We start from the raw sequence: 114325 nt of genomic DNA, 5'->3' as shown, positions 1-114325 counted from the left end.
TTTTCATTTATGATGAAAATTTTTCCCAACCAACCAGCACTCTAAAAATTCGACCAAAAAAACCAGCACTCGAAATTGGAATGTAAAATCTTTTACATTAATTTTTGGGATGTTCAAGTGTTCAAAAATTAAAAATATATAAAAAATAAAATATTAAAAAAGAAGACGAAGGAGGAGGAGGAGGAGGAGGAGGAAGAAACAAAGCACTACTCTGCAATCCAGGCAAGGAATCAGGAAAGTTCCTGTACCAAACAGCGGCCACTGCGCCGAAGTCTTCCCCTTCAGCACCGAAAACCTTTCGGTGCACCTCTCTGCAGTTTCGGAACTCTCTCCTCTCTCTCTCTCTCTCTCTCTCCCCTGCGCGCGCGCATAGACACTTGAATTGGACAACTGGGTACTATCTCAGTTCTCGGCTTCAACCGTGGCATGTCCTGTTTCGTTTTCAAGCTCGACTTATCATCCTATTACTTGGTTTGTGTGCTTTCACTTCTTTTTCCGAATCTGTGAGGCATGATTCAATGGTGGGAAAGCACCGTCTTTGTCAAGGAATTCGGAAGAAAGCGGCTTCATTTTGATCACTTGGCGACTTCGAGCTATTCATGGGTGTATATTTACATAGGAATGCTCGTTTAACCGGTTTCTATTTGCTTCGTTATTCCGCAGTTCTACGAAAAAAACCACCTTTTAGATGGCATTACGTGGTTTCTTCGGCCGCGCTGGTTGAGGACCATGTGTTTGATGAAATTCCAGAGGTTGAGACTTGGAAACCTGCTGTGAGGCATACGCACGAAGAGAGAAGTAAGCACAGGTTGTTCTTTTTGCTCGGTAGGGTGCTAAAGTCTCTAAATTGGGAGGTGGCCTGGAGAATTAGATTCCAGAGAATTGTAAACGAACACAAGTTCGAAGTTTCCATTGTCGTCCTTAGGACTATGGTTCATGTTTTTGCGGTCACAGGCATGCGGCTTGAAGTTTACGCCTTGCTGAGAGGTATGGTTTGCTATTTGAAGGAGTTGAATGCGGACATGTTAGAATTGACCGACTTTCTGCTTGAGAGGCCGGCTGATGTGGTTGGATTTGCTGTTATTTATAATGTGCTGATAAAGGTCTTTGCAGCCAATTCGATGCTTAAAAATGCCGAAGATCTGTTTTGGAAGGGTACAGAAATTGAGCTCTAGCCTGATGTCTACTCGAGCAACTTCTTACTCAAATGCTCAGTCGAAGCAGATAGAGAGGTCTTTGCTACAGAATTGTTTAACATCATGAAAGATCCTGGGCCAGCACCTAATGCGAGGACCTATACAATCATGCTGAACTATCTTTCTAAACTAAATCTTACTGCTGACGAATTTCTCAGCCAAGCTTTAGCAATCCTGGAAGATATGGAGAAAAAAGGGATAAGCTGCGCCGTTGTAACATATGGTACACTCATACGTGGACTTTGTAAAGTTGGTGCCATTGGGGTTCCTTTGGATTTGATACAGAAATTTCAGAAGGGGGCCTTCCTTCGAATAATTATTGTTTTAATGCTGTTATTTATGGTTGTTGCTAGAAAGGCCAGTTTTCAGAGGCACTGGAAGTACTGGAGGAGATGCGGAACTATGGAGTATTTTAAGATGTCTACAGCTATAGTATTTTGATTGATGGGTTCTGCAAAAAGGGGGATGTTGAGAAAAGTCTAAGTCTGTTTCAGGAGATGGAAGTGTTCAACATTAAACCTACATTGGTTAGCTTTAGCTCACTTTGTCATGGTCTATGTCAGGCGGGTTTGATGGAATTGTCACATGGTTTTTTCCGAGATAGTGGGTATCGTGGCAATGAGTACGACAATGTTGCTTATGACATCTTAATTGATGGTTTCCTAAATCAGAGTCATGTCAGTTCCGCCAGCAGACTTTTTCGAGAGATGATTAATCGTAATGTTCATCCCCGTGCTTCCACCTTTACAAATATGATTCATGGATTTTGCCAATATTGCAGGGAAGGAAATTCCGAGGAAGCTTTGAAACTAGACCAGGACATATTTCACACCTCTTGTATGTATACTACAGTTATTGACAGACCCTGCAAGGAGGGAACCAGAAAAAGCATGGGAGCTCCTCGCTCCAATGCTTAAGAAAAATATTTTCCCAGATGTTGTTATGTGCAGTATTCTTATGCACGGTTTAGCAAAAAGCTGAAAGTTGAAAGCAGCATGAAAGTTGTATGGGAAAATGCTAAAAGCTGGGATCATGCCTGACGTGGTCATGAATACTATTCTTATTAACATTTTGTTTCACAAGGGACATGTGGACAAAGGGTTATACTTTGTTCGTGGAGATGATAGACAAGGGTTCGCCTCCTGACGTTAAATGCTACACATCTATCATAGCTGGCTTCTGTAGACTTGGAGACATGACTACGGCTTGGACGTTATTCAGTGAAATGTCAAGTAAAGGAGATCTTCCTAATGTTTTTACTTTTACCTGTCTGATTGATGGATTCTCCAAGCAAGGAGAAATGGACTTGGCTGAGAGGTTGTTTCTTCTAATGAAAACACGAGGAGTTGATCCTACTGCGGCAACATACAATGTTCTTGTAGCTGCCTATCACGGAACTGGCAATATGAATAAAAAGAAAGGGATGCTTCTTGAAATGCAGAAGAATGGGTTAGAAACTGTGGAGAGGATGCAAGAGTGATTTAATAAGCACCAGAAGGTGAGTCATTCATACTCATATTCAGTTATTATTTTTCTAGCATCTTCAATTCCTGTATAGTTCATGACTTTTTCGAAATTCGTGGCATCCGGAAAGGGCGTCTTGACAAGAATCAATCAACTTGGAGTTGGATGTATTCGTGATATGCATCGAAAGTCTTGGTCTCGATGCTCTAAATCTTTGTTAATTTCATGTTGTAGATGTTAATGTCATAAGACAACCGATGTTGATATTACTGAATTCTTGTTAGTTTGTTGAGGCTGCTCCACCACGTCTGTAAGTACATGTTTGTGTATGGATGTTGTCTAGTGGCCATCAAGTTCACTTATATGGGGTTCTACAGGAGTGCGCATGTGTGTATACATGGGCTTTATGGGTTCGCTGGGACGCACCATTTGGCATGTAAGTGGATATTTTACGTGTACACATCTTAAGTGTAATTGCTGGAGTGGAGTGGATCAGCTCACTTTTCTTCACATGAGCATTATTGTTCAGCATCTGCATATAAATGCTTGTTCATGTATGCTTCATGTGCTACATTTGTTTGTAAGCTCTAGTCCATTATGCGGTGCTCGGAAATGATGTAATCAAACACTAGTTGCTTGTTCGACTGGGGCAGGGGAATTTTAGATGGGAGAGTTTAGCTGGGTTGTAGTATGATGGAAAGAGAACAATAATTGGACTTATAATGGAAAAAAAATTCAAAATATCTTAGAAACACTTATTTGTATAATCTGATATGGTAGGAAAGAAATTCATGTCGAGAAAATAAATCTACACGAGTATTCTAACGCTATTTACATATTTAGCAAAGCAAGGTGAGACTGCTATGTAATGAACATGTCAAACGCATATTTTCCAGTTACTGAAAAAGTCCATGTTTAACAGTTATTGGGGAACTGAGAGAATCAGAATAGTCTGTTGACCAGAAACCTAGCAGGCGAGGTTCAGAGCTGGTGGTTCTCTTTTACTCTCCAGTTTTGACAGGGTGAGTGTTCTTCTTCCGTATGTACAGACATATTCTTCCCTGCTAGCTTTGCAAAGTGCTATGCTATTTGGAAAGGAACAAGTTATCTCAGTTGATTGATTGCACAAATTCTCCTCTCTCTCCCTCTCTTTTGTTCCCACCCCAACACGCGCGTGTACGCGTATGCATGCGCACGCACAGAAGAAAAAAAGACTCGGTTGAGTATTCAGGAAGCTCTGGTAGACTGGATTTCTCTGGTTAGATAGTGTATCGCTTTTGGTTCTTTTTCTCTTTTGGCAAACCACTATAATGATGGAAAAAGCTAGAAAGTCCTTGTTGAAGCAACTGAACATGTCCAGCTGTCCCAATCATTTCCCGGGGTATACTGGACTTTCCTCTTTCTTTTGAAATTTTATGGCATCTAATCTTGTTCTCTCAGGTCAGTGCTAATGCCGATTATCTGCTTTTTAATGCATGCAGACCTTAGTTTCCATGGAGACAGTTGTCATTGCCAAAAAGAATTGATCCATCGGACAGCTTGGTTTAGAAGATCATTGTGTTCGATGCTGATACCTCTAATACTGCAGGTATAGCCCAGGAAGAGGAACCGTCTAGCATCCTTTTAGAGGTATAATTATCTTTTTCTGCTAAAGAAGCCTCGAATTTGTTGCTTTAAGATATTGTGAAAAGGTTCTCTCATATTTTGAAGTTTTGGTGCATAAATATGTGCAATTTCCCAAAAGTGAAAGCAATTGAATACTTCGGATATTCTGTTTTCTAGGTATTCTAAACAAGCTTGCTTGTCACTGAAAATTGCCTTATTCAATTTAGCTACTCTGCAGTTTTACTGAGGCACAGTAGCACTTGCAACAACTTCATTGAGTAGGGTTGAAAGTCGAAAACATAGAACTGTTTCCTTATTAATATCCAATATTTTCAACTTGGAAGACGAGGAGTATAAAGAGCAAGTTCGAAGAATAGAGAGAGATCAAGAGTTCATTATTCTTATTTAAGAAAGCTTTATTTGTTCAAATTGTCTATTTGAGCGTTTACCTGAAATCTTGTAAGAAGTGTATACAGTAGCACTTGCAACAACTTTAGTCATTAAATAGGGTTGAAAGTCGAAAACATAGAGCTGTTTCATTATTAATATCCAATATTTTCAACTTGGAAGACGAGGAGGAGTATAAAGAGCAAGTTCGAAGAATAGAGAGAGATCAAGAGTTCATTATCCTTATTTAAGAGAGCTTTATTTGTTCAAATTGTCTACTTGAGCGTTTACCCGAAATCTTGTAAGAAGTGTACACAGAGACAAGTGTGTAGAGTGAGGCGATCTTAGTAAAGGCAGCACTCGCTTTTGCGGAAGTGCTTGTAATGATGATATCTTTCCGTAATCTTTTACTTGATTACTTAGTAAAATCCAGTCAATATGTTGTTAATGTGGGAGAGTGGACGTAGGCTTGTCACTATAATCTCTTGTATGGTCTTCTAATCTCTACTAGCTTATATTCATTATTTTAGTAGATGCACCGCACGGTTACGTTAACTGCCTCTGCCCCTATTAAACTTCGTTATCTTATTTCCGTATTAATCTTTAAAGTTTAATTTCAAACACCTATTCACCTCCTCTAGGTGTTAGGTCTAGCCAAAATAACACTTTCTTTTGGTTTTCGTGTTCCATATATGTTCTATCTAAAACCCGAAACCCGCCCATCGAAACAAGTTTCTCATTTTTTGGAACCTAGAACCCACCATGCATACCCTGGACATGAAACCTATCCTATCACAAGTTCCAAGATTGGTTTTAGGGTCTACCCGGGTTTTACCTGTATTTTTAATTAGACGACTATACTTTTAATAACCACAACTCATATGTAAACACACAAATAAATATGAAACATTAGTAAAGTAAAAGTATCGGTCATAAATATCGCCGGAAATGAAAGCTCGGAATGGTTGTTTCAAATTACACACTCATCATCGGATCTCATAGAATATCGCAAAATCGTGTGAAGACATTTACTAAAAAATATATAAAAACTTGTTCGAGATCTCAGGTTTCAGGAACCTACCTGTAGGAATGGATCTATTCCCCCACCAATTTGTTTCAGATTTCAAATCTTCAAATCATGCTTACCCTTATTTTGGACTCATTCCCATCGCACCACACGTAACCCCGATTCTCACGATGGCGCCGTCATTGTCCAACCACAAGCAAAGGCTTTCCGACTCTCTTCGGCCACGGCGAAGAATTTTCTGAGGTGTTGAACAGCGAAAACCAAGAGCAAGTCCAGTCAAGAACGGAGGGCCTTATCCACGACCAGAACTGAATTCCATCTTGCGCTATCTTTTAGTCGTGATTTGACTTCTTCCTCATCCTTCTAGCTCCATGCTTATGCACCGTACGATCGAGCCAAACTACCCGCGTGACTTTACTTGACGACTACCAAGTACTAAACCATCATTGTCTTTGTCTTCCCCCTCGGGACACCCACGTTACACATCTTCAAAGACTTGGTGAGGCATGCTTGTTTTGATTTCTCCCAAGTATTGACCAACTTTTGGTCTGATCAATACAGAATTACTTTAGAGTTCAAGAAATATACCAGAAGAGTTTTACATGACTAAAAATTTCAATGTCTACATAATTTGAAGTGTTCAATATTAAAAGTCGAGCCTTGATTTCCAACATTAAACGAGCAAGACAAGGTTTTTGAAAGTTCAAATCTGTGAGAGGAGCATTAGGGAAGCAATATGTTTGCAGCATGTGCGTTACGAAACAGAAGTCGCCGGGGGGCTACGACGATTTCGTGTGCCCAACACCAACCACCAATAATTGGGTTTGGGTCGGATGCCCACAGCACTAAAGATAGGATCCTCGACATCAACGTGTCAAGAAAAGAGTACAAATCATTCACGAGCACGAAAAACGATTGTTGAAAAACGATGGCCATCAAAAAGACAAAATCTAAGACGATTGAGGCCAATAGACGAGAATTACACATGCAATGTGGAGACTCAAAATCCTCGTATTTAAAGTCCAAAGTAATGTCATCACTGGTTTGAGCCATTACCCTTATCGACATCATATTTATAGACCTACAACTTGCATTTCTAGACAAAATCCGCAAGTTGAAAAAGGTTTTAACTACCAATCTACCTATCAAATACCAGACAAATTACAAAAAAATAAAGAAGTTATAATCTTATTGAGATTGTGTCAATTCAATCATAAACTTTTTTTTTTTGGCCAATTCAACCTTAAACATTTTGTATTTGTGTCAATTCAGTCTATCTAACCAATTTTGGCCCAAAATTGTTGACGTGGCATGGCCGGCGCTAATATAAATAATGATTAATAATATTTTAATATTTTTTGAATTTTTTCATCTATTTTTTTTTAAATAATATATTGACCTATGTCAATGAAGAATTAATGTGTTCGGACATACATATTTCTCTGTTTGTTGCGTGAAAAGTGAATGATTTGAAAAATAGTTTCCTAAAAATGATATAGTTCATGTCGCTTGAAATAATTAACCAATGCAAAAAATTTGTTGTCTACAACAATCTATGTTAAAAAATTTTCATTCATTCATTTTTCTAAGCTATATAAGAGAGAGAGATTTGGGCACGCATGGAAATACTTTTACTCTATAAATCAACTTCTACTCGGAGAGCAGAAGTTGATTTCTCTGTTTCTGGAAAGAAGTAATTTTTTTTTACCTTTTGAAGTGACACTAACACTATTTCTAGAGCAAAAAAAAAAATACTTTAGAAGTAGAAAAATAAAATAGTATAACCAAACGGATTCTACTCCGTAAGTACTTTCGGGCCAAAAATTCTATTTCAGAAGTGTTGTCATGGCAATCATTTTTTGAAATTTTTTTGTTAAATTATTGATTTTCGCGAAACAAACGAAGCCTTAGTGTGGTTATAATCTAATTGCTGGGGTATGCATCAAAAGAACCCCTAAAAGAGTTGCATAGAGAGGTGTCAGTAAGGGTTTGTGACTCACTGGATCTCTTTGATTAATATCTGCGAGCATTATTACATGTAATTGCGTTTTGAAAACCCTCGGAGGGATTAGTGCTTCCGGCGTGCTCTCACTATGTTATGTTTATAGGGGAGCATGTCATCATCAATCTACGATCTTTTTTCTAGGAATAACCATTCGAACCACACGCAAATCTCATCAGTGTACATCTAGTTCCAGCTACTAATGATCTTTTTGTTCTACGCTTTAACTACGACAATGTCTTTTATGCTTATTTGATAACTAAAAGTGACGAAGAAACGCGCTAAAACTTTTCCTGGCTGCATTTCTTTTGTGCATAAATCTCTCCATTCACATTATTGAGATGGAAAACTATTTTGCTCCATTCCTAGTTACAGGAAATTTCCTCCGATCATATGCCCGGTTGGTGAGCGACAAGTCATACATACATCGTTCACATGCAAACTTAAGTATAAAGTCCTACCCCTCCCACTTGTGGTAGTAGGCCCACCGTTGGTAGGGGTCGGCGACCCCGCCGACCAAAGGCGATGGCCTTTGGCCCTCGCCAAAATGGGAAGAGGGTCGGGCCCTCTCCTTGATATGGGTGAGGGCCGGCGACCCCCGCCCGGGTTTGGGCAGGGATTGACGGCCCTCACCTTGACTAGGGCAAGGGTTGCCGGCCACCTTGCCCTCGCCCCGCTTCCGCCCAGATTCGGGAGAGAGCCCGATATTGACACTTAAATTTTGATTTTTCTTTATTTTGCATAAAAATTAGGGACTACCTTTAGTCCCTATAAAAAAAATATAAAAATAATAATAATTAAGTCATTTTTAGCTTCGTATGAAATATTCACATTGCACTTGCATTTAAATTGGACGGATGGTAGGCGAACTTAGGCAACGTGGTTTCTCAGCCTCACAAATTGAAAATACGGCAAGGTTCTTTAATCATTCAACATGGTCAAAACTTTTCCACGTGGGGTGTCGAACTTGGACGGATTATGAGGAGCAATTTGATATAATCACGAGGAATGTGGAGGGGCAGTTTTCACACGTTCAAAATCCCAACAAAAAGAATAACAACTTGGCCAAATCATGGGGTTAAGGATTGTTAGGCGTGATATTCTGCAGGGATTCTTGGGCTGAAACAACTCAGCTCAAGCCTATAAGAAGACCCTTCAAGGGTCTAACACAGGGTGGGAGCTTCGTTCAGTAAAGGTCAAAAAAAAGTGAGGAGCTTTGTCCATTGAAGTGGAGAGAGGGGAGGATGGTGCAGAAAAGTCAGAAGGGGGGGCTTCGTAAAAAAAAAAAGCTGAGCAGAGAGAGAGAGAGAGAGAGAGGGAGGCTGCCATTCTTTTGAGAGAAAAGTGAGCATTATGATAGTGCAGAAAAGTCAGGGGAGGCTTCGTTGAAAAAGAAAGAGAGCGCTTCGTCCAGTGAGGTCTAGAAGTGAGAAGCTACGTCCACAGAAGAGTAAAAAAAATTTCGAGGGGGAGTTGACGATTTTCTATTTTAAAAAAGTTGATGTGATACAAGAGAGAGAGAGAGAGAGAGTGAGAGTTCTGAGCTTCGTCCAGTTGAGGTCCAGTGAGGCGGAAAAGAAGAAGTGAAGAGTCTGAGCTTGGTTAAAAAAAAAAAGAAAAAAAGAAAGAAAGAGCAGAGAAGGGTGAAAAGTAAAAGACAAAAGTGAGGTCTTTTTCCAAGATCTACTTTTTCTGGTTAAGCACCTCTTAACTTTGACCGCGTTGCTCCTGTGACAAACATTTCTCTCTTCTGTCCCGGGCTTGCGACGGATTCCAATTCCACGAGAGTCACCCTCGCGAATCGAAGCAGGTTTCAGTCGAGGAGTCCACTTGTCGTGCGCAAGAAAGTCCTAAGGAGTCCCAACCCGAGCTCGTGCGGTCCCGATTCCGTCGTCGTTGCCTTGCCTAAAGGAGTCCCTTATTCAAGCCGAGTTCAGCCGTACGAGAATCGTTCCCCAAGCCAGCGGCAAATTCGAAGTGTCATCTGCGAATCGGGTGCAAAAATCAAACTTGAAAAGTGAATTTTTGAGTTTAGGTACATTTCTCAATTTGATATTCCGAATATTTCGATGCTCATTTCATTTGCTTGCTTTTGTGCTTCGATTGCATATTCCGAGTGATTGTTTCAAAAAATTGCATGTCAACTTTGAAAATAACTGTGCAATATGTTTCGTGCTCAAATTGGAAAAATTTGTAACATTTGACTACTTGATCCGAAATATTTTGCATATCTTTGCATATATTGTATATTGAGCATATTGCATAAAAGTGGATATCCCTTTTCTTAAAAACACAGGTCAATTAGAAAAATTTTATTTTCCTAATCCGCAACTTGCCACACGAGCAAGGATTTGAGTTCAATCGTTAACCGTAAGATTACGGATTAAAGATTGGGTTCAAATATTCGCGAAATATTTTCAAAAATCGATTGAGATATCCACTTAATTTGATTGGCATAATATCTTTAGAATGAATATTCTCTTGCATGATATTTAAAATTCTAAAAGATATTGCATTGCATTTTAGATAAAAATTGCATTAAAATCATGTAGATATTCTCTCGTTTTATTAATTTTAGAATGAGTGAATTTTGATCCGCATTCTAAGATAGAATTAGCATATTTGAGTAGATTTTCATGTCTAAAATAATTTATCTTTAATATGTTGGGGATTGGGCAAACTTGAACCCTAAAATATGTAAGATAATTATCTTTAGGCATATTTTATTTAGGGTCATTCATTAATCCGAAAATACAAAATTAAAACAAACTTGCTATGTCATTTGCATGCTAGGTTTAGATCATACAGAATTTGCATGTCTAGGTCTTCAATTAATTCGTAAGTCATATAGTCAATTTAATTAGACCGTAACATCATTTGTACATTAGTTTCATTTAATTGCATGTCATCTAGGTTAGTCATGTAGTTAAATTAATTTCATATGCATGCTTAGGATTTCCTTGCATTTAATTTAATTCATTTGCATCTTAGATTAAATTCACGCATTGCATATTTGTTAGTCTTTATCCCATTAAAAAGCAAAAATTCAAAAGTGAGAACAATTTGTCTTGGCGTATGCTTCCCGCAATTACCTTGATTTCCGGATGTTCAATTAATTGATTGTGCAATCGCATGATAACCTTTGTTAGTGACTTAGGTTAAAATCAATTAATGTTGCCCGACAAAAAAAATTTCATGAAATAAAATGGTACCGAAATGGCGTTAGAATAATCTAGCGTAATCAATCCCTGGACTTAGAATCTCCGGTTCGTAGAAGTAATTTAGTTATCCAGTTAATTTACTTAGGTTTCTAATCAACCTACCAAAAATGATTAGTGGCGACTCCAATTCAAATATCTTGGCATGTTAAGTTGCGATTTGGTATGGACTTGGGAGAGTCCGAGTTAGGTTAGCTGAATAATTGACATGATAATCCATTAGCCTAGAAACCTGATTTTCGTGTCGCGACACCCGACCCTTTCCCTATTTTGGAGAGGGTCCATCGGCCTTCGCGCCACCCTCGCGCACGCATGCCCGCCGAACGATGGAAATGCCCTTGAAATCAAACTCTTTTTTGAAATTTCACGACTATTTCAGGCTTTTATTTGAAACAACGTTCACTTCGGATCTTTGTTTAAAAAAATAAGGGCACTTCAGATTCTTATTTGAAATAATATTTACTTTGAGCCCTTATTTGATAAAATGATAGGATTTCGGACTATTTTTTGGAATTTTTCCAATTCTTTTCATGTCATTGTCATTTATCCGGTAAAATTAGTATAAAACCTACCCCGGCTCTGGTTTTTTTTTTTTTTTTTGACAAATATGTCTGACCACTCTCTCTCGGGGTTAGCTAGCACGTGAGTGCACCTAAGAGTCTAAAGACCTACTCCCACTTTTTTTGATACGTGTGCCTTTAGGCAAAGACCAAAAAAAAAAAAAAAACCAAAAATAGTCATAGTTGTCGGCAAACTCCCCAATTAATTAAAGGATCGTGCTCTCGGTCCGGAGACATTTTTTTTTTTTTCTCCATTTATTTTTACAAGTAGAAAAATATTAATTTATATTCTAAAAAGAAAAGAAATTACATACATAACTTGGTCGTTGGACCTTAACTGGCCGCAAAAAAATACAAATAACACAGAAAAATAAAAATAAAAAAGGGTACTCTTTCTCTCTCTGGCTCCTCAAGTGTCATTTTCTCACTTATACCTCTCACGAAGAAAAATTTACTTCCCTTCCCAAAGCACAGGAAATGGAAAGTAAAAAGGAGAGCAGTAAAAAAAAAATGGAAAAAGAAAGAAAGAATCACTGAGTCCCAAATATTGATAGCTTTTCCCCTCATCTTTTCCTCTCTTTTTTCACCCTCACTACCCTACACCCACGTCCACACAAAAGGCCAAAAAAAAAAAAAAAAAAAAGGAACTCTTTCTCTCCCTTTCTCTCTTTCTTTGATTTTGAAGTGTCATTTTCTCACTTATACCTCTTCACAAAGGAAAACGAGGCCACTCTCTTCATTTCATCTCTCTCTCTCTTTCTCTCTCTCTTTCATCTCCAAGTTCTCTGCAACTACTTCTTCCCCAGTCTCATATTGATCTAACCCCATCCATGAATCCAGCCCTCTCATCCCTCTTCCCAGCTTTAAATTCCTAGACCCAATAGCGGCGGCGGCAACATTTCGAACCTTTGCCATTCGCACGGGCTGATGAGATCGAGGTTCTTATCCCGGTTCCCGGCAAAGCGGAGCATGCGGGCACCGCGAATGCGGTGGACGACCACGCTGCACGCCCGGTTCGTCCATGCGGTGGAGCTGCTCGGCGGCCACGAGAGTAATGCTTCTCATCTTTGTATTCTCTGTGATTCCTCTCTTTCCTATGATGTTTTGGCCTCATCTTCCATCTTTTACAGATTTTTATTCCCTCCTGGAAAAAAAAAATTGGGCTTCATTCTTTAGAAGTTGAAAAAACAGGAAACCAAATGAGTAGAGAATATTTACTTTTTTTTCTGCTTATTCTCTCTCTTTTTCTCTCGTGGGTTTTTTTTTTTTTAGGAGCCACACCAAAGTCCGTCCTTGAGCTAATGGACGTGAAAGATCTAACCTTGGCACATGTTAAGTCTCATTTACAGGTAACAAAAGAACCTCATTTCTATCAAGATCTCTCTCTCTCTCTCTCTAATTAAACGAAAAGCAAGAATATGCAGCCATAAATTTCTGTCTCTCTTGCATCTTGTGCTTTGTCTGAGAAATTGCATGACATTAAGCAGTGATCCAGTTTTGTCTTTCTTATGGTGGTGTTGGCATCAGCACTTGCATTATTTAAGAGAGCTGACATTGTTACGGGAGGTCTGTTTAGTGCATTTGTTTCGGATTCCAAGATTTTCTCAGCTTAAGGCTCTCTCTCTCTCTCTCTCTCTCTCTCTCTCAAGCCCTTTGCACACCCTTTTCTCTACTAGATCTGATGGTCCTGCAAAGAAACTAATCATCAACAGCTTTTCACTCTCAAGAATCAATAACCCAAGTCAAAAAAGAAGCAAAATAACAGTAGAGAGAGAGAGAGAGAGTTGCTGTTTTCGATTTCATGAGAACCAAGTAAAGACAAAAACACGAGGAGTTCAAAGTGGAGTCGGCCAAGCCGAGAGAAGAGCACACTTATGCTGAGTTTTTTTCATTTTTTTTTAAGAAAGTTATGTGGGAAGGAAAAATAGGGAAAACGAAAAAGGAGTAACTACAGAACATCATCATTTCTCAATGATGTAGGTTTCAGACAGGGTTTTCTTCTCAAGTTGGACACACTTGCACAACCCGTGCGCGGGTCTTCATTTGTGTTTTTGCATGAATCTTTGGATATGGAAAGTAATGTTTTTCTGAAGCATCATGCACGCCTATGTTAATCAGTACCTGGTTTAAGCATTGCATAGAACCCCAACTACGACACTTTCTTTTTACGCTTAATGCCGAGTGAAAACTCACTAACAAGTTTACCCCGTGGGATTCGCAGATGTATCAAACCGTGAAGACTACCGATAGAGCAGCAGCTAATTCTTCAGGTAAGAACTAACCAGTTTCCCTTTTCTGGGAAAAAAAAAATGATATGAACCATGTGAGCGATAGAATGTTTCGACATGCGCCGTCATGTACGAGCTTCTTATGCATCTATCTCGACCTTTGTACGCAGGACAAACGGCTGCATTTGATAATGGATCTTCAGGAGAAACTTCTGATGCTTTGGTCATTGAAGTTGCGAACCCGAAAAGGCCGGAACTTGGAAGGCATGATCATCAAGATTCGAGTCACCGTGGTCTCCGGAGCAATTCTTCAAGGTTAGCTCTTATATGTTGGAAAATAATGGAATGTAGTAACAATGTGGTCGGACTTTGAGGCGTGTAATCACTCTCTTTTAGGATCAATTTGCCCCACGAAGTTGCTATAGGTTTCTGGCAAATTCCCTTCAGGATACAACAAAGTCGCGATGAGATTACTAGATAGCAATTCCAAGAAATCTCCAAAAACTCTCTACGAAACAATGAAGATTGGTCGTCTCTCTTTTGAAGGAAAACGAAAGAATGAAAGTTGTTGTCAGAAATTGAACAAAATTGTCATTTATATAATACTAATGGAACACACCTCTTGGTGTCCAAACCGCCCATATACGAACGCACCTATTCATGTCCGAAACATCGCACTTATTCATGTCCGAAACATTACCATTCGGACATGACTGTTCGTGAGTGATAACTATCATTCGAACACAACCGTTCGTAAGTGACAACCGCCATTCGGACGCAACTGTTCATGTCTGAACAGTCATAATTAATAATATAGAATATAAAAAAAAAAAAAATAAATTGATTTCGAAAAATAAAAATTAATGATTAAGATTTATTTCCGTCCGCGGCGCGCAAAGTGCTAAGTGCGTCTAATAATCGCGTCAAAATCGCGCAATCACACGCGCACCCGCACGCGGGTATAGTGGGGTCTAGCCCACTTGCCCATTTCTTTATTCCGAAAGACTATTGTGGCCTTCTAACTAATAAAGAGACTTGCACCCTTCTTTCTATCCCATGTGGGATTGAAAAGGCAGCTTTTTGTTTTAACAAACAAACTTCAACAATCCCCCACTTTGTTTGTAAAACAAATAATTTTTTTTTTTTTAATAATATATATTTTTAAATGTGATACGACCAAAATTTCATGAGATCGGTATACATACATGAAGGTCTCTTTCGAGTTAAACCTTCATTTAGTGCAAGTATCTCAAAGTTCTATCAAAGTCACAAGTAGCTGCTGGCTTTAAACTTGTTACTTTTAGTAATAGTCTGGGACATACTGCACATATATTAACCTCTTGTTTCAACGAGAAGTTTATAATATACTTAGCACTGTTATGGCCTTGTGCTTGTACCTTTTCATGAGCTCTCTAGAAAGCAACCATAACTTTCGTAAGAAGCGGCACCACTTCTAAGCTCATATAGGTGAAGTATCAATCACGTGTTTCTGTTACTAATGAACACGATACATTAATGTATTATACTTCATTAAGAATATAATTCAGCCTCTAAAACGTAATGGACAATACTCGATTTCTCATGTCGGGGCTTATATCAAGTATTATACAATCACTTTCAAGAACTTGTTTTTACCCATTAAACCATATTACTAGTGATGTGCTAGTATTTGGTCGGGTTACCATTATCGATGATTTAATTAAATGGTTTCAACCCCATTTCTTTTGAGCTCATTATTACTACCTCTCTTGGTAGTGCCTTTGTGAAAGGGTCACCGGATTCTTGCTTGACCTTACATAGACAATTGTTATGGTACCATCTTTAATCAATTGTCTTACATACTCATGTCTTAGACTAATATGCCTAGACTTACCATTATAGGTGCTACTATATGCTCTTGCCAAAGTAGCTTGACTATCACAATGGATAGAAATAGGAGGCATTGGACTAAGCCACAATTTGATATCTAACAACAAATTTCTAATCCATTCAGCCTCTTTCCCACCTTTGCTAAAGCTATAAATTCCGATTCCATCGTTGAATGAGATATACAAGTCCTGTTTCTTGCTTGCCCAAGATACAAAGACATTCTCCTAATGTGAAAATCCATCCGGAGGTAGAATGTTTATCTCCTACGCTTGTAATCCAACTAGCATCGGTGTATCCTTCTAGTACAATAGGATAATTATTATAGAACAATCCCAAATTTTTGGTTCTCTTAAGATAGCCAAAAATTCTTGTAACAAAGATTCCAATGTTCTATACTTGGATTACTAGTGTATCTACTCAATTTACACACAAAAAATGCGATGTCGGGTCTAGTACAATGCATCGCATACATTAAAGATCCTATAGCACTCGCATATTCAAGTTGTGCTACTGCCCTACCGGAATTATAATTTAACTTCACATTGGGATCAATTGGAGTACTCGCCACTTTGTAACCAAGATGTTGAAATTTATTTAACATTTTTTCAATGTAATCTCCTTGGCTCAACGAGTAACCCCCACTATGCTTTTTTACTTTGATACCCAATATAGTATCTACTTCACCCAAATCTTTCATTTTAAAATTCGAAGTTAGATACTTTTTAGTCTCATTTACTCCGGTCATATTGGTTCCAAAAATAAGCATATCATCAACGTATAAGCAAACCAAGACTCCATAGTCTTTAGTGAACTTAGAGTAAATACACTTATCAGCACTATTATGTTTGAAACCATTAGACAATATGATCGAATCAAATTTCTCATGCCACCGCTTTGGAGCTTGCTTAAGTCCATAAAGAGATTTAATCAACTTACACACTTTCTTTTCGTTCCTAGGAAGTATAAAACCTTCCGGTTGTTCCATGTAAATTTCTTCATTTAAATCTCCATTTAAGAAAGCAGTTTTGACATCCATTTGATGAACACAAAGATCATAAATGGATGCAAGAGCAAAAAGAATCCGAATAGATGTTATACGTGCTACAGGGGCATAAGTATCAAAATAATCTATTCCTTCTTTTTGTCTATATCCTTTGGCCACCAACCTAGCCTTAAAAGTTTGGACTGTACCATCGTAGTTATATTTTCTCCCGAAAACCCATTTACACCCAATAGGTTTAGATCCTTTTGGCAAATCTGCTAATACCCAAGTATTATTAGACATAATTGAGTCCATTTCATCATCTATAGCTTCTTTCCAAAAGAAGCATCTCTAGAAGACATAGCATCACTAAAACATTTAGGATCGTCTTCTAAATTAAATACTAAAGGGTATTTATTTACCACATTATTATCTCTGTCTCCTTCAACAAGAAAAATATGAGTAATAAAGTCGGGACCTAAATCTTTCAATTTTCTTGGTCTTGTACTTCTCCTTGGTTCAGTCATAATTTTCGAATCCTTTATTTCCTTTTCATGAGAATCTACTTGTATTTCTATAGGCTTTGAATTATTATTCCCACTAATTTCAAAGTCCGTAGAATACTTATTCTCAAAAAACTCAACATCTCTTGATTCCACTATGACATTTGATTCTAAATCAAGAAGCCTATAAGCTTTACTATTTTCAGCATATCCAAGGAAAACACTTTTAATTGCTCTAGGACCAAGCTTTGTTCTCTTAGGGTCTGTACTCTATAATAAGCCAAGCACCCCCACACTTTAAAATATGACAAGTTTGGCTTTCTACCTTTCCACAATTCATATGGACTTACGTTAGTCTTCTTAGATGGTATTCCATTATGAATATGACATGCGGTAAGTAATGCTTCACCCCATAAATTAATTGGTAGCTTTGAGTTAGAAAGCATACAATTAATCATTTCTCCAAGAGATCTATTTTTCCTTTCGAACCAAACCATTCTGCATGTGGAGTGTATGGTGCTGAAGTTTGATGAATAATACCATGTTCTTCACAAAATGATGAAAATTCATTCAAGAAATATTCATCACCTCTATCCGAACGTAGAACTTTAATTTTCTTTTCCAATTGATTTTCTACTTCAACCTTATATTTCTTAAACATGGTAAATGCTTCATCTTTAGATCTTAAGAGATAAACGTACAAATACCTATCATGGTCATCCACAAAGGTAATAAAATACCTTTTACCACCACGAGTTAACATTCCATTGAATTCGCATATATCGCTATGCACCAAATCTAACAAATTCGAATTCCTACTTGTACTCGGAAAAGGTCTCTTCGTTAATTTAGACTCGGCACAAATTTCACATTTATCTAATTCTCCATTAAAATTGATCAAGTCTAATTTTTTCATATTCTTTAAATATCGAAAATTTAAATGCGCTAATCTACTATGCCATAAAATTGAAGAGTCAACAAGATAAACAGAAGATTCAATCTTATTATTGATACTTAGTTGATACATGCCATCATTGGCATAACCCTTTCCCACAAATATTCCATTCTTCGACAAGATAACCTTGTCGGATTCAAACAAGACCAAATCCCCTTTTACATAACAAATCAACGGAAATTAAATTCTTCCTAATCTCGGGTACATACAATACATTCGAAGGGTAACTTTCTTTCCCGAAGTGAAGTCTAACTCCACGGAGCCTTGGCCTTCGATTTTTGCAACACTGGTGTTTGCCATTTGGACCTCTCGATAGTTAATGTCAACAACCTCTTGAAAGTTCTTGATCATGGACTTATCCTTGCACACGTGGATTGTTGCTCTGGAATCCAACCACCAACCCGATTGAACAGAAGTACCGTTGATTTCGTGTCATCGTGGCCACAATACCATCAAGTTTCTCGAAAATTTCCAAGTTTGAAAACTTATGTGTAACCATGGCCACATAGTTTTCTTCAACAAGCATTGGTATCCGCCTTCACAATTGGCATTGGTGTATTCTTCTCCTTGGAAGTATTGTTCTTGCGATGCCTACAAGTCCCTTGCAAAATGGCCCACTTTGCCGCAAACGAAACAGCCCCCTTTCTTTTTCTTTTGTGCCTTCTTAAAATTCTGCTCTCTCTTGCGTTTCAAATTTGGGTTAATTTTGGACTGAAATCCATCACCCGTCAGGACATTCACTTTAGTTTCGTATAGTCCAGAATTTTCACGCAAGCGTGACTCTTCTTCAATGCGAAGATGTTTCTGGAGTTGAACCAAAGTTATGTCCTCTGTCCCGTGCATAAGCCTTTTCCCATAGTCCTTCCAACTTGAAGGCAATTTGGCAATGATTGCTCCAACTTGAAATGCTTCTGGTATGTCGATTTTGAGAGCACGAATTTTGTTCACTAGAACTTGTAGTTCGTGGACTTGCTCCAGAAGGGGTTTAGCATCAATGAATTTGAAATCGAAATATTTAGCAATCGGATATTTGTTAGTACCTTGTTCCTCTCGCTCTCGTACTTGAATTCGAGTGCATTCCAGATTTCCCTAGCCGACTTCATTTACGTGAACAAGTCATACGGTCGGTCGGACAGCGTATTGAGAATGTGCCCGCGACAAAGTAGTTCGTCTTCATCACGTTTCTTCTTTGCCTTATTCACCCTCTCAATTTCTTCAAAGATTTGGTTCTTGCCCTTCAGTGGTAGGAATAGGATCTTCAATGGGCGCCAAATTCGGGTCCAGAATATATGATATCTTCAAAGCCGTAAGCGAAAACATCACTTTGTCCTTCCAACGTGAGAAGTTGTTGCCGTCGAACCGATCTAACTTGACCATATCCCGATTCATCACTTTGATGGTTTCCGACTCCATTGTTGCGCAAAATTGATCCTAAAAATTGTTGGAAAATAATGGAATGTAGTAACAATGTGGTCGGACTTTGAGGCGTGTAATCACTCTCTTTTAGGATCAATTTGCCCCACGAAGTTGCTATAGGTTTCTGGCAAATTCCCTTCAGGATACAACAAAGTCGCGATGAGATTACTAGATAGCAATTCCAAGAAATCTCCAAAAACTCTCTACGAAACAATGAAGATTGGCAGTCTCTCTTTTGAAGGAAAACGAAAGAATGAAAGTTGTTGTCAGAAATTGAATTGAATTGTCATTTATATAATACTAATGGAACACACCTCTTGGTGTCCAAACCGCCCATATACGAACGCACCTATTCATGTCCGAAACATCGCACTTATTCATGTCCGAAACATTACCATTCGGACATGACTGTTCGTGAGTGATAACTATCATTCGAACACAACCGTTCGTAAGTGACAACCGCCATTCGGACGCAACTGTTCATGTCCGAACAGTCATAATTAATAATATAGAATATAAAAAAAAAAAAAATAAATTGATTTCGAAAAATAAAAATTAATGATTAAGATTTATTTCCGTCCGCGGCGCGCAAAGTGCTAAGTGCGTCTAATAATCGCGTCAAAATCGCGCAATCACACGCGCACCCGCACGCGGGTATAGTGGGGTCTAGCCCACTTGCCCATTTCTTTATTCCGAAAGACTATTGTGGCCTTCTAACTAATAAAGAGACTTGCACCCTTCTTTCTATCCCATGTGGGATTGAAAAGGCAGCTTTTTGTTTTAACAAACAAACTTCAACATTATATGCGATCCGCCCCCTTTTTTTTCTCTCCCCATTTCATTTGTGTTCTCCCGTGAAATATTAATGCCATGCACACGAACCGAAAGTATTTATGCTTGATCTCCGTTCATTCATGAAGTGAAAAGCTCTCATGAGTATCTAGCAAAACGATTCCTCGAGCCGTCCCTTGCTTCCAAACTACTAAAACAACTATTGTTAAAATTTCGACATTCATTCATGTCCGGAAATGTGAATTACACTAGCAACATTTTTGCTGTACTTTCATTCCTATGATTTTTGAGCTCGCATATTGTCGTAGATATTCTTATAATTTGTGATATTAATTTCCTCAAAGCTACCCCGTACCAAGTCATTGTTACGTCCGATCCTGCTATACCTAATTAATCTCATATCCGTCTAACCCCGCTATTCAAAGCAACTCCTTGCCAAGTCATTCAAATCTTTGAGCTCTATATCCATAGAATGTATCACATACCACCGACCGTCATTATACTCTAGAGAAATCATACATGTTCAAATGAGAAATTCCCGAGTTTTGTAGCAAGATTTAGAGCAATGTCTTAGATTTAAAAAAAAAATGCAAGGCATTAACATTCTCCGTCTCTTTGTCGGTGATGTTTGGGGCCGCGTCCGGACCTCACAAAACACTCGATTCATCCCACAATCACCTGGCCATGGACGATTTAGGATATTTTGGTCGACGGCTTTTAAAAAATGACGATTTTGCCTTTCCGGAAAATTATCTTCCAAAAAAATTGTAAAAAATTTCAAAAATTAGTAAATGGCCACAATCAACCGTCCATGAACGATTCAGAGTATTTTGGCCGATGACTTTTAAAAAATGACGATTTTCCCCTTCTAGCAAATTGTCTTTCAAAAAAATTGTACAAAATTTCAAAAATTAGGAAATGGCCACAATCAACAGGCCATGGACGATTCATGGTATTTTAGCCGAGGACTTTTAAAAAATGACGATTTTGCCCAACTGCCGAGTGGGCCCCCGCTCGACACCCCGTCGGGCCGCAAGCCAACCCCAACCACACCCCACCCCGGCTTTTTGTTTTGCTCGGAGTTTTTAAAAAAAATCATAAATTTTTTACGTTTTTAATAATAATTATTTTATTTATAATTTTTTTCTTTTGAAGTTTATTTTATTAATGCAATTAATTAAGAATATTCATAAAATGAAAGCGCCGAGATATATGAAAAACATGTAATTTTCATAATAGATAACAATCGTTAATCGTAATTACATCTACTAACGATGTCGTCTTCCTACATGACCTCCTGTTCCGCAATGAGATTCTATTTGGTGCTCGGCGGATCTAGTATTGTACCGATGAAGAGGAGGCCGAGGAGGAGCATCCGACCGAGGAGGATGTGTAGATGATGAAGACATATCTTGTAAAAATATGCCATGCCCGGACGATACATATCCTTATGTAAAGAAGCCCGAATAAAAAGGAGGGAAATCGGATCCATACGAAGTAGGAGAAGGAGCTGGAGTCTCAGGGTCAAGAAATGCAAAAATAGATCCATCGATAAATGGGGCAACAAAATGGGCGAATCCCGCATCGAAACCTATCTGGCCTAATCTTGGAGTGAAACCCGGAGCGAAATCAGTCATATGATACTCGAAGGTGTAAGGGACGGCATTGCCAATTACATGAGCTCGAGGAGTCCTCCCGGTAGGCCGAGCAGGCTCGGGTGGATCGCCATCGTGAGGGCCAACGGATCCTGCTGTAGTTGCTGGTTGAGGTGGTTGCATCATTGTTAGCCGCCTCTCCTCATGTTTGGCATATAACATTGCCCTAGCTATCCTCCTCATATCTGCCCAAGCTTAACGAGATGGACGTGAATTTGTTATACGTAAGATTTGTTCCACGCCATCACCCCCGTAATGATATCACAAGTAACAAATATTATTAAATTACAATAATTTATGTTACTAAAATATAATTAATGAATTAAATTGAAAGTATTTGCACGAACCGTTGAACCCATTGCGGCTCCCGTAATAGAAATTCACTTTCGTGTATGTCTACTGAACCACTCCATATATTGTGAATGAAAGTGAAGTTCCTCCGTTGCGGGATTAGCATAGACTATATATTCGGTACGTCTGTCCCACATAGCGATCCATCGTCCGTGCTTAACAGCTCAATCTTTCCCGGGTGGCCTATTGTCAATATCATGCAAGGCTTTGTGATCGCCAGGAGGAGTAGGTATTGGGCGATGCATACCAAACTAGCGAAGTACTCGGCCTGGATAATGCTACTCAACTATCCGAAAACGGATGAGTGGGACACGAGCTCTCTAAATATCTTATCCCCGCAACCCGATGTACGGTACATTCTCCAGAATATCGTTGTCGTAGGGCTCCCAAGTAATCGTTATTGTAATAAAACATATCAAATTAAATGAAGAATTAATTTAAAAGCTAACATTATATTAAACTTATTAGTTGCTATCATTACTTACATTTTCGGATGTCAATCTATCAAGTTGATAGCACAAATATACCAACGTATGCGTGGGGATCTCCATTGTGCTTCGACCTTGACTCCAGCCGCATAAACAAAAAACATTCAATTTTCATATATTATACGCACTGGAAAGAATTAATGACGCACGAACCGAAAATGTAATAGATCACATACCGACTACCGAAAGGTGCATATACTAAAGGAACATCAACCATCGGAGATGGGGAGACACATCCGAAGCGCTCCCACGCCCAAATCTGCAGTATATGTAAGGCATCGCCCATTTGCTTCGCTTCCGGATCGGTAGCACGACATAACTTTTGGTACAACCATGCAAGTGCTTCTGAACCCCAACTATACTGCGTAGAGACGTTGAGGTTCGCCAGTAATGAAAGAAACAACAAACTAACTCGGGCACTCGATTTGTCCGCGAAAATAGATCCTCCTAACAAACGGAGAATGAAAGCCCGTGCATTGTGCACTATGGTGACGTCATCGGCTTCGCCAGGAAGATCTTCAAAGCGTTGCCTCAACCAGCTCAAACTTATTTGTGTGCCACGCAACCGGGTTGGATTGGCACCGAGTAGATCATCACGGATAGTGGCCCAATTCACAATACTAGGGCCGATATCTGCACGTCCATCTATAGAAAGCCCCGTAAGCACTACAATATCCTGCAGCGTGATAGTGCATTCACCTTCCTGCATATGGAAGGTGTGGGTCTCGGACCTCCACCGCTCGACCAATGCAGTAATTAAATGATAATCAAGCTGCACAAATCCCATCAAATAAACGCCATAAAATCCCGAAGCTTGCAGATACGGGACTATGCGCGGATCAAGTTCACCTATGTGTAGCATCGCTCGCCGACATCTAAGGGCTTCTGTCGGATGTATCTGTGAAATATAACATGAACAGTTAGTGGCAATTTTTATAATGTTGTTACAAAGGACAGATCAACCGAAAATTCTTGAGTTACTTTAGCATCCCATATAGCCTGAGATTTATGTCGGGCTTGCCCGATAAGTAGTGAACCATCCTCTAGGCCCTACTGAATGTAAGTACTATGTGCCATATCTACACAATTGTGATATTATAATATTACAACGAATTCTCATATGTATGGATAACATAAAACGGATAAACTGACTAAATATCGTACAATTATGATATTATAATATTACAAAAAATTCAAATATGCAATGTAAAAATTCAGAAAAAATGAACTTCATAAATATCAATCCAATAATTATATTATAACATTGCAAAAAATTCATGTAACTAATTTACATAATTAATGCAAGTATGATCTACTCTCGGGCCGATCTGTGTACACAAGTTTTCTTGTTGTGCCCCGATTTTCCACAGTGTGTGCAATGATTTCGCGAAGTGCTACTGTTCGGGCTTCTCCGGTCCATCTCATTCCCGATCCGTGATGCACGGAGCTTTCTTTTCTTCCGAATACGACTCGGGTCCGGCACTAATGGCGGCTCGTCGGGTTCAAGCCGGTAATCAAGATGCCCCAACGAATTAAACATATATTAATAGCACTGAAAGGTTTTATCTAACGTATATCATTCATCTACGTATGATTCGTAATCAATGTCATACGTTTCACATGCTACAATTACGTGTGAACATAGGACTTTGAGCTCTTGAAATTTCTCACAAATGCACGTTCACAAGTCTAAGCGCACTATGTGTTTGTGGCCCCCTGAACCCCCGGATCTGTCACGTCCGGTTGTCACTTCGAAAACCTCGCTATCGTAGTCGAAACATGTAACCGCATGCCTATTTGCTTTTTGACCGTTGTGCTCGAGCATGACACCCGCAAATTGTATATATTTCTACCGATTGGTCGCCGCCCAACCATATATCAAAATCAAGTCACCGATGGCGGAGATTCAAGACAAGCTACACTGCGAACCTACTTACCGTAAAACCCGAAAGGCCAAACAAATGGCGATTGCCGGACAATTTGAAGATTGAGAATTGTCATACGATAGGTTGAGGACGTGGATGATCGAAATGGAGAGTCGAAATCCAAGTTCGCATTTTGTGATCGATGATCATATCAACCTAGATCGAGGCTACACGATTTTCAATCGGATGTTTTGGACTTTCAAACAGACGATTGAAGGTTTCACAAGTTGTCGATCTGTGATATTTGTTGATGGTAGATTTTTGTACGGAAAATACCAAGGAACCCTCCTTTGTACGGCCTCACTTGATGGATATAATCATAATTTCCCGCTGGCATTTGCTGTAGTCCATCGGGAAAATGTTGACAATTGGACTTAGTTTATGAATCAGTTGCGGAGATATGTCACTAGGAGAGATGATATTTGTGTAATATCATACAGACATATCGGGATTCAACGAGCAATGAAGACAATACGGTGGCGTCCTCCACATGGCCACCATAGATATTGCATTCGGCACGTTGCCAAGAACTACAATAAACAATTCAAAAATGCTCAAGGCAAAAGACTTGTTCGGATGGCGGGTAAATTATCAAATTTGTAAATTTCAGGAAAATACGTGTGCAAAAATTTGAGTACGAAGTATTAATTAATGTTGTAATGTATAGCTTACGCGAACTAACGGCGGAAGTTCGACTAAATCATGAGCCAAATTAGGAGGTTTGATCCAACCACGGCTACATGGTGCGATCAGATTCAAGAGAAAAATGGACAAAGGCTTATGATGAAGGGAGGAGATATGGATCGATGACGACAAATTTAGTTGAATTAGTCAACGGGATGCAGAAGGGTTTCCGTGGTCCGTCAATAGCGACCATGGTTGACAAGATATTCTATCGGTTGGTGCACTATTTTGATACGAGAAGAACAATGTACGGGGTGTAGAAAGACAATCAATGAAAATATATGCAATTTGCGGGTGCCACGCTCGAGCACAACAATCAAAAAGCAAATAGGCATGCGATCACATGTTTCGACTACGATAGCGGGATTTTCGAAGTGACAACCGGACGTGACGGATCCGGGGGTTCAGAGGGCCATAAACACTTAGTGCGCCTAGACTTACAAACATGCACATGTGAAAAATTTCAAGGGCTGAAAATCTCATGTTCACACGTAATTGCAGCATGTCAAGCGTATGGCATTGATTACGAACCGTACGCAGATGAATGATATACGTTAGATAAAACCTTTCGGTGCTATCGGTATATGTTTAATCCGTTGGGGCATCTTGATTACCAACTTGAATCTTACGAGCCGTCATTAGTGCCGGACCCGAGTCGTATTCGGAAGAAAGAAAGGCATCGTGCATCACGGATCCGAAATGAGATGGACTGGAGAATCCCAAGCAGTAGCACTTCACGAAATCATTGCACACACTGTGGAAAATCAAGGCACAACAGGAAAACTTGTGCACACAGATCTGCCGGAGAGTAAATCATACTTGCGTTAATTATGTAAATTAGTTTCATGAATTTTTTTTAATGTTATAATATTATTATTGGATTGATATTTATGAAGTTCATTTTTCCCTGGTTTTTACATTACATATTTGAATTTTTTATAATATTATAATATCACAATTGCACGATATTTATTCGGTTTATCTATTCCATGTTATCCATACATAGGAGAATTTGTTATAATGTTATAATATCGCAATTGTATAGATATGGCACAGAGTACTTACATTCAGCCAGGCTTAGAGGATGGTTCACTACTTATCGGGCAAGCCCAACATAAATCTCATGCTATATGGGATGCTAAAGTAATCGAAGAATTTTCGGTTGATCCGTCCTTTGTAACAACATTATAAAAATTGACACTAACTGTTCATGTTACATTTCATAAATATATCCGACGTAAGCCCTTAGATGTCGGCGAGCGATGTTACACATAGGTGAACTTGATTCGCGCATAGTCCCGTATCCGCAATCTTCGAGATTTTATGGCGTTTATTTGATAAGATTCGTGCGGCTTGATTGGCATTTAATTGCTGGATTGATCGAGCGGTGGAGGTCCGAGACTCACATCTTCCATATGCTGGAAGGTGAATGCACTATCACGCTGCAGGATATTACAGTGCTTACGGGGTTTTCTATATATGGACGTACGCCATCGGGCCCAAGTATTGTGAATTTGGCCATTGTATGTGATGATCTACTCGGTGTTCACCCGGCCTAGTTGCGTGGCACACAGATAAGTTTGAGTTGGTTGAGACAACGCTTTGAAGATCTTCCGGCGTAAGCCGATGACGTCACCATAATGCAGCATGCATGTGCTTTCATTCTCCGTCTACTAGAAGGATCTATTTTTGCAGACAAATCGGGTGCTCGAGTTAGTTTGTTATTTTTTCCATTACTGGCGAACTTCAACGTCCCTACGCAAGATAATTGGGGTTTAGCAGCACTTGCATGGTTGTATCGGGAGTTATGTCGTACTACCGACCCGGAAGCGAAGCAAATGGGCGGTACCTTACATATACTGCAGATTTGTGCATGGGAGCACTTTAGATGTGTCTTCTCATCCCCGACGGTTAATATTCCTTTAGTACGTGCACCTTTCGGTAGTCGGTATGTGATCTATTGCATTTTCGGTTCGTGCGCCATTAATTTTTTCCAGTGCGTATAATATATGAAAATTGAATGTTTTTTGTTTATGCGCTTAGAGTCAAGGTCGAAGCACAACGAAGATCCTCACGCATACGTTGGTACATCCGCACTACCAACTTGATAGATTGACATCCGAAGATGTAAGTAATAATAGCAACGAATGTGTTTAACATAATGTTAGCATTTAAATTAATTCTTCATTTAATTTGATATGTTTTATTACGATAATAGATTACTTAGGAGCCCTACGGTGGTGACATTCTAGAGATTGTACCGTAGTAACGCTTGCGGGGACAAGATATTTAGAGGGCTCCTGTCTCATTCATCCGTTTCTGGATAGTTGAGTGACATTATCCGGATCGAGTACTTCGTCGCTTTGGTATACAAAGGCTAATACCTACTCTTCCCGGCGATCACAAAACCTTACACGATATTGACAATAGGCCACCAAGGAAGGATTGGGTAACTAAGCACGGACGATGAATCGCTATATGGGACAAGCGTACCGAATATATAGTCCATGTTGATCCTGTAACGGAGGAACTTCACTTTCATTCAGAATATATGGAGTGGTTCCGTAGACATACACGGAAGTGGATTTGTATTACGGGAACTGCAATGGGTTCAACGGTTCGTGCAAATACTTTCAATTTAATTCATTAATTATATTTTAGTAACATAAGTTATTGTAATTTGATAACATTTGTTACTTGTAATATCATTACCAAGGTGATGGATGAAACAAATCTTACGTATAACAAATTTACGTCCATCTCGTCGGGCTTGGATATATGTGGGAAGGATAGTTAGGGCAATGCTATACGCCCAGCATGAGGAGAGGCGGCTAACAATGATGCCACCACCCCAACCAAGAACTACAGCAAGACTTGTTGGCCCTCATGATAACGATCCACCTAAGCCTGTTTAACCGACTCGGAGGACTCATCGAGCTCATGTAGTTGGCAATGTCGTCCCTTATATGACAGATTTCGCTCCGAATTTTACTCCAGGATTAGGCCGGACAAGTTTCTATGCGGGATTCGCCCATTTTGCCCCCCATTTATCGAGGGATCTACTTTTGCATTTCCCGACCCGCAGACTCTAGCTCCTTCTCCCGCTTTGTATGGATCCGATTTCCCTCCTTTTTATTCGAGCTTCTCTACATAAGGATATGTATCGTCTAGGCATGACATATTTTCACAAGATATGCCTTCATCATCTACACATCCTCCTCGGCCTCCTCCTCATCGATACAATACTAGACCCGTTGAGCACCGAAGAGAACCTCGTTACGAAACAAGAAGTCATGTAGGAAGACGACATCGTTAGTTGATGTAATTGTGATTAACGATTGTTATCTATTATGAAAATTACATGTTTTTCATATATCTCAGAACTTCCATTTTATGAATATCCTTAATTAATTACATTAATAAAATAAACTTCAAAAGAAAAAAATTATAAATAAAATAATTATTATTAAAAATATAAAAAAAATTATGATTTTTTTTTTAAAAACGCCGAGCGAAACAAAAGGTCGGGGTGGGGTGGGGTTGGGGTTGGCTTGTGGCTCGACAGGGTGTCGAGCGGGGGCCCGCTTGGCAGTTGAACAAAATCGTCATTTTTTAAAAGTCGTCGACCAAAATACCCCAAATCGTTTATGGCCGATTGATTGTGGTCATTTACTAATTTTTGAGATTCTTTACAATTTTTTTTCGAGACAATTTGCCGGAAGGGCAAAATCGTCATTTTTTAAAAGTCGTCGGCCAAAATACCCTGAATAGTCCATGATCAGTTGATTGTGGTCATTTCCTAATTTTTGAGATTCTTTACAATTTTTTTGCGAGACAATTTGCCGGAAGGGCAAAATCGTCATTTTTTAAAAGTCGTCGGCCAAAATACCCCGAATAGTCCATGATCGCTTGATTGTGGTCATTTCCTAATTTTTGAGATTCTTTACAATTTTTTTAGGAGACAATTTGCCGGAAGGATAAAATCGTCATTTTTTAAAAGTCATCGATCAAAATACTCTGAATCATCCATGGCTAGTTGATTGTGGCTATTTCGTAATTTTTGAAATCTTTTACAATTTTTTTGGGAGACAATTTGCCGAAAGGGCAAAATCGTCATTTTTTTAAAGTCGTCCGCAAAAATACCACGAATCGTCCATGGCCAATTGATTGTGGCCATTTCCTAATTTTTGACATTTTTTACAATTTTATTGGTAGACAATTTGCCATAAGGGAAAAATCGTCATTTTTTAAAAGTCGTCGGCCAAAATACCATGAATTGTCCATGGCCAGTTGATTGTGGTGATTTACTAATTTTTTAGATTTTTTACAATTTTTTTGGGAGACAATTTGCCGGAAGGGCAAAATCATCTTTTTTTAAAAATCGTAGGCCAAAATACCCAGAATCGTCCATGGCCGGTTGATTGTGGCCATTTACCAATTTTTGAAAATTTTTACAATTTGTCAGAAGGGAAAAATCGTCATTTTTTAAAAGTCGTCGACCAAAATACCCTGAATCATCTATGACCAAATGATTGTGGTCATTTCCTAATTTTTGGGATTTTTTACAATTTTTTTGAGAGACAATTTGTCAGAAGGACAAAATTGTCCTTTTTTCAAAGTCACCGGCTAAAATACCCTGGAACGTCCATGGCCAGTAGATTGTGGCCATTTATTAATTTTTGGGATTTTTAACAATTTTTTTGGGAGACAATTTGCCAGAGGGCAAAATCGTCATTTTTTAAAAGTCATCGGGCAAAATACCCCGAATCGTCCATGCCTAGTTAATTGTGGCTATTTACTAATTTTTGAAATTTTTTACAATTTTTTTGGGAGATAGTTTGTCAGAAGGGCAAGATCGTCATTTTTTAAAAGTCGTCGACCAAAATACCCCGAATCGTCCATGGCCAGTGATTGTGACCATTTACTAATTTTTGTGATTTTTTACAATTTTTTTGGGAGACAATTTGCCAGAAGGGCAAAATCGTCATTTTTAAAAGTCGTCGGCCAAAATACCCCGAATCGTCCATGACCAGTTGATTGTGGCCATATACTAATTTTTGGGATTTTTTATAATTTTTTTGGGAGGCAATTTGCCAAAAGGGCAAAACCGTCATTTTTTCAAAGTCGTCGGCCAAAGTACCCTGAATCATCCATGGCAAGTTAATTGTGGTCATTTCCTAATTTTTGAGATTTTTTTAAATTTTTTTGGGAGACAATTTGCCAAAAGGACAAAATCGTCATTTTTAAAAGTCGTCGGCTAAAATACCCTGAATCATTCATGGCCAGTTAGTTGTGATTATTTCTTAATTTTTAAGATTTTTTACAATTTTTTTGGGAGACGATTTGTCGAAAGGACAAAATCGACGGGGCGGGGTTGGGGGTGGTAGGGATGAGCGGCCCACCCGCTCGGCAGCCTAATCGCCGAGTGGGTCCCGCTCGGCACCAAGACTGCCGAGCCGACCCCAAATGGATAAATATTTTTTTTATATCTAATTTGGAAAATAATTTTTTATTTTTTTTGCGTAATTTGAAAAAAAGGCGTGCAGCGTCAGAGGCCTCTAATGGAAGGCTCCAAGATTGTCGTCTTTAAAACTCTAACCTATGACCATGCTTCCTGTCTTGTTGGTTCTTAACCATTTTTCAACATCCCATTACGGTTAAGGCCCTCTGTATACTTCATCCCTAGAACCTTCATCTCTAACAGCACTGTCGGAATGGCCAACCAGCAAATTAAAACCGTCAGGGTCTAGCATAATCCATAGATTAGCCTCTATAAATACTTGTATTATGGCGGTGCGAGCATGCCCCAACGGAAAACTTGATCAACAATGTTTTGGCAAGTTCCAAGCATCGCAATTGACTATAGAAACTACATGTAACCCGATTGATACTTCAATACTCACATTCGGCGTGTATTGCCAGGTGGATTCTTCGTGTATTCTGCCTTTGTTCTTAGCTGAGTGTACATTAAGGGTCTCTAATTTCCTGTAACATATGTACACGTACGCCATCTGAATAATGCACATGTAAAGTATGTGGCTTTTACAAGAGGTAACAAAAAGAGGAACGAATAATTTGTCCCTGCTTTTCTCTCCACCCGTCTGTCCGAGACAAAAGAGTGAAACCTTCATAATGGTTTCACGACCAAACGTATTACAAAATTCTTTTCGTCCCAAGACATGGAAAATCCACCTTAAAATCAGAGATATCTTCATCTTTGGATTTCGTGGGCTCTCCTCCTAAAGTCTCTTTCTTTCTTTCTTTCTTCACTTTCTTTAAGTGGGACCTAAAAGTTTAGAAAACTTAATCCCAAAGTTAAATCAAATCCTCCATTAATGGACCCCCTTCGAAGAAAAAACTCTTCTGCCACTCGCTAAAGCTGATATTCTTTACCTTGCTTCTTGTTGTGTTTTGATGGGTAATGGGATATCACGTGGTGAGGGTCTCGACTTTCGGCTTTATTACAACGTATGCAGTTCGCAAAAGCGAGGACTGTGTAAAGAAGAGACAACAAAAAAGACAGCTTTCTTTATCCCCATCTTTTGTTTTTTCCCCCTTCCCTCTGCATGGCTTCCACTGACAACTAGGGATATATTCTCTTTGAAAAAACCTACATTTCCTTTTGGTTGGTTTCAGGGAAGCTTGGTTGCATGGCAAGCCAAAGGATTCTGGAGGAAGCACTCCATCTGTTGAGGTATTTATATGAAGGAAGCCCTAAACACAAGCAGTTTTTAAGTTTCTTTTCCCTGGAAGTTTCCGCGATTATCGGAGCTATGTCGAACCTCTGTAGGTGTCTACATCCCAGATTTCATTGAGTGAAATTATGTACTATAGAAGTTGGAACATCTCTAGATTGCTTGATACGGTGAATTATAGCATGCTACATGCCGAATTTTTCACTTTTTTTTTCTTGAAATTTCTGAATCCTACATACTTTAGTTAGAAGTGTTTAAGCTCCTGGACTAATGCCATCCATTGATTACCCGAAAAACTTTGAAAAAAGAAGAAGAAGAAGACAACTTTAATTTCTTTCACCATGGTCAAGAAATGAAAGTACCCCCATTGGATAATTTATTTATGGGGGAAGGAAAAAGCTGACCTCGTCGTAATGTTTCAGTTTCTTAATCTTTCCAGAGTCAATGCTAGTGCCTGTCTCTTATTCTATTGCCTCTCTCTTTTTTTGCTGTAGCAGAAGGACATGGATCCAAAGCTCTCAACCTACGAGAGGACATCAGAAATCAGTTCACCGCCGGTCATTCTCGCAGGCACAAGTCCCATGACGCTAAACCTGGAATTCACTTTGGGAAGGCCGCATTAATTATTTGTATAATCTTTTTTTCCTACTGATTTTGAGAGACCATTAATTGTAGCTTATTAGAATCAGCTGATGAACAAAAAAGAATCAGGTTCTTCCTGCTGAGAAAATCAGAGGCGAGAAAGTGAGAGAAAAACAAAAGGAAAGGGAAGAGAGAGAGAGAGAGAGAGAGAGAGCTGAAGAAAGACAAGGAGACAAGAAAGACAGAAAGCAACAAAAGTAGAGACTGAGTTGGAGAAGGGAAGGAAAGGAAAAGCGTCCTTGTCAAGCTGCATCTGAGAGAGACTCGAAATCCGACGTTGTAGAAACAATATTGTAATTCCTCCGTAAATGTGATCCATGATGATGTTGATGTTGTTTGTTCTTCCAATCAGAGAAAGTGAGTGAGAGAGAGAGAATGAAAACTTTTCCTTTTCTTGCAACTTTACTGGGGCATCATTACATTTGGTAACACGGAGTTCTTCATCGTTTATTCATATTATTAACAAAAGGTCCATGGCTAGGCCACTGTCGCATGCTTTACACTCCCTCTTAATAAAGTGGAAAAAAGGAAGGAGGTGAATGGAAATTTGAACACGAAGTGGCAAAAGTCATGACCACATATTTTGAGACTTCTAGTGCAGTTCTCCCGCTCGAGAACCAACGCTTTAAGAGTGCATTCGAATCTTGGAGTCAACTTCTCAACAACATTATATAATCACGGCCAGCAAGCACGATGACCTCCACCCTGAGTAGTTTTGCTTTTCTTTGTCCCTTCTTGAAACCGTTTTTAGATTCTCTCAATTTGATCATCAGAACCATCACAAGACAGTCTTCCGCACTAGTAGTCAAATGTCATTGACCACATGGAGAAGATATCAGGTAATAATATGCCGATTCCTTCTTTTCCAAAATGAAAAATTACAAATAACATTGTAGTTCTTCACTGGGCTGAGCAGAAACCAGCTAGAACTCCATAGAGCCAAGAATGTATACATAACGATCCAAGAAGAGTTACTTTCAAATACCCAGGAAAAAGAAGCCAAGATCAAAATGCAGTGGCAATCCCCGTGGCACTAAGGACAACAGCATTGCAAATTGAATAAGAAGATTCAAACCTCTTGCTCTGGCTTGGGCACCTTTGCATTGTGACTAGATCCAAGAGCCAGCTGCAAAATGCAGTAACAAATATTAAGCGCTTTCACAAGAATATCGGAGAAAATACGGATGGTAGGATAAAATGTCCCTCCATCTCAAATCTGGAGATATCATCGCAAAAATCCCACGTCCGTTCTTTTGAGAGGAACAGCCAGCATCGATGGTGCAAAAAGAAAAATTACAGTTTCCATATCATACTGCCCATCTTGATTTTCACAATTCTTCACCAGTCCTTTTTCCGAAAACCCTCTCACCTACTCCAGAAGATAGAAATCGACCTCTTCCAGGAGAAAATAATGATAAAACAATCCTGTATGCTCTGATGAGCACTAGTCAGGCCATTTACCATCTGATTTCTTACTAATCACTGGAGCAAAACCATTGGAATCCAGAGTAGATAACCAAGTTATAGTCAACAAGCAACAACCTAACAGCCTAGCAATAATGAATTGCAATTTTGACAACAATATTAATACCTTGCCCTGAAGACTCATTATGCTGGACCTCAACAATTCATCACCAACTATTGATCTCAACCTCTTGATGAAGTCAATTCGAGAGATCCTCTTGGTCTGATAAATATTGAGGAGGAAGATTAGACGTTGAGGAAAAATTTATAGTGAACAGATGATTATCAGAGTGATTAATCAAAGATGACACACCCTGAAAAGTTCATAATTAGCATTGATTGCGTTCATATCCTTGGCAGCAACTTCTTTTGAGATGGCATCAAACAATAATGGAAACGGCATCCATGGGGATTTGGGATTCTTTGCAGAGCTTGAAACCAAGGTATCATCTTTTCCCTGAAGTCTCTTCTCAAAGTTCATACAAAGCCAGAGGTAGACATGTCCAGTAATAAAAGATTACACAGAGCATTGGCAGCCATTCAGGGGAAAATAACAAAACTTCCGCAAGTAGCACCGTTTCAGATACGATCAAACTAACATCAAAATTCTGGAAGTACAGACACAATAAAGGCCATTTCCATTGAAAATTACAGTAGGAAGACCACACATAAGAAACTATGGCTCTTGAATCCTCCAAGCTATTAAAAAAAAAAACCACTTGGCCAACAATTCACTCTCAAACCAACCTAGGCTGCCTAAAGATCCTGACTAATGAAAGAATCCAGACAAGAAAAAGCATTCACTCTGGTTTTTCAGAAAAAAGATGAAACCATCAAACATGCATCGGAAAAGGCACTAAAGTTCCGTGTACAGAGAATTTCCTACATAGCCCAAGGTGACTAAAGACTTACTCATACGTGATACTGGATGGTTTTTTGCAAGGTTACAACGAAAAGATCTCACTCTCACTCTCACTCTCTCAGAGCAGATGATAAGCTAACATATGAGAATAATCTCTGGGTCCTCAAGAATTAGAACCCATCAAGATTTGAGATTTGGCAAGTCAACATGGAAGCAAGTCAACACCTACCAAGATTTGAGATTTGGCAATCCTGACTTCAGGTTATCTTGCTACTGACAGACTAATTAACCCATCCCACCACCTCTAAGAAACAACCAGATGTGAAGGCAACAAAATAAATTTAAGTTGCACTCACTGACCGGAAGGTTCAGAGTAGTGACCTTAAAAATACAACTTTAACAATACAAGAGTACAGTCTAGTAAGCCTTACCGGCTCCACAGGTGAATGGTGTAATGTAGCCTGATCAACAGGCCCTTTACTAACTGCTGTTTCCGATAGCTCATTGCGGCAATTCTTTCCAGCTAGATGCCCTGCAGCAGAAGTAAGATTCCCTTGCTAAAATGTTCCCCATAACTTTCATAAAACAAGTTCCACATCAGTTCATTCGTAGCCCACCCTAGAAACCAGCTTGTTCACTCATATATTACTCTCCATCTACATATCTCCATAAATCTAATAAAAGTCTCGCGATCCACTAATAAACAATCTCAATCCACAAACAAATTTATTAAGCATGAAAATATCAATAAGGACAAGGAAAAACATTACCCAAGATGCAAAGAAAGCAACAAAAATGTTAGATATCAATACTTCAAATGAGAAATTTCCACAAAGTAATAAATCACCTCCAGCACTAGCTTGAATCTTGAAACTGACCACAAATTCTGGAAAAATGTGTGTGTTCATATTCATATTCCAAACTATATAGTACTGTGGATTTTGGAGATCGTCAACTCCACTGTCAAAGTTGTTGCTGCTAGGACAGAATTGTCTGGATCCAGGATGGACGAGTTCAACACTGCCCAATATGACACGACAGAGCACGACATATTTTACCCCATTTTCATCATCATCACAAAACTTTGCACTGCAAAAGATGAGATAAGCTGAAACACCCTCTGAGGCTCAGAAAATATAGCAGCAATTACAGAGTACCACGTGAAAGAGAATTATCTATCGTGCATATGAACTTCACAAGCTGCTACTCAAAAAGTGAAAAGATCTTATTGAGCTAGCACCAAGAAAATAAAATAACAAAAAAATTTCCACAGAGGATCCCAAATGATGGAAATTCAATGTTCATCTAGATTCCAGCATTTCCTACAAGTTATGTGGCTGATTAGTCCACCAAGGGATACGCCAGCACAGTTCCAAGCATCACATTTGCACAAAGTGGAAATGCTATTTGAATTAAGTCTACTAATTGACCACAGGGAAGGAGTTGACTAAAACTACAGCCAGCATTATGCTAACAAGCTGCACACTTCACCTACATGAAAAGGCTAACAATCTTGCAAAAGGATCCAATTGAAAATTGCAACGAACAATATACTTATACATAGGAAAAGCATCCTTACTATAAACAAAAAATAGCATCCATATTGGAAAGGAAAACAGCAAACCTAACATGTGTATTATCGACAGATGTGAGATGAACTCCAGAGCCATATGTACATGCTCTCTTAAATCCACCTGCACCAGGACCGTACATCATAATACTAGATACGGCATTCTTATTAGCTGCAAGCCATGCATAATTAACATTCGGATCCCCTCGAAGATTTCTGGTGATCTCAACTTGCTTTTCAAAGAGTTCCAATCGAGATTGCATTGAATGACTAGAGCAACGGTTAACTTCAATAATGTCTGAGTGCATGGGGAACCCCATTCCCATAACAAACATGTCTCTAACAGTATCGGAGTTCATGTGCTGATGCACAGTTGCAATTTTAGTTTCTGCTACTTTGTTCATTAGTTGACCAATGCCAACTATATCCTCCAATTTCATATCCAAAGGTTTATTAAGTTTAACATTGTCCTGTGCATCGTCATTGCAATCAGCAGGAATTTGGTTGGTTTTAATCTTCTTGGCATGGGAACTTGACTCTCCAACTCCTTCTTCCATACAACATATATGGGCTCCATTTATTTCGATATCCAGCTGCAGCTTGATCTCTTGCATCCCCTCTGGTATCTCAAAAGAGTAACCAGCATCAGCCTCTAACTCAGATTGGCTGGACTTTTGCATCCCAGTAGCACCCGAATAAGGTTCAGGGAAGAAGCGGCGACCGGCTTCGTCAATCCAAGCAATATGTCTTTGTGAACCTGTCACGAAATCCCACTGGCTCATGTACAAGATATCCAACAGAAAATGGCATCCATTGGACTTCACTTCAATTGCTGCATTTTTCAGCTCAAAACTTTCCCTGATCAACTCAACAATGTAAGTTGGAAAATCATTCCATTCATTGTCTTGAAAGAACAGAACCCTTTGTGGCAGGCTGCTCTTCATAAAACGCGTGTAATTCTTCGAAACAGACTCTGTTGGCCAAAAACTACACTCGTTCTTGCATCCATCTAGTCTGTTACGTTTACGGATCTTGCCAACCAATGAGTTCGAACTAACTTGTTGTGGATACAGGGTACCTCTCTGCCCCTCTTCATGTATTGCACCTTGAGGTTTGCACTTAACAGCTACTCTATGCCCATGATCTTTATTCCACCTTGCTTCCATTACTACATGAAAACAGTGCAATTCAAATTTAAATACTAGAGCAGGGTGACATGATCAACACGAAGCTTTTGCAGCGAGCGTGCCAGAGGAAGCATGCCATAAACTGAAGAAACATTTCCTGCAAAAGAAAAGAAGAAGCAAACCTTTCAATTTCAGTTAGTTAACCGTCGTTGGCTAGAAAGAAAAGCACAAATTGTCTCTGGACCCAATCACAAGAACACTTAACCATATACTGGTGTCAACGAACACGTTGCACTAATCTCTCCTTCGCCGAACATCCTCTCAGCGTCGGACCTCCACAACAAACAAAACAGCGAGCTCTACAACTGCGCTAGCACGCTGAGCGAGAAGCTCCGCAACTCTCTGATCTCCCAAACGATTAGCAGCTACCAAAATCAATAAAACGTACAGTAAGACAGTGGGAACTGATAAGCCCGCAAACGAATCAAGCAAAGAGATTTGCCACGACCCTCCATTATATACACACAAACCAACCTAATCACGTAAACCCCATGATGATAACTAACCCAGTTGCAACGATCTACAATGCACACACCATACGAATCACGAATTTTCTCGAGAAGCTAAAAAAGAACGGTCTTTTAAACCAATCGCAAGCTTCAATCAAGTCGCGGAACCTTCAGTCCATCGGAAATCAAACCTACGACCATCAGAAACCTAAATTGACTCTATTTATCGAGTCAACCCTCGTCGAAAAAACGAAACACGATTATTTGGGGATTCCAAAAAGAACACCGGCGAGAGAGGAGAGATTCGACTTACCTTGCGGTGCATGAGCATGCCGTGAACGATTTTATACACAGTCGATTCAGCGGGAGAGGAAAATGGACAGAGTAGATTGTGTTGTTCATCGAAAGGATGATAGAAAAAAGAGAGAGAAGATAATTTTCTTTTTCTTTTTCTTTTTTCTTTTTATTTCCTTTATTTTATTGTGGGACCCTCAAGGCCACGAAAAATGCCGACATGGGACCGTCCACGTGAAGGAAAATGAAACTTCCTTTCGTTTTTCAATCACTTTGGTCATAAACAACCCTTCTTCTTCTTTTTTATTTTTCTCTCTTTGTCTGAGAGTACACATTTTGAAAGTCAATAGGCGTGCGACTTTACTGGTAAAGAATTGATGGATTTGAATCGCCTAACATTGGAGCCTTCATGATATGCTTACAATTACACAAATCAGACCGTCCAAATGAAAATGGACGGCTAAGCATGGGCTACGTCATTTGTTGAGGGGGAGGGAAAAAATTTGGGCGAGAATTTTATTGGTATTTGATAAATTTTGAATTCCAACCCTCTCTCAAATCAGGCCATCCAAATTTGGACAACCTGATTTGATTAATGATAAGCATGTCACGGAAATCTCAACATTAGGCGATCCGGATCTAGGATTGAGGGGGTGAAAACGCTAGTATCATAAGTATGGAGTTTTACTCCTCCTCTTTATAAAGAGGGAAATCAAAAGTTAGAGATATAAGAGTCAAAATTAGGACAGACCAAAAACAATTATTTTTTATAATATTTACTATTATTTGCTTCCATTTTAAGTTGATTATCCGAGTAAAGTTATAAGTATTTCCCGTGCTTTTTTTTTATTTCGGCTTATGAAAAGCCAAAGAGATGAAATTATAGTCAATATTATAAACTCGCCGTATTTATTTACTATTAAAAGCTTGAGACGATTGTAACGAATAATATTTAGCTCCTAAATAGAATTAGTTAGAAAAGGGATTTTTTGGATTCCCTTCTTATCATAGTTAATCGTTTATACAATCACAAAGTGATCTTCCGATGTAGGTGATGGATAAATTAGAATTATAAAATGCAAGATCTCTATGAAATAAACTCGTTAGCAAACTACACGAACGCCCTACTTAGGCCGTAGACTAATGCTTTGATTCCCATTACCGCACTTTTCACGCAGAAAAATAGAAATTTCTTTTGTCTCTATTACAAGTTTTTAAGGCTAAAGTAGTTTTATTGTTATTTTTAAATAAATTTAGATTGTTTTCGAAGAAGTGATTTCCGGATAAAAAACTAGAACATGAGGTATTATTAAATTAAGAAAAAAATTCATATAAGGGCCTGAAGTGCTCTTATTTTCTCAAATAATGATATAAAGTAAACTTTATTTCAAAAAGAAGTGCTTCGTTTGTTTTAAAGAAGGACCTGGCCAAATGAAATTTTTCGTCTTTTGTCATTTTAAATTTTTTTCCCTTTTATTTCCTTTTCTTTTCTTTTCTTTTTTTTCTTTTTCTTTTTTCTTTCCCCCCTTAGCCATCGTTGGCCTTTGGCGAGGGTCACCTGCACGGCTGTCGAGAGGGGAGGTTGGTGATGGACGAGGGCTTTCCTCGTCAAATTCGACGAGGCAACCCTCGCTTGAAGTCGGCCTAAGCAAGGTTGCCCACCGGCAATGGTGGCGGCCCTCACTTGAGGCCGACAATGACGAGAAGGGATAAGAAAGAGAAAAAAGGAAAAAAAAAAGAAAGAAAATGAAAACAAAAAGAAGAAAAGGGAAACAATTTAAAACAAGAAAAGACGAAAATGATCTTCTATCAAGCTCTTTTTTGAAACAAAAAAAAAAAGAACACTTCAAGCTCTTATTTGTGAAAATAATAGCGTTTTTTACTCTTATTTGAAATTTTCTCAATTATTAATGAATATGTAATAATACTCCAGCCATTCATATTTAATGGTTCAATTTTTTCATTGAAAAAGTTACTGCTAAATAGCTATGGACTAAAAGGCAAATAGACACTCAATTATTTGATTAAAATATGTATTCTTAACTTAGAGTAATCGATGATAAAAGAAATTGTCGACTTATCATCACATTAAATTATTCAAGGACGTTGTAATATTAATTTTGACATTATTTTCAAAGTTCCGCCCTTATTGCAGTAAAGTTTAGCTTTGTAAACTAAACTTTCCACTATTGACCCAAAAAAAAAAAAAAATTCACTTCACTACGAGCTTTTACAAAATCATTTAAATGTAATGTCATTACCGCTTCAATAATCAAACCTTTTACTTTGCTATACAAAATCATTTAAATGTAATGTCGTTACTACTTCAATAATCAAACCTTTTACTACAGTCTTACTTTTGGTTTATATTTGATCTTATATCTCATTAGACCATAACTTAAATCTTGAAATTTTTTATTTGAAAAATGAGCTCTTAAAGATCATGCCATTATTTGAAACAATCATGGATATTTCAGGTCTTTATGTGTTTGAGATGATTTAGTTATTTCAAATTTTTATTTGAAATAATATCTTCAGATTCTTATTTAAAAAAAAAGATGTTTTGGGTTTTTATTTGAAATTTTCTTAAAGTTAAGAGCGGTTTTCGTATCACTTTCTTTTTGAAAAAAAGAACCAATAAGGTACACGCGCGTGTCTGGTCGATTCGGGTTCAAAGTGCTCATCTTCGCTTTAGTTTGCCTCTTTTTTCTCAAGGAGAACTCGAAGGAAGCAAGCAGCGATGGCGAACGAAGGCGATCTTTGGGACGATTCCGCCCTCATCAACGCCTTCGACGACGCCATGTCCAAGTACAAGGTGCTCTTCTGGGTTCATCCTCTCCATTTCTGTTTTTCCCATACTCAAGAATGTCTGAAACATTCAAGTTTGTTGTGTACTGTGTTTTTTTTTTATACTTTTTTGTCTGTTGCTTTTGCTTATTGATAGCTCGAAAGCACAAGATCTTAAGTACGGTATATTCACCTCGTACAGCAGAAGAATTTTGATGGGGATATTGGGATTGATGCATAGTGTCTATCGAGATGGTAAAGCCATAAATTGATGCAAACTTGGGATTTTTTTTTTTTCTCTTTCTAGGTTAGCTCCTTTTGTTTTGTACTGTTATTTTTGGCATGGATGGAACTTGCAAATGCCAGTGATGGAGGATTGGATTGGTTTCTGTGGAATCAGTTGTTGTATGGTGAAAATTCAAGTCATAAGTTCCGTTGAATTTAGCAAAGTTGGCAGGAGCAATGGTTTTTACTAAGCTCGATGTGATTTTAACTAAGATCTCCTTGTTTTATCTCCAATTTCATTTGGCAATAGTGCTAATCCCATGGTGAGGCGGTCCTCGGATTGATACCAACCATGTTGACTTCTGGTTTTGCCCTATTTGTTGTTCATATTGAGGGGGATGCTTCTCTCTCGAAAGCCATCTCTCCACTAATGTTTGGCAAATCTTGTGCTTCTTGACACGAGTTTCTCTGTGGTTTTGATAGCTTGAGGGATCCGTCTGTAGGATAGATTCAAACCATGGCAAAAACAGGAAAGCAAAAGAAAAGAAGAAGAAGCGCTAGCCTTAGACGTTGCCCAAATCTAAATGAAAGTTCAGCAAGCACTAATTGAAGTGAAGAATTCACGATTTACTTTTCTGTTTGCTCAATAATCAAGAAGGCATGGGGAGAATGAGGGTGATAAATATTTTGTTGTATCAGTTGAGGAAACCAGTGTCTTGGGTGGCCTTTGGATTTATGTCAGAGACTGGCAGTAGTCTGGTTTCAATAAAACATTTGAAGGAATTACACCACCATCTCTTCGTTTCCGTATATGGAGCTGACTTATGGCATAGATTATGGTGAACTAACAGGGACATTTATCTCTCTTGTTCGCTCAGCTAATGCATGGCCAAAAGAATAGCAATGCATCCAAAGGAGTAGAAGTCGTTGATGAGCAGGAAAAAAGTATTTCTTCTCCTGGCCAGGGAAATCATATCACGATGTAAGCACTTAATCTTGGGGAGTTGCCGATTTGTGCTTGGTACCTCCTTGAAATTTTGGTTGACTATGTTGTTGAACTTATCATGCTCTAATTGAATTAAAATGTTCTTAGCTAGCAGATGCATATATCCCGTACTATAGAAAGTGCTTCTGCACTAAATGGAAAAGCATAATATGCGTTTTCATCTATGATGGATCATTCTTATCTCATATGCTTTCTTTTGAAGCTTATGGTGACTAAAGCCAGAGATAGGTTCAGAAGTTATGTTGGAGGGAAATATGATTTCTTCTGATATCTCTTTATCAATTTATGCTGAATGTCTTTTTCCATGGATGGGCTTAACTTGGAATGTCAGAGTTTTATTTGAGTCATTGGGGGAACTTCAATCAGCTTAATACCCGCATGCTCACACAAATGTGTGTGGTTGAGAAGAGAAAAGAACGCTTGTTCACTGGTTACTCTTGCTATTCTTTTTTGTGAATGCGTAGGAGGGAAGAACCTGAACACGCTGTAGCATCAAATTGTGCAGAAGTTCCTGGAGAGGCTAAGAATGACCCATCAGTTAATGAAAACCCTTGTGTAGATGTGTTGGCTGAGGGATCTCATCCAGATTCATCAAATGGCATGCCTGTACAAGATACCATAGAAGCCCTTTCATATTCTCAAGGTGTTGAAGGTTATGACCAGTTGCTTGCGGAATATTATGAGCTTGAACAAAAGAGGGAAAAGGTTCTTCAGCTGCTGCATCAATATGGCGACTGGAATTACCAGTTTCCTCAGGATGCTACTGGAGCTGCTCCTAGTGCACCGTGGACTACTGCTACTGCTGCTATAGAGCCTTGTGTCCCTTCAGGCCACACATATCCAGTTGGTAGCTCATGCTGCCCTTGTGTTTGTCAGTCATTTGTAGCACCATGCCCTGTTTATACTTGTTCTTTCGGTAAAACGTGTGTCGGCCAAATTTGCAATGGTGCTCCTTCCACAAGTCATCAAAAAGCACCCGTCGAGGATTCTGACATTACGAGGACAGCTATTGAAGCTGCGGAGAAAGCAATATCTTCTTTGAAGATTGGAAGATCTACTGGGGAAGAAAGTGGATCTGGATATTTATCAGGTCAGCATTTGGGTCAATTGTACGATCTTGATTAGTAAACTTAACTCTTTATCTTGGAAAGTTGCGATTTTACAAAGATAAGGAGTGATTACCGTTGAAAGAGAACAAAGCACTCTTAAAAAGACAAAGACACGGAGAATTACGGCGGAGAGCTCATATTAAAATCGGTTTTGAATAGCTAAAGCTCTTGGCGCATATAAATTTGCATGCCTAGAAAGGAAGGCAGGGAGCTTGATTGAACTCTTTAACATTTAGCTACGAGAAAGGGAATAAGGAATGTGGGAGGGCTTCGATAAGTGGCAATGATATTTTCACTTAGTATATATGTGACGTTATTGCAAGCATGTTGCTCTCAGGCACACTTTAGCTTTAGTCTTATTCCTTTTTTGTATCTTATTGTCGCGTCATCTTTTGACAGAATATATTTAGCATGACAGGTAAAGAGAAAAAGCCAGAAGTGGAAACTTTACAGAGTGAAAGTTCCGAAACTGATCTTAGTGTTGTTCTGAATGCATGGTATTCTGCAGGCTTTTACACGGGCAAGTAAGTATATGTTCTGTGCTTATACTCCTCAAACAAATTAAGATCCCACCATCGCCTTTCACAAATTTTCACTCATTGCTTGCAGTTTTCTATGCGAGAATGATTTAGTGATAGGACACTAATTCAGCGAAAACAAAAAAGTTCAGGAAACTATTCTCTCTGAAAACGGCATCATGACCTCTTTTTCAACATTGAAGAGATTCTAAGAGTGATACTCTATCGATTCCAGTCTAAAACTAACAAAAACATGTTCCAGAAACACTGATTAGTTTAGCTAATGGAGTAGGCAGAGCTCAGTTGGTACTCATTGGTAATCTCGGACTTGCTATTTGCAGAATCTGTATTTTGTTAAAGACTTCTTGACATGTATGCATGGTTACAGGTATCTCGTGGAGCGGTCTGTTCGAGAGAAACGGCATATTCCTAAACAATAAGAACTGATCCATGGTTTTGAGCTCCTCCAAAGCAGTTCTGTGCTAAATTTTTTGACATTCGTATGCATGATTATTCATGATTCGATATGTATGTTCTTGGACTGTGACTCCATCGTGCAAGTTGGAAATCAGACTGATAACTGATTTCCGAAGCAGTTCTGTGCTAAATTTTTTGACATTCGTATGCATGATTATTCGTGATTCGATATGTATGTTCTTGGACCGTGACTCCATCATGCAAGTTGGAAACCAGACTGATAACTGATTTCCCGAAGAGTCCTCGTCACATGCATCTGGCATTGCCGACATTTTCGTGGTGTACAAAGTTTACAGGGCTTAGAAGTTAGGAGCTCATACGGATTGACTCTCTTGTTAATGATTCTGCAATTCCTTTTTCTTAAATTGCTGTGGTGTCACTGTAACTTGGCCAGGAAGCAAACTCAAACTTGATTCGTGCCCCCGAAATCATGTCGAAATGAGCTGGTTTCCCTTCACAAACCATAAGCTCAGATCGTAGAAGAAACCCTTAGATGAAATCGGATGAGACTCCGAATGACAATCCCTTTAAGTCTGTTTGAAGTATCGCCCGTAATCGATTGTAAAACTGAGGAAGTACCTGCACGTCAATGGAGCGAACCTTAAAAGTTCAATGTCCATAAGCCACTCACGCGGGACTCACATGACTTAGTCGATGCTGATTCGACCTCTGGATGGATGGGGGCTGAGGCAGAATTCGCCGAATTGGAATGTGTTCTTCTATGATTCCGGGTCAACTTGCCATTATTCTATTTCGGGTGGTGAGGGGGAGGTTGAAATTGATCCGACGAAGCAGCAAAGGAGTTCTGTTCATTTTCGGACCCGTTGGGTTTCAAACTGGGCCAAGAAACCACCCCGATATGGCCTGATCCGAATTGTCCAGAAGATTTTCCTCCGTGAAAAAGTGGATGATTTTGTCAAAGATTTATCTAAAAATGATCGCTTGTATCGTGTACAAAAATAAATGAACGAATAATGATGAAAATATTCATATAAAATTATCATCGATAATTAAAATATTTTTCATTATTTAATTATTTTGTGATATTTTTAAAATATATATATTTTTCACGAAATAAATAGAGCTTTAATTTAATTAATCTCTCGCTATCATGGTGCTGTCTATTCACTATTGTCTGTACATGCAGCGGTGGAGTTGCATGGGTAAGTTGAAGCACCCGCGAATCCCGACAGCCCGAAATGGCGCAAGAAAATCCAAAACGCTTTTGGCGATACAAGACATCCGCGGGGCCCTCGTCTTTTAAAGTGGGACGAGCCTTTCGTGTGGTCGCGAGCCACGTGTCCCGATAGCCCCTCCCGAACCTCCAGCTCGTTCGCTCGCAGCCACCGCTCGCTCGCCTTCACCCTTCCCCCATAAAAGCCAAAAAGAAAAAGTTGGCCCGCCTCTATAGAAGGGATGTGCACGTCTTCCATGAAAAGAATTTGACACCTAAAATCTTGGAATTGCATTGTTTCTAAATAATTGATAAAATGGATCCAAAAGGCCTTTTTTTTTTCTTTTTCTTGTACCTCATATTACATGAAAATCAAGCAATTGCAACGCTCGTATCTAAAATAGTTTTGCATCTCTAATGTTTTTTTTATTTTGTTGTGAATTTTCATGAATAATCATATCATGTGCACCGTATTACATGAAAATCAAGTAATTATAGCTCTCGTATCCAAATAGTTTTGAGTCTCTAAGATGTTTTACAGGGCAAAACATCGAAAGAGAGTCTTTCTTGAAAAATGAAATCTTTTCGGCCATTTTTTCTTTGTTTTATCATGAATTTTCATGAATAATCATGTCGTGTACATCATATTACACGAAAATCAAGCAATTATAACACTCATATCTAAATAGTTTTGCTTCTCTTAAAACTTTATGAACTAATTTTCGCTCACACGTTTAATTCGATGTGCACCCAATTTAAGCGGTCTCATGTCTAGTTAAAATTTTGAATTTGCAATAAACCAAATCACTTAATTAGATCAATGATGTCGCATCCGTATATTGTGATTTTTGCCTTTAGCAAATTTGCTGCTCACGTTGAACAAGACAAGGCAAAGCATTTGAGCCTTCTCCATGAGAGTATGTTGCCAGCTACAGATTGTATTTTGTTATATGCTTTTAAGTTTTTGTCTTGTTCTGCGATTATTGGGGATTTGCTAGACTCGAAAGCATTTTATGTAACTCTCGAATATTCCGATATATGAATGGTATTTTTCTTTCAACAAAAAAGAAAAACCTCTTATTTCTCTAGTGTTTAGTGAAATACACAAGCCTTCTCTAGTCTAAAGTGTAAAGCATGAAGTACTTTTATCTCGAATGCAATCAATAAGATGATAACAATATAGGTTGAATTTAATAACAATAAGGGGAAAATAAATCTGATTATTGGAAACTCGAATTATATTTTAACGGAAAACACGCAAACTAAAATTAATTACTATACCATAAGGTTTCGTTTGTCTCACAAAAAGTAAATGACTTGAAAAGCATTTTATTAAAAAAATAATTACTTATATCGCTTGAAATAATTGATAAATAAAAATCACAATAATTTATATTTCAATATTTTCATGGGTGATGGAATCATTTTGCGTTCATTCATCTTTACGTACAATATAAGCGATTATATTTTTTAAATAATTAATTTTTCACGAACCAAACAAGTTAATCGTGTTTTGATTTTCTGCGGTAAACACTTCATCTTTGCTTTCTCTGGCCAATCCGGAATGAACACGTGTCCTACAACGAGATTTTTCCCACCAGTCGTCAAAACGGGGCGGGCGATAAAAAAAGCAAGCACGTGCGGTCCCCGCCAACCAGTGACCTCTCTCTCTCTCTCTCTCTCTCTATCCAGCTATCTCGCGATAATAAAGCACCACCTCACACTGTTCCCTTCACTCTCCATTTTTAATCACCATCTCAGACTATGTTGAGCTCCCACCTGAACCTCTCATCCTCCTCCTCCTCCTCCTCCGCAATTGCCTTGCTACCTCGCGCATTCTCCCTCTCCACCTCCCCCAACGCCCCCGCCGCCAAGCTCTCCCTCCCCTTCCCAATCTCCCGCGCAGTCGCCTCGCCTTGGATCTCCGTCCGATACTCCCCCCCGCGGTCCACCTTCCTCCGCGTACGTGTCATGGCCGAGCTCGTTCAGGACAAGGAATCGACCGAAAGCGTCGCCGCCGCCGCCGCCGCGGCCTCCGGCTCCGGCAACGAGAATGAGAAGCTGAACGCGGAGGCGAAGCAGCACTCCCGGATTTTCGTCGACGTCCGCTCTGAAGAAGGTCGGTTTTGTGCCTTTTACCTTTTGCTCGGGAGGGCCTTTTCGTTTTGCTTTCTGGCTTGCTACGTCGGATGAAATGAAATCGAGGACAGATAGTAGATTGCGATGTCGAGACGAATTTGCGAGCGTTTAAGATCTAGTCGTCTTATTTTTGCGAGGCAAAGACACTGCCAAATGATTTTTAGTGATTGCAAGGAATTGGAAGAGTGTCAAGCCAGAGGCGTAGGATTGAATGCTCAACGATACTGACTCGAGTGGAACTTTTAGCCTATCCAGTGCTGTCTGGCCGGATTTCATGAAATGAAAACTCATATTTGACCTGTTGTTAGGTGACTGACTGTTGTCTGCAAACCATGGTGATGTTTTTGCTTTCAGAAATGTATTTAGTTGCCTATAATCTGCACACGAGGACGCAAAATGTATCCAGGATCACTTGTTATTCACTTTTGTTCCGGCTTACCTAATTTGATGGACATGAGATATAAGATCAGAACGTTTCTGTCTTTCTGTAGTAGATAAATTACTGCACGTGCTCTAACGAGAAAGCACTCGCTCATTGGGGTTTAAGCTGTTCAAGTGAAGCAATCACTCATTGTTTGCTTTATTGACAGTGTATTGAATAGTGTCCTTTCCAGCTGGCACTTAGTAGAGTTCTTCACTGTCCCTGTAATCACGTTGTGGAGTGAAATTTGCTTCCTGCATGTGCGGTTTTCTAGCGGAAATTCTCATCCAGAATTTTAAGTTTTGTCTAGTTACTAGTGCCATGTATGCCCGCAACGAGGTCTGCCTACGCAAAGTTCTATATCATTTTTTGTTCATCTGTAATTGGTGTTTTGGTTATCGGGTTAGAATGCAACCTTGTGGCCTCTTCCAAAATCATCATGCCAAGCTTGTTGTGTTTTTTCATTTTGCTTTGTTGAGTCTGCCAAAGACCAGTTACCTTCTGGATCAGAGAGAGATTAGTAGGAAGCAGTAATCTGGTTTGTTTTTCTTTATCTCTATTAGTGGTGCCCCTTGATTTATGGATTCAAATGCCGATTCTTATATGTGAGGAAGGGAATGAGATGATTGATGCCTCTGTGAAAAATTCTTGTGAAGTCATCGTGCTATATTTTGTTTCTAGTTTAAAAAAAGGTTAAATCTCTAATTAGCAAGATAATTCTGTCGATGAATGTTTTTGGCCCTCTCACCCTGATTTATCTACAAGGATGGGAAACAAATGAAATGCACATTTGGAATGTGAGCCCAAGAGCAAAAAAGTTCATATTATCAGGTCTCAGTTATTAGCCTTGCCTTGTATGGCTTTTCCATTTTTGATTTCCCTATGTGAAAATTCGAGGCATCACTACTCTCAAGACCTCATCGCATGATTTGGTTGATCAACCATGCGCTGTTCTTTTGTGCTTAGTTTCATTTAATAGAGAGATTGACTTTGGGACTAACTTTACTTGCTGTCTTGCAACATGTATGAGCAGAGCTGCTTTCTGTAATTGCAAAAGAAAAGGACGAGGGAAGGCTGCCTCCAAATGTTGCTGCGGGGATGGAGGAATTGTTCCACAATTACAAGAATGCAGTAAATAATATAACTTGACTCATTATTTAGTATGATCCTTTATGCATGTTCCCCAAAGATGCATTTATGTTACTCCTTATCATTGTTCGACTAGTGTCAAGTTTGACCTTATCCTGGAGTATTGACCATGTTTTTTCTGTATATTCTGCAATATTAAAATAAGAAAAAAAACTTTTGGATAGACATCGGAGAAGTATGAAGATAGTCAAATCAACCCAAGAGTTTGAAAGATGAGGCGGGTCTAAAAGCTGCCATTCCATTATATATATTAATTGATCGTAATAAATTCAGAGTTCCAATTCAGAGTGCGCAAATTGCATGGATAAATGCTTAATAATGTGAACCTTAATCTAATGCGAAATCTTTGCATCCTCAAATGATCTGATGGAAGGTTTCAGGGTTGTAGTGTTTGCACCTCTGTTTCAAGAGTGATCACTTGGTGCAAAATATTATACAGTTGGCTTGTTGGTAAACCAACCCATGTGGCTCCACATTCAGGACAGTTTTGGCCAATAGTCATTTCATTTGATGCTGTGTTAGCATGTTTCCAAAATTAATGCTTATGAAGCTATATGAGCAGTTTTGGCCTTAGTCATATTCAAAGCTTGATTTTCAGGTAGAGAAAGGTAGTCCAATTTTATTGCTAGTCATTCCTTGGTGCAAAATAGATTTCTTCAGGTGTTATGTAAGTTGATCGATGGTCCTGAACCTAATAGTTTATAAGTATATTTCCTTCTGGTGTGAAGAAATTCTGGACTTTGATTTATTCCCTGAGATAGCAGAATTTGAATTTGGAGAAAGGACGATAGTAGAAACTAGAAATGACCCCTTGGTCGACTGAAATTGCAATTGAGTCAATTTTGGAGCTACATCCCAGGCCAGCAACTTGCGATCTGATCTTACAGTGGATTCTCACTCAGCTGTCTACCATGGGGATGCGATGCCTTTTATTTCTATTTATAGTTCTGTTCGTTTCATCATCTTCATTAGCCAATTTATACCAAAAGAAAATGTTATTTTGTTTGGCTCTTTATTAGAGGTCGCAAGAAAAGAATATGAAAACAAAAAGAAGAAGATCGACTTGAAGTGCTTTGACTTAAGAAATTGAAAATAAAGGACACTTCAGTCTTTGTTTTGTGAAGCCTAAATAGTGATCTTCACGAGCGTGATGAGGTAATTTAGTTGTTAGTTCCCTATTCGTGAAATGCTTGTCAAAATTTATCCATCAAGAATTAATATCGTGCTGTAAACATAAAGGAAATGTAACATTACAGCTATTTCTGTGTAATGCTGATTCAGTTGTGAAACTATCTCATGCATTCACCGAAAATGGAATGTTCATAAGTACGTCAATGGTCAGTTACGCATTTGATGATGCAATGTTTGTTGATATCTGAATAGGCATCATTACCCGTTACCTTTTACATGTATTGCTGATGGAAACTATGCAACTTGTCATAACCGTGGAATGCATTGACTAAACTAAAGAAGATACCACCATATACTTGCCTCTTACCGCAGGCTTGGTCCACAAAAATGATACAATGATGGTCTTTTCAAAATATATCTGCGATTTAAGCATAAATTAAAGAATGACTTGCTACTACTGCCTAATTCAAATTTTCCTAAATATTTTCAGTCCGACATTCACAATATAACGTGATCAATAAATGGATGAAAGGAATGGCTTTTACTACTAGTACCATCAAATTACACATGCACCCTGGTAGGACAATGTGTTGGTGCATCTTTTAGAGCTAGTATATTTGGTGGTTACAATTTAGTATGGAACTTTAGAATTTCTCAGTAAGCCATTTATCCTTTTGCTTTAGTATATTTCCTAACGGTTACGGTATAACGACAAATCTGCAAGATCCTTTGCAAACAGTTTTTCCTCGAGGAGTTTCTGTCCGTTGGTTATTTTTCTGCTTTCCATTTTGCGTAAAATTCTGTTTCTTCCTGTGTTGTCCACAATCTTATCTGCTTTTCTTCCATGTTGTCAATGCTGCAGGTCTTCCAAAGCGGAATTCCCCATCCTGATGAGATTGTTTTGTCAAATATGAGTGTCGCTCTTGATCGGATTTTCTTGGATGTTGAGGTAATTTTTTAGCATGTAAATCTGGGTCGAATTGCAGCGTATCTTATTTTGTTTATGCATTTCTCTACAAGAAAGAGTAGAGATCGTTTGTGTGCACTTAAACCTTGCTAAAAACGAAGCTTGGATGTGTAAATCTTTGATCCGACGAAAGCAGTAATCTTGCAGGATCCTTTTATCTTCCCTCCATACCACAAAGCAGCAAGGGAGCCTTTTGACTACTACATGTTTGGTCAAAATTACATCCGTCCTCTGATTGATTTCAGGTTCATTGATAAATTTGTGCTCACTTCCTTCCCAAAGCTTCGCTGAAGAATAAGACGCTTAAATTAATGTTTTATAGATTGGCTTGGCTTATCTTCACATGTCAAAGATCCGTGATGTTCTAGCAATGAACTTACACCAATACTTTTAATTAACCTGCATTTCTAGGAAACTCGCCACTTTGTCATGTCTTTACCCCCCTTTCAGCTTTAATCGCTTAAGGCAAAATTGACATCCAATTCCAGGACAATGCAAAAACGCTTTCCCTTCTGTCCTTTTTTTGCAAAATCAAGCTTCTGTTGTTAACCCAGTATATGAATTACAAGCCCCTAAATTGTCTTCAAAGGGTTTTACGGACTTATCCCTAAACAGGGAAAGCTCCTGAACTCACTTTTTTCATTAGGCCTTTGACGAATTAGCTACATTCCTCTAGATACATCTTAGCATTTCTGAGTTGCTTTTACTCTTTCACATAGCTCTCAGTTTGCTGTTCGCTTCTGATTTTCTTTTCTGCAGAAACTCATATGTTGGAAACATTCCTATTTTTGATGAAATCCGAGAGAAACTTCAGGAGGTGAGTAGTTCTTTTGTTTCCCTTCTCCTTTAGATGGACCAATGACGACTCTGTGTCTTACTGAAACTTGTTCCATTCAGATTGCCTCTTAAACTGAAATCGTTTTTTATGTCTAAAGAATAACTGAATCTCATAACATATCCCTCTTGTTCTTTTTTTGTGCAATATAGTTCGAGTGATTCAAGTATTAGCAAGTAAATTGGACTCTTATACTTTAACTTCTTGGCCTTTCCTATTACTTTCCGCTGAATAAAATTACCATTCAGTAGATATCATTCTGCTTTTGCTCGTTATGTAGAATTATGATCCGAAACTGTTAATAAACTTTTCTGGTTTGTGTATGCATGCACATCAAATTTGACCTTTAGCAGCTTCACAAAGTAAATATAGGCGACGGATCACTATAGAAGAGGATCCAACTGTTAAACATTGCTAGTTTATATCTTAAATTGCAGGGTCACAACGTTGTTCTGATATCCAACCACCAAACTGAAGCAGATCCAGCCGTTATCGCTCTGCTTCTTGAAGGAACACATTCGCTTATTGCGGAGAATATGGTACAGATTGTATCCTTTATTAGACTTGATCGTTTCCTCATTCGTGAGTATAGGCCACAAGTGGGCCACTTGCTTGACCATATCTTTTTATCTTCTAGTGTAGACTTATGTAGCTGGAGATAGAGTTGTAACAGATCCGCTCTGCAAGCCCTTCAGCTTGGGAAGGTGCGTGAAGCCTCTATTATAAGGTTTAGCATGCTGATGAGTGATTAGGTCATGCTCTTAACTTGAATCTTCTATATTCTCTAGGAACCTTATTTGTGTATATTCGAAAAAGCATATGTTTGATGTTCCGGAGCTTGTTGAGATGAAAAGAAGATCAAATACACGAAGCTTGAAGGAAATGGCTTTGCTTTTAAGGTACTATGTTCACAGCTTTTCGTGGGAATGCAATGTCATATATGTAAACCATTGAACAGTGATGTATTTTCAGCTCCCAAAAAATTGCACTGATGGTAGAGATCTTCTTTAATATGAACAGTTGGTCACCTTTTGCCTCCTCTATTTGTCATTTGATTGATTCTTCATGTCCATAAGTAGGCCAATGCTCTTACGACAAGTGAGATAATATACTAGTGGCTGAGCATTGCAGGGGTGGATCGCATTTACTGTGGATTGCACCAAGTGGTGGCAGAGATCGTCCAAATCCTCTTACAGGAGAATGGTATCCAGTAGGTCTTTACTCTGCTTTCTGGATTTGTGCAACAGTGTTCCTTTTCTGCTGCTGCTCTTTCTTGATTATGTCAAATACGATTCACTGAACTTCTATATGATACCATAGTTGTAATCACTTCAGTTTACTTCTTTCTGCCACTTGAAGATAGAAAAGTTTGGCCTGCTCACTATAATCCGTTCATTTCTCTGGTCGTTGTCATCTGCCATTTTCAGTATGTCTGATGTGAAAGAGTGTGCAGGCACCCTTTGATTCTGCTGTGGTAGACAATATGAGGAGGCTTGTAGAACATTCTGGCGTGCCGGGACATCTCTATCCATTAGCATTGTTGTGCTATGATATCATGCCACCTCCACGCCAGGTTTTGGAATCTACTTGATGTGCATATCTCTTCTTGTAACAACTTTATTCTGTCTCATAAGGCGCAACTTTACAGGTGGAGAAAGAAATTGGTGAAAGAAGAGTGATTACCTTCCATGGTGTTGGGTTATCAGTCGGACCGGAGATTAAACTCAATGAAGTTACTTCCACCTGTAACGACTCTGAGGAGGTTACTCCTATTTACCTTGATATGCCTCATCTTTTCTAATATGTAGTGTGCTATTCTTTTATGCTTTTCTGTAGCAAGTATTATTGGTGCTTATGTTAAATCGTGAACAGGTTCTTATCCAGATTTCTTTTTGCAACTGACTAGCGTGTGTGTATTTTGTCTCTTTGGAAAGTATCTACCTTTTCCAGATTTCTTCTGAATTAGAATAATTTCGTTGCTAAAAGATAATGTCTTTGTTCTTGTGAGCTTGGTTTGATTTGCAATTTTGGATGGCAATAAGTAGCAGCATTGCTTTAATGATGTCAGAAAAGTTGCATAGAGAAGCCAGTGCAGTAGTATTTATATGGATCTTTCCAGGTCTTCAATTTTTAGATTCTTTTCTTGCTCAAAGTGAAAATCAATAATCTTTTGCCCCCCCTCGGAATAGTCGTGCTCCACCGCTGGTTTGAGCCATAGCTCGCCAGCCGCGCGGACACCTCGGTTATAAAATAATAATAATAATAATAATCTTTTTCCTGGAAAGAGTAAGCTGGTGTGAGCCTTTACATGCCACTATGGCATTGTTGGAAAATCAATTTTTTTTTTTTTTGTTTGGTTGGTAATGAATGAGAATGCCAATGCTCTTCCTTTCCTTTCCTTTAATGCTCTTTGCATCTTCCAAGCATGGTCCCTGGACATGTCTTTGTTCCCTTTGCAGGCTAAGGAGGCATATGCACGGGCTCTTTATGAGTCTATTACTGCACAATATAATATTCTCAAATCTGCTATACATGACAAAAAAGGACTGGAAGCATCAACTGCAGAGGTTTCCTTCTCGCAACCATGGAATGACGAGAATTAATAGCACCTTTCCCAAGGTATTTTTGACTTCGATAAATATGAGTAGAAATGGCGCCTCTTGAGATATTTCTGGGATCAGAATCTGTTCTTGGTTGTGTTATGTCAAAACTTTTGTTGAGAATGACTTACAAGCCAGTTTTAGAGATCTAAATCAGTAGCGAAGCATGATGATCAGAAGGTGATTATGAGCATATCAATCCTTTAAACAGAAAATGTATCAGCTTTCTAAAACTGAAGGGTTCAGATTGTTTGGTTGGATGTAAACATTTTCCATTTAGCATCATGCACATCAATATACGTCATTAATAAGATCAAAGGTCTTCCTGACAAGCATCAAATTCTGCTTTGATGGAAAAGGCTAATAGAAGTTCAATGTTATATCAATTCGTCAACAATGTCAATTAGAAGAAACCAGCGGAAGTGCTTTTCTCATTCTGTACCTCTTCTTTTTCCTGCTATGCCGATAATTTTCTTCCTTGTCCAGATAAAAGTGTCACGATGGAAAATTAATTATCTATCCTGGGATATTTTAAGCACCATCTACTTTGACAGGACAGGCATCCTTTTTTTTTTTGTTTGGGCATCCAAATTTCTTGTCTTGTATATAGTCTATTTAAATAATGTTGTGTCAACGAAGTGGTGGTATTTGCTGTGCTGTCATTTGGTTCTTCTTTTTCATGTTCCTTTGTAAAAGGAACTTTTTCCACTGCCCAAAAAAGATGTCGCAACATATATTAGATGTTCAATATTCGGTGTGGATCCACTTGGGCTTTTGCATTGATGAAATTCTGGTCCAAGACAGCATCCCTTGTGCTGTCGAGGAGGATGAAGCCAGGTTTATGCTTCTTCTTCTTGGTATCCATCTGCTGAAACTTGATGTTCCTTCTACGAGCCTGATCTGGTACATGTCTATGTAGGGGCATGAAAACTTCATTCGAAACTGCACTTCTAAGTTTCTTACTCAGAAAAAATCATGTGATTTGCACGTTAAACATACGTTATATGCTCTGTAAAAATGTCGGTCCATTGGTGTTATTTTGCAGGTGAAAATTTGAACACGTATTCACAATTCAGTTAAGTAGATATCTTCTGATCCATTTCAATTACATACTGGAAAACGGGGCTTTATTTTTGCGGACCTTCTGATGAACTCTCGGAAGTACTCGAACCAGCATCTTTTTCTCTTTCCGTCCATAGCTTCTGGGAGCTGACTGGTCAGAAGTCCAGGGCTGTTTGAGGAATTCAACTTGCACATCGTGTGCTGTACAGCAATAGGTGGAGCGTAGTCACTGATCGGCAGTCTTACAGTCCTACATGTATATGTTGTACTACATAACAGCCATTGGTTAGCCGCTCTAGTTTTCTTTAGTAGCTTTTTGCCTAATTTTCTTCATCTTAGTCTCCTATTTGGACTTGGCGTATTACATAATCTAGTGCCGGAAGTTTTGCCTTGGCAGGTCGGTGGGTGAAAGCCCTTCGGTCCCGTTAGCCTTTTTAAATCACTCCCTGTTCTTAATTTTCATTTATCAACTTTACAGCTTGCTGTATTGATTCGTATTGATTCAATCTGCCAAGTGACTTCCATAGAGATTTGAGGCACGTATTAGCCACTTCCGACGCCCTTGTGAACTCAGATTAGCTACAGAATTGCTGCTATTGACGCGTTTATCTATAACTCGAGGGGATCAGCCTCCCTTCATCTCTGGACGGTGAGGAGCAAAGCTGAATCTGGCAGGATATTCTCTGATGCGGGATAACCGAGAGCTAAAATCTCGAGTTTAGGCCTATGTTCTCTCCGATTCGCGCGATGGTCCTGTTTATTGGCGGGGGTATGCAGGAGAAAACCGAGCATCATGTGATAAAACGAACCAATCAGAGAACAGTGATTGCGCATCCATAAGAAAATGGACATTTTACTTGAGGCTGAAAGCTACATGGCCATCGGATCACCTGTTTTCTGGTGCACGGGGGCGGAAATTACCCTGAAATCATTTGTCAGAGCCTCATTACTAGAATCCCATATCAGCTAAGTCCATGCAATACCATGTACAAGTTTCATGATGCAATGTTTAAGATGTAGAGTGCACTTAAGACTCGCGAGTCTATACATCACTGTCATCCTTGTTCGAAAATCGAATAACATGTATGATCATGTAAGTTACCATGCACGACATGCTAGCAACGAAAGATGTATTGGATGCATAACTCGTCTCCTCGATGCGCACGGCCTCTCTTCTCTTTTTTTTTTTTTTTTTGTTTGGGAGGGGGGAGGGTTGGGGTGGGGGTCCGCAAATAGATTTGAAGTGCATCTCACGTGTGGAATACAGAGCGTCAGAGCCTGCCATCCCAAGAGGGTTACTGTGTTTTTGCACTTTACCAAGCGTGTGTCCACTCTAAAACAAATCCGTCCGAGTTTGGTCCTGTCTCTTCTTTTTGGGTTTTGTTTCTCGCGCAAGGGGAAGATCATGTGCACTTTCCCCACCGTGCCTCGCGAAGTGCCGATCTGGAATTTAAAAAAAATGGGTCGGATGTGTCGGACTGTTGACGGACTGTGTGGCCTGTTTTATATTGTAAATTCCATCGCAGGGCGAGAAGTATATCGAGAAAGGAACACTCTTTTAATACATAATTAAATAAAATGGATTAACTGATTTGCATCTCGAGCTGGGGCTGTATCAAGATCCCCTGTGAAGGCATATCGTGGTGTCGCGTACTTTACTTGATTAAACAATGTTGCGTGCACGAGGAATTGGTCGCGTTCTCTCTCTCTCTCTCTCTCATTCAGAATAAAGAGAGGATTATGATTAACATCAAAGGATTATAGGAAGATCCGTTCCATTTCATGCCTCTTGTTCTTGTGCTAGGCAAGTAATTTGGACACGTTTTTACGGTTAATTCACCTAGATCGCCGTCGTCATACACTCCCATAAATCGAAGAAAAAGTCGACATTCTCGCTTCCTCTTGGTTCGCCCCTGTTCTCACGGGTGCTTCTCTCGTATGAGAGAGAAAGTGGCGCGGCTGACCAATTAAAATCAAGATACGAACAGATATGATATTACTAGCATGAGATTCACGGCACTCAAGTAATATTTTGTCAATCGGTTACATTATATCTTGATCATCATGATGTCTTCGTCACGTAAAATTTTCTTGTTAAAAGATGTCACATGCGGTGTAGTTCGTCCACAGTCATCGGTCCGTCCGCTTGCAATTATTACATTTGCCTTTCGTTTACAACGAGATTTCACATGCCAAAGGCTTTTAAGTTCAAAGGGGCGTCAAAAAACCTTCTCAGGCCCGAAAATAAACAGGAGGGAGCTGGCGAATCCCTCGTTACACGTGGCGCGCCGTGAGAGGGCGAGGCAGGGAGGGCCACGAGAGCCGTCCGATGGACAAAATTATTCAGGCGAGGCGTCCCTATCCGGTGGATGGGGGATGGGCCCGTGACTTGAGATCCTGGCAAAAGTCAACAGACCGAATCAAAACCGGATGGACCTGACGGGGCAACACATCAAGAGATCAAGTGACTTGACCCCACTGTCCCTGGGCACGTGAGGCCCACGCACCACCAAACCCCACCACGAAGATCAAAGTACTTTGGTTTCGGCATGTTTGGTTCGACTCCGGGATAAGCTCATTGAATGAAAAGCAATTGTGCATTAAATGCGTTTGGAAAGAACTACACTTTACAAAAAATAAAGGACTTCTCCTTATTTTTTAACTCTCAAAGTATTTGTCGAATAAATTCAGCCATTGACGAGCCAAATAGATTACCGGCTAGCCTCGCCTGAGGTCGCATGACCTCAAGTAGTGCTCGAGTTGTGCTACCCAAGCGACGCCTAAGTTAGCCAAACCTCAGTTGTGGCTGGACTAGTCGGAGCCAAATTAGCTTGCCGGCAACTTGAACCCTTGTCGGTGAGGACGCATTGGGTTGGGACACTTTCGAAATTAAAAAAAAAAAATTATGGTCTCACGGAATTATTGAAAGAAAAAAAATATATTTGTATTTTGAAAATGCTTAAAGCTTAAAACACCTTCGGACCTACCGTGGCCAGAGACCTATGAAAATGCAATTGCATTTTCCTAAAACTCTTCAAAAATTTAGCAAACGCCATTTTGTATTTGCCCAAGGGATTTCGAAGCCCCAAAGGGCTTTCGCGAAGTAGAACCAAACGCACCCTTCATCGAGCGGACTATAAATAAACATTCATAAAGGTTACTGGTTTGGTGTTCGATCGAGGCCTGCATCGATTTGCTTGACCATGGTCGAAAAAGATTATTTGGTAAATCCAAATATTTGAGAGAACCAAAGAGCATTATTGTTTACTATAATAATTATAGGATGCTTATATCTAATGAAGTGCTTGACAACACTCGGATGCGATGAGCCGTTGACCTCAGATATGGAAGGTTTACGAGAAGTGTCTTCTTATACATAGTATTGAGAATTTGAGAGTATACAAAAATTCAAGATTACAACGAAAGTATAGTTTACTCGTTTATGCTTATCTAGCTCGATCAATTGGTGTTCGGCCTTAATACAAAGGCAAAACCTTTTTGTTAGGACTGATAATCACATAAACCTAAAATTGGATCGGTTTTTATGAGTGGTTCGGTCCATTTTTCGATTCTTTCGTGGATCCATCCTTGCCAGATCATTAGGCAAAAGGGGTGGTCTAATGTTAGTTAAAAACTCAAATTGGTAGCTCAAAGCCAAAATCTTAAAAACAAAAAAAGAAGATGGAAAAGAAAAATCGTTCAAATTGGCTGATAAGAAGGGGGATTTTAACTTTCGGTTAAGCGACTCACGAGACATGCGTAAAGAGAAATGCGCCACGAAATTCCTTGCAAATTATGATGACGAGATTTGACTTGTCTTTTCTTAAACAGTTGTTGTTCCCATAGTCCCCATCATCTAATGCTTGCCATTCGCATCCTTTCGCATGATGATGTCTAAATGTTTGGTTGGTTGTTCTTGTAATTATTATGGAGTAGTGGGGTCGGGAAGACGATAAGATCTTCGACAATTTCCCAAAAGATCCCTAAATCTCAATCGAAGTTGGCGATTATCTTCACTAATTAATCAATTAATCAAAAAATAAATAACCCCCCTCTCTCTTCTCCTTGCAAATCGTGCTGATGAACCTGTCACAAAAGTAAAAGAGCGAGTTCAATCAATCTTGAAGAACCCCATGAGTGTGCATATGAAGTTAATCACAAATAAAGATGTAGTACGCACACTTGGCATTTCCCATCATCTTCTTCCTCGAATTTAAGCGGATAAAAACTCGAACTTTTGAAGTTAAGTATCACGATTTGTCGAATCGCCTAGATACATTGAACCGGTGGAGAAGTTTGGCACCTCGATGTCGGCTTTTTGCTGCCCCGTAGTATATTTCATAGGGTTAGGCTGTTGAAATAATGTGTCCGAGCTTGTTGTTACTCTTTTACCGTGCGCAAATTCATTGGATTTATCACGTGTTGTGAGAAGAATGATGCGATAGTTTTCTCCATGTGAAAAAAAGGAAGTTAGTCCCCAGAATTTGCCAGAAAGGAAAATAACCTCTGCAATTCTCTTCTCCATTACTATCCTGCGCTACGCTCTCTGTCCAACTGACACACAATGAAGTCATGCACATCTGTGATCTCGCTTGCGAAGTTAAGGTCACTGTCCCTGACCTGTACTCTCTCTCTCCCCTCAGATTTCAGCTGCCCCACACTCAAAACAGTACACAGTCACTCCCTCTCTGGAGACTAGACTCTCGCCCTTCTTCACTCGTCCACTACAGCTTACCACCTTCCCAGAGATCACTGTTCAACGCTCTGTTTCCCCTCTAGAAGGACCAAGAACCCTATTCTCTCTCTCTCTCTCTCCAGCCTGCCCGAGGCCTCACACATGCAGCCAAGCTCGCGCCTTTTTCAATGACTGCTTCTGGGCTTCCTCAGAGCGTCTTCTTCCTCCTCTGGGTGGCGGTGAACGCGAGTGCGGATGCAAATGGGGTGCATGGTGTCTCAGCTGGCGGCCAAGTTCGCCTTCTTCCCACCGTCGCCGCCGACCTACCGGATCATGAAGCGCGACGACGGCGGACTCACCGCCGTCTCCGCCTCGCCGGCGGCGACCCCCATCGCTAGCGCCGGCGACGACTCGCTGGACGTGCTGCTGGTGGACACCGAGCGTGGGGACAAGATCGTCGCCTTCTATCTGAAGAACCCGTACGCGAGGCTGACGGTGCTGTACTCGCATGGCAATGCGGCTGATCTGGGACAGCTCTATGATCTCTTCGTGCAGCTCAAGGTCAATCTCAGGGTCAACATCATGGGGTTCGTGATTTTTTGCCTTCTTTTTTTGCTGCTTTTAGTTTTGTTGGGAGAATATTACTTTTGCTGTGTGCGTAGTTTCAGGGACTGTTCTGGTGTCTGTGTGTGTTTTTTCTTGTAGTTTCTTGAAGTCTGGTCCTTTTCTTGCAGTTTCAGATCTGTAAGTTATGGGAGTTCCTTCTGCTATTTCCAGTTTTATGTGGGTTCGAGTAAATTTTAGGTTGAAGAAAGTAGTTTTCAAGATGGGCTTTCGAATGGAAAAGGAAGAGAGAGAGAATAGATTACGCTTTTGGAGCAGCTCGCGAGTTCTTTCTTACTAGTCTTTTTCATGTTCTTCCTTTATTTTTTCCCAAGATTTCATCAAGAAAAGGTTCCTTTTTTTAAATTTCAGCGTCTTCATTGACAGCAAAGCTTTTTCTCTTTGTTCTTCGTTCTTCTTCTTCTGCTCTTTTTTTTTTTTTTTTTTGGGTACATGACATGGTTTTCTGTTTTCACTCGGGTCCTGACCTCTGTTGATAGTTATTGGCTCTCTCATAATGTCTCTTTCATGCTCAATAAGTTAATCTGTTCTGGTGAAAGCTAATAGAAGAGGTCTCACAAGGTAGATGCCTAAGAAAAGACTGATAAATGAACTTTTTTTAATTTAGCGCTTTCAGTTCAGCTTGGTCTGTTGAAAGGAATCTTTTTTGTTCATTTATCCGAGTTCTTCTGTTGGAGGGCTTGAATTATTTCTAGAGTTTGGATTCTGGGTAGCGATCAATCGTCTCAAATCTATTTATTTCTTGCAGATATGATTATTCTGGTTATGGAGCGTCTTCTGGTAAGGTATGCAATCGCCTATTTGCAGTTAATATCTGATTGTTTAGTTGTAGCTCTTATCCAAGCGCGGTAGCACAATTATGAGTGCTTTCTTGCTGTTTGTGCTGCTCTCATGTCAGAGGTTATATGGATAAGACAGAGTGCCAAGGGATTTTTTTTTCACTATTCACAAAATAAGTGGTGATTGCAATTCCTTGTTGTGTTTGCCCGCTTCGTTTCCGCCGCTGCAAAAGCTCAATTGTATTGCAGGCGTCAAAGTTGGTTACACTGAGGTTTAGTAGATTGGTCGTGAATAAAAAGCAAAATCAATTGTTATGTACACATCTAATCCTGAGATTGAATGAAGGGAATGCAGATTGGTATCTGCGAGAGGAAATGAGTTAGAGAAAGTTAAAACTCCATGCTCTGTCGCTGCTTTTAACTAGTGCAAGTTTTTAACAAGCATAAGATGACATAATTAGTTCCCCAAAAAGTTGAGCATACCTAGAAAACTTGAGATAAACTACTTAATTAAGCATATCTGTATGTTTGCCATTTTGGTTGGATTTGGTAGATAGATACTTATGTTGTTGCTCATCATGAATTTCAGCCCAGTGAATCCAATACATATGCAGATATAGAGGCGGTTTATAATTGTCTCGAGACCGAATATGGGGTCAGCCAGGAAAATGTGATTCTGTACGGCCAGTCTGTCGGAAGCGGACCAACACTGCACTTAGCAGCAAAGTTGCCGAGGTTAAGAGGGGTTGTCTTGCACAGTGCCATCCTCTCCGGCCTTCGTGTGCTCTGTCATGTGAAGTTCTCTTTCTGCTGTGACATATACAAGGTTAATTGCCTCGACACAGTTCTGCTGTTAGTTGACATAACACATTCTTAAGAGCGTTGTTTTGGCCGTCTTTTATTGGCATTGACTCTGTCGAACTAGCAATTTAACTGTTGATACCCGTGCAGAACATCAACAAAATTCGGAAGGTGAAGTGCCCGGTGTTAGTAATACATGTAAGTTCTTTGCATCTTCAAACAGCAGAAAGCTAGATCCTTTTACATAAGCAGTTACCATGAGTGAATCAAAACCCAATCTGTTCTCATTCTTGTCATTTGACGAAGCTTCAAGCAATTGCTGTGCCTTGAAATAAAAACCTGGGTTGTATTCGATGGTTGTCCCCAGTGAGAGCTAGTCCACCTTCTTCCTGGCACACGAGCCATTGGATTTAAGGTTCCTTTCTCTTACATGGCTACCTTGGTCTTCTGAGCTTATTGAGTGATGGGTATTACTGGGTTAACTTGCTTTATCCCGCGTTTGCTTTTCACTCTGACTACCATAATCTATTATACAAGTGGGAATATTGGCTACATATTTGGGATAAATGCATACCAGGGACTCTGCTCTTGACAACGTTGAAAGCAATAAGAAGGGGACTGCCCTGCTGTTCCAAATCTATTTTTTGCCTTTTTGATTCAGCAGGCTTAGTAATTAACTCAACAGTTCCCTTGCTGTCCTGTGCTTGGCTTGATATGACAGTGGATGATTCAGAAAAATTTCACAAACTGCAAGAGTAATTCAACTTTTTTGAAATTTAAGAGTGTGGATATGCAAAGAAAGTGGTGTTTGTGATTTCATGATCAATAAATTTGCATTGTTGTTGAAAGTGCATTCTGCAATGTGTGCAGGGCACGGAGGACGAAGTCGTGAATTGGTTACATGGGCATGGACTCTGGAAAATGGCGAGGGAACCTTTCGACCCTCTGTGGATCAAAGGAGGCGGGCACTGCAACTTGGAGCTTTATCCCGATTACATCCGCCATTTGTGTAGGTTTGTGCACGAGATGGAGAGCATCACCACAGAAATCCGCCTAAAAAAGATTCAACAGACTCTCCACCTACCGAGGCGGTCTTCTACAGCCGCTACAACCAAGTGTTGCAGAATTAAATGCTGGCGTCCCAAGTGCCCGGAATGCTCACTCCCCACCTGCACAAAATGTTTGTGCCAGCCCAAATGCTGCACCAGCTGCTGGAGACCCAGCTGCTTCAAATGTTTTTGTAGACCTAAATGCATAAGATGTCCGAGGCCGAGCTGTCTGAGACCGAGCTGTGTCGGGTGTTTGAGCTGGGTGTGCTGCTGCTGCGACGGCAAATGCAGCGGCGAGTCAAACGATGGCAGGAAGTAGGCAGGTATAGTGATTCTGTGCTTGTATAGACTTTCAACTGGCTAACAAAATGTCTGATCCTTGAGTAGAGTCACTCTTTAGAAGGGGGCAAAGAACATTTCTATGCTTTATTTGATACTGGCATATCAAGCGAAACGATTCATGAATTCATGCGACATATTATTCTAATTCTTTTCAGCTCGTGGCGACCCATTGGGGATCAAACATTACTAGAAAGGCATTGCGGGGCGAGAAAAATTCTCGGATGAACTTAATTCCCGGTCACCGTACTTAGGAATTCGGTCACCGAACTCGCTCGAATTGCCTGCACTACGACTGTATTAAGTTATAGCCACCGAACATTTTGCACATCTGAGTACGAAATGCACCTAAAGCATCCTCCAAAGCTGGTTCGATGAACAGGTCTAGTTTGTATTTCGAACCGTAAATCTGGAAAGGACTATGAATCAGAAGCGACCCCTAACGAAAACCATGGGGTCCTTCCTAATCTGCAGATTGCAGGCCCACTTGCTTTCTCTGTGCTGGGCCTTTGTGTATCTGCGAAAACAATGCAATTTGAAGCTCAGTAGGGTTTCAAACCTTCGAGTAATGTTGGTGTGACTTAATTCAATCTTGTCTACTGCACTATTAAAAGGTTTACGACTAAACTGGTCAAATTGAAAGATTTAGGACCGAATCGGAACAAGTGTAATATGATTTCTCCAAATATCCAAGGGGTATGCATTCTAGCCGCTTTCCAATTTGAATTTTGTGATCTCTTGGTTCCACTTGGCTTATTTCTTCATACGCCACCGCCACATGGGATGACCGCTGTATAGAATAGCTTCTCCCGTGCATTGGGTCACAAGCTTTCCTCGATACCACCGGAGACCATTTTGTGCGGAATTGATCCTAGTCAGGTTATCTACGCATATCTATCCAGTGTTTTTGGCCTATTACGATCTTTTATGACAAAATTCACGACGAAATGTGTATGATTGCTACGTGTTATGAATGTTTCTTGATTTCTCGATAGATCCCGGGATCCCATCGCGTAAATGATCTGAATCCTGAAGGGCAAAGAAGTCAAAATAACGTGATTATAAAAGCCCGGGGATATCCGAGAACTTTTGAGCGCATTCTTCCCTCGTTTCATTCAGCAATCACGCCGTCTCCAACTCTCACGCCACCAAAAACAAACACGGAGAAATTCAAAGCAGAGACGCCCACGCGACAACATATCCAATATGGGAAAAGGGCTTTGGTGGGTGGGACCCACGCGCTTCAAACTGGGGCCCCCATGCCCTACCCCTCCACATGGGCACTTTTCCCACGTGCCGGTGCCGAGGTTTGCTGGTTTGCCATTCACACCATTCGCTTAGGCCCACACTACCTCGTACCCATCAAGGACGCGGCTCGAGGATCCCAGGAACAACGGCAAATTAAACACGAGCTATTACGCCGGTGCATAAGTCTGGCCTAACCTTAGATTAGCAAAACGCCTTCTGAAACACAGACATTAACGGTTCTAGAGTCGGTCCAAATTCCACTTGAAATCTAGAACTTACTAATTAGAATCAATTTTTAAAATTTTTAAAATCCGAAACTTACCCTTCATATCATGTAGTATGGAACCTACCTCGTCATAGGTTTTAAGGTATACATATGTTCCATATAATTCCTAATCGAACGAATGCAGTGAATCGTGACCTCTAATGACTATCATTTACTTCTATAAATGACCACAACTCATATGTAGACACGCAAAGAATATGAAACATTAATAAAGTAAAAGCAAAAAAGTGTTAGTCGTAAATATCGATGGCAATGGAAGTTGGATGAGAGGAGCATTTAGAGACTCATCGTAGAGGAAGTTTCACACTGATATTTAGAGAGAGGCTAAGTCCGCTTGATTACATGATTCAAGGGGCTTTATATAGGCGAGAGAAAATACAACTAGATAAACACAAACATTGGATGCACAGATCCACCAACACTTATCATTAAATGCCGTGTAATACCGCAGGTTCTTACAAAGACATAGAACAAGAAAAACACAAAAACTTGTTCCAGATTTTAAGGTCTAAGGTCTAAGGTGATGGAACCCGAAACTTGTTTGTCGGAAACGGTTCTCTAATTTTTGGAACTTAGAACTTACCCTACCTACTTTAGAAATTGGAACCAAACCAAGGAACTGATTCGGTTTTCTAGTTCCTAGTTCGACCCTAGAAGCCATATGGGCACGAATGAGCTATGACCAAAGCGAACAATATCGTGTTGGCTACAAGCCGGGCTACTTGCCTTTAGAAATATCGGAGTTGATATGGGGATTCGGGTTACGACTACGTCCCGACACCATGTAAGTTAAACATGGGCCATTGCGTCGGTAGTTAAAAGTCTTGCGCAATCTTAAACTAGCACCACGCGTTTTCAAAGCCATGCCGGTACGAGTGAGCTGCAATTGAAGTCTGATAGTTGCATGCCGTGGAAATGCGATGGTTTGCAATTTGCGTAATTCTTTTTTTTAATATTCTGACAAAAACATCCTTATAATTCCGGACAAGGTCAATATTTTTTCATTAGAATGGACAAATTCTAATTGACTTGGCCGACAGAAACACCGTCTCTCTTGGATGGAGGCATGAAATCTTCATGTGAGAAGCTTCGGAGATGCACGTGCTCAAAGTTGGCGAAGAAACAGTCAATAAACGCAAGCTTACAACGGACAGCTTTATGCCGACTACTACTAATAATAATAATCATCAAATGCTTGTCTCCACCTTCATATCTCTCTCTCCAAAAAAAAAAAAAAAAAAGATTTCCTGGCCTGTCTAATTTTTTATAAGAATAACGTGGACCCCACAGTAAATTTTAATCAATTATTATTTATCTTTTGGGGCCCAAACAGACTGTTAGCATAATAGTCACTCATCCAAAATAATGTTATATAATCAATTCCTTTAATATAAATGCCGAGCATTTCTTTTCTTATAAGTCTATAAATGATAAAATAGATGGAATTGCCGGGATTTATATCCGGATAAGCTTTTAATGGGAAGCACACATTTCTTGACACGATGCAAATCTCGAATATGAACTTTTATAATTATGCGAATTTTGAATGATATTTCAAATTCAGATGGAAAAATAAGAAAAAAAGAGTACCTTTTGCTTATGTTTACTATCAATTTGCAAACCAACGGGCCTGTCTAGGCGCATTAGGGAAACATCATTGCAGCCACGGAGATTAGCACGTTGACTTTTTGAAAAAAAGCACCAAAGTATATATAAAAATATGCTAATGATCCTGTTCTTTCTCGTTAACCCATAATTAGCAGTCGTTCGGCTCAGTGACCTAATGATGGCTTCATGAAAAGAATACGAGGCTAATAATTAACGCCGAGGCAAAATTAATCTCGCCTAATTGATTAAAGTTTGGTTTAAAGATGGTTCGTGGTCAAATCCGGTGCGCAAAAGGCGGCCAATCCTCTCTTACTTTGGTCCCGATGTGCCTGCAGAAAGAGAGCATTTTGCTGTTCGCGTAAGACCAAGAACTTTCGGCACCGACTGTTGTAGGAACTTGTGTGCCTAGAGCATTGACACATATTACGAGAAAATGCTAGCGACATGGGGAATTCCATCTTATTTCTCGTTCACGCGATGCTTATATTACATGACATTTAAAAATATTACGAATGGATTAAATGGTTCGTGACCATTGCAAGTATCAAACGGGGAATTTGCACGGAAACTGGTACCAGAAGTCGTGGTGGTAATGTATGGTTGCAGCGTATATATCGAACTCGACGAGAGGGACATTCAACTTTTCTCTCTAGGCTATGCTTCTCAAATTTTATAGCGTGATGCAATCTTTTTGGTTATTTGATGCAAAATGGTACTCCCACCAAAGAAAATCAACTCTTCACTTTAATCTTATATGAAAAATACGGTAACTAAAGACCTAAAAATGGATAATTTATCCCCTAATTAATGCAAATTTAATTGCTAACCTCATCCAACTCCAAAAGGAAGGCCAAAAGGGGCTCTTTCCACGTTGAAAGAGTGTTCCAATTTGGCTGAGTTAGGCGTCAACCTTGTCAAAAACAGACACATTTCTGACCAAGCTTCCACACGGGCTGAAAATCAAAATGCAAGTGGGTTCTTAGCAAACATCTTTGTGCGGCTCTATCAACTTTCTCCGCACCATGGAAGGCTTCATTCGAAGGGAAATCAAATTGGTTTTCTGGTTTTTGCAAGCCATTCTCTAGATCCGCTTTTTGACGGAAAATTCCTTCCGGCAAATTTTTTTTTTCTGATGTTTCAGTCTTTGGACGACGGAAAACTAATTGACCTACGATAAACGTTTTTCATGGACCGAAAATAACAAGTTTAGATTGAGGAAAAACGACTTCCCCTTATGACAAGAAGGAAATCACTTTCCCTAAACCATCAAATTAGACTTTCATAGGTTTGGTTTGCTGAAAATCATTGGTAAAAGGAGAACTACCAACGGTCAAAGAAAATATGCATGATAATTAGGAAAATGAATTCCTTAAAATCTCTTGATGCTCGATGCTTGATTCTTTGCATATTTACCTACGCGATTCTATTGTTTCGTTCCCGGAAAACGGGGTTGATATGATGTTCAAACGAGAGGTAGTAACCCAATACTAGATATTATTAACTTGATAAGAGAATAATAAGTGAGCTGCGTTAAATTTAAGCTGGTTCTGTAAATAGAGTTGGTAAATATAGGGGGCTGTTAATGAGGAAAACAAAAATTGACACCTCAATGGAAAAGTTGATAGACGAATATAAGGAAGAAACAAACACCGGTGAGTCGTTCAAACAAGAGTTGGTAACTCTAAACTAATGGGTAATTTAATCTGACAAAAGTTGACAAATCCCTCCATTTGGGTTGGCAATCTCATAAAAAAAGTCAGATAAATTCGACGCGTTGGTAAGTTATGCAAATGAAAGTGGGTAAGTTAATACAAGAATGTGAATTTGCAAACTAGCAAAAAGTAGGTAATTTAATTAAAAAAATGTGGGTAAATTGCCGACATGTTTTCTCCAACGAAAAGTCACTAATAATTTTTTCACCAGCAGATTTTTTACACTTAACAGCATTAATTTTAACCTCTCCTTCATAGACAATAAGCGTAGCTGCGGGAAATTTGTTAAAAAAGTTCTAAACTATTCGCATTTTTGTCAATCCGGATCTAAATCTTTTCATTTTTTGCCGATTTAGTCCTATTAGTTAAAATTGGTTGACGTGAACTACTTGACACCGCTGGCGCTGATGTGATTAATTTTTAAATATTTTTTTTTATCTTTTTTCTATCCTTTTCTTTGGGTTTAGAGGCCGGGACCCTCGTCAAACCTTGGGTGAAGGGTCGTGACCCTCGCCCACCCTTGCTGTGCTTGTGACCAGATTTGGCCACTAACGACTCTCACCTGTCCATGCAAGCGTTGTGCCACGTAGTTCACGTCGGTGATTTCCGGCCAATAGAACTAAAATGACAAAAAATGGAAAAAAAAATTAGGATTGAATTAGCAAAATTGCGAAAGATTTATGACTTTTTTGACAGTTTTTCCACGTAGCTACATATCTACCATTTCTTCCGCAGGCCTTCGAATTTTTTTTTTCAATTTTTTAAACATAACTTTGTAATATAATAAGCTAGATCAATCAATATTGCGCGTATTAATAGGCTAACTTACTAAAATCCAATCTAAGGGTTTCGATAACGATAATATCGTTCCTTTGTACTTACGTGAAACCGCGAAGATCGTGGCATAACAGCATCAAAGATAATGACCTTTTTTGTTTAACCTAGCTTACCATAAAGTCCAGATAATTCACGTAAGACCCACGATTTTGATGCAAACTAAGTAGGGTTGTCTTCATTCGTCTGGTCTGTCTCTTTGTATTTTCCTTTGTTGCTAATTTATTTATTTATTCAATTACAACCAGCAACTAAAAAACTAATGGGAGAATCCTTGGTCAAAATCACAGATTTATCCACGAACAATTCTATGGAAGACGATGTCATCGCGATTCTGGGAGCACCCGCCAATAGGAATCGAGTGGACCCTGTCGTGCATGTCGCGATCGGACGTGCATGTGTGGACTCTCCTTCCATTGATTTGGACATTTAGCTTACGAATTCCATCAAGTATGATTGCCGGAACTTTTTCCTTCTGATAAAGTACTTCCCGGAATTGCTTCACCGGCCAATTACGAGCTACTTTTTTTTTTTTTTTTGAAAATTATCCGAAAAGTCTTAAACCTATTGTACGGTGGCCAATTCAGTCTTAAACTTTTTAATTGTGCTAGTTTAGTCCTAAATATTTTGACGATTTTCTAATTTAGTCCTAAATCTTTTAATAATTTGTCAATGTATTCTTTCCAGCCAATTATCAAAATAATGGGTTTACGACTGAATTGATACAATTGGAAGGTTTAGAACTAAATTGGTATATTGTCAAAAGGTTTATGACCGGACCGATACAATTAAAAGATTTATGACTGAATTGGTTACCATATAATAGGTTTAGGATTTTTTTTGGGACAATTTTCCTTCTTTTTTTTTTTAATTTTTAGTTTGATACAAGTTAAGGCGAATATCGTTTACATCAGTTATATCTCCCAGCCAACCAATTAGGTGGTTGATCGAGTGGTTCAAGAATTAACTTGTAAGGCGAAGATGACAAGTTCGAGCCTTTGGTCTATCTAATGGACTGAAGCGGTCCGCTAAACCTACCGAGGTTTACCATGCCCGAAGCACAAATTCGGTTGATTGATTCAACAGCCAACTCATTATCTTGAAAAAAAGAGCATTTTATCCATCAATAACCAAAATAAATTTTGCGCGCGACATGACTCGTTGTCTTGTCGAGTGAGTAAACAAGCGCTGAATAATCTAATTATGCCGCCTCTACTCATGTAGGTTGTTCAAGCGAGCCCTTTCTAATGTTGAGACTTCACTTGAAAGTCGATGATCAATCTCGAGTTCTTCATTACATGTTGAGACCCCTTTCGAATGTTGAAAATATTCAAACGGTTAAAGAACAAGAGACCCGATCTCATATCATGTCAAATAATTGACTAAATAACAAAATCGTGGAGATACCTAGCTTTGTGGTCGGAGAGGCGGCCACACTTGACATTCACCGCCGCCGGAGAAGGACCCCCCCGGGGAGAGGCGGCTCGGCATGGCGGAGAGGTGGCCTAGCACAAAGGAGTGGCGATGGTTATGGAAAAAATCCGATTTTTCTCGTATTTGCTCTTTTAAAAAATACTAGGGTTAATACCATGAAAAACCCTAAACTGGTATACCCGTGACAAATTTACCCCAAACTATTTTTTTGACCACGAAAAACCCCAAACTGGTACATATGTGACAAATTTACCCCAAACTATTTTTTTTACCACCAAAAACCCTAAACTGGTATATTTGTGACAAATTTACCATAAACTAATTATTTTGACCACGAAATACCGTAAACCGGTACACATGTGACAAATTGACCCCCCGTTAAATCGTCACTTTGTTTTGGCTTTTGGTCCGCTACCGTATGGGAGGACACAACCCTTGGTGCTCCACCCATCCGTGCGCTATGATGGTGTCATCGTACAAGAAGAGACTGCTGAAGGAAGGAGATTCACGATTTGACATAAATAGGTAAGCCTTAGGGGCGACCAGCGGCAAAGATCCCGACCATGGAGACCATGGGGATAACCCGGTAACAATGATTCGGAAAGCAAGTCTTCGATCTTACAAAGAAAGGCGATGGCTCGAAGACCTCGTCTCTAATGCTTTTGCCTTCCACGAGACCGTACCTGTCGGATCCGAAGATCGCCTATCTCAAATTGATAAACCAGTAACAAATAAAGGGTTAAAACCCCATATTGGTATGCCCGTCAACTATCACATGTTACTAAATCAACAATTTGATAGTTAAATTTAATGAAAATTAACGGAGGGTAAATTTGTCACATGTGTACCGGTTTAGGGTAAATTTGTCACGGGTGTACCGGTTTAGGGTTTTTTGTGGTCAAAAAAATAATTTGGGGTAAATTTGTCACAAGTGTACCGGTTTGGGGTTTTCCATGGTATTAACCCAAAATACTATCATGATTTATCCTACCCCCTCTCCCGATATTTTTTTTTATCTTGGATATATTTCCTTATTTGATCATATCCTGTGCAACTGCTAAACACAGAATAGGATAAAAACATATCATATTCTGCCTTATATCCCGACGACTAAATGCGGCCTAAGATTTTATGCCTATTGTATGATCAGGTCGCGAAATCACATGAATGGGTCAAAGCCCAACATTGATTAGGCAATTTCGAGAAGCTTTATTCCCAGAATTGCCAATTGTGATCTGAGGAGCAGGTGAATCAATCAAGTGCACAAAATATAAAGACCAAAGAACTGGCATAAAGAGCCGCACCTCGACAATTCCGTTTGAGCCCAATCATTGACCAAATACAAGAAGGGCGGCAAACCGCAAACCGAGTCGGGTGGCATCATTAGTAATATCCCGGTAGCAGCGAGGGCATTCTCGGTACACGAATCGGGAGGATTCGGCGTACGAGGAAGGTAATGCCCATCATGCAAGAAGGCATGTCTTATTGTCTGGTAATGAACAGCTCACGTTCCCCAGTTTTTTCTTTCCCTCGTGGGCTATCCTACGCGGCTAAAAAGGAAATTAAAAAAAAAAAGAGAAAAGGTAAAATTTGATTAATTCCAGTTGAACGTGAACATGAACTCGAAATCCACCGTCCGATTGAAAAGTCAAATTTAGAAGGTTCAGATGCTCGCTTCGAAAGTACGTTTATTGAGCATTAAATTCATAGCCGGCTTCCTTCATTCAGTTTTAGGATGAATTCTCCAATTGTGATGTGGACTTTCCAATTCAACAACTTCTCATCTTCTTCCATTTGGCAGTGGCAGGATACTTTCGAGATTCGATTAGATTGCAGAACATCGCCTTTTATCGTCATTTTCATGGTAATAATCCTCTTTAATTCGACGTTTCGTGACGCGAATACTCTAAGTTATTATTACCCAATACTCTCTTGCAATAAATATATCGTGATGCTTCGGAATATGAGATTGTATCGAATTTCTACGTAAAATCGGATTATGTGAATCTCGAAAATTAAATAATCACGCATCGAGTTTCGAACCCATGCAATCTTTGGCCATCTTTATCTAATGTCATATGAGAAATGCAAGTTTGGAATGTTTTCTTTTCTTTCTCCTGGTCATTAAAAAAAAGTATACCTTACCAAAAAAAAGGAAAAAAAAAAGTATGATTCATGAAAAATGCTCAGCCGGTTGCAGTGCCCGCACCATAGCGGTGCCCGCACCAGATCCTTACGCCGTTGCCGCGTAAGCAGTATCGGCCTCCCCGATTTGTTTCTTTTCCCTTTTCTTTTCTGCAAAATCCCAAAATTGACCTCAATAAAGTCCCTGATTTGCGGCTTTTCACACGCCCTCCGTCTTCTCCCCCAAAAAGTCAGTATAAACTCGCAGATCCTCTGGGTTTTCTATTTTCATCGTCTCCCCACCACAGTCGCTTACGCGAACCGTTCTCTCTGCTAAGCTTCGCCATTCGCGACAAAATCGTCGAGCTTCTCAGAATTCTCTGTGTGTGTGTGTGTGTGTGTGTCCAAGAGACGACCTGTTCGGCGACGCCTGCTGCATTCTTTTTGTAGATGAAGTGGTACGCTCTGTTTTTTCTTCGCGTTTCGTTTGAGTTCGCTAGAAGCAGGGGGCTTCAGTTTTTTCAACTGTTGAGCGGGCTGAGGCGTTGATGTATGTTAGGTGAGTTTGAGTGACGTCAGTGCGATAGGAGAGTAGTTGTTTGCTGGAGGTTGGACTTGGTCTGGTGACGGTGATGCGTGACTGCCGATCACTGACGTCTCGGGAAGGTTTTAGAGAGAGAGAGAGAGAGATTTGAAAATGTCTGGCACGCGCTTGAAGCGTTGAGTTTGAAGCCGTGAGATCCTTGGTTAATCAAAGGAGTTGGTGTCTTTAGGTACGACTTTAAGCCTCTCGCTCTGTGATTTGCTTCTTCGTTGATCGAGTCCTGCATGCTCTGCTTTCAGTCCACAGAGAGAGAGAGGGAGAGAGAGTTGAAAGAGAGAGAAATCTGAAGCTTATCATCTGCGAGTCTTTCTTGCTGGATTTATATCAACAAATATTTTCATCCTTCCATTTTCTTGACAAAATTTCAGGTTGCTCTGACCATCGCACCCACGATAGAACAGAAGAATTCATTGGCACAATGGCTTCTGATTCACGCTATCCAAGAACACCGTCTTCAGTTCCCCAAGTTAGCCACTACAGGGATGACCTAGACAGCGAAAGGTACAGCAGTGCGGATTTTACTACCTACACGGTCCAAATTCCCCCCACGCCAGATAACCAACCCATGGAGTTATCCAAACTGCCCTCCTCCAAGGAGCGGGTCGAGGATCAGTACACCTCGAGTTCGATGTTCACCGGCGGTTACAACCTCGCTACGCACGCAAGTTTGAAGGGGAAGGTGATCGAGTCCGAAACCAGCCACCCGCAGATGACCGGCGTGAACGGATCGGAATGCGCGTTACCCGGGTGCGACGGTAGAGTAATGAGTGACGAGAGAGGCAATGATGTGGTCCCTTGTGAATGCGGCTTCAGAATTTGCCGGGATTGTTACAAGGAGGTGATGAGGACCGGTGATGGGATTTGTCTGGGGTGTAAGGAGCCCTATGAAGGGAAGAATGCAGAGGAGTTGAAACTGGATGGATCGCAGGCGTTGTCGAAGATGGAGAGGAGGTTGTCCATGATGAAGTCTGCTTCCTTCAACAGGAGTTCCACCAATGAGTTTGATCAGAACCAGTGGCTATTTGAAACCAAGGGGAGTTATGGGTATGGAAATGCTATGTGGCCAAAGGATGATGGGGATGGAAATTCTAACGGGTTTGGCGACCCCGCCGATCTTGAAGACAAGCAATGGAGGCCGCTTACTCGCAAGTTATCGGTATCAGCTGCCATTCTTAGTCCATACAGGTGATTCATTTCTCTATTTGCGCACCATATCCTAGTCCTACTCCCAAGTTCTGCATCGAAATCCTTGTTCATGAACATTTGAACTTCAGCTGAGGCATATAACAATCTAGGAGAAACTAACCGCCTAATGTTGTCCACCAAGTGGTGCCTAGTTTACCTAATCCAAGCATAATCGGAAGGGCAACTCGTCTTGTGTAATGCCCCATTGCATATTTGTCTTTGCAAGGCTTAGCTAGTTTGACTTTGAGAAAGACTTGAGAAAAAATTTGAAGGCAGGATCAGGACTATCAGAAATTGCTTTATGGCGTGCATTTCAGATATCTTAATGCGAGATTAGTCTGGTTAAATAGTTATGATTCCTGATGGTTTTATGAAAGGTGTATGTTGAACAACATCAAATGCATCCTGTTCTGTTGAAATGTCACTGAGATAATGCGTCTGTCGTTCTTTATAACAACTGATATTCCTCTAACGCCTATGGACACGTTGACCATGAATTTGTGCATCTCCTTCTGTGAGAATTCATGTGTTGATCAGGGTGGCTTAAGAGTGTTGTTGTTGTAGCATAACATCGATCCTGGTGAACTTTGTTGGATATTTCATCCGAGATTTTATTTCTTTACCAGCCACGTGATCTTATCTTTAGCATGTTAATTTCCAACTAACGCATTTTCAATCCTTCGTACTCTTTTAGGCTCCTGATCCTTGCAAGAATGGCCGTTCTTGGATTATTCTTGGCATGGAGGGTCAGACACTCCAATGAGGATGCGATCTGGTTATGGGGTATGTCAGTGGTTTGTGAAATCTGGTTCGCATTCTCTTGGCTACTTGACCAGCTTCCGAAGCTCTCTCCCATCAATCGCGTTACTGACCTAGATGTTCTAAAGAGGAAATTTGAAACACCTAATCAGAACAACCCCACTGGGAAATCTGATCTTCCAGGCATAGATATCTTTGTCTCTACTGCAGACCCAGAAAAAGAGCCTCCACTTGTGACTGCAAATACCATTCTATCCATTTTGGCAGCCGATTATCCGGTCGAGAAGCTTTCCTGCTATGTTTCTGATGATGGGGGAGCACTACTAACATTTGAAGCCATGGCCGAAGCTGCTAGTTTTGCCAACTTGTGGGTACCATTTTGCCGGAAGCATGACATAGAGCCAAGAAATCCCGACTCCTATTTTAATCTGAAGAGAGATCCATACAAGAACAAAGTTCGGCCAGACTTTGTCAGAGACCGCCGGAGGATTAAGCGAGAGTACGACGAGTTTAAAGTTCGAGTAAATGGTCTTGCTGACTCTATTCGGCGACGTTCGGAGGCTTTTAATGCTCGAGAGGAGATCAAGGCTTTGAAGAAACAGAGAGAGAATGTTATCGATGATGAGGTGGAAAATGTGAAGATCCCGAAAGCTACTTGGATGGCTGATGGAACCCATTGGCCTGGCACTTGGACAGTTACTGCGCCTGAACACTCCCGAGGTGATCATGCTAGCATTATACAGGTAAAAATCTAATGCATTTTCTGACCATTATGCTGTTCGTTACATGTGTTTAAAAGTTCAAAATTTCTAGGTGGCTCGTGTCTAGTTTAGTCGTTTTAGCTTTGGATGTTTTGATGAGACTTTTGCGGTGATAGAAATTTTCGTTGATTCTTTGCTAGTCCCGCTTCACTTTCTTGTGCTATGAAAGTGTTTCCTAGAAACCTCTTGGATTACTTAAACACACACCTTTTTGGTGGCCCTTTTGACCTATAATCGCAACTACATGTGCTCATCAGATGGATTACATTGATTTAGGTGATGTTGAAGCCTCCAAGTGATGAACCGCTTAAAGGTACAGAAGCTGATTCCAGGTTTATGGATCTAACTGAAGTAGACATACGTCTACCACTGTTGGTGTATGTTTCCCGTGAAAAGCGACCTGGTTATGACCACAACAAGAAGGCTGGGGCCATGAATGCTCTCGTTCGAGCCTCGGCGATAATGTCCAATGGCCCCTTCATCCTTAACCTTGACTGTGACCACTACATCTACAACTCTGAAGCACTGAGAGAAGGTATGTGCTTCATGATGGATCGCAGTGGGGACAGACTTAGCTATGTTCAGTTTCCTCAGAGGTTTGAAGGCATTGACCCATCCGATCGCTATGCCAACCACAATACAGTTTTCTTTGATGTGAACATGCTTGCTCTCGATGGCATTCAAGGCCCAGTCTATGTAGGTACTGGATGTCTATTTCGCAGGATTGCACTTTATGGGTTCGACCCACCTCGGATGAAAGAACGCAGTAATTGTTGCAGCCACTTCTTTGCCCATCGCAAGAAAGCCGCATCTGTTGCTTCTGCCCCTGAAATTTCCAATGGGAACCATTCTCTTCGAATGGGGGACCCTGAAGATGAAGAAATGACCACTGCACTGATTCCTAAGAAGTTCGGAAATTCATATATGCTCATTGATTCCATACCTTTAGCTGAGTTCCAAGGCCGACCCCTTGCCGACCATCCATCTGTGAAAAATGGACGGCCTCCTGGTGCTCTTACTATGCCTCGACAGCTTCTTGATGCATCAACAGTTGCAGAGGCAATAAGTGCCATCTCATGCTGGTATGAAGATAAAACCGAGTGGGGCGAACGAGTAGGGTGGATTTACGGGTCCGTCACAGAGGATGTTGTGACAGGGTATAGGATGCACAATAGAGGATGGAGATCTATATACTGCGTGACCAAGAGAGATGCTTTTCGTGGGACCGCGCCCATCAATCTCACCGATCGGCTCCATCAAGTCCTGCGGTGGGCAACAGGCTCGGTGGAGATATTCTTCTCTCGCAACAATGCCATAATGGCCAGCGGCAGGATGAAGTTCCTTCAGAGGATTGCTTACCTCAATGTGGGAATCTACCCTTTCACTTCCATCTTTCTCATCGTCTACTGCTTTCTCCCGGCGCTCTCTCTATTCTCTGGGAAGTTCATTGTGCAATCGCTCAATGTGACCTTCCTTACTTACCTGCTTGCAATCACCGTGACCCTCTGCCTTCTTGCAATACTTGAGATAAAATGGTCCGGTGTCACGCTGGAAGAATGGTGGAGAAACGAGCAATTCTGGTTGATCGGTGGCACAAGCGCGCATCTTGCTGCTGTGATGCAGGGGCTACTGAAGGTGATTGCAGGGATAGAGATTTCGTTCACCCTGACGTCAAAATCGTCTGGCGACGACGATGATGACGAGTATGCGGACCTCTACATCTTCAAATGGACGGCTCTGATGATACCGCCGATTACAATCATATTCACCAATCTGATTGCGATCGCCGTGGCCTTTTCCCGAACCATCTATAGCACCAACCCAAAGTGGAGCGAACTAATAGGCGGCGTGTTCTTCAGCGTCTGGGTCTTAACCCACTTATATCCTTTCGCGAAAGGACTTATGGGAAGGCGAGGAAAAACGCCGACTATAGTGTACGTCTGGTCGGGTCTTCTAGCGATTACCATCTCTCTCCTTTGGGTGGCTATCGATCCTCCATCGAACAACTCTGAAATCGGGGGATCATTTCAGTTCCCATAGCATCACCGCTCGCGAAGCTTCGGCCAATAAAACTGACGGTGCAAGCAGGACGACCCAAACCGAAGATACAAGACGGCACAACTTGGCATGTAAACATCATTGTTTCTTCTTCAGATGTAGAGCGGTTTATAGTTTTCCTCGTTTGACTTCTAGCATTCATTCTTGCATTCTTTCATTACAAAGCTATATGGACTCCACAGCGTCTTCAGATTACCAAAATAGGCCTCTGTTTTTTCGTGCACAGGCTGGTATACCAGTGATACATACTTCAGCTTCTTGTACATCGATTTAGAAAGAATAACTGAGATCTTTCTTGAGAGTGTTGACTTCTTTATCAAGAAACTTGGTTAAGATCTTCCGAATGTCAAAGTCAACTCATTCGATGTGGAATTCAAATCCTTACTTCATTTACTCGAACAAGAATCATAATTTCTCTTACAAGATTCTACGACTCCAATAAACTATCTACATAATAAACATCGAGTAAATCCTCGGACATTCAATTTGATCGTTCAGACCATTTGAAAATCCCCCCTCGTATTATCTGCTTGTAGCCACAAAAATGAGAGAGGCGAAAATCTCGACCAACCCCAATAGAAGGGCAAGAAATAGAATCAGATAAAAAGTCTAGGCACGTGTAATTACAGCTAATAGTCAAACTACATCATCGACTGATCCTCCGACTCTGACACCGCCGGGATCTGCCCCCTCCACCGGGTCCGCCGCGACCGCCTCTTGTGGCTGCCACCGAACTTGAGCCGCCCGGTGTCCTTGAACCGCTCCTTCTCCGACGGGAGGATCACGCACTCAGGCGGGGGAATCGGGTATCGAACAGTGTCATAGCAGTAGGAGTAGTACATGTAGTTCTGCCGGAACTGCCGCATGGCCATGCGCCGCGCAGCAGTGACAGTGGAGAAGTCCTGGGCGTCGAGGAGGGCGAGCTTGTCGTAGCAGTGGTCGGATGGGTATTGATCGAGGGGGTTGACAGGGCAGCCCTGGAGGAAGAGGTCCTTGAACTCGGTAACAAAGGGGGCGTACTTGTAGTTGACCTTGTAGCGGCCGCCGGAGGTGGCCCAGTCGGAGGCGTCCCAGATGGTGGCGTACAGGGCCATCGGTTTTGCCGGATAGTCGCCGCCCATGGCGTCGTTCCGAATTATTTCTCGGATGGGGACTTCATCCACGTAAAATCTGTAGGCAAAAACATATCATGCGTAGAGATGGTCAAACATCGTGTCTAGAGATAGAAATGAAAGGTCCTAAAGTCAAAGTTTGGCTTTGTCTAGAGATAGAAATTTTTCTAAGTGTCTTTCGCCATTCATTGAAGATCGCAGAATTTTGAAGAAAGATGCGCGCGATAGAGGGCAGAATTCAAGCAACGATTCTCGCATTCTTACACGGGACAGACAAAGGAAAATTCTCTTTTTCCAATTTCCTAGGAGTGTAAAACAACGGTCAAACTGTAGAATGCTTCGTTCTTAAGGCAAGACAAGAACCGATGTGGGGCCGAACTTTCCGAATAGAAAATTGCTCTTTGAAACCAAATCGATCAAATTATACGAGACATTAATGATGAGAAAGCTAGAATTACGGTACATTCAATTGACTCATACGGATTACTAAATTAAAATGGTTTGTATGTAAAACAGGTATATCCCACTAAATTGAAATTGCTCGGACATGTTTGAATGCATCCACTCGGTATACCTAAGACCAATTCCAACTCTAGAACTAAAACGACCAAGTCAACAAGTATAATCTTTGCCATATATCTCCAACCGGCTAGTCCCTTTCAAATGTTTTTTTCGCTTCTTAACCCTAAAAAAATCGGCCACAAAAAAAAGGGATTAAACATAATGCCTAGTGTTTTGTTTTTCTTAAGAAAGATGTGAAATTAGAATTGTTCTAGTCAATATTCGATCGATCTCTCACGGTCACTCGACGAGAACGGCTTAGTAATTGGAAGCTCGACCCGATGACCCGACATCGGATCGAGGCGGGGACGTGCCAATTCGCTATGGCGTTGAGAGACATGGGACCAAAAAATTTTGGCCAACGAAGACAACAGAGGATGAGGCAAAAAAAGAAAGCAGGGGGCTCACATGATGTTGTTGGCGGTCCAAAGGATGCTGTAGCGATGGAACGTCCTGGTGGGATCGAACCAGAGAGTGTACCGCTCTTCCCTCCCTCGGCTCGTGCTCCCGTTCCCGTACAAGTTGGTCTGGAACCTCCACTTCTTCCCCCTTATGTTCCCCAGGAACTCTATGTCCAGCTCGTCGTGGGTCTTCTCGAACACGTCGCCGTTCGATGTCTGCAACCCATTTTTTTTTTTTTGGCTCAACTTTTGATCAAATCAAATAGCCCCGACCCACATGGAAAATCTTAGGTTCTATATCTCTATATATGTCGTGTATGACAAGTGATTGTACCCTCTTGTTCCTATTTTGTACCATTCGTTTCGAGAATTGTTTTTATTTCTGCGTATGTTTCTTCCCGTGTCTAAGGGTTTCTCTGAATTTGTTTAGCCGAAAACACTACACCAATCATGAAATGGACTAGAATCGCAAAGCGGTGTCGACCGTGCTAATATTTACCACATCCCTATCATTTTCGACTATCGTCACTTATCATTTCTATCCCGACAACGACATAAACTAGGTCTTTGTTTCCATTTATATCATTTGGATTGATTGGCATCGCTCCCAAGTCAAATCCTATTATTCGGTCGATCAATTTAATGGTTCGCTTTTCAATTTAATTCTGAGTGTGCTCTCTCTCTCTCGAGATCGAACAAGCTTACCAATTCCTAGAATTCTGCTAAGGACGACGCTTCGTTTTCATGCATGACGACCCCACGAAGCTTGGAATCAATTCTTCACGTGTAATGACATCCAACTAAAACCATGCACATCCAACCTCTATAATTTTTCCCAGCCACTTTGTGAGCGTGTCGGAAATGGGAAACACATTCTGCAATCGATGAAACGAAATCCACTTATTACTTTTTACTTACATAGAACGCGACGACTATGCCGGCCGTGTAATCCGATGGCAGCTTAATCTTCGCGGTGAAGAAGCCATACTTGTAGAGATTGGAGGAGATGAAACCCGACCCTGCAAACAACAAAGATCGCTCTTTCGATCAACATCTGTGTGTGTGTGCGGGGTACGTAGATGTAGAGATGCGTGGATGGGCGAGGCGAACCGGAGTAGCGGTCGAGGAGGAGGCGGACGCTCCTGTCATCGTCGGAGCGGATGAGGTTGGCGTCGCCGAAGAGAGGAGAGTAGGCCTCGTCGAAGGTGATGGGTTCGATGTCGAAGTCCGCAGCGGTGGCGGAGGCGGCGCAGAAGAGGAGCGAGAGGAGAAGAATCAAGGAGGATGATGAAGATGAAGATGAAGTCGGAAACAAGACAGAGATTAGGCGACGCAAAGGATCCATGAAATTACTTTTTGTGTTCGTTTCTTTTTCTCTCTCTCCTACGCTTCTATCCTTTCTTGCTTTTTCTTCCTGCCGTGATCAGTTTGCATAAATAGCATTACCAACCAACCACGTCTTTACAAATATTTTTGGAAGTGAGAGAGAGAGAGAGAGAGAGAGAGAGAGAGATGCAATTGGCTTATTTGGCTGCCATGGATTGAGCTGCATGGACGACAATGACCTCGTTACGAGGAACAAATCAAGGATTTGCCACTGTGTATCTAGGGTTTCTTTCTTTCTGGGGGTCCATGGTTTTTCATGATTGTGAATATTTATTAGCAACTGCTATTGTTGGTACATACATTATTGATTCTCTCTCTATATATCCTAAAGATAACATTACTGATATATGTTTCTTCTAATCAAATATCATATTCAAGTAAGATATATATATTAGAGACATAGATAAGAATGACAAAGAGTTAGGATGGCCAAGATTTAAGAGTATCGTCCCATTGATTGGGGCAATAGGGTACAAGTGATTGGTGTTTCGGCACGTCATTTAGTCTGAGAAAAAAGGTTAGTAATTAAATGAAATTTAGGTCGTGTAAATGTCATGTTCAAATTAATTCTTGCACGTTCGCGGTGTATCGATCTGTTGCTATTATGTTCTAATGAGAACTTTCCAAAAGACGATACAAATCCGCCATCTCAACCTCACACCAAATTTTCTTTTAAAAACAATGTACAAGTAATCCATTCGGACAAATACTCGCCTTAGTTTGAATAATTCAAGCGAGGATAGGCGTTGCGGCCTTGGTCCGGCCAGATTAGACAATGAAGAGTGGTTACATACGTAAGACCCCATCAATTCAATTAATGCCTTTCTTCGTCTAAGATGAGCACAGTCAGTTCGGATTTGGATCTTTCTCTTCTTACACGTAATGAAGCTCACTAGAGGACCACAACAAAGCACAAATTTAGAACTCCACTTGGCTTTTGTCCTTATGCGAACCCTAGACAATTTCAATCCTGTATTATATTGTAATTAGAGTGGCTTCCGGGCTTCCTAGAATCAATTTCTCCTCCACCCAATTGGATTTTTGTTCGATTTGATACGAATTGAGGGATTAGTTTCACCTAACTCCAGCATGGGAAGGTCTAGAATTTCTTCCTTCATTTCACACCAAACGGGAAGGAAGATAAACTTAATTAATAATTATTTTTTGTGAGGGTGAGGTCCCAACCGAAGCCCCCATCATTGTGGTGTTAAAAATGTTCCTAAACATGATTAATAATAAAGCAAGACCATCTCAATAGTGGCTAGATGTCACCAATCACCATCGAACTCGATGACTCATAATTAGGTAACTCCTCCCACAAAAAAGCTTCGAGGTAAATAAACAAAGCATAAAGCTAATGTATAAATATGTCGAAAGGGGAGGGCCTCCCATGATGTGCAGTTTTCAGGGTCAATTTCATGATGTCACAACATCATGGATCGTCGATAACCATGTGAGCAACCAAAGGAGGAAGTCAATGAGTGAATTATTATGCATGGTATGGCCAAGAACTCATCATTGTGAATGCACTGAGATAAGAGGGAGCAATGCTAAACTTTCAAGCACTCCAAACAACGATGAAGATGAACCCCGATGAAGCCTTGAAATGATTTCTAAAATAATTTTCAAAAAATGATCGCTTGCATTGCTCGTAATAATAAATCAATACAAAAAAATTTCGTTATCAACAGTAGTTCACTTCGGAGTTCTTTACCGGCAATGAAAATATTCTTCGTTCATTTATTTTTGCAAGCGATCATTTTTAGGAAAACATTTGTCAAACCATTCAATTTTTGCGAAACGAACGGAGCGAGAGACCAACCGGCTCACTCTCTAGAGTTGACTATGACATCAAACCAGATGGGTTCGCCAGAACAAAGTTAGCCCAGGTTTTTCATGATAATAATAATCGGGTTTGGTTCAATGATGATCAAGAATTTGGTAAATCGGCTGGCAGTAGGTGGGCATTGTCCACATATGGAAGCCCAAGGGGGAAAAAAAACAAGTGAGGCGCTTGAGAGGGGCTGGTTTAGTAATATCGAAGTGGACACAGGGGCATTAGAGGAAACGAATGAAAAAGTATGGGCCGCGTCCTCCAATTACGGCGACGTATTTGACGCCACGCCGTAATTAACCGGCTTGCCAAGTTACTTGGGACTGAGACAAATTAAGGAGAAACCAGAATAGCCAACGGGCTACCGCAACATTTTGAGTAGGAAGGTTTGCCCGGCACTCGATACATGAATGAGAGATGTGACTGTACATGGTAAGAATAGGATCAACTGATCCACAGTGACATGGCAATGGAGAAAACAGGGGATTTTTCACACGAGATATGCTCCTGAATTAGCACTAGACAGATCGATTTAGGCCCGCGTCGATCAATGCAGTCTGCGACATATCGCCTTGCTTTAGTGTGTAAGGATCCCGCGTTCGAAATCGTGTACCGGGTCTGTAAATCAATACGAGCAGAGTGTTTGTGATCTGATACACTATGAACAGCCTAAGATAGACTACACTAGGAGAAACATGAGAGTAATGGCCTTTTGTACAGCTTCGAAGAACGTCTGCTCTTTCCAAAAAAAATTTGTTGTCTCTAGCTTTTCACGAATTGGTACTTGGACTCGACATAGTTTTCCATGTCCCACAGGAACGATCCAAATGCTACTGCCTCCAAAATCAGCATCGTCAACCCAGAGAACGTGACGGAGATGACTTGGTCACTCGACGTGTCAATGGAACCATCCTCCGCGACACTTACATCAGGCCTTCCAAACAATGCTTGAGTCTGCTTCTCTATTAAGGAAATAGACTCCTTGGATCTTATGGTCGCATATCGCTGAAGAGTTTCCGGATCCAAGTACATCACGTACGACCGGAGCCTATATGATTTGCCTCCTTCTGAGTCCATGAAACCGCCTCCATCACCATCGCTGCCATCATCAGGTGGAATTCTGATCAAAGAATCTGGATCCCAAAATGGGCTCGTCGGTATCGGACCCTCCGACCTCACCCGTTTCTCAGTATATCCCTCAGGAAGAGTGTTCATGGTCCTTTCAAGTTGAAATCGCTCGTCCACTCTTCTAAGGAAATACCCGTACATTATAGAAGCGGCATACAGTTTTCCAAGTTTGATTTTGCTACTCTGTACAATGTTATCCAGAGGTCCCACTACTCGGTCTCCAACCACAAGGGACAAGTGGCTCTGTATCATTTCAAAAGCTTCGGGAGAATGGATGGACTCGAGCTTCTCTTCTTGGTTAGGCCAAAAATCCACACGACCGACGGGATCTGACGTTGCCGTAATCTTCGGGATCATTGAGATGTCATTTTCCACAAATCTCTGCACAATCAAGCAGTATATTATCTCTTCCAGTGTTTTGCGCCTCTCCTTCTCCTTGACCTCAGCAATTCTCCTGTGCAAGAAAGGAGGGGTCACATCAGACAGATCATCCAGCAAAAACTGTTGGATTGAAAAGTCAGGAATGAAAATTGCATTGGCATTATTATCTTTCAAACCAACCGAGCAAAAAAGGAACGCCCAGTATTTAAATGACCACCATTTCATTATGTTAGGCTCCACTTGAAGAAAGATATGCCAAAAGCTAGATCATCAAAACTTAAATTTGAGTGCGAATGGTTTAATAGTTCAAGATCAAGCGGATTATAGTTTACATCTCAACACTCTCCCTCATGCAAAGGCCAATAAGATGACGAAGGCTTGAAGTGTACAAACACAAGATGCATAAAGAAGCAAAGCCACAGTTTGTGTGGACAAGGGTTGAAAAGAATCCAATCCAACCCAACATGAATGGTTCTCATACCCTGATAAACTCGAAAAACTAAAGCTATAAGAGAACCAGGAAAACCATATTTTAATCTGAAAGTAAATGAGGAAGAAAAAACATGTGAAACAGGGTAAAAAAAAGAAAGCCCACAAGTGAAGTAACTAAGGTCTTGGCCTTTCAATTCTTTATAAAAATCTGACAAAAATCCATGGAGTTTTCATATATGTCCGCCACCAGTTTTGGTATCAGCTCAATTTTGTCCATTCTGGATCAGACTCACAAGTCAATGTGCCACAATGCAATGCGCCCAAGCGCATTAGTAATAACAGCTTAAATATGCTCTCTAAAGTACCAAAAAACTGAACCCCATCAATTCCACAAGAGTGACCAGTCTTACTGACTATGGAGCAGGTCCGCAGGTTCGAATGGGTCAATATGTTTCAGGGTGCAGCATCAGATATAAAGATCATTATTGACACGGAATGCTTTATCATCGCTCTCATCACTTTCACTTAATAATCAAACCCCTAACTTAGCATAAATGAAAACATTCATCATGTTAAGCACCAAAAAGCACATTCTAGACTATTTGTAAAATTTCAAGATAACATAAAGTTATGAAAGATCAATCAACTAAAGAAGGAGGTGGCTAACTCAAATTAAGAGGCCATCAAACCGCAGCAGCTAAATCAAACAAGCTTATGTGGGCCACTATGACTAAGCATGCCAGGGCTACTTTTCAATTTTTTGCTTCGTCTCCCAGACGATCAGCACCAAGCAACATTAACGAGTTGGTGAATTATAACATTGAACTATCTTCAAACAGAGATCTGCAGTTACTTATTATCAAAACCAAACTATAATCAGATAAAACAAGACAACAATGACGTGAATTGATTCTGCAAAGGCCACACCAGTATCCTTATTCTTCCCTAGTGGCAAGTTTTGAAAGTATCAGATCAACAATATTCAAACCACTTCACTTTCCAAGTCAGAGAGCCATGGCAAAGCCAAATTTCAAGCTACAGGCCTCATGGTTTTGAAATAGCTGAATGAAATGAAACAACTACAAATTCAAGTGAAGAAAACTACAAAGTAAAAGGAGAATGGGCACAAAGACTGAACCACATACTGGTAGAGTAGATCTCCTGATGCAGGATTCTTTTCTTTTTCAGCATCTCTTTCACTTCGAAGGTTCTCAAGCTGCTGGTCAGCAGCTGCTAAAAGTAAATGTGGATGATTTTGGAGTATTTGTGCCAAAAGCTGTCCGATTGGGGACTCAAATGTTAGAGGAGTGACCGGGACTATGTTGTCACTCAAATCCCCAGAGGCTCTAATCATTGAGCCTCTTGCTCGATACTTTCCCCGCCCATTCCCTAATGTCTGGATAGCAAAAGAGCGGCATCTCTAGAAAAGAGAACACTTCGTGAGGAACGCATACATTTGCTAGAGATTTCAGTGTTCAGTAAAAGCAACATATGCATCCACTACTAAAACATCAGTCAGCATAACAAAGCAACCACATGGACATCTCATGTTCCATTATTCGCTTTAGCCAAAGTCCAACCCAAACCTGTTACTGAAAAGCACTAGGGGACCCATACGGAGTGTATCAACAAATAATAATTGTCCTATACAATTGCAAACCCCGCTTGCAGTCTAACAATACTAAAGGCAACCGCGAAGCCTCATACTCTCTCCACCGTATCGCCATATTCCACTTTGAAGCTAGCAGAGTGTCAACATGCGGGATTCATATCATCAAGAACGACGCCAGGGGTACAAAGAGTTTATGCTAACAGTTGCTCACACATGAAATGACAAACTCATGTTCAGTTCTTGAATATGCCCCACTTGTTTAAATACCCGGTTAGTGTTTGTGACGTCGCCACACAGAACCAATGTCACAAGAAGTTCTTCCTACCCATGGCACTGCTATGACTCTTATCTCCAAAAGCTACCACTTATCACACCATCCAAGATGAGCCACAATAGAAGCATGAACTATGTCCACGCAGAAGCTCCAACTTGACGGCGGGTCGCACCATCGGGCCAGCTTGAAAACCGCCATTTTAGCTACCGCTCACGATGGCAGGAGCAAAGAAACGGGAAATTCACTCGGATCAAGTGCACACAACTCTTGCAAACTATCAAACCAAGGGACACCATCAGAACATCTTCAACCCGCTCGACCATCACTGGGCAGAAAGTACATACCTTGACGAGACCACCAGAGAGGAAGAACTTAGAACCCGAGAAAGGGTGGAAATGCCTGAACTCGGAAGGGGACTTGAGGCCTCCACCCGACGCCGACGGAATGCTCATCAAAGCTTCGTTCGTCGCGCCCAAAATCTGCATTTTCCCCTGAAAATTCTCGGGTCGCTGAGGGACGAAGGACGCGCGAGCGCAGAGAGAGAGAGAGAGAGAGAGAGATGTGTCGTCGGAGGATGTTCTCCTTGACCAAAAAAAATAGAAGGACAGAGTGTGGTCGAAGCATTTTGCTTCCGTCGATTTTTCGATATTTTCCTCTCCTCTTTCTTTTTCCTTAATAAAGACCTTTTCTTATTTATTTTCAGGAGCAACACAACACTAGTAAGTTTGCCACAAAAGACAAAATCACTAAGAAATAAGAATATTGTGTATAATTACTTTTTTATTTTCCGTTTGAGAGCTTTTCTCTTCCGATTTAACCTATCCTTCTCATTTTTGAGAGATTTCTATTTCGATCTAGTTTAGATTTAAAAAATTTTACACGTATATTTTTGGGACTTATTTCACTCTCTTCAAGTTTCATTAATGAACAAGTCCGGTTTCAACGAGATCAAAGGAGCTCTGTGAAGGTTTCGCTCTGTGAAGGTTTCGCTCTCAAAGGTGTCAAATTTAAGCTCGTTCAACATTTTTACTCTGCTTGGTGATGGTGTTGGGGACGCCGAATCTAGGCGCGCACCGTCGAAAGGCAAAGCCGTAGCAACAGATGGAGTTCTCTGCGTGTGCTCATCACCGAAGATGGATTCGGTGATCGGACGCCGATTACGGTATGAAGAAGTCATACATGTGCTCTTTGAGCGTGTAACCGATAAGATTGTTTTGATGATTTCTCTTATTATTTGAAGGTTGTTTTGTTTTGAAAATGTCTGGAATGTAGTTTGGTTTGCACTTGAATTGTCATATTTTTCTCTTGTATCCCAAATAAGTAAATGAAATGAAATATTATTTCTGAAGAAGAAAAAAAAAATAGAAGGCACTTGGCCATTATTTATCAACCCACTAATAATGGTATCTCCAATTGCAAACATTATCAAAATTCTTCATTTTGCTGTTTATTATAAAACTAAGGCATCGATTAGATCCTCAGGAAGAAAAAAAAAAATTTCCCAAGGCAATACTCTTGAAACTTCGATTTCCTGGCAAATAAGGTTGACAGTACCTCAAGAAGGATGACTCAAGACTACATTAAGAAAGCTGGCCTTGAGAGCCTTCACCTTTTTCCACCAGCGGAAGGCCAAATCTTCCCTTATCTAGTTCTTTCCATGGTGGCTCGGGGTCATTCTTGCTCCATCCCCGTTAACTGTATCATCCGAGGCAACTTTCCGTAGGGCTTGCCAAATAATTGGCGACAACGAGCAACGGCCGTTCGATAAGAATGGTCTGCAGATCTTGTTTGTCCAGGCATTAATGTGAAGTGGCATGTGAATCATAAGTCATGAACAACGATTCGATTGATAATAAATAAAGAGAATTCGTAAGTCGATTTTTCAACCGAAGAATCAGAATGCCACCGCTTGACTAGACTTCGACACTTCTCAATCTCACCCAGTAATTCAATCAAAAAAAAGATTCCGATGTCATTAAATTTTCCTGATTTCCGATCGTCTGTACGGTTCATCTTGGCTACTCTTTAACTGTCACCCCTGTAGAAAATACTGTCACCAAAAGCTTCCCTCCCCACGCTCCAAAACCCGGATCCATGAATTTCTGAACACCAGAAAGGCAAGGACCATATGATCAGTTCATTTCAATGCACGTTGAGCAACGAAATAAAGTTCTCTGAAAGACAGCCCGGGTAACCAATATTCCGGTTTTCCAGTTGTGCAGGGGCATGTTAATCATCTGTCACTCCAATATTGTCAGATGTCTATGTACATCTGATACACAATCAGGCCAGTAGATGCTTGGATCTTTGCACGGCAAAACTCAAAATGGAATTGCAGTGCCCAATAAGCAATGAGAATAACAAGAGTAGCACATGGATGAACTCTATGTTCGTCAACAGCATGCTCAAGCTCATTAAATTCTCTGAATTACACATCAATCAACAGTACTCGGTACACATAAGTGTGAATGCTACCCTTCTCAACAAATAAAAATAAGGGTGGAAGGCAAACTTCACAGTGCTCAAGCCCCATTCCTACATCCTCAACTATAAGGCTTGCTGACAGACAATTAAGGCAAGACAATTAACATATCCTAAAACTATGAAGGTCAGCTTCAATAAGCGGTGGAACTACATACTACGTAAAATGAGAACTTTCTGTTGCTAGTTGGTTAGGTTACACTCCAGAAACCAGAATGACAGGGAAACCGATAACTCTAGTGAGCACTCTGGCCATGTTCAGCCTTTGCTGTCTTCTGAGATTCACCGTTCAATTGTCTTTCTTCAGACCTTGAATCTTCATGCGCGGGAACTTCCCCAAGCCTTTCCTGCAAAAGTGTCGCGTAAAGTATTTTAGGAGTCAAATCAGATGCTGTTCTGTGTTGCTAGTTCAACAGGGAGTTTACGGGTCAAAACTGGCTATAAATCTATCTCCCCCCCCCGGGGGCGGGTCCATGGATTCGCGCATGTGATGTGTCTTATGGGCGCACGCGCATTGGTCTGTGGTTGTGCATGCACTAGCGCGTGCAATAAGCTAGGCTTGTCCCAGACAAAAAACATATATACTGCCAATTAAAAGGGCAAATAATGTCTACCCCATGTTATGCTGCATGGATGATTGATCACTAATCAGTTTGATTTGGTGGCAACCGCTTCTTATGTAAAGGAGACCTTAAATGGTCGCCTAATAAACCAGAGAACGAGGTTGGGTTAATGAGAGGCTAAGCTACTGGAGGTAATAATGGGCAATAGAAGAGGAAGAGAAACAAGAGAAGCATCCTTCATATCACCTTCAGAGAAGCATTCTCCGCAAGAAGCTGCTCGTAGTCACTCCTGATGCGGCTCACTTCAGCTCTTAGAGAGGCATTTTCCTCTTTTAAAGCATCAGCACGGTGTGCAAGATCGTCACATTCAGCCTGGCTCAATGCAAATGTATCGAACAAACTTCATTGCTGTAATCAGTGCATGTACCTCAAGAAGAATTGATTTTGAGACCATTGCAATTACCTGCTTCCGAAGCCGAGATCGCCGAGCAGACTCTCGGTTTGACTGCTTCCTTCTCTGCCGTTTAAGTTCTCTTTCATCCTAAAACCAACATAAAAGGTGCAGATACTTTTTTTAAGGAAAAAAAAATGAAGCACATTGAGTTAAAATGTGCTACCTTTATAAAGTATCTCTACAGCTACATACTAATGCCCTACAGAAAAAACGTGCTTTTAAAACCCCATGTGGACCAACTCCACCAAAATAATTGACACAAAGTAGAAGTGCCAATATGCAAATCTGCAAGCATCAGCACCCATGCAAGCAAATGCAATCAGCATTACGGGAAGCAATGGGAGCCCCTCATAACTGCTAAAACCTTATGTCCAAGTTTCTTGCGCCCTATCGAACAATAAGACCGGATTCATTGTGAATGCATTTCTAATGTCTAGAACTGAAGCTAAATTGTTGATGCCATAGAAAAAGAAAAGGCTAAGTATGTATTGCCACAAATACACAATGGAAGCTACAAGTCTTAATCAAAACTTTGAGGTAACCTGTAGCCACATCTGAGACTGAACGCTATCTCTTGACCCAGGAGTGACCATTCCTCCTGCAACTGGAGTAGAAGGAACCTTCCCCCGAATTGCAGGGATAGCAGGAGTACCCCAGTAATCCATTCCAATATTCAAATTTGTAGTGGGACCAGGAACACCTGCTGGGCCAGCAGCAGCGATTGGCACCAATGCCATTGATTGGTTCACCGTTGCATGCGGAGTATTTGATCCTCCATTTTGAGAACCATGTTCAGCATTGCCATTTTGAGATACATCTGCATAAAAGATATCACATAACTTCCATTGATATCCATGCTCACAGATTAAAATAGCGCAACAGTATAGTCAGTTTTCAAGCACTATACCTTCCAATGAGTCTGGTCTGCCTCCCGATTTCGGTTGGGAGTCCTGCAAAAATTGTTGCGTAGATTCAACTACCAACCAAGAGAGAAACATACTCAAACTAACAACTGGGAGTGTGGCAGCTGTGGCTCCTTATTCAGAAAGAGTGTTATAAAAGGAGCCCATTTAGAAAAGGGGCTTGTCCACTCATTATTTGGGTTCCTATGCCCAAGAAGGCAAAACAAGAATACAAGCACACACCCCGAGAAAATAATCACAACAAACTAACTGGCCAGCAATTACTAATTCATCATGTATGCACCATTGGCCATTGGTGGTGGATGCCTAATTATAACTTTGCTATAGTTAGACAAAATCCCTTGGGGAACAAAAATGATCAAGACACTCACGTTCTGAGAATCATCACTTCCTTCACTTGTACCTTCACTTGCACTCTCAGCACTGCATATAAAGTCCAATATCAGCAGAAGTGTTTTAAAGCAAGACAATGTAACATTCATGTCAGGTAAATACAGAAATGATTAAATGCATGCCATCAATAAACCACGGAGAAAAGAATCTTATAGAAACCACATTCTGACAGGTATCTCATGACACTCTGCACCAACAGAACATCCATTCACTGCAAAGTACCAACGGTATAACAAAACAGAGATCTTCACAATAATGGAAGAGAAAGCAACCTTCTCCAAATAGTTTAACAAAGCTTTTCAAGTCAGATGTCTTCATGATTTCCAACTTAAGAAGCAAACTCACGAAAGGACTACAAGAAGCCCTTAGTCATCCTTGCTGACACTACCGTATATATATAATAATCCCAAAAGGCACTCTACCTTTTTGAATAAGCACCATTAGCAGATGCTCCAGATGTTTTGGCAAGCTCATTGTTCTTTCCTGTAATCATATTCAGACTCCCAAGGCTCCCTTTCGATCTTTTGATAGGCAATTTTTCTTTCACTTCAGATGGCTTACCATCAGCTTCCCCAGTTGTACTTCCCTGCAAATATGCATGATCATGAGTTGACACTTTCAAAGTGACAGATGGTTAGCAAGAAATTGTCCAGGGAACTCAAGTAAACCTCAGCAATCCCATTTGGAGAAGGCATGGCGAAAGGACTAAAAGGAAAAGATCCCTGTTGAATAAGATAGGAGATCGTAGTTAGTGGCACGGGAATTCGGTGAAGGTAACATGTGTAGAGTAATGGATGTGAAAGTACCGGGGGCATAGATGGGTGTGCGTATATGCCACCATGGGGATACATTGCAACGTAGGGATGGGGTGGGGTGCCATAAGGAGGCATAATATGCTGCATCAAGGGCTATTGTTAAGGCTCTAATAAAGACATTAAACAATGTACCGGGCATGAATAAAGGACCAAAGTATCAAAAAACAAAACATCTACGAGACTGAGACCATGAGGATTATTAGTGCTTGCGTGTCAGCTGAGACAACATCGAAGCAATAAAATAAGCCTTATCTAGTATCTACTCTGTGGATAAGATGCACGTAAGTAGAGACAAGGGCTGAAAATGAAAATGCCCAACTAAAGCACGGAAAACTTCAAACAGTTAACACTAAATTGATATCAATCGCATTCCATTGGCAAGACTATTGCTATTACCTCTAGTTCTAGACAAGGCACAAAAAGTATATGATACACTGATCGAGACAAATTGAATGCATGTCAAAAGAGAGAATGAGTCGCCACTTCCAAAATCCACCAAGTTCGCCTCTCCTTACAAACCATCAATAAAACCTTATCTTCCATGTAATTTTCAGTTCCGCCAAGCATTTTGACTATGATTTTGCTTAATATATTCAAATATTCTGGCTGCATCCTATGAGATTAGACAAAGATTATCATTTACTTACTACAACCAGCCAAATACAACCCAGCTATTTCATGATATATAATGTAATCTGTGGGTTAAAGACCTTAGTGAAACAAGCAATCTTCCATTTGTGACAACAGACATAAATCGCATGGGGAGATTTTCAGGTAAAGTTCTCCTGAAAACCAAGTGCAAAACTGTTATCAATATTTATCAGTACAAATAGGTAAGTGCTCCAAAGGATGACTTATTCTTCGTTTTCTAACTATCAAAGTTAAGTGTGTAAGCGTTTAGCTAAAAGCTTAGTTGTTAGAGAGCAATGCAAATTGTATTTTGTATCTACCCCCACACCCACACCCCCCACTCCCCACCCCCCGAAAAAAAAAACAACCCTAGGGGGGCAAGAAAGCTGTTAAAATGATAATGAAGTAAGATACACAAGCCTGATACGTGTGGGTAAAATAATGGCTGAAACACTGTGCCAATAAATATAAAGAAGAGAACCATATAAATTGGTAAATTAGAGAACATGCACTGCCGTACCAGGTTAAAATTGAGTATCCTATAATTTATTTTCAAAGCTTATGTTAAAGGATGGAGTGGATTATATTTTACATCTTAACATAACACTTAGTACCCACGATGCACCGCGTATTAAAAATTCAAAACAACTTTGAATGCCCTAACTAATGAGCCAAGTCACTTTACTGAATTACAGAATAACGAAATTTTATACACATCTGAGTATTAGATCATATTGGGCACCGACTCTGTGAATTATAAGGAAAGATGAAGTCCCTAGGACAACATTTCCAAGCAATGGGGTCTATTCCAACTCGATATTTAGAAGCATAAGTAGCACAAATTTCACATACCTGAACGCCCCACATATATGGTTGAGCATGGGGACTTGATGCCAAAAAACCATGTGGAGGAATAGGAGAATATGCCTGTTTGACAGACAATAATCATGTGAGAATTCGGAAATCCACCTACAGGTATCAAATTACACTAATAGCCACAGTTTCCCACAAGTACACCTGAAAACCAGACCAATCTGGAGTAACTGTGTTGGCACTAGCAGTTGAAGATTGTTCCTGAACATTAAAACCAAAGGTGAAAACGCAAATTCAATTCAAAAGTTACACTTGTAGGGGAAAACCTCATTAAAGCTGATAAACTCAGCAGGAAGAGCGAAAGTGTACCAGGGTAGTAGGAGGTGCTGCCTTCGTCTCTTTCTCCTTTGCAGATTTTTCAGTCTCACTGCTACCCATATTTCTATCCTGCTCTCACCACAAATTCCTCAAAGCATCCTGTTCTAAAAGCATCCAACATTGCAAATTATTACATACCCAACAAGTGAGCACCGTCTTCAAAAATGCAAACTTAAAGCCAACAATTTCAGAAACCCAAGTTCTTGAGATTGCGCTAAATGCAAATTAAAAGGGCTATCACCAATAAACCAAATTGGCTGCATTAGCTTCCAGCTGATAAAAAACAAATTCAGCTCTCTCGTTTAAATCCTGAGCAATCGACAACCCCATAATTCCAAAGTTCTGATTCCATATCCACTCATTCGTTATTCCAGCAATTGAAACTTTGAAAATCAACACGCAGCTACAAGCCCGGATAAAGAGATTATAGAGATGCACATGCAGCGCAATAGAGACCGAAAACAGGATAATCCACGCCCGGAAACACAACATTCCAAACGCAGGTGATAAACGCAATCCGTATTTCAACGAGAAAGCACGAAAATCAACTCACCGATCAAAAAATACAGAAAAATGCCCCTCTGATTTACTGATGGAGGAGTGATCGCAAATCAATCAATGAAATTCACAAGGAAGCAGCTTGGCCGCCGAGACTGCGAAATCAGCTCAAGTCGGACGAGATTCCCACGGAGGGAACGGGAAATTAAGGAGACATTCCAATAATTCGAGGAGAAAGAGGGGAGAATCCGGGGAGAGACGAGATCAAAAGGAGGAATTAGGGTTTGGTTCCCTGGGGTTAAGAGTATTTTGGGGCTTCACGGAGCTGGATTCTGTGGGAGAACGTACAGTTTAGCTGTCCTGTTGAGAAAATTTTATCCCGGTTTTGCACCTGGTGGGAACCTCAAATTCCTACGTTGTCCCTGAGCTAGTTCTTCCTCTTCTGGTCAAACTCGACCATCTTTTTTTCCACGTGTAATCCTGCCTGATTGCAACTGCGATTATTCCCGTCAACTTAAACGCCAAAGTTAACGACAGCAACGGCCAGGCCTTTCTCTTTCTTTTTCTTTTTCCATTCCTTGACATGTTGCTGTTTTATCAGTATTAAGGATTAGTGTTAGGTCCACGGCGATGTAAATGGACACAGGACACACTTTCACGTTGGATAAGTGACATGCATTGTTGGAGTTTGCTTTATGACTAGATTGTTTCACGCATTGATGAAAGCTGAACCAGTAAAATATGCTTTGCATTGAGAATAAACCTAATAAATGTCCTAGTACTTATTTAATTTAGAATTATTCAGAAGAAAACTACATAAATTATCTACAACTTTGACGCCACATTTCAGGCGCGCGCGTGTGTATATATGCATAAAGTTAAATTTTAAATGTGGTACTCACCTACTAATGTACTATCATACCTTCGCATCAAGTAATCAAAATCCAAATCTAATATTACAAACAGCATAAAAAGTGAAATGACTCTATCCAGTGTCTTCGTATCGATTCGATCCATTTAGTTGAAATAACTACATAGAAAAAGATGTTGCAATTTTTTTTTAGTGACTACGAATAATTTTTTCATGCACAACAATCTTATTTCCCGCACGCGCATGGTCCATTAGGGTGAGTAAAAGAGTCGGACTAATCAAGAATCGCCCAAATCAAACCAAACCAACCGGTTACGAGGTGGTTTCTACAGGAACAATCCCATTTCCTGTTCCAGGTGTGCATATATTTTTGACCGTATGTGTGTGTGTGTGTGACGTCCTAGGCAAGCCACTTAATAAGTGCGCTTTGTTTAATCCGATATTATGCATATAATAGAGAGCGCATGTGGAAAATGATAGCAAACAACGAAGCCTGTCTTCTTCATCTTTTTTTTGGGGGGGCGGGCGCGGGAGAGGGTTATAAACGAGGTCTATCTTACAAGTGCATACAAAAGTCGTAGACACAACATCTAAGGGTATGGCATTTCTCAAGTTTCACTACTTATTATACACTTGCTTATTCACTCATAACAAAACTCATGTATTCATATAATTATACATCATTAAACTTTCAGTTATTCATAAAACTGTCTCGACAAACAACTAGGAGGATAAAAAATGCATGGTAACTGCTCCCGATTCCATAATCTCTTCATCCGTTGATATCACCTCTACATGTCCGATGCTCGATACCACCACTGTTACTAGCTAGCTTTTTTGAAAAATGGGTAACAACTAAAGAATACGCCGAAGCTCGGCAAATAAACATCTAGCCGGATAACTAGGCTATGCATTCGACATCCATTTGAGCCGAAATTAACGATCAACATAAGTACGTAATAAACTCCCCCTACACATCCACGGAAAGATTACAAGGCAAACGAAGTGTCAAACAACTGAATTGAACATTAAAACTACGAGGTCCTCCCCTTCAAACCTCACAACCAAACACCCATACGAGCCCAATTTCAATCCTCGCCAAATTAACGACTCGTTAGGCAATCCAAGTTTAATTTCCAACCTATCCCAAGTCGGATAGCATCCATATAACCAAGGGACACATCATACAAGCATCAAATCTCGCCATTCTTTTCTCAAATCATATGGCCGATACTCCTCTTCACAGATCCATTTCAATTCCTCACAAATCAACGACAATTCGGATGATCCACTTACATATTCAGCTTACCCAAGACCCAGAGACGCCAACTCGAGCAATGGATCGCACATGAAACACCATTTTCCCACCATGCAAGCTCAATCTTCCATAAACACACACATTCCCAAAATCAACATTTCGAACAACATTTTCCCCACCATGCAAGCTCAATCTTCCATAAACACACACATTCCTAAAATCAATATTTCGCACTAAAACAAACGACGAATGAGCATATTAGTGATGAGGATACATATCTACTTGCCTTGGGATTGGCACGAAGAAATGGGGATAAATTCGCCCCCGGGATGAGCTCGAACCGATACTTTCCTCCTTTGGTGTGTCTTGCGGCGAGAGAGAGGAAAAAGAGAGAGATGAGCAACGACGTCGGGGGGCTGAAGTACGAGGACTTGAAGCTTCTAGGGCTGCCACCGATGAGCTAAAGTGTTGCCGGCGTCGTCGGGAGCAAGAGCTTGCTCGAGTGGAGGAATCATTGAGAGAGAAAAAGATAAAAGAGAGATGAGAAGTTCTCGAGGGAGTTTACAGAATGAAGACGAGAGAGAAAGTGAGGGTTATTTAGGTTGTGTATGTTAACATTTCCGTTCCTGAAAACATAGTTGGAACAGAAACATTTTTTTGTGTTTCTGTTCCTGGCTACGATTTTCGAGAACAGAAACGCATTTGGTAAGTAAAAAAAAAATACTTTTTTCACCAAAATAAAGGATATGCAATCGGCGGCTAGTCGGCGAAGGCGGACAGCGGGGGGCGACCGGCGGTAGTGGGGGGAGGTCGGCGGCGGCAGTGGGGGGAGGCGGATCGCGGCGGGCGAAGGCAACAATCGGGGGGCGACCTGCGGCGGCCTACAATCGGCGCCGGTCGGCGGCGGCTTCAACTCCTCGTCAACGATGATGGGCGGTGGTGGCTTGCACAAGCTCGCCCTCGAGTTGTTTCTAAAAAATGTTCCAAAACCTAGAAATAATTTTTTTTGTTTCTCAAAAGTGTTCTTGTTTCTCAAAAGTGTTCTCGGAAGACTTTCGAAACAATTTTTGACCATATGCGTTTTTGGAGTGTTAGGTTGGGTATGGTAACGTTTTTGTTCCTAGAAACACTTTTGGAACAGAAACATTTTTTTGTGTTTCTGTTCCCGGTAACGATTTCTAAGAGCAGAAACGCGTTTGGTAACCGAAAAAATATTCTGTTTCTAGAACAAAAAAAGAACAGAAACTCGTTTAGTAACGCAAAAAAAATTCTGTTTCTAATTTTTTTATTTAATTAAGGGGACTATATATATATATTAAGATGTCTTTATCTTTTTAACTTATTAAATCAAATTAAGTCTCATTTGTTCAATTTACTAAATCAAATTAGATCAATATATGTATAAATAATTTATGCACGATATATCAAATTATAATATTGACTATATCAATTATAACAAAAAAAAATTAAAAGAGAAAGTCAAATTGAAATTGAACAATAAGAACATCAAATATGTTTTCTATAAATAGGAAACATTACAATTACGAGCCATACACAAATGTGCCCAAGTACTTAAAAATGGATTACATAATTGAAAAATACAAAGTCATGGAATTTGAGGCATATTATAGTCTATTGCCATTTTATTTGCAATACTTTTCCTAAGTACGTTCATCTCACTAGCATGCACATCCGATACACCATCAACAACCTTTTCTTCCGTAGATACATATGCGTAGTCGGGATCACCATAAATGGAAAAGTTTCTATCCATCCTATCTTGATTGCGAATATAATTGTGAAGAGCGCAACATGCAATCACAATGAGCGCTTGCTTCTGAATTGGAAAGGAAGACATGTGTTGCAATATAAAGAATCGTTTCTTCAATGCCCCAAATTCTCTCTCAATTACATTCCGAAGTGAAGAGTGCTTATGGTTGAACATTTCTCTTGTTGTTCTAGCCCGTCTTCCTCTACCTCTATAATCATTCAAATGATGCCGTTCACCTTTAAACGGCGTTAAAAATCCTGAAAGTGCTGCATAACCATTATCTACCACGTAATATTTGCCTACAACAATGTACAATATGAATTTGTTATGAAATGCAACCGCAATATGATCATAAGCAAACTATTGCTGATATACAAAAAAAATACCTAGTAGTGGTCGAGGAAAATTCTGTTGAGGATCTCCGAGTGCGGCCGAGAGCACCCGACAATCGTTGGCTGACCTTTCCCATCCAGCATACATGAAGGTAAATTTCATGTCAAAGGAATAAGCACATAACACATTCTGGGTGGTGGTTCCTTTCCTATTTCTATATGGAATCTGCTTCAATACATGCACGATAGCACTAATGTGTGTACCATCAATAGCACCTATGCAGTCCCGTTATTTTACAAAAGTATTATGTTATACAATATTATCAATTACAAGTACTTAATGATGTAAACTTAACATGGAAAACGTACCTTAAAGTAGCGCGAGTGGCTAGGATCCAGCATAATCTCCTCCGGGACTACATCAAAGGAAGGTGCTTTGATGACTTCATTTGAAAGTTTGATCATCGCTTTTAACACTACGGTGAAATACCCGCTAACTGTTTATGGAGAATGTTGAAATCTCTCGCATAAAGTTCTCATAGAGCTCTTGTGACCAACCATCAATAAAAAGATACCCACTTGTTTATCCACCTTAATATACCGACTATCTTTCAACCATCCCTTTTCACTCATTAAATCACATAAATTCAGAAAAACATGTCTTTCCAACCTAAACGTCTCGTGTATTCTATCCGAGTGTCCATGAAGAATCTCGCTTATCCATTCGTCTCCCGTTTGTTTACCGTCCCTACATGGTTCTTTCACGTGCAAGCACTTGTCTAGCACATGAGCATACATCCATGCATGTATTATCGTAATATCAAAGTCATTCAAGCATGTTCCAATTGGAGCTAACTATCAAGTAGACACAATGCTTGATTCATCTTCCATTGTACCTATACCATCACACAAATATAATGACATTAATGTAGGTACTTGAAAAAAGAACACAAATTTCACGCAATCCATCATACTCATAGCAAATGTAAACAGCAGAGTCTCAACATGAATATCCTTATAACAAAACAACAATTGGTGAAATATGTCCGTCACAAATTAAAAAGAAACTGAACACTACATAACAATCCACAATACATTTCCAAACATCTACGTATAAGTGCATTCCTCCTTTTGAAGGTGCTTGTGATGAAAGCCTCCCTCTATTCAGCACTAGCACATGCTTTGTCCACTCCTTTGGTGTAAAGACCATCATCCAACTCGGGTATCTCAAGTAGGATAGTAACCACAACGGCTACGGAATAAGGGTTCGCAGTGGGCTGTGAAGTAGCCGAGGATGACTTGATCATATCTTCAATGTGAAATGCTAGGAATTACTTGACCAAAAAAAATGCTAGGAACTTTTAGGGTTTACCTCCCCAAGGTCACAGATGGAAGGAATTCTACTTGGTCTGTCATTCTGTCCGCACCTAGAGGGCAAAATAAAAGTAATACTATTATTATTGTTCTTTTTTTCGTACTTACAAAAAAATAAAATGATCATAACTCATCGCGTTATGCACTCAAAGTTTCCCAAGCAAACTTTCATTTCATTCGAGAAAAAGCAAATGCAGTTCGCAAAATTTAAGCAACTTACATTCAACGGTAGAGGCGGCCGGTTCCGGTTCGGGAACCGGCCGTTGAAAATTCCGTTTCCGGGCCGGTTCCCGGGTCAATTAATTCCGGTTCCTTTTTTAATTTTAATTTTTAAAATAATAAATAATAAAATAAACATAATAAATTATAAATTATAAAATATAATCAAATTGTACATTGTAATAAAATGTGGGGAAAAAAGAGAGAGAGGAGGAATGGGCTTGAACTTAATGAATTATCATTAAGCGCCTACATATCTTCTTGGGGATAGAAGAATCAAAGCCCATATAGTTCTTTTACCTTTGATAACCCCAACTTACCTCATTGTCAATCGTCGCTACCCGTTGTGGTACCCGTGGCGGTGGTATCTCCAATATCATCGCTAAAAAATTCGTGTTCTCGATCTAGCTCTTGGTGTCGAAATCTCGCATTCGTCCAATCGTCGACACAAGCTTGAGTTTCCACAGACTCCGGGCTTAATCTTGAACGGCGAGAGTCCAAAACTAATCCCCCAGCGCTAAATGCTTGTTCAACCGCAACCGTTGAAGAAGGGGTTGCTAATATCCGACGAGCGATGAGGGCGAGAATTGAGTAATCGATTTGGTGACTCTTCCACCACTTTAGGATTTCAAAATCTGTACTATGTTCTGCATCACGAAACTCAAATTGAGTGGTTAAATATTTTTCTAATTCAGAAATACTACCTGGTGCCCCTTTTTATTTTTTTTGCCTACTCTTGAGCATATTATACCCTCTACTAAGTGAACTACCACCTTCATTACGTGATGCAGTAGATTGTAAAGATCCGGAATCACTTAAACCATATCTACTACAAAATTCTTCATATAATACTACTATAGATTCTTTAACATCTCCTAGTATATTTGAAATATCTATTGAATCTTCTAAATGTAAACAATCATGATAATACACATTCAAATAATCTAGTAAACCGTCTAATTTAATACTTGAATAAAAAACAATACCAACTAAATAGACAAGAGGAATTTGCAAATAATAATGCAACCATTTTTCTCTCATTACTAAAATAGTTCGAGCTAATTCAGTATCATTTTCATATTCACTAAAAACACTACCAATATTAACACACTCTATTAAAAATAAATGCGTAGTAGGATAATAAATACCAGATAAAGTGTTAGTAGCATCATTAAAAATTTTCAAAAAATCTAATTTTTTTTTGCAAACATCCCAATGTTGAGGAAGTAAAGTAATTTCAGGAATATTTTGTGAAATAAACATACATAATAAATCTTTATAATCAAAAGTTTGCCGAAGCAACTCGTACGTAGAATTCCAACGAGTCGGAATATCTTTTGGAAATCTTCTTGCCCTTCTCTCATTTTGTTTACAAAAATTTCCCCATGATTTCATAAAATGGGGACGACTTCATAAAAATTTAATTGCACCCTTTATTGGGGCGAGAGAAGTGTCAAGAGTTCGTAAACCATCTTGTACACATACATTTAAAATATGACAGGAACATCTAATGTGAAAAAATTGTCCGCCAAAAGTGGGTTTGCAAATATTTTCTAATTCGGGAATAGAAGCGGTATGTGCGACGGCAATATCAAAACCAATTGAAAATACTTTATTTAGCAAATTATATTCTTATAAAAATTGTCTAATTATTCTATAAATATTATGAGCGGAATGCCTTTCATCAAAAACTCGGAATGCAATAAGTCTTTTTTGAATAGTCCAATCGTCACCTATCCAATGACACGTGACGCCCATATAAGAATGAATTTGCCAATGATCACTCCAAATATCGCTACCTATATGTACACGTCCATTGAATTCCGCAAAAAATTTTGCTAAAGAATTTTTTCCTTTTTTATAAAGATGAAAAACTTCGCGTTTAAGAGTATTTTTTGGAATAGTTGGTGCTTGCGGAACCAATGCAGTATTTATCAAATATTTCATATTAAAATTTTCACCAGTATTAAACGGAGCATGATCAAGGGCAACATATTCAGCTAATGTTTGTTTATAAAGTACATCAGTGTAACGGAATATAGGATGAGGATTAGAAGTGGCGTACCCGGAAATTTGTTGTTGCGTATTGTTGATCTCCGCTTGCGTTGGATGTTTTTTCGTCAAATGCCGACGGAATGTTCCGTAGCCGTCTCCTTTTGTAAATTTATATGTTTGCGAACAATATTTACATTTTGCATTATACTTACCTTCACCTTCATCATGTACCTTATCGAAATCTAGCCACAAGTCGGATGTATTATCTCGGTCTTTCCGTTCCAACTCATTTGCCGTTGACATTTCTTCGACACCGGTGGGAGGATGAAGACTTTCTTGTGTTGGGATGTGCTCGACGTTTGGAATCGGGACATAGTTGATATTATCGTCGTTGTCTTCCCAACATGTATACTCACGAGGATCATATTCGGGAATGGGATACTCGGAATCTCCCATAGCCATCTTGCCCTTGTCGGCATTTACGCTTCCACTTGCCATTTTTGAGAGAATTGATCGGAAATTCGATTGAGAGAATTGAATCGGGATTGAGAGAATTGAGAGAATTTGAGCGATTTGAGAGGATTTGAGAGAATTTGAGAAAATTTGAGAGAATTGTTGAAAGGATTTGTGAGAAAAATGAAAGGGAGAAGATAGGTATTTATAGGCAAAAAATAAAAATAATTCAAAAAAAAAAATTTATTAATGGCAACGGCCACTTTGGCCGTTGGGTTTGTTTTTGGGGGGGGGGAGTGAGGGGCGGGGCCCACCGCCGTATTTGTTTTTTTTTTTTTTTCCGGGTCGGAACCGGCCCTGTCAACGGGTCGGTTCCGGGCCCACGGTTCCAAATGGGCACCTCTATTCAACGGTCCGGTTTCTGATCGACTAAAAACGACACATACGCGTCAATGGCCGCGTACTAAATCCGGTCCTTGGTCAGAATGGGATTGTCCCACTTACTTGCTCTTACGTAGAGCAACTTATCCATCTCCCGACCTAGGATTTTCTTCGCAAGTGTCTTCGGCCCTTTGTCCCCCGTTTCAACCAAAGACTCAATGTCTAGCGCATTGCGGACGGTGACCCCGTAATTGTTTTGCGGGTTGTTCATGTCTCCGTGAATAGCCACACCATAGAACTTGTGGCCCCACCAGCTTAGGAAGTCGCGGAGGGAATCGGGGAACGAGCCGGCATGGATAATTTTATAAACTAGGCAGTGATTTTGCACTGCAAGCTAGAGGGTGGCCACCTTTCCGTTTGGTTTTGGGTCGGGATGCCACTCAGCATCCAACCCGACCTGAAGGGGTTGGTTGCCGCGTTCCTCGACCCAGGTTGAGACCGCTTCTGGGTCGCTTGTGACCGTCGTGAGGAACTCATGTTCGTAGAATTTAATCCGATAAATGCCGGGGACCGTGGGATTTACGGGATCATAGCCGTACTCTCCGACCTCTTTTATGTCGGTATTGGTAGCCATTGGACTTCAATATGGGGACGCGGAGTGGGATTTGGACTACAATATCAAAGGGGAACGTGGAGAGCGGGGGAGGGGGAGAGGGATTTGGACTTCGTGAGGGGCGGGGCCCGCTGGCCCGGCGTGGGGCAAAGAGCCCAACGGCTCTTTGCCCCACCGCCGTATTTGTTTTTTTTTTTTCCGGGTCGGAACCGGCCCCGTCAACGGGTCGGTTCCGGGCCCACGGTTCCAAATGGGCACCTCTATTCAACGGTCCGGGTTTCGATCGACTAAAAACGACACGTACGCGTCAATGGCCGCGTACTAAATCTGGTCCTTGGTCAGAATGTGATCGTCCCACTTACTTGCTCTTACGTAGAGCGACTTATCCATCTCCGGACCTAGGATTTTCTTCGCAAGCGTCTTCGGCCCTTTGTCCCCCGTTTCAACCAAAGACTCAATGTCTAGCGCATTGCGGACGGTGACCCCGTAATTGTTTTGCGGGTTGTTCATGTCTCCGTGAATAGCCACACCATAGAACTTGTGGCCCCACCAGCTTAGGAAGTCGCGGAGGGAATCGGGGAACGCAGTGGCATGGATAATTTTATAAACTAGGCAGTGATTTTGCACTGCAAGCTAGAGGGTGGCCACCTTTCTGTTTGGTTTTGGGTCGGGATGCCACTCAGCATCCAACCCGACCCGAAGGGGTTGGTTGCCGCGTTCCTCGACCCAGGTTGAGACCGCTCACGGGTCGCTTGTGACCGTCGTGAGGAACTCATGTTCGTAGAATTTAATCCGATAAATGCCGGGGACCGTGGGATTTATGGGATCATAGCTGTACTCTCCGACCTCTTTTATGTTGGTATTGGTAGCCATTGGACTTCAATATGGGGACGCGGAGTGGGATTTGGACTACAATATCAAAGGGGAACGTGGAGAGCGGGGGACGGGGAGAGGGATTTGGACTTCTTGAGGGATTTATAGCGAAAAGGATCAAGAAAGACAAAAAAAAAAAGTTAGGATTATTTTTTGCGCATCAAAAGCATTGCTTAACTAAGGCATTTTAATTTAAAAAAAAAACTAAGGCATTTTAATTTTCAACCCAATTTGGTGCGCCTCTTAATTTTTTTTTGTATTTTTTGTATTTTTTTCTTTTTATATTTATAATAATGTTTATTTATAACGTTTATATTTAATATTTATGTAATCAATTTGTTTAGTATGTGAATAATTAATAGATATAGATAAAATAATAGATAAAATTGCTAAAAAAATAAAAAGCAAAATGCATAAAATAAATTGGTAAGATCTAGATAAAAAAAAAATTGGTAAGATATATAAAGATGAAATATCCAGATTAAAAGAAAGTGCATTAGTAGATAACAATCCAGATTAACGACTTGGAGGATGACGACGACGACACGGTGGCAACTCGAGGGCGCCACACAGGCGCGAGGTGGCGGCGGCGCACGGGGGCTCCCGGGTGGTGGATTGGTGGAGGGATGCGTGCCACAACGACGCGGCTAGGGATTGCGAGTTCACGGATCTCGGGTCGGCACGATCCACGGGCCGAAGGACCGCGAGTGGTTCGCGGCCGGGTGGCGACGAGGAGGATGGATGGCGGGTCGACAATTGGCTTGAGCGATCGAATGGAGGAGCGAGCCCCCTGCCGCCACCGTGCCCGCGAGTTGCCGTTGTGTCGTCGTCGTTGTCGTTAATCCGGATTATTGTCTACTATTGCACTTTCTTTTAATTTGGATATTTCATCTTTATGTATCTTACCAATTTATTTTATGCATTTTGCTTTTTATTTTTTAATATTTTTATTTATATTTATTAATTATTCACATACTAAACAAATTAATTACATAAATATAAAATATAAAATTTATTATAAATATAAAAAATAAAAATAAAAAAAAAGGCTAAACAAAAAAAGAAAGTGAAAAAAAATTAAGAGGCACACTTGTGCCTCTATGGCAGGTGCACAAAGCATTGTGTGCATGCTATAGAGGCGTATAGGGTATGTGCACCCGTAATATTGTGTGTCCGCCATAGAGGTGCACGGGGCATGTGCACCTGTAATAGAGGCGCACATGCCCTAAATCTGTAAAATTGTTTAGAAAATACTTAAATTGATAATTTTTTTTCTTTTTACCATAATTTTGAAAAAAGCCCTTCTAACTCCTTATGCTACAAAAAGTCAGGGCCACATTGATGGATGGGATGGGTACTGTGACCGAACCTTGACATTATTGCACCATTTCCAAACCCTTCTCGAACTTTGACTACGAGATAGGGGTGACCACGGGTCGGTTTGGGCCAGGAACCGGCCCGTTAACCAAATGTAACGACCCATTGACAGGGGCCCACCGGTTCCCAATCGGAAGCCGCCCGACCCTCACGGGCCGGTAATGGTTCCAATCAGCCCAATTAGCCTTTGGGTTTAGGCCCAACGGCTAAGCTTAAGAAAAAAGAGGGAGCGGGGGGGGGAAGAGTCGTTGGCTCTTTCCCCCGTAAGCCCTATTTGACCGTTGCAATGCAATGGACGGATCTTTTTTTTTTTCCTTAATTTATTAAAACTATCCTAAATCTCTATAAATACCCCTCCCCCTTTTATTTTTTCTCACAAATTCTCTCAATTCTCTCAATCCGCTCAATTCTCTCAATTTTCTAAATTCGCTTTCCGTTCAATTCTCTAAAAAAAAAATGGCAAGCGAAAGCAGATCCGGTGGCAGGGGAAAGAGCGCGATGCGGATGGGAGAATCCGATTATCCTCATCCTCATGAATATGATCCTCGTGAATTTGCATGTTAGGTAAACGAGGATCATACCATCAACGTTATTCCCAACGTCGAGCACGTCCCAATGCAAGAAAGTCTTCATCACCCAATCGGTGTCGAATAAACGTCGACAATACAAGAGCCAGAATGGGAGGGTACATCCAACATATGGAAACACTTCACGAAGGAACATTTAGACAAAAATAAGTATCGGGTAAAATGTAAATATTGTGAGAAAACATACGGTTTTATAGGTGGAGGAGGCCTTGGAATATTTAAACGGCATTTGAGGTGAAAACATGCAATGTAAGCGAGAATCGATACCAGCCAACAATAAATTTTCGGGTACGTCAATCCTAACACTCCTCCTTTATTTCGTTACAATGAAAAAGTTTATAAAGAAACATTAGCTCAATATGCAGCCATTGATCGTTTATCGTTTAATATTGGTGAAAATTTTGGTTTTAATTTTTTTATAAACACTGCATGTACTCCGCAAGCAAAACTCGTTCCGAGAAATACTTTTAAATGGGAAATTTTTGGGCTTTATAAAAAAGGAAAAAACAGATTTGAAAAACCTTTTTATGAATTTCAATGGACGTGTGCATATAAGTAGCGACATTTGGAGTGATCCTTGGCAAACTCATTCTTATATGGTAATCACAGGTCATTGATAGGTGACGATTGGAACATTCAAAAAAGAGTTATTGCATTTCGAGTTTTTGATGATAGGCATACACCCAATAATATTTATATAGTAATTAGGCAAGTTTTAGAAGAATATAATTTGATTAGTAAAAATTTTTCAATTGGTTTTAATAATGCCGCGGCAAATACCCCTTCCATTCTTGATTTAGAAAAATTTGTAAATCCGCTTTTGATGGATAATTTTTTCACATTAGATGTGCTTGCCATATTTTAAATTTATGTATACAAGATAGTTTACAAACTCTTGATGCTTTTCTCGGGCTAATAAAGAAAGCAATTTAATTTTTATGGAAACATCCCCAAATTAGAAAGAATGGGGTAGATTTTGTAAAACAAGTAGAAAAACACTCAAAAAAATTTCAAAAGATGTTCCAACTCGTTGGAGTTCTACTTACGAGTTGTTTAATCAATCTTTTGGTTATAAAGACTTATTATGTGCGTTTATTTCGAATAATGTTTCCGAAATTATTTTATTCCCACAAGATTGGGATATTTGCAAAAAAAAAAATTAGATTTTTTAAAAGTTTTTAACGATGCAACTTATGTTGAGGAAAATCCCTAGACGGTTTTGAAATTGACAAAACAATCCAAGAACTCTTGTGTTTTGAGATAATGGCATGATTTACTTGTTTTGTAGATTATCCTTTTGGTGCGGAGATGCACAGGATTGAATCTAGCAAAATGATTTGGCTCAGATGTTGTTTCTGAGAGCCTCGGACGCCGGTTCGAGCTCGGACGACGAGCGGGGATAGCTTAGACGTTGGAATGACGCTCAAGCTCTGAGAGAAGTACTTCACGAGCAAGAATCAGAACTTCAAGAGGAATACATATTGAGCTTAATTGATGCATATCAACGGATGCCATCGAGCTAAATCATTCTTGAAGATTCTTGGTGACAGAGATCAATTAAGGATGTGGAACCAATGAGACAAACAAAGACTTTCCAAATGGAAGAAACTATCTATGGAAATCCGGGATCATAATTGTATGGGCGATTTGATCCAAGCGGGGAAGACTTTCCTTTGGCGATCCCTAACGGCTAAGAGATCTTCTTTTGGTAATCATCTCGTCTAAAAGGGTAGATTTGGAGAGATCTCTTCCGGATGCCTTGCAACGGCTAGATTGGAGGCGGAAGAGTACAAAAGACATCTCGAAAACGAAGGGAACATAGAGATCGGCTTTAAGAGGGAAAAGTGTTCATAATTCTTAGATAGAGTGAACTTCATTTCTAACACACTTCTTGATCTATCTATTATAATTGTGAGGATATGTACGCATGAGTGTTGAGAGTTAGGTGTGAAGTCCTGCGTGTCAAGGAGATCAACGATCCGTAACCTCCGAGCGACTTACTAGTGGAATCTAGCCGATTGGTCATCGGCCAAAGAAGTGGACGTAGGCTTAACCAAAGCCGAACCACTATAAACCATCTCGTGCGCTTTCCTTATCTCTTACTTTGATCACTCTAGATATTTTGTGATAGCTAAACCGCATACGAACAACGCGCATTGGTCGCATTACATATCCCGCATCAACCGAATTACTTGCTCGTTGCGATACACTCTGTCTCCATCATCCGAGATATTTGTTTTATGTTGTGTGATCTAAATTCCATAATAAATTCTTAAAATCACACTCTATCACCTATTCACCCCCTTCTATGTGAAATCACTAGCCACCAACAATTTATAGTTTATCTGGTATTTATTATTTTACTACGCATTTATTTTTAATAGAGTGTGTTAATATTATTGGTGTTTTTAAAGAATATGAAAAAGATAATCAACTATCTCCAACTATTATAACAATGCGAGGAAAATGGCTACTTTATTATATCGAAATTCCTTTTATTTATTTGGTTGCTTTTGTTTTCGATCCACTTATGAAATTATATGATTTAGGTGATTATCCGAATAGCTATTATGAATGTTTACATTTGAATGAAACAAGAAATGTTAGAATTATACAATCAGCGGCTAAAGACGTAATGGTATAATTGTATAGTGAATTTTGTAGTACATATGGTTTAGGTGATAGTGGATCTTTCCAACCTAGTGACGTACAAAGCAAGGAGAGTAGTAGAATTAGTAGAGCATATAAAATGCTGATAAGTAGGCAAAAAGGCAAAATGGAGCAACATGTAATATTTCTTAAATAAAGACATATTTAACCATTTCTTTTGAGTTTAATGAATCTAAAGGCACAAATTTTTCAATTCTAGAGTGGTGAAAGAGGCATTCAACTCAATTTTCAACCCTTGCTCTTATCGCAAGACATATTTTAGCAGCCCTTTAAGAAGAAAGCGGAGACAAGCCTAAACCAATAAGGAAGTATGCTAACCCCATATCAAGCCCTCTTGGCGAAACTCGTGGGTCTGTATGTTAGCTCCTGGGTTCATTGTTAAAGCTCAACCCTCAAGACATCAGATATTTTGATCCATAGGTTCCACTAAGTAGCAAGTGGATAGCATACTGAACCAAATCGTGCTACCAAATTAAGAAAATGATTCTAAAGCTAAGGAACTCTGTTTGGAAGAGAAGAGAAGAGAAATTTAGAAGTTCATAGTATCGCAACTTCACTCTAACATTTTAAGGCAAAACTTATTCTGCCAAATACATTACACAAGATGCCTTATATAGGCAAAGCTTCTCACAAAACGACACGAGAATTGGATTCTTTAAATCCATGATTGACACACATAATTGATACATAAAGGACGGGATGGGGACACATCAACTTTTAACCACGGATAGTCAATTATTTCAAACACACTTATCAAGGCTACCGGTACAACTTTATGAAGGATAATAATTTGTGTCGTCAGAGTTTGAGTTGTTTGAGCCATCTTTCTGTCTCTTGAAGGCCCGCAAATGTTGTTCTTCCTCGAACCTTGAAATCTTATCATCAAGCTCGGGATCATAAGGGATGGAACAAGACGGAATATCTCGTTGGAATATTCTGCCGGACTGGTTTTGGCTAGAACAAGTTGGTCGGGGAAAATCATATGGATCTTGTGAGAGTGGTCATCGCCATGGTTCTTGAGATTGGTTCTACAAATCCATATCTATTGAGGACGATGGCTGGTTCTGTCTCAATTCTTCTAAAGCTTCAAAGGTCTTTGGATGCGTTTGGAAAATATCCCATGAAAGATTCGCTACATGGTATGGCCATATTTCTAGAGGAATAACACGATTTTCGTGGCCATTGAAGTTCTCTATATTCATGAGGAATGGCTAAGATTGTGTTTGGCAAAGTTCGATGGACTCGTGCCACATGATCATGAATACTGGGCTTGAATGTAGTAGTACCAATCTGGGTTGCTTCCGGTCTATGATATCCCGTTGGACCAATAAAGAACCATGGCTTATAAAAAAGTACATTAGTATGTCTTTCTAGTTCAGGTCTTCCTACCCAACATTGCTGTTTGAACAATTCTTGCCATGCTCCGAGAGGCTGGAACCATGTCAATACGTCCATCATATGTTGATGGTTTGAATAATTTCTCATGAGAGCCTTAAAAAAGGCCATAACAATCTTGTCTGTAGGGAATTCAATAGCAACATGGTAGAGATTAAACATATACCATAGCATCCACTTGAGTTCTTCCGGAAATTCAAGATCCGGAGTCCACCAAAGTGGATGGATGAATGGAAAGTCATAATGAAGACCATGCAATTTTAGCATCAGGCCACCACAATCACTAAAGACGTGATAATGGTAATGCTAAAATCTTTCAACAAGGTTGGAAGTGAACCGGTTCTGCTTGATCAAGTCTAGAACATCGGGAGGATATTAGTGTGAAGGCCACCGGTGTTCTCTCATATTAACTACACGAAATGTTCCCGTGACTTCTTTCCGTACGTACATGTTAATAGAGGAAATTGGCTGTTTTGGCCTGGAGAGGAAATCTACAAGCACATTCTTCTTTCCCGAAATATGCTTGGTTTTAAAAGAGTATTTCGAAAACCATTCCGCCCATCTTAGAAGGCGTGGATGTGGAATCTACTTTTGCTTAAATTTGAGCATCCGAGGGAAGGAGGACGTATCCATTTCAACAAGAAAATTGTGTCCTATGAGATGGAATTTGAATTTCTTTATGCTATATTTGACCGCTAAGATCTCCTTAAAAGTGGAATGGTAGTGCATTTCTGCTTGGGTGAATCGTTCACTTTTATAAGCGCAAATTCAACACTTACTATTGGCTTCTTTAAAAAAGATTGCTTCCCAATATTTGTCACTGGCGTCTGTTTGCAACACTCTTTTCCCTGTAGATGGAATCTGTAAGGGAGGAAGATTTTGCAATATCTCCTTTAATGGCTTTGCAGGTCGTTATTAAATTGTCTTGGCAGCTCTTTTTTCTTCTCTTAGTATTCGGAGTCCTATTCAAGTTGTGGTTATCATGAACTGGAGTACTAGGATTGGCATGTGTGAAGCTTTCCTCATCAAGGTGGTGATTAGGGGTGTGCATGGTCCGGGTCGGTCCGATCCCGACATGGAACCGGGGGCCGGACCGTAGTCCCGGTCCCCATATTTTTGGGACCAAGGACCGGACCGGGACCGCTGGTCCCGGTCCGTTCTCGGTCCCGGCCCAGAGGGACCGCTAACTATTGAAAATCTATTCAACTTAATAAACTATGCCATGGTAAAAATATAGCGACTCGCTATGACTTTTATGATCGACGAACTTGACCAAAATGTTCAAATTCAATACTAAATCCAGCAATTACATGATAAAAACATCACCAACCGCACTCAAAAAAGCCTGCAGAGAGAAAAGATGACCAAAAACAAGATGGAAAATAAGATTAAAAAGAGAGTCTTGAGGAGGAGAGTGCGACCGTGCAAGGTTGGGAAAAAATTGGGCAATGGACTTTTATTATTCTGTTTTGTTTTAAATTTTCTTTTGCAATTGTATATATTTATATATAAATAATTATATATTATTGGCAGTCCGGTCCGGGCCGAGCCGGTCCGGTCCCAATACAAGAAACCCGAGGACCGGACCGCCGAGTCACCGGTCCCATTTATTGGGACCGGGGACCGGACCATCCACCTCAAAGACCGGACCAACCCGGCCGGTCCAGGCCGGTCCCGGGTTGGTCCGGGCCGGTCCGGTCCGGTTTGCACACCCCTAGTGGTGATCACCAAAACCCTCCACAAAATCATTACCATCATCTTCACGATTATCATCATCCGACAATAGCAAATTTTGGCCAATTCCCGTTGTTTGCTCTCCAAGAGCATATGTACCACTAAATATAATGCACAACTCGGGATAAATAGGAAGCCCATCCTTTTTGAATTTTGCCTACTCATTATTATCCTGCAATTTTCACAAGAAATAGCGTACATCAATAACATAATCAAACATGTTAAGACTTACATGTAAAATGGTCTAAAAATGACAAAATGATACCTTCAAGTGAAGTTCCCATATGCTTGGATCATCGATCGTCACTTTTTTATTGACATTATCCCGACCAAATCCAGATTATCCAAGAAGCTTCTTGAAGCTACCATATTGTATTCTCAGCTTGTTCTACTTGTTTCTCAA

The 114325-nt window shown here is 40.2% G+C and overlaps 8 protein-coding genes, 1 long non-coding RNA gene and 2 pseudogenes across 20 annotated transcripts; 6 read left to right on the top strand and 5 right to left on the bottom strand.

Annotated features, from left to right (window-relative positions):
• Window positions 1–205: 205 nt before the first annotated feature.
• Window positions 206–4173, top strand: LOC115743124 (annotated as a pseudogene).
• Window positions 4174–12364: 8191 nt separating this feature from the next.
• LOC115743020 (probable transcription factor KAN2) lies at window positions 12365–32912 on the top strand. Its single transcript, XM_030677610.2, has 6 exons — window positions 12365–12510; window positions 12732–12808; window positions 13681–13729; window positions 13858–14002; window positions 31944–32001; window positions 32500–32912. The coding sequence occupies exons 1-6, from the start codon at window positions 12387–12389 to the stop codon at window positions 32623–32625; spliced, it is 579 nt and encodes a 192-aa protein (XP_030533470.1). The 5' UTR covers window positions 12365–12386; the 3' UTR covers window positions 32626–32912.
• Window positions 32913–33484: 572 nt separating this feature from the next.
• On the bottom strand, window positions 33485–38632 carry LOC115743127 (inactive poly [ADP-ribose] polymerase RCD1-like). Of its 7 annotated transcripts, none has more exons than XM_030677764.2 (9): window positions 38490–38631; window positions 38202–38247; window positions 37933–38092; window positions 36595–37824; window positions 35818–36059; window positions 35402–35502; window positions 34422–34574; window positions 34236–34331; window positions 33485–33770 (listed from the first exon to the last, which is right to left on the bottom strand). In XM_030677764.2, the coding sequence occupies exons 4-9, from the start codon at window positions 37704–37706 to the stop codon at window positions 33714–33716; spliced, it is 1761 nt and encodes a 586-aa protein (XP_030533624.1). In that variant the 5' UTR covers window positions 37707–37824; window positions 37933–38092; window positions 38202–38247; window positions 38490–38631; the 3' UTR covers window positions 33485–33713. The 7 variants fall into 7 exon arrangements, with proteins under 7 accessions (XP_030533624.1, XP_048132522.1, XP_030533627.1 ...); XM_048276565.1 differs by having other exon boundaries at window positions 37933–38074; XM_030677767.2 differs by lacking the exon at window positions 38490–38631 and adding an exon at window positions 38345–38455.
• Window positions 38633–41124: 2492 nt separating this feature from the next.
• LOC115743177 lies at window positions 41125–44826 on the top strand. Of its 2 annotated transcripts, XR_007197913.1 has the most exons (6): window positions 41125–41285; window positions 42361–42464; window positions 42953–43578; window positions 44016–44121; window positions 44504–44611; window positions 44733–44826. XR_007197913.1 is itself a non-coding variant. In XM_030677853.2 (5 exons), the coding sequence occupies exons 1-5, from the start codon at window positions 41211–41213 to the stop codon at window positions 44553–44555; spliced, it is 963 nt and encodes a 320-aa protein (XP_030533713.1). In that variant the 5' UTR covers window positions 41125–41210; the 3' UTR covers window positions 44556–44704. The 2 variants fall into 2 exon arrangements, 1 of the variants encoding a protein (XP_030533713.1); XM_030677853.2 differs by lacking the exon at window positions 44733–44826 and having other exon boundaries at window positions 44504–44704.
• Window positions 44827–47456: 2630 nt separating this feature from the next.
• Window positions 47457–56509, top strand: LOC115743175 (glycerol-3-phosphate acyltransferase ATS12, chloroplastic). Its single transcript, XM_030677851.2, has 13 exons — window positions 47457–47885; window positions 49360–49457; window positions 51469–51555; window positions 51721–51818; window positions 52333–52390; window positions 52846–52947; window positions 53051–53112; window positions 53197–53307; window positions 53540–53618; window positions 53862–53981; window positions 54057–54170; window positions 54868–55027; window positions 56054–56509. The coding sequence occupies exons 1-12, from the start codon at window positions 47531–47533 to the stop codon at window positions 55009–55011; spliced, it is 1428 nt and encodes a 475-aa protein (XP_030533711.2). The 5' UTR covers window positions 47457–47530; the 3' UTR covers window positions 55012–55027; window positions 56054–56509.
• Window positions 56510–60468: 3959 nt separating this feature from the next.
• Window positions 60469–64212, top strand: LOC115743178 (annotated as a pseudogene).
• A 9644-nt stretch (window positions 64213–73856) lies between these two features.
• On the top strand, window positions 73857–79247 carry LOC115743173 (cellulose synthase-like protein D2). Of its 3 annotated transcripts, none has more exons than XM_030677844.2 (4): window positions 73857–74041; window positions 74556–75372; window positions 76067–76874; window positions 77169–79247. In XM_030677844.2, exons 2-4 carry the CDS (start codon window positions 74606–74608, stop codon window positions 78930–78932), a joined length of 3339 nt encoding a protein of 1112 aa, XP_030533704.1. In that variant the 5' UTR covers window positions 73857–74041; window positions 74556–74605; the 3' UTR covers window positions 78933–79247. The 3 variants fall into 3 exon arrangements, with proteins under 3 accessions (XP_030533704.1, XP_030533707.1, XP_048131757.1); XM_030677847.2 differs by lacking the exon at window positions 73857–74041 and adding an exon at window positions 74064–74356; XM_048275800.1 differs by lacking the exon at window positions 73857–74041 and having other exon boundaries at window positions 74429–75372.
• A 248-nt stretch (window positions 79248–79495) lies between these two features.
• LOC115743176 (probable xyloglucan endotransglucosylase/hydrolase protein 30) lies at window positions 79496–82436 on the bottom strand. The gene is made up of 4 exons (XM_030677852.2): window positions 82135–82436; window positions 81943–82043; window positions 81032–81240; window positions 79496–80120 (listed from the first exon to the last, which is right to left on the bottom strand). The coding sequence occupies exons 1-4, from the start codon at window positions 82367–82369 to the stop codon at window positions 79592–79594; spliced, it is 1074 nt and encodes a 357-aa protein (XP_030533712.1). The 5' UTR covers window positions 82370–82436; the 3' UTR covers window positions 79496–79591.
• A 2218-nt stretch (window positions 82437–84654) lies between these two features.
• On the bottom strand, window positions 84655–88653 carry LOC115743174 (UV-B-induced protein At3g17800, chloroplastic). Its single transcript, XM_030677850.2, has 3 exons — window positions 88416–88653; window positions 87331–87605; window positions 84655–85826 (listed from the first exon to the last, which is right to left on the bottom strand). Exons 1-3 carry the CDS (start codon window positions 88554–88556, stop codon window positions 85007–85009), a joined length of 1236 nt encoding a protein of 411 aa, XP_030533710.1. The 5' UTR covers window positions 88557–88653; the 3' UTR covers window positions 84655–85006.
• Window positions 88654–90461: 1808 nt separating this feature from the next.
• LOC115743157 (bZIP transcription factor 16-like) lies at window positions 90462–96364 on the bottom strand. 3 transcript variants are annotated; one of them, XM_030677815.2, is made up of 13 exons: window positions 96075–96364; window positions 95513–95625; window positions 95348–95404; window positions 95183–95257; window positions 93692–93781; window positions 93554–93607; window positions 93308–93471; window positions 92864–92915; window positions 92477–92519; window positions 92112–92386; window positions 91579–91656; window positions 91362–91487; window positions 90462–90899 (listed from the first exon to the last, which is right to left on the bottom strand). In XM_030677815.2, exons 2-13 carry the CDS (start codon window positions 95579–95581, stop codon window positions 90789–90791), a joined length of 1194 nt encoding a protein of 397 aa, XP_030533675.1. In that variant the 5' UTR covers window positions 95582–95625; window positions 96075–96364; the 3' UTR covers window positions 90462–90788. The 3 variants fall into 3 exon arrangements, with proteins under 3 accessions (XP_030533675.1, XP_030533676.1, XP_048132119.1); XM_030677816.2 differs by having other exon boundaries at window positions 95513–95620; XM_048276162.1 differs by lacking the exons at window positions 95348–95404; window positions 96075–96364 and having other exon boundaries at window positions 95183–95299.
• Window positions 96365–99869: 3505 nt separating this feature from the next.
• On the bottom strand, window positions 99870–100450 carry LOC125314260. The gene is made up of 2 exons (XR_007197820.1): window positions 100306–100450; window positions 99870–100218 (listed from the first exon to the last, which is right to left on the bottom strand). It is a non-coding gene; the product is annotated as an uncharacterized LOC125314260 (long non-coding RNA).
• Between the last annotated feature and the right edge of the window lie 13875 nt (window positions 100451–114325).

Source organism: Rhodamnia argentea, chromosome 3 (genome assembly GCF_020921035.1).
Source record: "Rhodamnia argentea isolate NSW1041297 chromosome 3, ASM2092103v1, whole genome shotgun sequence".
Lineage (NCBI taxonomy): Eukaryota > Viridiplantae > Streptophyta > Magnoliopsida > Myrtales > Myrtaceae > Rhodamnia > Rhodamnia argentea.
This window is presented reverse-complemented; position numbering and strand designations above follow the sequence as displayed.

Coding starts and splice junctions, on each gene's coding strand:
- LOC115743020 (XM_030677610.2), top strand. CDS start 12,387: ATGAGATCGAGGTTCTTATCCCGGTTCCCGGCAAAGCGGAGCATGCGG. Junction 12,809..13,680: donor ATGTTAAGTCTCATTTACAG/GTAACAAAAGAA, acceptor TGGGATTCGCAG/ATGTATCAAACCGTGAAGAC. Junction 13,730..13,857: donor AGCAGCAGCTAATTCTTCAG/GTAAGAACTAAC, acceptor CTTTGTACGCAG/GACAAACGGCTGCATTTGAT.
- LOC115743127 (XM_030677764.2), bottom strand. CDS start 37,706: ATGGAAGCAAGGTGGAATAAAGATCATGGGCATAGAGTAGCTGTTAAG. Junction 34,575..35,401: donor ACCATTCACCTGTGGAGCCG/GTAAGGCTTACT, acceptor AACTTTGAGAAG/AGACTTCAGGGAAAAGATGA. Junction 33,771..34,235: donor TAATGAGTCTTCAGGGCAAG/GTATTAATATTG, acceptor TGCATTTTGCAG/CTGGCTCTTGGATCTAGTCA.
- LOC115743177 (XM_030677853.2), top strand. CDS start 41,211: ATGGCGAACGAAGGCGATCTTTGGGACGATTCCGCCCTCATCAACGCC. Junction 41,286..42,360: donor ACGCCATGTCCAAGTACAAG/GTGCTCTTCTGG, acceptor TTGTTCGCTCAG/CTAATGCATGGCCAAAAGAA. Junction 43,579..44,015: donor TGGATCTGGATATTTATCAG/GTCAGCATTTGG, acceptor TTAGCATGACAG/GTAAAGAGAAAAAGCCAGAA.
- LOC115743175 (XM_030677851.2), top strand. CDS start 47,531: ATGTTGAGCTCCCACCTGAACCTCTCATCCTCCTCCTCCTCCTCCTCC. Junction 49,458..51,468: donor TCCACAATTACAAGAATGCA/GTAAATAATATA, acceptor TCAATGCTGCAG/GTCTTCCAAAGCGGAATTCC. Junction 53,113..53,196: donor AAGCCCTTCAGCTTGGGAAG/GTGCGTGAAGCC, acceptor TATATTCTCTAG/GAACCTTATTTGTGTATATT.
- LOC115743173 (XM_030677844.2), top strand. CDS start 74,606: ATGGCTTCTGATTCACGCTATCCAAGAACACCGTCTTCAGTTCCCCAA. Junction 75,373..76,066: donor GCCATTCTTAGTCCATACAG/GTGATTCATTTC, acceptor GTACTCTTTTAG/GCTCCTGATCCTTGCAAGAA. Junction 76,875..77,168: donor ATCATGCTAGCATTATACAG/GTAAAAATCTAA, acceptor ACATTGATTTAG/GTGATGTTGAAGCCTCCAAG.
- LOC115743176 (XM_030677852.2), bottom strand. CDS start 82,369: ATGGATCCTTTGCGTCGCCTAATCTCTGTCTTGTTTCCGACTTCATCT. Junction 81,241..81,942: donor GCATAGTCGTCGCGTTCTAT/GTAAGTAAAAAG, acceptor AATGGGTTGCAG/ACATCGAACGGCGACGTGTT. Junction 80,121..81,031: donor TGGACCGCCAACAACATCAT/GTGAGCCCCCTG, acceptor TTTTGCCTACAG/ATTTTACGTGGATGAAGTCC.
- LOC115743174 (XM_030677850.2), bottom strand. CDS start 88,556: ATGCAGATTTTGGGCGCGACGAACGAAGCTTTGATGAGCATTCCGTCG. Junction 87,606..88,415: donor TCTCTGGTGGTCTCGTCAAG/GTATGTACTTTC, acceptor TCTCTTTTCTAG/AGATGCCGCTCTTTTGCTAT. Junction 85,827..87,330: donor TCAGGAGATCTACTCTACCA/GTATGTGGTTCA, acceptor TTTCTTGCACAG/GAGAATTGCTGAGGTCAAGG.
- LOC115743157 (XM_030677815.2), bottom strand. CDS start 95,581: ATGGGTAGCAGTGAGACTGAAAAATCTGCAAAGGAGAAAGAGACGAAG. Junction 93,782..95,182: donor CATATATGTGGGGCGTTCAG/GTATGTGAAATT, acceptor CCCTTGATGCAG/CATATTATGCCTCCTTATGG. Junction 92,916..93,307: donor AATGGTGCTTATTCAAAAAG/GTAGAGTGCCTT, acceptor CTTTATATGCAG/TGCTGAGAGTGCAAGTGAAG.